General features: G+C 38.9%; 4 protein-coding genes across 4 annotated transcripts; 2 read left to right on the top strand and 2 right to left on the bottom strand.

Annotated features, from left to right (window-relative positions):
- Window positions 1-13,263: 13,263 nt before the first annotated feature.
- LOC139715876 (uncharacterized) lies at window positions 13,264-25,168 on the top strand. Its single transcript, XM_071627425.1, has 2 exons — window positions 13,264-13,374; window positions 22,891-25,168. The coding sequence occupies exon 2, from the start codon at window positions 22,998-23,000 to the stop codon at window positions 24,420-24,422; it is 1,425 nt and encodes a 474-aa protein (XP_071483526.1). The 5' UTR covers window positions 13,264-13,374; window positions 22,891-22,997; the 3' UTR covers window positions 24,423-25,168.
- A 5,053-nt stretch (window positions 25,169-30,221) lies between these two features.
- On the bottom strand, window positions 30,222-50,294 carry LOC139715849 (SPARC-like). The gene is made up of 6 exons (XM_071627384.1): window positions 50,176-50,294; window positions 39,633-39,771; window positions 36,073-36,321; window positions 34,053-34,263; window positions 32,599-32,747; window positions 30,222-31,579 (listed from the first exon to the last, which is right to left on the bottom strand). The coding sequence occupies exons 1-6, from the start codon at window positions 50,224-50,226 to the stop codon at window positions 31,563-31,565; spliced, it is 816 nt and encodes a 271-aa protein (XP_071483485.1). The 5' UTR covers window positions 50,227-50,294; the 3' UTR covers window positions 30,222-31,562.
- Window positions 50,295-58,977: 8,683 nt separating this feature from the next.
- Window positions 58,978-94,364, top strand: LOC139715905 (alpha-mannosidase 2C1-like). The gene is made up of 24 exons (XM_071627458.1): window positions 58,978-59,108; window positions 61,574-61,729; window positions 62,157-62,253; window positions 63,541-63,635; window positions 64,208-64,385; window positions 65,396-65,585; window positions 67,933-68,039; window positions 68,845-69,048; window positions 69,699-69,815; window positions 70,519-70,614; window positions 71,152-71,243; window positions 71,974-72,151; window positions 72,694-72,861; window positions 74,105-74,191; window positions 75,096-75,237; window positions 80,134-80,320; window positions 81,300-81,407; window positions 82,914-83,067; window positions 83,954-84,097; window positions 87,591-87,700; window positions 88,966-89,045; window positions 90,174-90,331; window positions 90,682-90,785; window positions 94,121-94,364. Exons 1-24 carry the CDS (start codon window positions 58,978-58,980, stop codon window positions 94,242-94,244), a joined length of 3,207 nt encoding a protein of 1,068 aa, XP_071483559.1. The 3' UTR covers window positions 94,245-94,364.
- A 10,377-nt stretch (window positions 94,365-104,741) lies between these two features.
- Window positions 104,742-110,221, bottom strand: LOC139715904 (PIH1 domain-containing protein 1-like). The gene is made up of 6 exons (XM_071627457.1): window positions 110,123-110,221; window positions 108,350-108,502; window positions 107,531-107,648; window positions 106,700-106,843; window positions 105,705-105,880; window positions 104,742-104,894 (listed from the first exon to the last, which is right to left on the bottom strand). Exons 1-6 carry the CDS (start codon window positions 110,219-110,221, stop codon window positions 104,742-104,744), a joined length of 843 nt encoding a protein of 280 aa, XP_071483558.1.
- Window positions 110,222-128,494: the final 18,273 nt, after the last annotated feature.

The following is a 128,494-nucleotide window of genomic DNA, read 5'->3' as shown; positions in this document are numbered from 1 at the left end:
CAACCCAATCCAGTATAGCATCCCTCCGGGGATACTGGTAAAGCTTCCTATAAGACAACTTACAGATTGGACAATGTTATCAGAACAAACATTAATACAAACAATCAAACAATATTAGTTCCATTCAGCCAAAAATACAAACACATAACCTGTGAAAACATTATAATCAAACATATCAGGGTACAAAATCCTGTCCGGTCGAAGTCCAAACAAAGGAAATGTTCCCAATATTTGCATATTGAACACGAAAGAGCATTGCAGATATTACTATCCATGAACAGGTTGAAGAAACAGGTGTTTGCTGGTTGTTGATCACACTATTGATTTCTATGTATAATATTATTACAACACCTCTAAGCCACTCCCCTTTCTGCGATGTTTTATAAGTAAAGAGAGAAAGGAAGATGAAGAGAAGGAGAGAAAAAAAAAGAGAGATTACTGTTGTTATACAGAAAGTGAAAGTGATTAGAACAAAAAAAAAAGAAGTAATAGGGCTTGAAAAGTTTCCTTCTGAAATACATGGAGATAGATGAAAATCAGCTTGATAATAATTACATTTTGAAACAATAACTTTCAGTTCTCTCTCTTCACTTTAAGATTCTCTTGTCAGTTCACTTTATACCTGGCTATTCCTCTTCTTTTGTGTGTGTTCCAGACTTGACATTATTCTAAGGAGACATACTATTCAATTGTTGTTTTTTAATCCATTTTTCCTAATTCATAGTTCTTACTTCACCTAGGACTGTTTTTATCTTTTTTTTTTTGGTGTAAAACAAGACTTCATTCATTAGATTATGAGCAAGTCAAAGCAAGTACATGAAACCACACTATACTCAAATGAAAATATACCAAGTAATGACAAATTGCATCAAAAGTTAAATGACTGATAAATTCATATTATAAAGAAAAATCTATATGGAAGCATATATATATATATATATATATATATATATATATATATATATCCTACATTTAAATTAAGAAATACATACTAACCTTCTTGTCATGTTGCTTTCTTAAGCCTTTCACTGAACACTATCCCCACCATCAATCTGCAAAAGTCATTCATTACAGTCCACTTGTAAGGTCATTGACATTAAGAGCTTTACTGTTACCCTAAGATGTATGAATTTATAGCAACAGCAGCAGCAGCATGCAGTTACAATAACAATGACAACAACTTAATGCTAACGTTATACTAGTGTGTATTTCCTCCAATATATTCGGGATCTTTAGCCGTAGCATTCGCATTTCGCTTTGAATAATTTCATAATTTTCAAAGCTCTCCTTTCAGTCTGCTTTAATCATCCATATTTGCTCTTACTTCACAAATCGGTGCTGAGGATTTTCTCCCTTTCCCGATCTCTCGGCTTCTCTCTTTAATTTCTTTGCTTTTGATGTCTTAATTGCTGCCATTCTCCGAATAATATTTGCTGGTAGACAGGAATAATAATAAACCGATGAAGAAAGAGCTTTCGGTTGCCTTGACTGAGACCTTTGTTTAAAAAAAAACCCTTTATAACATTCGTTTGGTAAAGCGGCGCTGGTTCTATATACCCAAGTTCACTGGTGTATCATGAAATGAATTGATATTTATTTTGTGAGTAGAATTATTTATTCTGAACGAAAAAAACAAACAAACATAAGACGAGAGTCGTCCCTAAAGATGACATTTGCAAATAATACTAATTTTTATGTTGACCTTTTGCTGACGCACATTGATATGAAAGAAACAAAGAATGAATATATACGTATATATATTTGTATATGTATACATATATATTTAGAAAAGCATATATATATATATATACATACATTACATAAAGTGTATATATAAATATATGAATATATATATATATATATATATATATCTTTTTTTTGAGAGAGAGAGAGAGAGAGAGAGAGAGAGAGAGAGGGGCATGTTTATGGACACTGTGTGAAGGACCGTGAAGGAACGGGAGTTCTGCATAGTTTTGAATTGCACGATTTCACATGATTTCAGCACTACGTATTGCTTTCCCATTTGAATTCTTCTACTCTATGAAACATGCCGCGTTAATTTGTAGCAAAGAACGCCAAGGACATCTTTTTGTCCTCATAAATCATCACACACAGAAGAAGCCAGATCCCTTATAGAAAAAAGAAACCCATTTAACCGTCTGCGAGCCACGTTTACTACCTGTCATAGTTTTGTGTGAGAAATTTGTACACATTTGACACATTGGCACTGAAGGGGTTAAACAGTAGTTCGGTTTTGGGAAGTTTGAGTTTAAAGTAAAAATGAACGACTCCGTAAACATAAGACCACAAGGCTCTGTATTGGGTGAAATTCTATTTTGAATTATTTCTAGATTATAAATTCTCAAATGCAACCAGACTTCCATTGGTGCGTCACTCGATTGTACGTAAACTTGATTGTGTTCGATTCTATAGTTCTAGAACATTCTAAGATTAGTTAAACGAAAAAAAGATACAAGTTTTAACCTTCTAGTCATATTGCTTTCGTAAACCTTTCACTGAACACTAATACTTATCCCTACATCCAAGCGCAAGCTGCGAAAGTCATTCATCACTGTCTACATGTAACGTCAGTCATGTCAGTGGCATTAGGGGTTTTTGCTGTAACCCTGAAATGTGTGAACTTACAACAAAAACAACAACAACAAAAACAACAACAAAAACAACAACAACAACAACAACAACGACAGCAGCAACAATAATAACAGTACGAAAATAATGCTACACGACCCTAATATTTCCTCCAATATAGTTATGTAGGGGAACTTTATGCATATTACTCCAATTTCACTTTGAATTATGACAAATTTAGCCATATTTCCATTGGTAGATATCACTTGTTTGTCCATAAACGTGATTGTGTTAAGTTTTGAGCGTTCATTTCTTTGTGTAAAGATAGGTTTTGGGCAACCAGAAGACTGATATTGATCCTGCATGAGCTTCATGAACGGTGACACGACATTTTGCTCCTGCGACGATGATTGCTCCGGTCTTAATTTCTTTAAGGACTAAGGGGTAGGGTTGTGATATGGTTTTAGGTTAAGTTTGATGCGAGGATTAGGATTAGGGTTAAGGTTATTGTTTGTGGGTAGAATTTGTGTTATAGGCTTTAGTGTGCAGATATTTCATGGGAGAAATTGTTGCACGAGCAGATTTCATGGAACCTCTTGAAAAACCTATACTGCAGGCCTTATTAGCAGATTGATGAACCAATTTTCCTTATATACACAATTCAGCCATGACAACAGAATTTTTGGAGTTTTTTCTTATTTATCTATTCATTTATCTTTTTCTTGTAGCTTGCTGGCTTGAAAACCAGGAGCCTGGTAGCTGATGATATATAGTCCTAGAAAGAACCGAGATAGAGTTTCAATCTGCAGCATCTCTCCGGAAGTCTGCTTTGAGCTGTGTGTAATGGTTTAACAAAAATAGCTTCTGAGTCCGTTGATATAGAAAAGATACTCCCTTTCATGAAGTTCTCTTCACGAGTCAACAAAATGATATCATTATAAAAGTCAGGCACACATACTATATCAAAATAAGAAAAATAAAGACATTCCATTTAAAGTACATATAGGCATTACGCAAAGGCTATACTGTTAATAAAGAAATATATACAATTTCCTTCCAAAGTACATCAGCATTGTGTGATTGCTATATCACCAAATAAAAACGCTCAGCCATTGGTGGAAGGAACGCTCTGAACTGCGTTACCGACATTAAAAGTGAGAATAATAGCACTTATTAAGCCGTGTATTTAGATAACTATACCGCCTCAGCGTCACATTCAAATGTCCCTGAAGACATTTTCCCAATTAGTCTTGTCTCTTTTTACCTCTGAAGAGAGCAACCATCCAAAGGCTTGTTCCTTCATGGTTTTTTTTTTCTTTCAGTTGAGAGATAATTTTCTTTTTCCGCCCGCGCTCTCTTCTCTTCCTCATCCTTTGTGTAGGATTCTCTCTTCTCAAGAAATTACTCGCATCATTTGTGTAAGGTTCCCTCCTTTGAAGAGATTACTCGCATCACTTATTATGAGTCCGTTTCTCTTTTTAAGACGCCACTAATTCCTCTTGAACAGTTCTAGCTCACTCTCAAGTGTCCATTCTTCTCTCGGATTCTCTTGAATGATTTAATAGCCTGTGCCAATGTTCAATACCGGCATTGAAATTACAACGAAAAGATTTTGCCAATTTTGAGGCTGACCTTTTGTGTGAAATCCGTCGAGAAGCGTTGAAAAAGCGTCGATTCGTAATTTTGTCGATGTTGTTGAAAGCGATATTGTGATTGACAGTGACTGCCACGTCGTCTTCTTTTGACGTGATTCTCTGATAAAGTGCCCCAGAAGAATGGCTGGATGAAGCATGCAGGATTTGAAAAGATACCATAACTTTCTCTTGAAACAAGGGGTTTTCATGGTACTGACACGAACTCGCACTGACGCAAAACACAAAAATACCGATTTTCCATTTTCTTTTTTTTTTTTACTATAGCCAAGTCTCTGACTTCACTTTGCGAGAATGATATGTTTTTTTTTTCAAAAATTTCATACGATCTGCAGGCTTGACTCAAAAGAAATATATGTGCACTTAATTTAAAAGTTTGCTTTTAATTCAAGAAAAGCTTCCCATTACCGTATTCCATAAGCGGCTCCCTTTCAGTTGGCAACAAGTGGTTACTTCCCGCTGTAAAGTCACATTAAATTAGTCGGTCATTCGTTGGTCAGGGAAGTACATGTATGTAATATTCTATGCTCTTTTGTAGTCTTTTTATATGCTCTTTTTTCTGAAGGATAGCGATAGATATCAAATGTCACGTGACAGTACACATTTGGCAAAATGTTGACAAGGAAAATGATAAAGGTTAACCCCACCCATGGTATGCAAATCTTCAATTATTACCAACTTACTCGCAAGGGCGCGAGGTGAAAGAATCTTTCCTGTTTCTCATACTAATTTCCCATGATTGTGTACACGACTTCAGGTAATTTTCAAGTTCATTACAACAATTTAACTGTAGACTCAGCACGTCGGTGTAAACGATGCATCGGTTCGTTCGACTTGTGGTCGGCATTGGTTCCCCCTTGTTGGGTGTTCCGGGAAATGTCCTGATTTTGCTCATTTTCGCCCGTCGTCGTCAGAAAAATTCAGGCGACATCGCCATTATGGCCCTCGCCGTCGACGATCTGATTTCGTCGATGTTCAACGCCCTAAAGGTGGCCGTTTTCTTTTCTGGCGTCAGCGACGTCTACTGCATCATCGAGATGGTTAGCCTTCGCTCTGGCGTGTTGGCCGCGGCTTTCCTCACGGTCACCATAGCCGGTTACCGCTTCAGAGCCGTCGTCACACCGTTTTCCCGTCCGGCTTCGCTCGGGTCAGCAGCATGGGTCTCCCTGGGGTGTCTTGTGTCGGCGTTTGTCTTCAACTCGCCCGCCATCCTGTTGAATCGCGCCGTCGAGAGAGAAGGTAATATCATGTGTGTGGCATTCGGCGACATTGCTTGGGTCGGCATCACCTACTCGTGGTCACAGACAGCCGTTTTCTCTCTCTCATCTCTCATATCGTCCATCCTGTACTTTAAGATCTTCCGGGTCATCCGGGTACAGCAGGAGGTCCGACGGGAACTCACCGGCGGGCATCTTACGAGGAAAGACACACTGCCAGCCGTGTACCAGATCTCTTCAACCGTTGCCGCTGATCATAAACCTGTCATCAAAATAACCGATTCTGTTAACAACACTGGTGCAGGTTCATCGTCAGTGCCTTCAATCTACTCTACAAATGATGGTTGCATTCCAGGCAATCAAACAGGTTGGTATAACTACCAGACTGAAAAAAAAAATAGGGCCAGTAAAATTATTTTAGCAAACCGAAGGTACATTATGTGGTCACTCTTTTCCCCTGTCTGTCTGTCTTTCTATCTTTCTCTCTCTCCATCTCTCTCATTTATTTCTCTTTTGCTTTCTCTACATTGCATACCTAAGGTGGGAGATTTTTTTTTTCTGGAAGATCTGGCTACATAAATGTCCTCTGTCTCAATGTCTATGTATGTCATTAAGTCATTAAAAGTCTTTATGACTTTTCTTTCGAAAACACGAAGAGTCAAAGACAGAATTCGGTTTTAGGATGAAATTGATAAAGAAATAGAAATCTGAACAGAAAGGATGTAAATTGAAACACACAATCAAGAAACTAATTACCAAATTATCAAGCTCCCGCCATTTTTCTTCCGTCTGACAGACAAGATCTGATTTCCACCTGTCTCTAAAAACAAACAAAAATCATGCCTGCTTTACAATCAATAACTGGATATCGTAAGTATTGACTTAGAGCATCCCTCCAAAGTTTAGTAGGCAGACATTAAGATGAGAAATAATGTGAAGGGAAACTGTCATTTGATGCCAATCTGTGACCCAGATATCAATTTCCTGTAACATGTATTTGCTTAACTCGCGAGGGCGACGAACTGTCCGCTAATTTGCGCTTCGTTGTGACAGAAAAACAATAACAATACTCCCTAACATTTTCCTCTTGGAATCACAGAATTAATATTTTCATCTTAAATCAATCCTTTGACACAGACACGCGGTTTGTCACTTCCGCAGTAGATCTTTAAACTCAATTGAGATATTCTGTCATTTACATTCCCGCGTGACCAGAGGGGACAAACCCTGATGACCGAGGTAGTTCCGCATTGCCGGCAGCATTAAATGACGAAGCAGTGGAGGGCGCCACGCGAGAAACCGCGGCAACGACAGCAGAACAACCTACTGCTCGGAAGAAACCGTCGCAGACGACTTCGAGAAAGAAGGACAGAGACGACCACCGTACGACCCTGATGCTGCTCATCGTCTGTATAGTGTTCTTCCTCTCCTGGCTGCCGAGTGTCGTCTTTGATGTCTACTCGGTCCGAGAGGTAACACATCTCCGAACATGATTTGTGTTCAACGTCGGCACGATTGAATTGCCTGGACGCCTAGTCAGTTTCACAGTATAAACATATACCCTGTTTTTCATTGAATCTGTGTGCGAATGACACTACCCTAAATTGTGACATCAAAGCTCAAAGTATCCATGCTTACAGTTCGAATCTTTCATTGCAATGACTGCCAAGAAATGCAATCAAAGTGAAAACAAAAGTAACTACACGCACGCACACACACACACACACACACAAATATTGGAATTTCTTATAAGACAGTTAGTGAATATGTTAAGTCTTATATTCCGTGCAAATATTTTGTCACATGATACAGATGCTTTTCTAATACAACGCTTCTAAAAATTTCACCGTAATACTGATGAAAAAAATATCTTATTGGAATCCGAGAACAAAAAAGAAAAAATCTGTATATGCAAACAATAACGAAATCACGTGTCACTGGCATAAGCAAAAAAAGAAAGAAAAAAGAAATTCCATGATCTATGCAGAACTTAGAAATAAGACATACCCCTCTTGAAAACGGCACGAAAATTGCAAGTTTGAAGAATAATGTCTCCCAAGATCATGTATGAGGGATACGAAATCTTACGGTAATACGCCACAGAATATAAAAAAGTAATAAAAATAGCCCCATGTCACTCGAGAATATAAAGTCCCCTTTTGTCCAGAATATAACGCGTAGATTTATTTCTTTTATTTCTTCTTTTTTTTTTTTGGGGGGGGGGGGTCCGAATAAATTCAGTATAGTACCGTCTCTCCGTCAGTCATAGAAATGTTTCCAGTTTTATCATTCTGAGGAAAGGTCAGAATACTATTTCGATATCTTATGATTATTTTCGTCTAACAGAAAGGTAATGCAAATTCAAAGAATACATCGATAAATCATGTATTGATAAACAATTTGTAGGCAATCTAGATCGCATCTAGATCGTACAGTATAAGAACAACTTAATAGACAAAATTCATATTTTGCAAAGGTAACAAATTAAATATCAATGGAAAAGAGTGACATACTGAAAAACGGTTCTTTTCAAACGTAGATCACTCTAAAAATTGCCAAATCATATAATGAATCCAAATTTATCTATTTACAGTTATAGCATATCACGACAGATACGCTAATTTTACAGACAAATTGTATTGCATCATGTACTTATTTTTAAGTAATTTTCAGTGTTGCAAAAGGGACACACGAACGTTAAGAGCACAACACTGAGCATAAAAAGGTACCAGTGATTGTATATCATCATTATATATTTTTTTGTCGTATACTTCGCGGTTAACATTAATTTCATTCACATGTATCTTGTGAGATGATGTTCTGTGCTTCTTTTTTTGTTGTTTATCCTAGGGTAGTGGATCCGTATCTTTCCACGATCAGCATCCTCTTCTGGCCATGCTAGTGTACGCTGTAACTCAGATCAAGTACATCAACCATGTCATCAACGTATTCATCTACGCCTCCGTCAACCGACGGTTCCGGAAGGAGTGTACACAGCTATTGTCCTGCAAGTAGAAATTCGTCACCTCTCAGATCAAAGCCACGACAAATAGATGCACGCTCAGCTGCCCGACTTTGTTTCCATATCATGTGCCCTGCACCTCTTGACACCACAGTTAGAGGACACCATTCTGATGGGTAATATCCAAGAATGTTCTTTAGATCATGTCGCGAAGCCCTTATATATTGGAGTTCTTTTAAACAACACATTCGGCGCCCAACGTGTATCACAACTTGTAGTGACAAATTTCCGGTTTTCAACCGGTCATACAAAATGCATCAGTAGAGAAATTCAGAAGTTTTCTGGAGGACTTTAGGAGGAAAAAAAAGGTAATAACTTTCAGCTACTAAAAATCACCCCAACAAATGGGAACGAAATATGGTAATAACACAAAATCGTTACTAGCAAAAACTTTGGTTTTGTCTGACATCGGGTAGGAATTGGAAAATAAGACAAATGAAAATAAAAAAGAAGAGCTAATCAGTTTTGACTTGTCTGTTTTGATATGAATCATTATGAAGTTTCTAACAGCCAAAGATGGTCACAGTGTGTCTAGAAACTGTCTGTTGCGCCGCTCAATCTGCTCGAATGAAAAGAAAACTAAAAAAAAAAACATATTTAGAAAATAACGGAGCTGTTATTATCTTTGCACGATAGGCCTATTTCAGAGAAATTAATTTACCTTGAACTCGATATAAAATCCTAAAAAGGTAACGATCATTTGATTTCAATCTGATTATTTCTGGGCATATCTGGTACAAGGATATCACTTTTGACGTGAGCACAACACAAGATATACAGTATCTAAAATCTGTTGGGTTCGTTCATTAACTTTTAGAAATCACACGTGGTTCAATAGGAAATGTTAAAGAAAATGACCGGACGTTTTACAATTTGAAATTTTCAGCGTCTCTTGAATGAAAATGATTACAATGTAACAAAAGTCGAACTCTGTCATTTTTAAAAGACAAAGTTTCATTAAACTACTCAGGGAGAATTCGACTTCATTCATCATGCGTTTGTTCTTACGATCTAAGTGAAATCAATCAGTGAATATTGTGTATGATGTAGATTTTTTTTTGAAAATAATCTTTGTAAAGATACAGTATTTTCTTTTGTGTGTGCGCGTGTGTTTGTGGGTGTATACTTATAGAGACGTGATATGAATTATTATGTGTCACCTTCAGGGGACATAAAATTATATATATCAGACTTCTGGCACTAATTTTTTTTTTCCTTAGCGCGACAGGCACAGGCGAGAAAAACATTTCGTCTTGCCAGATTGATTTATACGTTTGGTTCAGTAACAGAATAATTGCCAAAGCGCTTCGTTTTCAACTGTCTTGGATTGAATGCCGAGTGTCCACGCCACTGTGTTACTACCTGTGACCTGAATATTTATCACATATCGCACATACTGGTCTCGTCTCTGGTCTCCATTCATTCATTGTTTTTAAAAGACACATATTGAATTTGTTACGTGCACTTCCTCGAAAGATAAAGTAAAATATAATCTCATCTGAAAAAAAAAAAATTGATTTGTTCATATCTAGGGGCATTACCTAATAAAGCATACTGTTATCTAGTGGTTGCAAATTACGTAGAAATACTTACCCGTCCTGTTTGGTTATTATCAAATCCCTTCACACATAGGAAACACACATCCAACCTCTAAACTCTCCTGACAGTGTGAGAAAGTGTGACAGGTGGATATGCCCTGTTGCACCCTCTTCTGTTGATTGCTATCATTGAACTTGAACTGTATGGAGCTAATGTGTACAGGCTTATATCTATATCTATAGACCTGCATAATTATAATCTCTCTCTCTCTCTCTCTCTCTCACTCTCACTCTCTCTCTCTCTCTCTCTCTCTCTCTCTCTCTATATATATATATATATATATATATGTATATATATATATATTTATATTATATTTATATATATATATATATATATATATATATATACACTATACATTTATTCATATATATTTAAAAAGTGGCTGTCGACCTCACTAATTAAACCAAATTTCTCTTTCATTCATAATTCCTTTCATTGAAAATACTAATTGCTTATATCAAAATGACTGTTCTCTGCGTTCTCGGGGTATTTTCATGACAATCTTAAGATTATGAAAATTAACACGTCACCGTATTTCAATCAAACCCGCTGCAAAACCGCAAACTTGTTGATATCCAAGACCTCACACGTTGCTTCGCGATTTGAGTGCTGCTTGCGAAGAGTATGTTTCTCCAAAAATAAGTCAAAGATAATCGACCCAAATAATTTGCAGGTAATATACCGACAGCCGCACCAATTCCCGTCGAGGTAGAATGACATATTGCGCGGATGAGTGATTGTCGATCATTTTGGCTCCTCCCCCCGGCACGGCGCGAGTTTGAATTGGATCTATGAAAACAAACATGATGAAGTGCTCCGTGCTCAGATGGCGCGAGAATACGAGTAGAGCTGTGTGGAGAGAGTCAACGCCAGACGACAAGTTCGACATCTGCGGACGACAGCCGAGATTTCCTATCGATATTTGGTATCGGCGCCATTGACTCTCAATTATAGTGTGGTGTTATCTTGGCATTCACCGATGTGACGACAACAAAAGGGTCTTCACCTGTCGCCTCGTTCGGGAATTTGGTGTCCATGGGGTATATAGTGGATGAGCGGTAATAACTGGACTCTTTGTCACGTGATAACGAGTTCGAATCCCGCCCAATGCTATTGTACCACAATCTCCCTCTGGATCAAGGCTTAAAAAATGGTATAGGCCTACCTGGCTATGCCGCGGTAATGCTAGTGAAAAGATCCTCAGGAGGAGGAGGAGGTAATCCTGTGTAAATAATGTCATTAGCATAATTTTCTTTGCAAAAGACATCAACACATGGCATTCGTTAGCTTGGTTTTAAATTAAGGCGGCCAATCGTAACATATAATTAACTTGATCGCTAAGACTATCTTTTATGATGTTGCATATTGCGGAATATCTCCCTATCATTATAGAGATGGTTAATAAAATAAATTTGCAAAATGTTTGCCATTATTTCGTTTCACAAAAACTGCTATACACGATAATGATCAACATGTTTCTATGACATGTTTTCATGTGGCAGTAGTTACGTTCTGGCTTTCACTGTAGGCAAGTTGCTTTAAAATATCTAAATTTACAATGATTCACAATTTTGTTATGAAGTAGATAATAAGTGATCAGATCTGCATTTGAAAGCTATTCAAACTCTGACACAAAATCTGACATTGCACAAGTTTACATTACTTTGAGAAGCGTCAATGTCATGAAGCATGTGGGTTTACTGAAATTCAAGCCTTATTAATAGATAGATTTTATCATCAATAATGTTTCAACAGATATATTGCTAACAATGTGACCGATGATCCGAACTTGATGCCGTCATGATAACCCAATAACGTCAGCAGTCACATCCCATGTCACTCATCTCTTCGAATATTTCGACTTAATCCTTTCTGTACCATGAACCTTGGACAGTGTGCACAACGCTATGGGGTTTTCTGTGCCAATCGGCACTCACAGCATACAAAGGGTTCATGAGCGTGTCCATGACAACGCCATAGCTAGCAGTCTACGATGTCTGCTACACCCATTGACTCTACTGAGGAGGAAATAGAAAATTGGTCTAATAAAATATTGGGTTACTAGGGACCCAGGTAGGGCCGGATGTGTGCCTGTATCTTCAGGTGATTAATTGATGAACTTGAATGTTGTTCTCATGTTATAAGTTGATTTGAGAGGGTAAAGAGTGGAAGGTTTACTTTCGATTTTAAAAAAAGCCCACCATACAATTACATTCAACGGAGATTTCGACTCCATCCCTATTTTGTGGTGTTCATTCCGTAACATAAGTACACTTGAGATATGTTTATTTCCCACTGAAATCATTAATATCATAATATTCTTCAATGAGGTTGGGAAAATAACAAGAGTTTCAAACAGTCAACCGTTGCAAGTGGTAGACTATAGACCTACTTGGTCAGCTCTTTCATCACACCTCTTTCACTGTATACATCAAACTGTGTCTATACAAAGACACTGCATCTATATTCAACTTTCGTTTCCCAAAGAACAACAACGCCATCGCAAATTTTGGGCGTGTAATAAGACCGCCACCTCATTTGTATAGGACCGCCTATTCTTGAATGATTGGCAGTTTTACCCATCATATGTGACAATAATTGACTGGTTACGTTCCCTTTCATATCAACAGGTACGCGATTCAAACCATATAGTCTCGAGACCAATATGACTAGAATTATGATGATAATAATAATGATAATTTTTGGTCATGAACAGTTCATTAGTGTCATTTGTTTGTAAAGAGACTGTTAAGAAGAGATGATTTTGAATCGGTTGTAATCAATACTAGAAAAGACGTGTTACAATAATTAAAGATTTGTTACATTAGTTTTACATCATTGACCTTTGCTGCATCCTATGTGTTCCCTGAGTCTGACAGGTAAGACTACGTCGCTCGTCTACCAGTATACAGTGAGCGGCCCACTCGTGCGATGTCCATATATGACCAGTGGAGTTTGCATACATTAGCCTGTCTCTCTAGCCCCGCCGGGCATGCCTTGCATAACTACCTCTCTGATCGCAGCCTTTCCCGCGCTCGCTCAAAGAACTTTTCTCCCGTGACGTCTGTATGCGAGGGGTGGTCTGAATTCGCTGCTCCCCCCGACGTAACGGCGTGAGGTGACGGGCCTCCGATTACGACCAAATTGGAAACCAGCGGCGTGAAGACGGAATCAGTGAAAATACCAGCGTTTCATTGGTATACAGGAAGTAGATCAAATCGATTTGTTGGGCCCGTATCCCGTTAGGGGGGACAGCCACACTTTTCCGCAGCCTAGACATACCGTCTCACTACTGGTAAGTCGCAATTTTCTTGTTTTATAAAATCACTCTTTTCCCTATTGATCACCTACAATATACGAGCTATTGTTTTAATGGCGTCACGGAAAATGTGCATTTTTACCGTTTTGAAAGAGTGAGCGTTGTGATTTTACTGGTGATCTGACGCTGATGTGAAACTATCGCAATACACGGGGCTCCCTGTGTGTTGGTTAGCTGGGGGTTTGTTTACGGTCAAACACTCAGATTGGAAACTCTTTTCCAGATGATCGGCGAAAGTCTATGACGTCACTCAATTGCGCCGGATGACCAATGGCTAATCTTCTCTTGTCTTCTTGTAAAATTTGCATCAGTGCTATTGTGTGCATTGTTGAAAACAAGAGGTATTTCAGGTAATCTGCATTGATCTAACAAAGTCTATCTTTTATTCTGCGACCAAAATAAGTCTAAAAACAGACAAATTTGTGATGATATGATGAGAGGTTTATCCCTATCTACCCATATAAGCAAGATTCTATGTATTCGATATGATGTTGAGCAAATGTCCATAGTTTCATAGACAACAGATCCACATCAAGTTCACGTGCTGCCAATTAACTGATTAAGTAATACATCACGCAGCTATCACTGTAATGGGTTCACTTGCGTATTCAAACCATTATTGTTTTTGCTAATTCTATGTAATCATACTGTATTAATTAGCATGCCTTACTTCCCTAATTTTCCTCCGCCGAAAATTATCACTAGGGTTTTCGTTAAAAATATATTTACTAGGACAATATTTATTCAACCTTTAAAGGGAAGGTTCGGATGATGAAAATCTGGAGGTAGACACCATGTTCTGACTGCGATATCTTATTTGGGAGAAAGATAATATGATTCATAGTTTGTGAACACCCTATAATTATGGGAGGGATATCATTTGCCGGAGACCTCTAGATATCAATGAGCTACTATAAGAATGGCATCTGCATCTTGTAGTATAAATTCTTTACGGCATCTTCAGCGTATTCCATCACAAACCACATGCGGCCGATTTTCACCGAGGAACAACAACATTGCAAAGTAACCCCGACCCCAACATTGAGGTGTGAGTTTTTTCTGTCTGATTAATCTTCTCTTGCTTTCAATCCCAACATTGCCGTCTTCAGGTTTCTTATAGCAAGAGATTGACCTTTAGAAGTAACGATGTTAATGAAAATATAACCTGGTAACGTACAAATGTTTCATCTTTTCATAGTTTTTGTATAAAGCACCCTTGGTAATTCAACGAGGCCTACCCTCTGACTGTACCCACTTATTCAAAATGTTGTTAGTTGTTTCACTTTTGGTTTATATTGTATACACTCAAACCAACGAATGTGCATGGTAATGTGCCAAATGGTATTCTGCTCTTCTGGAAAATTCCTCTTGTTTTGATGTTTTATTGTATTTCTTTTTTTGTGTGTGTATGTGTACCGGCAACTTTCTGTCAATAACACAATAGCGTATATTTTGTGTGTTTGTTTTTGAGAAGGAGGTGGGGTGGGGTTGAGGGTCAAGTGTTGTTGCCTTGTATTCTGTTAAGGAATTAATCACTCTGATGCTCACATCCTACCAAGTATGTGGTGTGTATATAATTATAGTGACAGCACCTAGTCACGTTACATTGACCGAAGCAGAGACTGTCTGTCCAACATTCGGTGAACAAAGAAACGGCGATCAGCAGACAAATATATCCCTTTGACCTTTCCTTCTCTGATATGGGCGGAGGGTAACAATCGGCAATCCAGATGATGTCACTCGCAAATGTCATCGGATATCCCCGGCTTTCCACTTCCCACATAAGTTGTGCGCTTAACAGCACTTGGCCATTAATCAACGTTTTCAGTCCTAATGTTTCGTTCGCTCACAGATTACTGATGATCTGGCGATAAAATGGATAAGGGGGCTTATGTTGAGGGCTACAACACGTTTTCCAAACCATTCGTATTCAGTGCAATATCGTGTTATAATAAATGTATATATGTAAACACACATGTTTACATTGGAGTACATGTATATTTTTTAAACTTTATTATTACTATCTTTTTTTTTTAGTTTTCAGCGTCCTATATACGCCTTATTCAGGCTATTGCGTCAATAATCAAGAAAAAGGCGTGAACGCCAAAAATATGAGTCAAATGAACGTAATCACTATTTATTGGCCAAAAATGCATTACCAGTTTGTTTTTGTGTTTCTTTGTAGAGCCAAAACGTGAAATCTCAACAAACTCTCACACATTCACACACACACACACACACACACACACACGCACACACACGCACATGCGCTCACACACACACATACATATATATACACATAATATTGTATATCTTATTAGTTATGTACTAGTAATATAGTTATGTATACAGTGTGATATCATATCATATCCTATATAGTTTTTGCTCCCCTGATATAGAGACTGATTCATCGTCCATTGTTAAAGACACTCCATCATTCCCTTCTCTCGGGAATGTGAGTAGAGGATGAAGCACTGCCCACACCACCTCCCACCGCCCACAATAATCCGTTCGCCACCCTCCTTCCTATGCAGTCGAACCGACGGCAAGCAAAATGCAATGTGCTTGCACGTGGGGCGTGTGTTCTTATCCTCATAATATAGTTAGTGAACGGGACGTCGTTACTCAATCAGATCGGTGCATCGATATATGCCTATGTTAGGAGGCTTTTAAGAGGTCTTTTGTAAGGTACCTTCATTTTGATCACAATTTCATGTTTACTAAGCAGGTGATATCTTAATTATAACGCCCTCCATTATTATTAAATCCATTTCTCTTCCACGCATTTTTACAGAAATAGTCTGACTCTGTACTGGAATGGGGGATTATACCTGACGAAAAATCACTGTAATGATGATGAGGAAGCGTGGTTCTTTGGGGTTTGTTTTGTTTTGTTTTTGAACTTTTCAAATTCTCGACGGTTGATGGACATCGAGGTAATAGACACAGCTGTACGAAGTATCACGTATGACGTTGCGTTCTATTCAAGTCTTTTACTGTCTTTTAGACGATGGACGCATAAAGAAAACTCATATATGGCTGACTATTTGTACACAGTAAAGTAACAACATGTAGCAATTTTCTCTCTTTTCGTTGAGTTGACTTGAGTTTATGGAGTACATTCGGAACCAGCCATGCGGGCTTATTAAGGCCCCTTGCTATTCGACAATAAATTAGACTATGACAATAATGGGTCGTACATTTTCTTTGACAATTTGATGGATCTTCAGACGAGTGTCACGTGACAAAAGTTTCTTGACATGAAATAAAATGATGTACTACTTTTATCTTCGACACGCGTGCACCTCACCGTAATGTCAGGTTGGGTGGTTGGCATACTTTGGACTCCGTGACGGATTGGCGTTATACGTATTATGTCGTCACCGATCCGCCAACCAGGTCCCTGGATGTGCTCCCCCCACCTCTCCAAAAGGGCTCAGTTCGAAATATTAAACTGCCATTTCTGTTTGTACTCGAGGGCCAGATGTGTGAGTATTGATTCCACATTGCCAATGGTGCCTGGCAACAAGGAGTCAGCACAGCTGAACTTAGAGCCATATAGTCCAGACGACATTCCCCAACACAAACTGGGTCTATATCGAATCGACTGCACTGTCGGATGCGTGTGCGAGCGTCCGCCCCGAACGTAACGGACAGTCAAGCACCGCCCCGGAATGCGCTAGAGAAACATGTTGGTGGGGCGGCCGGTGCTGAGCTGAGGGAAGGGGGTAGATTAAAGAGCTATCAGTTTTCGTATTTTTAGGATACCCTCGCAAAGTATCGCCTACGTAAAACGTGCATTCAAAGGTTAAACGAACCCAGTCCTTCGGGCCTTCTTCGCACAATGAATCTAATCATACCCTCTGAACGACATTACCAGAAGAAACCGGTTATCACCGAGCATATTATTTCGGATTTTTGTTTACAAATCACCACGCTAATTACATGAACCATCAGTTTTCTTCAAGTTCGCATTCAAGCTCAAGTTAATCACCACTACCAGGTAACCACTTTTTCGATAAAGATGTTGACTATGATTGTCATTGTACAGGTCATTCCCTGTAGACGAAGAGAAACTCGTCACGTCATTATTAATCCTAGCAAAGCATGTAACACAAAACTTAAATTAAAATAATATCATTTTGTCAGTATTACCCTGAGCACTACTTTTCATACCGTAATGTGTTTTTTATGGTTTCCTTTGTGTAAACTGTCTAAATCATTTTTAGTGTATCAAATTAGCATCGGCCAATCGGAATCGAACAAACAAAAGAAAAATCACCATTCTCACTAATTTGTTTATATACTTAATTTAGCTCTTGTTTTAACTCTCGATTTTGATTAAATTTTGAAGTGTTCATTGACGTTTCAGAGGATTGCGTAATAAAACTAAGATTTCATAAGATTCTCTTGTTTATTCAATAATATTTCCTTAATTGAAATATTCAAAATATGTCATGTGTGAAAATACAAAATGTGGCGTGGACATGCGAAACATATAGGCCTGTACTGATTACATTTGTGTCAAGGTCTTTGGTCACGCGCATTTGATATTGTTTGATCTATTACACAGATTATAAATTTGTGTCAATTCGGAAGATATCATCATTATGCAAGAGAAACTTCATAAAAGTGAGCCTAGGCATGCAGTTTTAAAGACGATATTTCTTTCTCTGAGTGCGAAACCAACGGGAAATTTCTGCCCTCAAACATGGCGCATGTTATTCCCTGTCTTGCCAATATCAATCTAAAATGGCGACATGGCGACTAGGGCATACGGACGATGGTTACTATAAGTCCGCCTTTAAAGTGCCCTGGATGCTGCCGGCTGGTAAATACCTCATTGCAGCCACGATCAACCGCAGAGACAATTTGGTATTATTGCTCAGCTTCTTTGAGCAGATTGTCTGCGGAATGTCTTCGTGCCGTTTACCGATAAAGTATTGGTGTGTGTCCTTGTGCCCGAGTGTGTTATGCATTATGTATAACCTGTATTATGTGATTGCGTGTATATGTATTTGAGATAACGTCACAGTAATAAACGGAGGAACCTATAAATGCGATGTGTATATGAGATGTATATGGCGCTGGCTCCTTGGTTTCTTCATTCTTAGAAATCACCATGTTTTCAGGATCCGAATTTATATCCAGTCTAAGCTAGGGGATGTTTTTTATTCTCGAAATGGGTTTGTGCAGTGAAGCTGTCGAATTCTTCACTGTTATTCATCTATTTATCTTACTATCGATCTATTCATGCATCTTTTTATACTTTATAGTTTTCTCTCTCTCTTGGTAATATGGCGATCTATACAATTCATTCATTAATTGTTTACTCATTTATTAAGGCATTTTTCCTTGGGACCTCTACATGAGCTATTCAAATCACCTGTTCCTTAATTCTTTCTACTCTTCCAACACTTAAAACCAAACTGCGTGTATAAAATACCAGTTATGTTGCCACTCCATCGAGCATGCCTGTAGCGAGTTTTCGGTTGAAAGAAAATCTTTGTTGTATAAAAACATAGGTATATAGAGTGTCAATCAAGTTTCTATTTCCACATATATATCATGTATCTATACTCGTGATTTCATCTTCAAACACCATTCTGTGAAACTACGCACCGTAGCAATTTTTATCCTCGTCGTTGATACTAGTAACCTAATTGATTCTTGGGGGGAAAAGTCTGGCTTGATTCTTGAAGGTTTTTGTCTTCATGAAAATGATTTTTTTTCTTTTTTTTTCATTTGTTGTTTTTTTTTACTACTCTCCCCTAATGAATGTTTTGTGTATTGTTATGTTGTTTTTACTTTGGTTGGACCCCTTCGAAAAACAGCAATTTGCTGAAAGGGCTATCTATCCCACAAGTGGTAAATAAATAAACACAAAAAATTATGCTCACGGTTTTCTTCACTCACGTGGTAAAACGTAGATTTGTCAGCACGTGGTGAAGCAGATTTGCACACACACACACACAAAAAAAAAACAACAACAACGCAGAAACGGCACACTCCGCATTTCTCATCGCATTGCATAGTTCTGAAACAAGCTGCTAAATATGAGGAACGTGGGCAAGATGTTTCATCCGTCACGCATTTAAAAAAAAATACTGGAAGGTAAACAGCACGTAATAACACGTGTGCATGCAACCTTGAAATGAAACGGCACTATCAGGAGTGACAGCAACCAAGTGTCTTTAGAAAAAACACACAAAACAAAACAAAACAAACAAACAAACAAATGAAGCAGAAAAAAAAAAAAAAAACAAAAGCAAAGATAGTATCATAACTTTGGCATAAGCGTAAATGCTTATAGATTAGCGTTTTATTATGAGTAAAGCAAAAATTCTTTCCCGTGCGATCATCTTCCGAAGATCTGAACTCCTCGAGAATAGCTGAGAAAGTTTAGAATAAGACCATTCAGTATCAACGAGGATGATGAATACTTTGAGCAAGGTAATGTCATCATGATCATCTTTCTTTTAACATGATGATACAATTCAGAATTGATAATCACGATTAAAATTGGCACTTTTTTATGCTGTCGCCATCGTCGTTATCATTATTTTTATCAACTGAGTTAGTACAATGCATGTTTTAGCACACGGCACTAAATCGTTGCGTTCGTGCACACGTTGAAAGGTCATCTACACGGTAAGAGATACTAAGTGACCGGCTCGGCACGCGAGCTCACCGACACACGCCCTATTTACGCCCTCCATGTATGAGCAAAGTATAGGAGGATGCGAAAACTCAAGCGCGTTAACCTTGCTTGGTAAAATGTGCGATACAGAAATGATAACGGGATACTAACAATTCACCTCCAATGTGTGAGCATGCTTTGTTATACTACTTAGTTATGATCAGGGTAGAACAACTAGCAGATAATATCTTCCTTTTGGCTGCCCTGGAAGAGACTGTCGCTTTCACGAGAAGACAACACGTTTGTTCGCTCAGGTTGCTTAGAGTCTTGTTTATAGCGGCATTGAACTCTGCCCACTGAGTAACAGAGTTTCTTTTGAATCACATTTTTGTGAGTATTCCGTAAAGAAAGAAAGAAAAAACATTTGGCATACACACCGTTGTCCATAATCGTTATTTAATGAATATATTCATAATGGATTATTTTCACCTTTAATAACTTAAAGGAGAAAGTGCATCGTGATATCAATTTGGAGGGAACGACAAGAAAGTCAAGAATGAAGCAACGACAGAGTGTATTGTCATCTGCAAAATTGATAGGACCAATATGGAAATTTAAAGTAGCACACAAAACAGCAATGATACAACTTAGAGGTTACAGTTCGTTACTCCGAAGGTTTGTTATTCCGAAGGACCCTTATTCCAAAAGTAAAAAAAACCCAAAACAAACAAACAAACAAAAGAAATCCGGAGGTGTGTTAGTATGCACCGTCTTTTCATTTTCAGATTAACAAACCGTCGAAATGACGAATCTTATTTCCATTTTGGAATAGCGTGACAAATGTTTGGATAAAACACACACACACACACACACACACACACACACAACAACAATAACAACAACAACCCTATTTCATTTTCGGATTAACGAACATCCTGGTAGAGGGAAATGTGTTTTTCTTAATAACGAACCTTCGGAATAACGAACTTTATTTTTTTTTTCGGATTAACGAACATTCTATAGGCATAGAGAATTTGTGCTTTTCGGAATTACGACTCTTTGAAATAACAAACATTATTTCATTTTCGTATTAACAAAACTTTGGAATAAAGAACATCACATAATTTATTTTGGGCAACCGCATATGGAAATTACATGAGATGACGTTGTCATGGCCTCAGAAGTTTACCATTTACTTAACAGAATCTTCACTTGGTCCTCATTTTCCCCCCACACAATCTAAGGCAAATATATAGTTGTATCACACGTATCTCTTTTGTTGCGTTCAGATATCCTAATGCAACGACGGTCGTAAGGTAGAACGGTTGTGCAAAACATTGACAGAAACTTGATTTTCATCATTTTGACTCCGACCGAAGGGAGAGTTGTGACTTGGTAACACCACAAAAAACACGATGTTCCGTAATCATGAAAAACTCTGAATATCCTTAATCTTTATGTTCGACTTTAATAAAACCTATTATACTTCTTTTTTTATTTAGTCGTTTTGTCAATGTCAACTGTAACATGATTCACGATTACACTTGGGCAATAGACGACGCAAAATCATGATTGTAGCTTAATGTCATGGCATGGAGAAGGGTCAGTAAATCACTTGTTATGAGCGAACAACATTCAATCAAACAAATTTTTTTCCTTTGATACATCATGGTGGATACCATTGTTCAATAGGATTACGCAACAATGATCCAGACCATTAAAAGGTGTTGGAGGAGTGGTCGTATATACATCCCCGTAGTTTGACTATAGTCCAAATGTCAAATACAAAGGGAAACGGACCAGAGACATAAGTAGTGAAAAGTGAGCCAAGAAATTGGGATTCGATATAGGATTCGAATCGGAGACCTCAAGATCTCAGCTTCCTTGCTCATTTTCATCATGTAATCATATGCATTTCTGGTCAGTTTCCCTTTGTTTGCATTTTTATTATATGTTCAAAAAGCTGCATCACTTTGTTAATCTTTCCCATTTATCTCCAAGTTGATTTCTATCCTCCGGATTTATATCGGGTTTACGTAAGCTTCTGACTAGGTTATGATCATTAAGAATTAAGGGGTATCTAGGACGAACACCGTATTGGGGCTTTCCATAGCTAAGTAGGTACGAGCATCGGTCTAGCAATCCGACGGTCTAGGGTTCGAATCCCATTGTATTCAATGAAATCTCATTTTCTTTGCTCTTATTTTTGCATATATGTGTAGTCTAATACTAAAAAGACTAGAGTGATGAAATGTTTGCAATTACCACAATTTTGATAAATCATTGTGCATTGGCCATGTTAAACGAAGGGACTATGCCTTTTGTTTTGATTAACTGAACTCCTGTTTCAATAATGATTCTCGGCGGTATAGAGGTGGTAGTCTTGTTTGTTTGTTTGTTTGTTTGTTTGAAAGCGTATTTCATTGATTAATATCCATTGCAGCCCGCAGGATGAATTGCGGACATTTTACAGAAATTAGCACGATTACTATAGAACATGTACAAGATTGTATAAATACATACATTAAAAAACATATTCATCTAAACATTGCACAATATCAACATTTACAACAAAACAAACACAAATTGTGCATTTAAAATTTCTAACACCACTGTTCGAAGCCATGGTTACACCACGCCCCTAGTCCAACAAGCTGACGGGTTGATGTATAGATCACATCTTCCCGTCAGTCATGATTAAAGTCGAGTCGGAATTACAGTCACGGCAAGGTGTTGGTCAAAGTCATTTGAAATGACTTTTCACCTTGCAGAAACCTGTGCACAGCGCATGATCGATGAATGATGTTGATTTAAAGTTATCATGGTGTCTCTTTCGATTTTCTTGACTCCAGGTTCAACCCGGATTCTCACCGGTATAGAGAGACTCGAGTCATAGACGAACCAGAGGAGGAGGTCCCATGGTTACACCACGCCCCTTATCCAACCAGCTGACAGGTAGATGTATAGATCACACGTAGATGCACACGCTCGTAGCATAGAGGAGCTGACAGGGGAGCATCCGCACAGGGGCAAGTCTATGTACATAGAGAACCAGGTAAACCGCACAGGTATCATAGACGACTACCAGCTGAAAACTCGACGCCAGCGAAACCCGTTCGAACAGCGACCCGTCACCATACACTGGGATAATCTTCCTCAAAATACGATGAGTGGCAATTACGCTTCCTCCTGGCATCAACCTCGCGAACAGCACGCCGTTGGCGCTCACGTCATGTACAGTGCCAATCAGAAGATGCAACATCAGCAGGCATACTCGCAGCAGCGTCCGCAGTCCCAACCATCGGTTAGGAGGCCAATTGGAAGATATGGCAGCCGCCCTGCTTCCGATAGCGTGGAACTGCTCGGTGGTGGACAACAGGCCTACAAACCGGGCGGAAGTAGAGCTGCAAACATGTTCAAGAAGGCGAGGGAACACACCGATAAGTACGCGGTAGATGATGATGCAATCACTCCTCAATCGCTTCAGAAAGCCAGGGCTGGAGCTCCAGATTATGAACCTCCCCTCTCGACAGCAAAAGGACGGCCTCAGGCAAGACCGGCTGCGAGACCAGTTTCAAAGCCCGTAAGTCGACCAGCGCCTGCTTCTCCACAACCACAACAGCCACAACAGTCATACGCCCATGGGTACGGCACGGCGCCACAGGCTACAGCTCAGCGCCAGCAATCGATGAAGAGGCAGCCATCACAACCAAGCCCACAACCACAATCCCCATACGCGAGCGACTACGGCAAACCTGCCCAGACGCGCACCGTCAATCCACCCACTCCCAAGGGACCCCAGTACCAGACACGAGCGGCTCCATCCAAGGGTCAGCAGCCGGCATCTATAGGATGCAACTGGAGCGACTCTCCAACCAAGCGCTTCCACAGTGGTGTGCAACCTTACGAAGTAAACTACAACCGAAGAGCCCAGGGCTGGCAATCTTCCTACAAGGATACACTTGGCGACATGGATGACAACAACTACGATCCATTCGCGCCGAGATCGCCACCTAGATACAGCTCAGCTCCAAAGCTTGACCTGACGAAGAGCCAAGCCGCCAAGCAGAGGACGGCATACACCAACAAGAACCAGCGCGCTAAAGGCTGGAAAACCGTCGGGCTTGAAGAGCAAGACGCAGAAGAGCTGTTCAACCCTCATCGTCCTTCCATGTCCAGCCTGTCTTCGGCATTTGAAGAGCCACGACCAACCTATGGGGGCCAGCAGAGAGCAGCTCAACCAAGAGCCTCGCAGCCACGCCAGGCACAGTATCAGCAGGGGCCTCCTCAGCAACGGCCTCCCCAGCAGAGGATGTCTTCTGCGGCGAATTACGCGGCGGGTACCGGCAGCTGGGGTGGCATGTTGGAGTCCGATGACTTATGACTCGCACCGCGACCAAGCCAATCACTGTCTCTGGTCCCGGTGGGTAACGTATCCAGAGAAAAGGGTGGCGTCGCCAGGCGACAGTCACCCGTAGGGAATAGGGTGGTACGGCATTCACCTTCGGGGAGTTGGGCGGGACATACCTCGCCGTCGGGAAGTGGGGCGGGGCAGCAAGGGCGTGTTCGAGAAACTAGATTAGTTCGACACACAAGTTGGCCGGGTTACACTCCACGCCCACAGAGTAACTTATCTCTTCGTATCTCATTGGGCGTTGCTCCGACAGGTGTAAATAGTATTTCAATCAATTTATAAAAACAACCTCTAGATTCTTAGTGAATCTGAATTAGCGCACGAACATCTTTCTGTTCCAGCTAGAGTACAAAAAAAAATTAGGTTTTGTATTGAAATTTCTGTTGATGTTTTGAAGACTTTCAGTTGCCGAAAAGCGAAGTCGGTTTAAAAACCTAATCAAAATGCATGCATCATTGTTTTATCAGCATGTTTGGTATTCGTTGTGACATACATCTTTGTTAATGTTTTACGCTTCAAATGAAGTCACTTCAAACAGGTGATTCATGGTTAATGCATGCTCGAGACAAAATGTTGATAAAGATACGTGTTGTACATTGGACAGTCGTTGCAAAACGACTGAGTGAATAATTATTGTACAAATTTGTAAGATGTGTGAATGACATATTCTCATAATCATAAATGGTTGTAAAGTGCGGGGTTCTGGTGTCTATGTGTGTGCGTGGAGGGGGGGGGGGGGTGGAGCAACAAGATTTGTATTGTACCAAAGTCTTGAGTATGGATTGTAACACGGACAGTGAACCATATTTGACTGCTTATATAGTTCAAATGAAATATGATGATTGTTCGGCGTCGATACGTGGGCAGGCAGAGTTACCCATCTTCTGAGATCGTGCTAAATGATGCTTGCAAGAATATACTATTCGTCTTACAAGATGTCGTTAAAGAACCATCAGCAATAACAATTCATACCGATCTCATTCACAGAACATCCTGCTCTACGGCTATGAAAACTTACGATATTCATTTCTAGAAGAACAAGCATGTACAGCTGAGCTGCACCATCGACGTATAGGCCTACACAATTAAAACTCGGTCTCTTCCAGTTCGCATAGTTTGAGGAATATTCATTCGCACTGACTCCAAATATTATGATTTGTTATTGTCGATTCAAGTCCTGTTGATATTGTGCAGTTCGCGATATCCTATATATGTGGTAGAGATTTTCCTTAAAATCTTCTACAACAGTTCTTTAAGACTTTAGGAGTATAACGTATTGTTCTGAAGTGTGAGCAAACGTTTTGAAAACAAACAAAAAAAAATACAAAAATGTTTAGTTTCGTTTATTTTTTGTTTCCTATGATTTGAACTTAATGTAAATAGTGTTATCCTCCTTTAGCAGTAATGTGAGTGAAGGCATGAATTTATTCTTTGATCTATTTCGTCTGCGGACTTTTTGAGTTCTGTTTGTTGAGGAAAGATGAATATTCATCTGTACGTGTACGTGTGTGTGAGAGTGAGGGTATTCTGTGTGTGTTATCTTTTATGAGAAGTATGATCAAGAGTTATTTTCGGGGTATTTTTTTTTTTCAATCATTAGTAAAATTAAAGGTAGTTTCTGTACGTTATTAGCGAGCTTCAGATGCGAACGGTGAGTCGACGCAGCCTCCCCGGGTTGGGCAATGGAAACAGCTGTCTGGCGCATGAGCAGAACTCCATTCCCCCTCATTAGCGTCGTCTTGGCGTTTGCGTCGCAGATTTAAAGCTCGCTATAATATTTGAATGTAATGTAGGACGAAAAACATTACTTGTGATGTCAATGTACATGAAATGTATCGACTTCCGTGTCGACAAATGCGTTATTGTATTCACGTTGGAATCTAATAGATGATTGGATGGTTCTTCAATGCGATTACGAAACAGAGTGTACTGTCAGTCTACAAGTGGTACAAAATGAGTGCAGAACCATTATGTTCTAATTCATTATTCACGACTTACGTTGGAGGTTCTATCAGGAAGGCACATATCCTTTAAGATATCATTGGGCAAGACTGTATCTATATAATTGTACCGACTGGCTAACTGTAATTATCAACAAACCTCCTTTTGATTCGAGAAAATTGAGAAATCGAAAGTTGTAAGAAAAATCAGTCTCTGTAATTTCTGTGAAGTGCCCGAGAGCAGCTGCGAATTAGATGGAAGAGACCCTCAAGCTTTAGTGAGTACAGTATTAATTTGAGTACAAAGACGATAATCGAAAAAGAAATGAAGATTCGCCTCACACAGATCTTGGCCCTCACACCCTGTTCGCCTTTTATCAAATTACATAAATGCACGCACACAGCAAAGTAGCTATGTAACTGAAGAGTAGATTTTACGTAGGGGACTCATATAATTGGCCTTCGTTGCTTTCCCAACAGCTGTGTTACTACTTCCAGGGCGCAGAAGGACTTATGAACGATTCACCGGAGGCCTTTCGCTGATCCCTAGCTTGTTAACAAGCTTTCTGTTCGAAGTACTATGCCTTTTCTCTATCTCCCTATCTCTTTCTTTCTCTTTCATTTTCACCCATTTTCTCTTTTTTTTTTCTTTCGCCACGCCTTAACAGCGAGCGGGGTATAGCGGGCGCTCTTTAGCCCGATCACGTATACGATCTCGGTTTGATTTGAGTTGCTGATTAACATCCAAGATCAGTTCAGCTGTGTGCTACACAAGAGCTTTCTCATACCTTAGATGTGCTATGCTTTACAAGCACGGTACTTATAGGTCTTATGCAACAGCTAGAAAAAACGAATAAAGAAAATGAAAAAGTGGACCTTAACATCGCAGTCTAAATGAGTTTATTGTTTGTGAGATGTGTGCAGCAGGGTGAAATGAAGACAAGAAGTGATGACATTGTGATTTGAGTTCACTATGATGTCAGATGTATAATTTGTTGTTGCTATCCACTGTAGTAAGATCTTGTGCTGGAAGTGTATTATACGCACAACAGGAAAAGTCAAAGGGACCAACCTAGGATTGGAACCTTTTACCTACTACTAGTACTTACCTGGCAGCTGCACGACCAGCTGAGCTGAAGCTTGGTCATGGCCGTCAGTATTTTGTTCAACTTTACTTTTTTTTCCCCAGTGTGATTAATAATTAACAAGTCCTCACGAAGACATGTTACATGAATGAAGGAAATTAATCATGCACTCTGTTTAACACTTGGTTCTCTGTAATTCAAGTTAAGCAGGGATTTTACTGACAGCATCAGCAAATACAAATATATACACATGAAATATGTATGTATAGAATTCCAGCTAATTTCAGCTGTGGGGAAAATGCTTAAGAAGTTGCAGTTTGGAGGAATTTTGATTAGAAAAGATCATAATTTCCTATTGATAAATTCATCATGACAGTCCAAGTATATCTCCAAAAGCATGTTTACATATAATTTGTATATACATGTACATTTGTCTTAATCTGTTTTTGAACCAAAACTTAAATTCAAATCCATATGTGCTCACACCTGCATGATTTACCATTAGATTCTAAATTATAGCAAAACATACATACATACATATATATGTATATATATACATATATATATATATATATATATATATATATATATATGTAATGTATATATATATATTACATATATATATATATATATATATATATATATATATATATATATATACAGTCAACCTTTGCCTAAGTCGAATCTATCTGGAGAGAAGAAATAGCTTCGACTTAGAGAAAATTTGACTTGTGAGGGATTAGCAGATATAGAATAAAAAGAGAAGACCACTTGAAAAAAAGCTCAACTTAGGCGATTTTTCGACTTCTGCCTGGTTGACTGCATATATATATATATATATATATATATATATATATATATTAGCTGGAAACTTTCATAGAATTACAGTATACTGAATCAATTTTTAATCATGGCATGTGTGTACCGGAATGTACCAATCATTTAAGTGTGTGCACATGTGTATGTGTCTATGGATATCTGTCTCGTGAAATAAGATGCACCTACGACCTCCTCAGACTTGCTGGACATTGGATTTGTTACCTATAGGGCACAGCTTCCATGATTTCAACACGGAGATTAATACTGGCCATTCCTCATAGCTGTATACCAGAGTACCAGTCAGTAGTTCACAGTCCTAGATCAAACCTTTCCCGAGGAAATAATGTTAATAGTAGCTTTCATGAGGAGATATATTAATGCTAAATGCCACTGTGGCAGTGGCAACCCCATTCTGTTCATAGATCTCTGAAGTGCAAGAGACTTTAGGTCTGGGAAATTAAAAAAGAATGCGTTGTAGGACAATGGGTCAAGTTTGAATAACATTAATTTGGAAAGATTCCATGCAAACACATGAAGTTTCATCTGCACATCTTTGCACACATCTCGCTGGCGTATGGACATAATACCTGGTAATATAACCGAGTCTGGAAGAATTCCATATGGTGATGCACTTTTAGAGCATCATAAAAATCCAGAGAGAGAGAGAGAGATGGCAGCTTTGCAATACAGGCGACTCTCATTGTCAGGAGTCCTCTGGACTGACAGTTTTCTTTCATTATATCAACATTTCTTTGTAATCGAACAGTAAAGTATACATATATAAGTCTATTGATGATTAGTTTGGGACTTTTTCGTTTGGGACTAATTTTTACTTATTTGTAGCGGGAATTTCTTAATAACCCGGTTTGTCATATATCGGTAGCACACCTTGTATACTGTATTTACCTCACTCACCAAAACAATTCATAAATATGGCAACTGGCTGCAAAAATAACTATACTATTGAGGCTCTGCAATGATTTCATTGTGGTGCATTGTGAAAGCCTCTGATCATTAGTCTCTTGTTACAGGGTAAGCCTTGATCCAGCAAAAAAAAAAAGAAAAAGAAAAAATTAGACTCTCTGAAAACAAAAAAGTTAGCCGGTGGCAAACAGCCACTTATTAAAAAAATGCAATAGAATATTCATAAGTAGGATTAATGTATGAAATAGGGAAGAAATTTGGCAGGAGAACAAAAAATTGTTATACCAAATTGCAGACTATCAATTTTGCATCAAATGCATCAGTATTACCATTTCAGATTAGAATGCAGAGATATGTACATGCATCACACAAGAGAAGAAATGACCCTAGTTAACCTTTGGCACTTTTAGCCAATCCCAAAAGAGAAATTATGGATAAGCCATCTTGATGAGAAATCTGCACATTTTTGCACTCCTCTGAGAGACATTACCATTATCAACAATGTCTCCCCCTCTCTCCCTCTCTGTCTGTCTGTTTCCATATGTCTGTCTGTCTTTCCCTCTCTCTTTCTCTCTTCATTCTTACTCTCCTCAGTTGAAGATAGCTGTGAAAACTTGGGCTAAAAAAAAGAAATTAAAGTTGATAAAATACCAAATACTGTAAAACATGATATTTTCAAGGCATGAAATTTTCGCGAATTGGAGCTAACGGCCTTTTTCGCGGCATGAAATGTTCATGAGTCGCCTCTAACATTCAAAGCGTGAAGTGTAGACAAGAACTTTCATGTGCATTTTAATTTCGCGAATCTTGGCTCTCGCGAAAATCGCGAAATCAAAATGCACGCGAACATTCCTCGTTTTACAGTACACTACCGTAACTTCTTTTCTTTGGCCCCTCTGTTTACCTTCTTTTTTTCTGGGGGGGGGGGGGAGGTTCTTAAATATAAGTTTCACTAATAGTCATCAGAAAGACAGTGAACTCTGATATGCAAAATGCTGATTGACAACTGAATTTATTGGTGTAACAAAATCAATTTTACAGGGAAGATATTGTTTCAGTCGCAATGGTGGATTTAAGCAATTTAACATGAGAAAGGGAACCACAAAAACTGCATGTACTAAGTGTCAAAATTCTTAATTTACTATAGGCTACTACTGACAATAATTGATAGAGCTGGGACTGGGGCTGGCACACAACTAGACAATGCGACTCATGGGATAATGAAAGAAGATAAAATCAAAAAGTCAGCTACATATCACAATCTTGAAAGGGTTAAAAACTTACATATCTCACTCATCAAAGTTAGGAAGCTACATTGATGCTAAAATATCAAATACATGTATGTAAAAATGACAACATCCAGTAGTTACCAAAGAAAACATTAAATTTGAATATGTTGCAATGATTCACAACATTATTATAAAATGTATGTTCTTTTCAGCCAAGGTCACATTTTACCAGGGAAAGAATATGGTAATTGATGATCATACTGATAAGTTGTGTTCAATTACAGCAATTATTTCTGGATGATTTTAGGCATGATAACCTTGTTCTGTATTACATGATGTGCCCAAAAATGACTTCACCGCAACACCACAATGCATAAAACTTGTACAAAAATAGCACTATATTTCATTCAAAAACAATACTGCACAGCTTTTAAGTAGCACCAGTTTGAATTGTCCTTGCTAAAAGAGCAAATGCCTAAACACACAGCAGTCCATTGAATAATTAATGTCTTACAGAATTATAGAAATAGGTTGAGTCAGTTAGAAATAAATGGTGTCAGCTCTCCTTATGTTGGTGCAGTTTTTTCTATATACCCCAAATAGGCAAGAAATGACCAGATATTACTAACCACTAACTTGCAGAATGCTTGTAGGGCCTATGTATGTTAGTAACGTATGCTGCTGTGAATCACAAATGCTTCACTTACCACACAACTTGGGTACAGCGCCCTCATTGGGCATTTGTTTTGTTTTTGTTTTTATTTACTTGCCCAGTGACAAACAAGCAAGAGATTCTGCTGATTAAGTCAGAACGGTAGGCTAGCTGAATGTCCATTAAAGTGACTAGTTTGGTTTAAGAAGACTGCCTACATTGACGAGAATAGATTCTATGACTGCCGGCAAACGTCTAAAATCGACAAAGTTCCAAAGTGAAATTTGCATGGAGATTTTAGTCAGTATACTGGCATGCTAATAAGCAGAAGACTTTCCCTCCATGCCACAAGTTTGTGTTATTGTTTCATCTGCATGCCCACATCAAATGAAAAATTTGCATAGCTTTGTTGAAGGTGACTGTTGGCAAGTATGAAGGTGGATACTGATTCCAGCTTTCCTTTAGTACTGGATGTCCTCTGTAGAGAAATAAGAAAAAGGGTCATTTTTTAATGTAGATTGATACAGTGCTCCCCTGCTATAATGAACATGGTTATAGCGAAATTTTGGATACAACGAAATAAAATCCAGGGCCTAAAATTATCACCTAGATATCTTTATACACTTTGTTCTTTCGGATATAAAGAAATTTTGATACATGTATAATGAAAGAAACTTGTCGGCACTAGGGACTTTGTTGTAATGGGAGTCACCTGGTGATAGACAGATAGATAGATAGATAGCTAGATAGATAGATAGACAGATAGATGGTATTTGATTACAATACTCATGTCTTGCAGTCATAAAACTGAATTGTACAAAGAATTATGTTATAAAAAAAGAGAAAATAATAGTTACAAAACAAGTTTGAAATCAAAGTAAGCATGAAACATGCACACATATATAAAGCCAGATCTTATCACAGAGGGGATACTGATTGGGCAAGCCATAAAGTGTTCCCTCACATTACATAGCAAAGGTATGTGCAGTATATATCTGACATCTGTTGATAATCCCTCTTGCTCAACTGTTTGTGCAAAATTGTGCAGAGTCTTGGCATAAAAAAAAATTACTGAGAAGATATTCTTCTGGACACACTTGTAAGCATTCTACACGTAAAATGTCATACTGCATGTGCCAAGACATGATTTTGGTTTGATATTTACACACTTATCAAAACTAAAATCTACTGCACATTATGAAAGGTTAATGACTGACTGTTTGTGAAAGACAATAAGTTGCAAAGAAACAAAAAAGGGTCATGTCAGGTCATGTCACTCATGTCATATCATATCAGATCATGTTATATTATATCATTTCAGGTCATGTTTTGTCAGGTCAGGTCATGTCATGTCAGGTCAGGTTGTACCATGGCAAGTCATGCCATGTCCTGACATGGTGTTATATCCTTCATGTCATGTCATGTCAAGTTATGACAGAACATGCTGTGTTCTGTCATGTTGTGTCATGTCATGTTAAATCAAATCAAGCTGCTTACCCTCTGCCAGATTGAGGCACTTGCCAAACTCAATGGCACTGATGAGCTGGTCCTTGTTGACATCACACTTCTCCAGGAATGGCTTGGTGCAAGGCTCCAGGAGGACAATGGGGGCGCGAAGTGCCTCCAGCTCCATGAAGTCCAGGTACCTGGATTTCGATGTTTCGGGTTAAAGGGATGGTACAGTTTCAGTTGAGATGGGGCTGCAGATTTCAAATGATTTTTCATGATGATTTTTTTTTTTAGATAATGAGAAACCTCTTATGAGATATAAAGGAGCATATAATTCTAAGAGGAATTCAAAGTTTACTTGATGAAAATTGGTTTTGATATGACTGAGATATTCAAACCAAAGCAATCCTAACAAAAGGTGGGACACACATTTTATAGGATTGCTTTGTTTTACTTTGTTTTTGGATATCTCAGCCATTTAAAAAACGATTTTCATCAAATACTTTGAATTCCTTGTGAATTGTATGTTCTTTATTATTTCATAAAATGGTTTAGAAAGTATCATGCAAAAAGTGCAAGGCTAAATTCTCACCTTAGCCAATACGACACCATCCCTTTAATATGTAATATTTAACTGATCTTGAAGTTGCTTGTCTATGATAATGGCATTCAAACACCACTTACAGATTATAGACCTTGTAGTAGCTTAAACAAGCTGTAAATTCCTACCCTTTTTAAAATTACATGCCATTCTGTCGCCAAACATAATACTGGACAAAGTACATTTGTAGAGCTCTCAAAAAATCATGAAACATGGATTGAAACTGGACAGTAATAATATATGAATCTTTCTAACTGCGCTCATGGACAATAACTGATGATCTTCTCATAAACTTTATTACACTTTTTGTTATTACATATCTTTGAATGGCATTATAATATGTACTTCTAAACATATGAAACTGGAGAAACAAGCTCAATACATATATTCTGACAGTTTGCAGGTAATGCAGACCTATTCCTTTATACCCACATGCAATAATTTAAAGTACCAATAAACCTTTCTCTTCAATTACAATAATGACACCTTGGATTGATAGATGGGTGGATGGACAAATGACACAAGAGTGAAATGCTTCTGTAACCCTTCAGGAAGGGGCAGAAATATGAGAGAAAAACAGATCTACAGTGGTATACTCATGCAGTTGAAGCCCCGAGTTTATCTCTTCTTCCTTGGCATTACGCTTCTGACTATACGTGATTTTTTTTTTCAGGGGAGATAGGCCTAGAGATGCATAAGACTGAAAATGTAGAATGTAATGTGTCTGCAAAAGATTTCATACATGTTTACTAATAATGTTTTCATATGAAATGCCATCTCTATTTGCACTGTCATCTTTTGTTTGAGATGCTTTCACATTGAAAGTGAAACGATCAAGTGATTGATGGACAAACAATAAAGGTTTAAGACAGGTGAAGGGTCAAGGGTCAAGTTTACTCACAGGTCAGCTGGATTCTTGTCCAGACGTCTGAACTTCCAGAAGATGGCCTGACCCTCGGGCCTGCGGGGCTCTCGCAAGATCTCCCTCTCCTTCTGACTGAGTCCTCCAAACTCCTCCTCTTGGCCCATCAAGTACTCTAGGGATTCCAGGAACCACTGTGTGATGCGGGTCGGGTACTCCCTCAGATCCTCACGGGTGCACTCCGCCACCACTAACAGTTTGAGGGAAGGGGGGGGGGGGCGTAAATAAAGAGCACATTATCAGTTACAAAGCAGAGCTATGTGTGGATCATATTAATGCTCATGTGTAGAGTGTAATTCTCCCTACATGTATATACAATGCAGCCAATATCAAGCGATATTACTTTGCGATATCGATATCTGATTGATCGCTTTTGAGACATACTCTTCCGGTTCTGCGGTTCTGGAAAGTCGGACTAAAGATCCTACGTAGTGCAAGGTCTTTGATCATTCATTCCTTTCTGAAAACGTCTCGAACAAGTATGTGAGTCAGGTCAAAGTGGTCTTTCCTACAAAGCAGATTTTTCCACTGAACTTTGTGTGGCGGGAACTTCACCCACGTCATGTCTTTCATCTATGGATATTTTCCATAATTTTGTTGTTTGGCATCAACCCAGCATTGGGCCGCTTTGCAGGAGAATCCCATTTTCAAATGTTTTTTCAAAAGTTAAAGATTGGAAAATAACTTTATTATTCGCAAGATTATAAGACAGAAATTATTACAATCTATGAATACTAGCTAGTACTTCGGCATTCAATGTGCATAAAAGCTTTAGGCATCGCATGTTCATAATTGGAAGTTTATATCTCAAGAATTAAAGGCAAAAAATTAGAGTGCCACACATTCAGATTCAAAGAGCTATATGCGATAGGGAGAATTGGGGTATTGCTGTGATTCCTCTCTTCTCCCCCGCCTGCCATTACAGCAATGCTAAATACAGGTAAACCTGTCTGTAGTGGCCACCTAAAGAAGACAAACAGATTGGCCATTATAGACAGGTGCCCGATAATCATAGACAGGTTTCCTGACATTTTGTGTGTATCATAAACATAATATGTATTATCAATGGATATAAGTATGTATATATTTATATATGTGTATATTTATGTATGGATGTGTTTCATGTATTGAACAATGTCACACTTGATCAAGTTAGTCTACATGAGAGTGCATACATCAAGCAAGCTCTTCACTATTTCATTGCTATCCCTGAATGTCTGACCAGCAACGGCTGAAAAGCAGAAAGACACGCTGAATCAATTTACAAGCTATCCTGCAGCTCTGTGTGGGTCTGTAGCCGCCATACTCAGCTTAAAATCTACCATTGGAAAAAAAATTATTGGTCTATGGTGGTGTAGAGACTTATTTTGAACTGAATTTATTTTCCCTGTGCGAAGTGAGCTCATACAGTTTTATTTCTTCCTATGCCATCCACCATGTCACACCTCTTCTACAATATGGTACACTCCACTCTCCTTCTATACCCAAGGCACATCTCCATGTCCTACCAGTACCTGAGCCATTGTTAGAATTTCCCTCTATTTCTTCTGATTGGTTTTCTCTGCAATGAATATTTATCTGTGCAACCATCCTTGTTTGTCATACAAATTTACATACTGGAGTCATGAATAGTAATTCATCCTTTGTTGAGATCCTGTGTTGAGTCTCCTGAATATTCACATCCTTTGTTGACTATTTTGCATACAACGAATATCTATCGAATGGCGAGTGCCTGGATAAGATATATTATAATAAAATTGCTGGGAAGGACAGTTCGCCAGCAGATCTCGTACAAGCAAGACCTGTGTCAGCTACCTCCTAACTTCCACTAAGTTGTACTGCCTCTAAGAATATGAGAGCGAACCCGGAGCCCTACAGCGGTATTAGACAAGTGCCCACTATGCACAGGTCTTTTCTCACAGGGTGAGAAGTATTCGGCAGGTGGCTGCTCCAGAGAGGTGGGCCCTTAAAGCAGGTTTGATTGTAAGAAGTTACCAACCTGCACAAGCTCCATAGTAGTCGACCTGCTCCTCATTCATGTCGGCAGAGAGGCACTTCCGGCGGTGAAAGTCACAGAGGTTGGTGTAGGTGGTGTTGGAGGTGGAGCAGACTCTGGTGCGATGAGTCGTCTCATCCTGCGTCTCCTCGAGGATGGGGCAGCTCCGGGCACAGTCGCAGAAGGGCTCCCTGTTGATGGGATCCACCACGCACTCCCAGCCAATCCGGCAGGCAAAGTCCATGCACGGGTCTGGCAAAAGGAAGCAAAAAGAAACAGATGAAATCAACCTCCATTAGAATAATGCAGCATAAACTGTACAGTTTGTACATCTGGTCGCAGCTTTCAAATTACAGTCCCTTGTTTAATGCTGGGCACTGGAAAACACACATTTGCACCAGGTAGCTCAGGTAAAATTGTACACTGTGTAATACAGCTAACAGAATAATTACAAATTTTCTAAATAGATTCCCTATAAAACAATTAAATTATGTACATACATGTATATTGAAAGATGTGGTGTATATGAATTCTAAAAAAAGCTCATTGCCAGAGATAGTGATATTACAGACAATACCTTCTTATAGGGGCACTAACACAATAAGATTTCATCATTTTCAGAAGATTTTCCTGCAAAAGATTGAAGTATGATGGCAAAACTCACACAAAATGACAAGCTATATCTGGGAGAAACATAATCTGGGCATTTGTCAGTACAGGAGAATTGTACAGTAATGATGAACAATTTTTTCCTTACATCTGTATTTGCTTCCAGGGCTAGGACTCATGCTAGGACTCATGGACAAATCTTTCTTCTTCTTCTTTTTTTTTTTTTTTGGGGGGGGGGGGGAAACAAGGGTGGTAAATTTAGAGTTAGTACTTGTTAAAAACTCTCAATCCACCTCTCAAAATGGATAGGTTCTTTCAAAATTCATGCTTATGACAATTTTGCAGTATGAACTGTACATCAAATAAGCGCTGTCACTGTACTTATGCTTGCTCTTGTGTACTCACTCACTTACCGTTTAGAATATAATTATTAATTTGATCAGCAGTACTTTATGTAAACAGCAGTACTTGTCCTCACCAACACTGTGTGACCTGTTCACAGTAATTGCTTATAATTCATCTTAAAATATTTGTTATGCACCTTTCCAGTTTAATAATTTTACTCAAGTCAGAAACACTTCCATAGGGATTGCCAACTTTGACCAAATGAAAACTGTGTATTAATTGTCTACAAGTGTGCTGTTCTACATGATATTTTCCTTCACAACACTTTGCTGGATGTGACACATTCATGGCAAACTCAATTAATACATTTCCCCCAAAAGGATGGCGAGAATAACATTCGGTCAGCACTTGAAAAAGCAAAATATCACTCCCTTCAATGAGACATCATTTTTGTCTACATTCCAAATCTGCTGCACGTTTTTAAACAGGTGAGGTACAGTAATTCACCCTGAGTCTGCCATGACTGCAGCCTTCCTGGGTATGTTTCTTTCAGGATTCAAAAGACCTTGCTCTCATTGACTACTGTCTGAGTAAGAGGATGCCAATTTGTGATTCAATGAAATAAACAGAGAGAATATCTTTGTGCAGATATCATTCTAACCTATTCAACTTTTTGAAATTTCTTGGACAGATTAGGTGCAGTCATACTGACTGTTCAGTGACCATTACCATTGCACCGCATGCCTGAGTTTGAATTTTAATCAACAAGTCATTTTAAAGACATGATCATCAGTTGATACATACATATTGGCTCTATGAAAAGTGACAGTTACATACAAGTGTACTGGACATTGTAGATGACAACTTCAATATCTCCTTCTTTGAACACATGTATTATATGGTTCAGCAAAGACTACACAGTCAGTCCGCAGCGCGAGCGAAAACGCACGTATTTATTCAAGTCGTATGCACGGCTGAGCGGTGCTTGCATACGTAATGAGCAGATACATGGTCATGAATAAATCCGTGTAGAACGAGTATTTCTCGTCAGTTTTCGACACTTTTAGTATCGACTGAAAGAGAAAACATAAGGAAATATGCTCATGATCAAAATAAACGGAAAAGAAGAATGTAGAATATCAAAATCCCTCTCGAAGTTCGGTATTGTATTCAGAAATATTCCTTCACGTTTGACGCCAAAAAACTAACCTGAAATCTTTCATGCCCCTCTAAAATATGGTGAAGACTATGTCCGCTAAAGTATATAGTATCACAATAAGGGCACGTTTTCCCATCTTCATTTCAATACGGGTCAGGAACTAGCAAAATTCAGAGACATGTCTAGCGTTGAGTTTAAAAAGATTATCCTCGCATTCGCACCGGAATTCCGGGTCTGTGATTGGTCGAAATCTGTCGCAAGACGCGGCGTGTCGCATTGCGTAGTATCCATTGGCTGCTGACTCAATGCGGTGAGTTTTAAATGTTAGGTTCCAGATTGTGATCGAATTTTCACTTTCTATACAAAACTTGAACTTTACACAGGAACCAATGATGTGTATGTGAGTGTGCACTTACAATGACCCTGAACAATGAACCTGGCTGCCACCTGTCCCGAGCTCTGCTGCAAGGCACATGAATGCTTAATCAATTATTCATGTGATTGCCCCGAGCACTGCTAGTCTGAATTCTTGACACAGGGTGAAATGCATGCACATAAAAGAAGTAAGCACATGTTTCCATGTGCTTGCACACACCACATTTCAGAATGAACAAAGACTAGCTGCGATAGTGGAATTCCTCATGAAACATTCCAATCCTGGCCATTGTCCACGACCATTTTCTGGGTATCAACAACACATTCCACGCGTGTTCATTCACTACACCACTTCCAGTAAGAAAACATAATTTGCCTTGTTTTCAACGGGAAAATTCACAACCTTAAATATTGTGCCCCTCTTCGTTTTTTAATTGATTATACTCGCTCAAGTTTCACGATTGTGAAATCGAAGAAATTACGGAGATCTATTTTCAATACCAGTCAGGAACTAGCAAAACATCAAACTATGATCTAAAAGCTTCTTGAACATTGGCAAAATAATCGTTTACTTTGATGCTAAAATGGACTACTATATTGACGTCAAAAATAGGGAAATTAGGTATCAAATTAATGAGCATAATCAGCTCTATAACTTACCTAACCATCCTAGGTCAAACAATGCACTGCGAAAGCTATGAAAGCTGTTGTTGCGACCTCTGCAAAAACTCTCGCAAAGTATCGCGAAATCTCGTCAGTCTCAAGGGCACAAACTGCGTAAACGTGATTCTGAATAAAATTGTCGTTCGTGCCTCATTATCGCACACGCTGCGGACTGACTGTACAGTACATGTATACAACTGTAATATCCACTGCCTTGAAGATGAATGAAGTTCTTGTAGCCATTTTTTGTGACCCCAAAACCCCATCTTTTCGCACACCCACACCTACAACACCCACATCACACATACTCATACACCTGCATACACATGCAACACAGAGGTTGTGTAGACATACAGAGATACATGATTGTTATGCATCCTGCTCACTGTGGGATGATAGATGTAATACCTACCAGTGACCGTATTCTCGTAGCCTCCATTCGCCTCATCCACGTACCCCTTCACATCATAGATGTGCTCCTCCTTGGAGAAGGTCAGCTGATCCAAGGCTTGCTTGGCCTTGGCAATGTCCTTCCCAAGCTGCTTCTCAAGCTGCCATGGCATCAGAGATTAGAGAAGTGAGAGATTAGGAGATTAATCTCACTATGAATTCATTATGATGAATCTATCACGGGAAAAACTGATGATATACAGTCAAACCTGCCTTAAGTAGCAACCACCTGTCTAATAGTGGCCTCCTTTAATATATGGCCACTAAAAAAGAAACTTCCTGTCTAGAGTGGTCACCTGTCCAGAGTAGCCACCTGCCTAAAGTGGCCACCTGTCTAGAGTGGTCATCTGTCTAGAGTGGCCACCTGTCTAGAATGGTCATTTGTCAATAATGGCAACCTCTTTTGTCTCCCTCGGGTGGCTGCTATGTTGTAAAGACAGGTTTGACTGTATCATGACAATGACAGTAATAAAGTCCAAAGTTATTAGCTGGTAATTCATGCAAATGTCATCACAGTGTTAACGTAAATTTGAAACATTATCATTGCTCAGAACAGTTTCATTTCTTATAGTACTGGTCAGTAGTATTACAATTGAAGAGCCATTGTAGTTCAGAGGAGAAGACCATGGAATATCAATCAATAAGGTCCCTGGTTCAAATCCTCTTGCAGCAGCAGCACTGTTCCCTTGGCAAGGCACTTTGAATATCCTAATTGCCTCATTCTCTGGACAGGACTTCAAGGGACATTCCAGATGATTTTTCATAATTTCACATAACGTAATCAGTACATAAATCGACAATTCCATGTACATTGTATTGATTTGTGGAATTTATTGTGGTTCTTGAGCACAGAAACAATACTTTGAAAAACCTTAAACAAATTACACTGAACAAGGATGATGACATAGGAAGTTCATATATTTCAGAAATGTAGCAGCATATACTGTACATTACAATACCGCTTGCTTGCGAGTTCACCTGTGTATAATCTATGCATGCCTTCTTTTGTTCTGCTTCCTTGAGCCCCAACTCATGCATTCTTATGGTGACTCTGCCATGTCATCATCCTTGTTCATTGCAATTTGTTCTAAATCTTGAAATTATTCTCATTTTTCATCCCAATTACCATATATTCTGAAACTCTGTCCTCAGTATAACTAATTCATAGTTGTTAAAATGTAAAAAAATATGAAAATCGTCCAGGGGTCTCCTTTAATTATAAGCCATCAGTCCAATGGCACAGCCTATCACTTGCTCATATGAATTCAAGTGCTCCCTTTTATAATGGCCATGTTGAGTAAATCAAAATCTACAAACATCATCACTCATTCTCACATATTTCATTGTCATCATCAGAATCACCATCATCCTCATTTGAATATCTGGAGGATTTCCTGGAGCCATAGAATATTCGCACTGCATCATTCACTTCAAGGCGGGAAATCACAAACTCGACTCTCCTCATGAGGGATAGGGTACATACATGTACTTCTCATTCAGCTATTGAGGTTCTCAATCACATTGTATGTCACCACTTCAAAAACTGTTCCACAAATCCCAATACAAGAAATACAAACCGTGTATATATGGCATGAACAGAAACATTTCATAATTATACATGTGTACTTACAGAGATTATACGGTTGAAGATGAACTAACGTACTGTAATATTATGTTGTGTTAACTGTATATGACTGGAAATTATAGTAGAAATGCCAGACCAGCATTTCATTCTACGCTTAAATTTTCTTTTTTTTCTGTTTTATTCTTTGTTGTATAACTATAAGAACTCTCTGCTGAGGTCAGAGAAAAGATGACAGCACTTATCTGGTAGACAGGGTAGACAACATTGATATGGCTTTGTTGGCTACTTGTCTGAAACCATTTCCTGTTACAGAGGAAAGTGGTTCGTCTACACCACTGAATAGTGTCCGCTTACACCTCTGAATAGTGTCCGCGTACACCTCAGAGGGCAGCCAAAATGTGTCAAATCCGCAAATTATGTCAACATCCACTCCTGCATCTAACAACCGTGATACATGCGCATGAGCACATCAACATGGGCAATAAATACACTCAGTACAGAAATCGTGATACACCTGATCAAAGTACATTGTACTTCTATGCAACTGCTGCTTCTATGGATAAAAGAAACAAGCAAATGTGGGATTAATACTTCTTTAAAGTATTTTGACCAGAAAAAAAATTGTTCCTCTGCCAGGAAATACTAAAAAAAGCAAAAAATATGTGTAGTATATGGGCTTTTAATTCTGGGATATCCATCCATATGTTTTTTAAGTCTTTTGTGATGCAGTGTCATTAATGGAAAATGTACAGGGCAATTTATGCTACAGATATATAGAGCATATATGCCTATATAGTATAATATTCAATATGCCAGTATAATATATTGTGTATAAAAAAAGAGTTATCCAATTTTGAAGGGCTACTATTTAATAATTGTCTACTACGGAAAGCACAGTGTCAGCTGTGAGGAAAAAAGGACTCTTCCTCTTTCCATCGGTACCTAAGTTGTTGACATGCATGACTGAACACATGAACTTTAAAGAAAACAGACAAATTACATTTTTTCCAAGTTTGAGTGTCATTATGAAGGAACAATGAATATCTCAGTCTCACTGAATGGATGAGATCTGTCTGTGAAAGTGGTCAAATAAGTGTAGGCCAGCCTGTGCAAATGCAGGTTTGTGTTTTGAGTTTCTGCTAACATTTTATGGTCCGTATAACCTTTAACATGACCACCTGTCTGATAACTTGGTCACTCTTATCACAAAGGCCAACCTGACACAGTCCATCTTTTCTCTGTTCATATTCAACACATAGACACTTATACATTGTAGCTCACAGCGAAAAACAATATCTTGAATAAGAGAGAATATGGATTATAATGGGTTAGCCTTTGTGGGAGTGACCAAGTCATTAACAATGTGGCCATGTCCAAAGTAGGGGCCATTGTATAATAAAAAACAATAAGCATGAAAAAGTGTACACAGAAATACATACAAGTTTTACAGTTTTACCCTCACAGCTGGATGGATCATAATCCACCAGTAGAATTAATTTTCTGTTTTGTGCATAGAGAGCTCTGGAATCACACAGTACAAACATACAAGTAGGGACTGTCACTCAGGGAGTAGCAGCTGCTAGAGGGTGCAAAATTTTGCATTTCAAGTACTGGTAGTGAAATTGACCAAGATTGACTGGGTCAGCAACTCGTAACAGAGTACAGGAACTCGCTGGCCCTTTGCTTGTTTGTAACCAAAAGTTCAGTCCTGCTGTCTTTCTGTCACTGGCAATATCAGCATGGCAGCAGGAACACTGAAGGACACCAAGCTTTATAATGGCTACCTGATGTGGACATATCATAGAGGGGACTTGGCATTGTAATACACTGCACACGGTGGGCATGAAGGATTAAAAGTTGGAAGTCATTACCATGACTGCAGTCCATTAAAAAGCAGGCTGCTGGTATATATTTCAGATTTGAAAGGAAATGTAACCCAATATGCAGATATTACTATGGACTGAGTGACCAGGGCAATATCTAGTATGTTATACATCAGTGAAAGTTGAAGAAAAATCAGACAATCTGTTGAAAAGTACTTAGTGAATTCAATGTTGGTGCCAACATTGCTGGATGAAAAGACTTTGTAAAAAGCAACATTTTGTGGTATCAGATATTGGAAACAATATAAAGAAAACATAGAAAAAATATTGAACATATGTATTTCATTTTTTTAGCATACCACTACAGAAGAGCACTTGACTTAGGGTCTACATGTAGGGTTGTACCTGTGTACCTCTTTCAAAAAGCAGGTGGAATTACACCCTTGACATACAATTTTTATGTCAGTAACAAGTCGAGGGAATGTGCACTTTTCATTACAAAAATAAATCTTTGTGGAATTCTCTTTAAGCTTATATTTCCCTTATAACATTTTCTATTTGACCTTTGAGAACAAAATGTTGAAGTTTTCTCATCATCCAGTGATGGCAGCACCATAACTTTAAAATATTCATGACTTGACAACGGAATGCTTGCTTCTTTTCCTCAAACATTCACCGATGTGTTCTACTAATCATTAACAAAGCCTTTACATTTTCAAACCATTAATTGGGTAGAATTTGGTCAATCCCGTGAATGCCTTTTTTCTCTTAGTACAGATTTCTGAGATTGATACAGATTTTGGAGAATTAAAAAAAAATGATGTTGTGGTCTATATTACCCTGTCAATAGAGCTGAGAGAATTTCCTATTTCAATACCTCTGTATGAAGGTATTTCTGTCAATCTTCCTAAGCAAACAATATTTCTAATAGTGCACATGACTCTTCTGGTTTGGTACCATTTCCGCAAGAACACTCTTTGCTGAAATGTGAGCCATGTGGCACAAAAGCAGGCAAGCAGGCAGAAAAGCAAGCAACAGATGCTAGTGTGTTTTCTTCAACATGTCAAGGGGTTGAAGCCATGCAAGGATGATGGGTGTCCAATTCCACCTGTGCTATTAACACACCCCTTTCAGATAACATTTTTAAGTTTTGTTTGAGACTTAATTTCAGGTTTTTAACATTTTTGGTGAGATAATGAGAAACCTCTTATGAAATATAAAAGAGCATGTAAAAATTCTATGAGGAATTCAACGTTTATTTGATGAAAATTGATTTTGAAATGGCTGAGATATCCCAAAACGAGCAATTCTAATAAAGTGTGGGACCCACACTTTATTAAATCACTTTGTTTTACTTTGTTTTTGGATGTTTCAGTCATTCCAAACCTGATTTTCATCAAATAGTATGCTCAGTACTACCGGTATATCATAAATGTTTTCTTGGTATCTCGCAAAAAGTTAAAAGCCCAATTCTCATCTCCACCAATTACTGTACCATCCCTTTAATCCTGCAATATACACATGTGTATCACCATTAACACGTTTTAGTCTGAAATCCCTCTTTAATAGATGAAATAGTGAAAACACACACACACACACACACACACACACACACACACACACACACACACACACAAATGAGTTACCCTCTTCCTCTCCACTCATTTTGTTTGGAGTGTAATCACAGTTAATCTGAAGACAGCATGTCTGAAATGGTCTTTAAACAACATTGATGAATTTGAATACTGCATCCAGTTGATACAGCATATCCTGTCTCCTTGCTCTTCCTGTTATAAATGGAGCTTTCACAAAGCTACTGTACTTCCAATTTTAATTATCATAGTTTCATATTTTGTACAATACTTACAAAATTATTGTCATCAGAAATTTTGCCCCTCAATCCAATTAGAGATGCACTTACTAAGGCTAGTTTTATCGGGGACAATTTGTGGAAATTTTCCTGCTGAATCACAACCAGGAAACCAGCAGGTACTGTTAGTGTGAAAGGGGAGCAAATACCATTGAGATGATGCATGCATCTCGGCTGTGAGGGTCATGTAGGGCATTCTGTTGACAGCAGACAGCTAGTACACCCTTTTTTCAGGCTACTGGAGGTGGGACTGGTATGCTACAGAAGGGATACTTGATGTTTTTTAGTATGTTGATCCTTTGCAGTGTGTGCCTTGTAGTTGTCATTTCCAGCATTGTTTCCAAATGGTTCCACAATGCCCCATAGGACAACAATTATGTTATCTTACAACGAGAAATAAATGGCACAGTAGCAGTATCATTATAGCAGTCATTCCTGGTACCAAAGCATGTTCTCCTTTGCATTAACAGCAGTATTAAGTCTGCTGCAGCCCTAAGATGCATATACAGGTATATCTACAAGTACATTGTAACCATCATCAAAAAAAAAAAAAAAATGGTATCTTCCTCTGATCATATGACTGTACAACTTTAACAAAACTTACATTGCAGTCTTGTAAAGGTACAGCTCTACAATGTGTGTACATTGTATTGTGGAAAACCTAAGAATGCCATGGCTTCTCCACTTTCATCATTTTATTTCAATTCACTCTATGATTACCTCTGCTCCACAATTTGATGGAATTATTTCCGAAATTTCAAACTGGTGACACTTTTAGTGTCAACTTGAACTAAGGGGATTTTCACTTTCAATAAAAACTAGATTGGCAATGTGACCATCATTAAACATACATATAAATTGTGGAGTCTAAAACTTTGTCAAATGGTAGATTAGGTCTACTTTTGTATATGCATAACCATTGTACATATACATTTGTATAGGGTCTACATATATACAGTATATGAAGAGTTTGTTTGCAAAAACCGATAAGTCCATATTTGCCAAATGGAGATATTTGCGATTAAATGTCAAGAAAAATAAAGAGAATAATAAGAAAATTTTTGCTTCTTTTGACCATAACTTCAAAAATGTACCTTTATATGTAGTGACCAATATATCATTTAAAAGGTATTATTTTGTACTTTATGACAGAGACCGTAACTCAAAACCTTCAAAAATGGACTTATCGGTTTTTGCGAACAAACTCTTCATATGTAGGGCCTACAGGTGCACAACTACTAGTATATTTATTTTTCTTTACTAGAGTTTATGAGTTAAAACATTAAGCAATCAACTCCCTCAATAACCCCAAATTATACAACATTGTATCATGTATAGTCCTGACGTTACCCACAGTGTACATCAGGGGCCTCTGACCACTGCAAATGTGATATCTTATTTTTCTTCTTTCATGAAAAGTGCAGTTTACTAAAATCAACTGGGAACTTTATTGTCAATACCGTACTCAGGACTGTAAACATAAATTTAATCAAATGGTGAAATAAAAAATCATAGACTAGAAGCCCATGTACACATACAGCAGCCACCTTTATTGCAGAAACTGTATTATGCGATGCAATTTCACGACAAATACAGATTTGCACAGGTGAAAATTAAAGTGAAAAATACTCTTTGTGATTTGTATCATTTTAAGAAATACACCTGTAGTTGTACATACACATTGTACATACAGTATTACAGTTTGTCAGATAACACTCACTGTATTTTTTTTTTCTCTATCCCTAAAATGTCTATCTTTCTTTTTAGCTGAGTGAGTGTCACAAAGTTTGAGGCCAAAATATATATTTTGTCAAAGTAGCAGAAATTCACAGCACATACTGTAGCTTGAATTGTGGGAATGAAATAAATAACAGCATGTATATCACCACCTTTGGCTGCCTGTCTGCGACGACAATACCCCCTCCTGCCCCGCACTCTATTAGCAATAGATTCTATTAGAAGAAATGATGGTAAACACATTACGATTGCATCTCCAGCTGGTTATACCTTTCCAATCTCTGTCTCTGTAATGTATTTCTGCATAACATCAGAGTAAACATGCCAACAAAAAAGTCAATACACTAAATTGGTGAACGATTCTACACATTTACGGCAATTTTCACATTTTGTAGATTGATACTTGAATGGATTACCATAGCATAGCAGCCAATTACCAGGAAGGCAAATTAGTAAAAAGGAGAAGAATATAAAGTGAAGCTAATTCTGAAGGAAACCCCAAGATAAAATCAGTCAAAAGGTAGACATGGTGAAATAAATTTAGAACTAAAAAGTGTGACTATAGTATGATCTTTCACAAAATACCTGCATTTTGTTCCCTGAACATTTACAGATAAAAAAGGCAATCTTAAGTCAGCTTCAACAAATCATATCTTTTGGAGGTATTTTACCCACTAGGGCCACAATTCAGATCCAAATGCACTAAACAATTCTGCATTTTCGTGTGCAATTACTAAACCATGTATTCAAGGTGGCTTTAATGAATGAAAATTAGATAGAAGAGGTTACAGTTTTATCAACATTGGACCTAATAAAATAAAATCAGAAAGTTATGGAAATTAAAAGTTTCCCATGTTTTCGCAAACCATTGACAGTACTGACAACCACATCCTACAACTGGCAGAGTCGATGCTGCCATCACTGCACAAATCTTTACTAATTTTCCTCTTTTTTTTGGCATGAAATCAGGAAGAATCATTTTTATCAAATCGTATTCTTGAGCACAGTCGGAGAACCTCAGGGTACAAAAAAAGAAAGAAATATATACAATGAGTTAATGGGACATACAAAATCATCTCGTTGCAAGAGGGTTTTGTGATAAACTGCATCTGATCTCTCTCTAACAAGGTTCAACTGTAGCAATCTTGCACCGATCATTCATAGTGGAGTGCAGTTACACAGCAATGACTAAAATCATGACCTCCTTTAAAGCGCAAGGATATAATGGTATGGTTTTGGTTGAGTTGGGGATTTCTACAGCTTTTAACCTTTTGCAAGATTATTAGAAACCACTCACAGTGTATGAAATTTTAAAGCGCATACAATTTGAAGAGGAATTCATTATTTTGATAAAAATTGATTTTGGAATGACTGAGATATCCAAAAACAATGTAAAGCAAAGCAATCCTGGTGGGTCTATGCTTTTGTTGTTAATATTGTTTTGATTTACTTTGTTGTGGATATCGCAGTCATTTCAAAATCAATTTTCATCGAATAACTTTGAATTCCTCTTAGAATTGTATGTTTTTCCATATTTCATGAGAGGTTCATTTAATCTCACAAAAAGTTGGGAACCTGAAGCCCCATCTCAACCTAAACTTGGTAACATCCCTTTAATTATATTGGGGGGGGGGAATAGTTGGAAAGTTGTGAGGCAAACATATCATCACAACTACATTTCTCTTGTTTTCTGTCTGTAGAAGAATCATGCAACTTTAATATTCCAAAATTTTATTGTCAAGTCCAATCTTGATCAAATATGTAATTTCTCTTTGTCTGATTTTACTGGTGAGGAATACAGTAAGTATTAGCATGATTAACACAGAATGGAGCCTTTATCAACACACAGAGGCTTCTACCAAATCGTTGATAATGCCTTTGTATTGCACAATGTTGATTATCATAACAATGGCTGTAATCACATTAAATATTTAACCACTCGGAGATATTGACCTTATAAAATGGTAAGGTATACTCCCTAATCAGACAAAATCTTTTCTCTTTGCCATAATTTGGAAAATTACATCTTGAAATTACGTTTAAAGTTATATTTCAAATTCTTTACCTGCACTGTATTTGAATGTAAATAGAGTGTGGGCCTATCTTTTCTTATATCAAAATGTCACTAGCAGTTATCTGAAGAGGATATATTCATATTGCAGACATGGTCTGTCACTATGAGCTACAGCCATACCTATATATGTGTTGAATATGAACATAGAAAAACAGATTGTGTGGGTTGGCTTTTGTGGGAGTGACCAGGTTATCCGACAGGTGGCTATAGCTATGGACACAAACCTGTATTCGTGCAGGCTGGTCTATTTGACCACTTTCATTGACAGCTGATCTCATTCATTTCAGTGAGACATCCATTGTTCCTACATGATTAAACTCAAATTGCTCAAACTCGGAAAAAAGTGCAACTTGTCATTGTTGTCTTTAGAGTGAATGTGCTCAGTCATGCATGACATTTTGTCAAGACAATTAAGTACAAATGGAAGGAAAAAGAATTTTCTTTTCCTAACCTGTAAACCAACATTGTGCTCTCCATTGTCGACAATAAAATTTATGAAATACAAGACCTCTAAATTGGATTACTTTTTTTTTTCATATGCAGTGTGCATTTACCCTCCACTCAAACTATCTAAATTGTATCATGTATCTATTTTGAGATGTCTTGGCTTCCACTTGGCTTTGTCTGAATCACAATAAAAGTGAAAGTCCCAAGTGTACAACATTTTTCCCTATCACCACATAGAATCCAGAGACCTGTTGCATAAAAAGTTGATATCAAACATTATTAGTCAGAAAAATCAAACATATCAACAGTTTCTAGATACTCGATCAATTCTGATGGGCTGATACTTGTCATGAGATATGTTTGATTTTGAGACTTACAGAAAATTGTTTGTATCTAAGATTCTTTTTCTTTGCAACAGTCCCCTGTGGTGTGTGTTTGCATGTGTATTCTAATTCAACTCAGCATCCTAACTGTGCTAACTAGTATAGTACATGTACATTGTATATCACTGATACAACAACATAAACAAATATCCATCTTATGTACATCAGCTATACCACAGCTGTATATTTCCCCATACCTTGCAAGATGCTTGGAATATCTTCAACATGGAATAGCTTAATACACCTGTATATGCTCAATCAGCAAATAGCAACACATGTTGGTAATCTACACTTTTTTGTCAAGTCAAATTCAAAAGGCTCGTCTTTTACCCAGAAAAACTGATTGCCACTAACAGTACAGAATGCTCCCTCACAGTACAATGCTTAGAAAAACGTCGAAGGCATACAATCTATATACAAGTTTATGAAAAGTTTGTCGACAGTGTGAGTGAACCTCCTGAAGCACGAAACGCTTTTTTACTCACAAGATGGACAACAAATTGTGTGCAAACATGACGAGGGAGAGCCGATAACCGGCCTCACAACACTGGAAACCACAGACTGATGAGCACTTCATCCTCCTTACCTTATTGGCGAAGACCGCCGAAGCAAGACAGAGAATCACGAAGAGCTTCATCGTCGCTATAAGTAGTTGAGGTAGAGTGAAGATGAGCAGGTAAAAGACAGTGAGTTACACGAGTTCACTGTTGTCCAGACTCTCGGAATCGCAGACAGGGGCTGGCTGGTACTTCGTCCTCCTCCTCCTCCGCTACCAAGAGAAGACTACACACAACTATCTGTCGTGGCGTGCAGGGCTGGTTTCCAACTGGTGCCTGTGTGACGTGGCACCACTGAGCTCAAATTGTTTTTTTTTCTTCCGTCCTCGCTCACCGCCCAGACGATTTGGATGTCTGACCTCTAATTCCACCTTCGTCTACGATTACGTGTACCAAGTGTTGCCAGTGTCAGCTCGCTACTCGATTGGTTGCTGTGAAAATGCGACTGTGTCCACCAGTAATGGGAAGCTTGCGCTGCTGTTTCAGAGCAGGGAACCTTGCTACAGCGCTACCAAGCACACTCTTTCAGAGGAAACAATCAAGGGATTAACCTATTAAGAGTTGGGAACTCCTGGCCCTCTTTAGTCCTAATTTGTATGGCAAACTTGGCTGAAACTATTCATAAGGAGGATTACTTAGTACTGACTGGAGAAACGCGAAAGAGGGCTTCTACCGCTTTTGTGTCGAATTCCAAGACATGATAATTACCTGCTTTTCGACGTCCGGTCCGGATCTTGTTTACTATTACTCATTTGAAACAACGAAGAAGATTCGGCTTCATATCCATTATACCTTCAACTATAAAGAAACGCAAAGGGAAGGGGGAGGGGGTTAATGTCTGCAAGTCATTTGTGGCATATCTTATAGTAGCACATCCACTATCCTACAGAAAGAGAGTGCATTTATTGCCTCAAGGAGGTTCACTGAAGCTCCTTGATTGCCTGCGGCCCTGTATGACATGCCATGTGAGATGCCTGATTCTATTTCATGCTTCATATTGAACATCAGTATATAGCTTCTATCAATTAAGTAAAATCAACGCTCTCATCGAGATAAAAATAATGACTAAAGTTATTGGTCATTAAAAGTATGTAACTCATCGTTTTGGGGCCCCAAAAGAGATCAAATCGATGAAATAAATGCAGATCTATTAAACTGAGGCAGGTGAGTGGCAGCAGATGTTGGAGCGATGCTCAGCCGAGGATATAAAATGTTTTAAGATTAGGGTAAGAGTTTATTCAGTTCATTACCCTAAGACACCGAGATCAACGTTACCCTATAGGACTCTACCCTAATCCTAAACTGAGTAAACTCTAGAACCCTAATCCCATTTAAAACATATTAATATCCTCGGCTGAGCATAGCTCCAACACTCAGTGTGGTAGGGGAGAGCGGGGAGAAGTGGGACATTATTTCAAGTTCGCCAATTTTCTTCTTATATCTTTTTATAGAAGAGATGATTACATTTCCTTTTGGGCTTGCATGAAGGTTCATATGGTAGGTTACATAAAGAGCTATAAACTGGGGGTGGCACTGTTCTCAATTTTCTGCAGTTAATGAAAAGAAAAAACCTTATTTTGGGGGAGAAGTTGACCCACCCGTGGGTAAAGTGGGACAACGGCAAGGGAGAAATGGGACGGTGTTGGTAAAGTGTGACATCCTATAGAAATGTCGGAAATGTCAAAGTTGGAAGGCGTAATGAAACATTGGTAATGAAAACAGTCAAACATGCTTTCAAATTATCTCTGTTTTAACAAAACAAGTTTGAACGACATGTTTGAAAATCTCAACTTTTTTTTTACATGTAATGCTATTATGAGGGACAAATGGGACACGTTGTCCCAATTGTCCCTCACGTGGCATATACATAAATATGTACGACTGCTCAGTAACCATGCAGGCATTTGTCAAAAACAAGTTATATTAGTTGCATATCAATAAGGCTCACCACCAGCTTCAATTGTGCCCTTGAAATCATGAATACAAAGACAACAGGTTAATTAACCTGATTTCAAAAAAATATCATATTTTGGGGAAAATTTTCAATAGCATTTTATACATACTTAGAATTTGCCGAACTGCATGGCTTTCTTAGTGTGATGTATGGTTGTTGGGGGCTTATTGTAGATATAAGCCAATCGCTGATTGGTTGAATAGTTTTTAATTCAGAGAACGTGTCCCACTTGACCCGCGTCCCAACTCACCCCGCTCTCCCCTACCCAGGTGAATTGGCTTTGTCGTTGACCCATATCTTGTGTGATGAAGGGGAGGAACAAGCCCAGCTGTTTTCTTCGGTCATTTCGTGTCCCACGCGGGTATCTCTCTCCCCCACCCCCTCTCCCTGCCTACGTGCGTTCCTATCCCTATGACTAGGCCTTAAGTATATATATATATATATATATATATATATATATATATATATATATATATATATATATATATATATACATACGTGTATATACACTATTATACATATATGTATAACATAATATATGTATAATGTATATGTTTAATATATATACTATTCATATGTGTATAATATATTTATATTATACATAATGATTATAATTATACGTGCATGAGTGATACACCTTCATTTTTTTTTCTTCTCTCTATAGTTACAGATATGAAAAGTTACAACGAATTATATAGGGATATTGTGGAAAATTATGTGTTATCATAAAATGTTTTAGAGATTTAGATAAGATTCTTGTGAATTTTGCTGTATGGTAGGCCTATACCATGCATAACTTTCGTGTTTTTTGTTAACAAGTATTTTGATGATGGCCTATACTACTACTAGCTACTTCCAGTGTTCCACACAATGCAATTTTTACGTTCCCAATTAAAAGGTATTGAAAAGAGGGTCGCCGACATTGAAATGATACATAAAATCACAAATGGTGTGCATACACTTTATATATCTAGACGAGCGCTCAAATAGTCACAGCTTTCCCATGATATTATCAGTGGATTTCGTTATCATAAAATCCCATTGTCACTATGTTGTTGTCCGAACAGAAGCAGTTGCCAAATTGTCCAAAAGACGGGAAGTTCCGCTGATCTTTAAAACGATAACCGTGAGTTACATTCATCTAAATGAATATCACTACTGTCAAGCCTGTGGTGTTAGGCAAGGACCTATCCCCAGACCCCAGCCACCCCCCCCCACAAAAAAAAAGAAAATTAAGAAGAAGAAGAAGAAGAAGAAGAAGAAAAGATATCGCCATAGTATCAGCCTCATCATTTCAAATCAGACTCCGCCCAAATTAAAACAATACTCAGTAATTATTTCTCTTCTCCAGTAACAGTTCGTATATGCGTCGCAACAAAAGTCTGGACAGTCTTTTTTAACAAATGAGATATATGTGAGAGGAAATCCCGATAAGGTATTGATACACTGTACTGAAGTCAAAAGAAAAGACCCCTTAAAACATGCAGAATGACGAACAGTGCTAAGTGACGCTCGCAATGAAGACGCAGTATCTATCTATATTTTCATCATTTATTAACAGATATGCCCTTGTATATTCACAGGTATTAATTTGATGAAACACAAGTCACAACTGAGTCTCTATACTCACATTGTTGATAGGTGAATTGACTGCGAAATAAATAAACACAACGCACACGCACACACACATACATACAGACACATACTAATTAACTCAAACAAGTGCTTCTTAGTCGCTGTTGCTGCATTATGTTATAATTATAGGAAGTTCGTCCCATTTACATGCACGCCTTTGCGTGGTTTTGGTATTTTGTCCGAATTTATAACTCAACCTGTCATTCATTTAATCATTCAAATGAAAAGAAATACAATTTCAGGAAGTTATGTAAACAAGTAATTAAAACCTGTTCCCAGTTGCCTCGATCGTGCTGTATAGATTACGTAACAGCGGAAATCGCTGCAAGGATGCTATCCCTGGTCAGATCGGTCATTAATCGAAGTGACCCCTTGCTATCAATTTGGGATGATTCTTTTATACTTTCAATTTATTTCATGAAAAAAAAAACTATTGAAACTGCGCAGTCGTAAGAATTTGAGTGATAAAGTAGCACAAGTTCGACACGATCATACTAAGAACGATCCCATGCAGCACGGGCTGCGAGAATAACACACTGAAAAATAACTCATGCTAAACAAAATCGGAACTTCGCCAAGACCTACAACATGACTAACTGACGTTTATATTCAATTTTATTTTCAATTTCAATTTCAATTGATATTGGGATTAACGTCTAAGTGCCTAATAAAGAAAGAGTGGAGCAAATCAATAATAAGCTAAGTTATGGTCAATAGGAGAAGGGGACGAAAATAAAACATCCATTGGGGATGGACGTTTTTACGTGCGTATCGTGTGTGTGAGTGTGTGTGTGTGTGTGTAGGGGGGGGGGGGGGTACGGGTATACCAGAAAGTTGATGTGTAGACTGTCATTCTTGTCTAAACATGCAGTTATGCTCTGAATACCTTTAACACTTGTACGTTCAATATAAGATCATTGAGTGGCCCACATTCCTAGAAGCTTGTCTTTTTACGTGGGTCCCTCTTTTCCATTAACGCGATTATTTTTGAGCTATCTATTCCATGATACATAACTATGCATTATTTTTGTTGTAATATATTGTAGGTTTTTGTTTTCATTGAATTTGTACGACAACAAACATGATAAGTTAGAAATAAAATTTCACTTGAATTGAATTGAATTGAATAAATGCGATTATATTTTGCGTCAGAGTCTATATAACATGGCCGGCGGAAACCGGGGGGGGGGGGGGGGGGGGCAGGGGGCTCCCCCACTTTTTTGTGCGCCCTATAAAGGAATGCATAAGGTGTCATCATTTTGCCCCCCCTACCTTTTTTTAACCCGGAAGTACTTAAATGCACTAAAAGAAGAAACCCGGAAGTGGAGGAGAAATATAAGTTGAAGGCCTTTTTTTATGCTTGTAAGCTGAGGAAGTTGAAGGGGAGAGATGAGCTGAGAACCTCTTTTTTTTTTCGCTTGTTAGCTCATGAAACCCGGAAGTGGGAACCCCCTCTATCCCCCCACCCCCACCCCCCCCCCCCCCCCCCCCCACACACACACACTTTTGAAAAACGCTCCGCCGGCCCTGTATAGGCCCTAAGTCTGCCTTATTCTCGTAGGAACCATTGGTGCAGTGAATAAACTAGCAGGTCATTGTTGCTACACTGCAACGATTTATAAAACAATGTATCATAGGCCTATGTAATGCTGAAGTGTGTATCATGTATAGGCCTATTAATGTCACTTTCATCAGCGATTTACATTAATCATAATTTCTGATAACATACTCTCATTTTCCGAATAACTCAGATCTGATGATGTATGAGAAAAACTGGAAATAAAAGACCTGGCTTTCGGCAAAAATATCATTATAAAAAATGATAAGAAAAACATATTTCCATCTTGTATGTCCACTTGATATGCCTACAGGCCTATCTTCCAATGTCATATTGACAACTTATGCGCAGTCCAAGTCTAATTCTTTCGGAAGGTTGTTTTGTGTATGATGTTCATAAGAAAACTCTGGGTGAACATGTCTTATTTTTGTATGTTTATATTGGCTGTATACATATAGCATATGGTTTTCTGTTGTTTCTCCTCTTGGCCAGGCAACGTGTGTGTATCCTGTTTTACTAAAGTAATAAGTACTATATACGTATAACGAAGCGAAATGTGTCATTGAGATTTGATGTGTCTTTTGGTTTGTTTGTTTATTTGTTTGTTTGCTTGCTTATTTGTTTTTCTTTCTGGAAGTTCAATTTAAATTCACAGCAATTAAATTTCAAATGGCACTTTTTTCCAACACAATTACAAAAACAAACGAACAATGTAATGCAAAATGTTCTAAAAATACATCAAATCTCTTTGGTATTACTGTACAAACATAAGAGAATAATTCTTTTAAAGATAACTGAAATGATTATATATTTTCATGTTTCAATATAACAAATATAATGCTGGTAATAGTATACACAGCAATGACCGAAGAAAAATATGGAAGTACAGGCCCCTATATCATATCTAAATAAAGCATGCGAAGCTGTTTTCTCTTCATGGTCGGCGGAACCGAGGGGGGGGGGGGGGGGGGGGGCTCAGGCCCCCCTCCCTCCACTTTTTTTTCTTGCACCATACAAAGGAATACATAAGGTGTCACCACTTCCCACCTCCCTGCTATGCTTCATCTGATTGACTAGGGCTCAGAGGGGAGACACTCAGTTACTGGTACGCGGCGGTGGTTTTGGTATCCTCTCGGATCACTTTCTGTATCTGTACGAATTCTTTATTTATTCATTTATTCATTTTTGCTTGTCAGCTGAAGAAACCCGGTAGTGGAATGAGAAAGATGAGCTGAAGACTTTTTTTTTTTTTTTTTTTTTTTTGCTTGTCAGCTGATATAGCTGAAGAAACCCGAAAACGTGGCACCGGCGATGCTCTTTGTTGTTGTTGTCCAATGCTGCCAGCTGTCTAGACCCATATAATCAGTGCCATTTTTTTTTTTTTTGATTGTCTAGAAGTTGAATATACAATGTATTTGCTCTTTTTCTTTTGTTTTGAAAATAATTGTTTGTGTGTGAATCTTTGCTATACAAGATAAAGGCGTGAATATTCAGTACTCACACTCAGTCATCACAGGGGCGGATCCAGGAATTCTGTAAAGGGGGGGGGGCGTGACTAATATTTCTGATGCCACTTCTGGGTTTCATTTCATTTTTCTCTTTTTATTACTTTTGTTTTTAACGAAAAATAATAGGGGGGGGGGTGCGGTTGCGCCCCCCTCTGGATCCGCCACTGCGTCATCATCAAGGGCACCGGAACCACTGCGCCGCCGCGTACCAGTCTGTCTCCCTCTATCCTCTAGGCCCTATCCATCTATGCTCTCGATCGGCGGGGCCCGCGCGAAGCGACAGCACAGCAACACCAGCACGAAGCGCACCGGGGTAGTAGGCCCCGGCGATCCACTAGCCGCCGTGTCTTGGTTGCCGGTGTCCCGCGGTGACGAAGAGCATAATCCCATTAGATCCATGGCACGGGCCTCGGGTTTGGAGCTATAATTAAAGGCAAATACACTCCATAAACTGTACAACGAATGAGGCGAATAGTTGAAGAACTATCAAGGTAGAGCTGATCGCTGGCACAGCATCTCCAGAAAAAAAAAAAGTATTCCCGGCTTGCGAACTGGTGAAACAAGACTGAACTCATGATGAACTATCCTTGTGGTGAGTAGTGTGTAGTCCCGCGTATTAAGATATTAGTTTGGTCTTGGTAGGGTAGTAGGTATCCTGTGCATAATCTGGTACCTATATTCACATAATTATAGAAATTGAGTCGCAGGTTGGAAATAGAGTGAAGCACATGATGAAGTATAAGTTTGCTGTAAAGTCTCACTGCACTGACAATGAAATGACAAAGAACATGAACAGTCGATATTAAAGGTGTAGAAATTCTGTACCTTACACCCACCCAGCTCCTTACGGGACCTTAGCTTGTTGAGCTTAGTTCTGTACATATTAGGCTTAAAACCTTGTTTAATGTTATTATTGATAACACTAATATTTTATGGAAATGCTGGCCATTGGACCAAGGAGGTTTGTCCTTGATTGGACTGAGTATCTTACGTCTGCAGTCTAGTGAATGTGTCATCGTATGAAATTACTGAAGTGGTGAAACAATACCCTAGAGTAATCAACCCTACCCTGTTTGCGGAAGGGTGCCTATTTCTGGCAGGGGCACTGTCATTCATCATTAAAACAGCTAACAAACATCACGTGTGCTTAGTCCCACTTTCGTACTCAGTCGCCACGTCTGCACTCAAGCATTGCCGCGCCGCCGCGCCTGGCGACACTCACGCCAGTAATCGCTCGCATTTCAGCTTTCGCATGGGTCGTTTGACATCGCATTTAAATCCATGATTTTAGATATGATGCCTCGAACCGATTTTGCTCAAATTTCGTGAGTAACTAGGAAACTTGTGAAGCTTTATGGACATAATCAAGCGAATTGCCGCAGTCCTTTCATTTTCGCGTTGCATTGCAAAAAAGCGTGGAGACTCCTTATAAGGGGTGCCCCGGGGGTTACTTATAAGGGGGACGGGGTTACTTATAAGGGGGACAGGTTACTTATAAGGAGGGGCCCCCCTTGTGAGTGGGTTTCCCGAACTGCTATAGAACACAAGCAGGAGTTACTTGCACATGTTAAATGTCATGGGAAGTGACGCCTGATTCGGCCTTTCATCAATGAATGAAGTGGCCCCTGCCGCAAGTAGGCACCCTGTACAAAGCCTGCCGCAAACAGGGTTGTTTACTCTAGTTAATGTGAGAAAATACTGGCAGTTTTGCACTTTAACACTATGAATTTGAAGTTGGGTGTGTAGATGACAGTTGAAAAGAGACAAACCCACAAATGGTTGATCACCAATGGACAAACTCTATATTGTAAACTGCCTCATGAAGTAGAAATATAGTACTGATATACTACTTTATCATGAAGTAACAAGTTAGTAGTGAAAATTTGATTTTGGGTCATCAGAACTGCAGTCTTAACTTCCTACATAATGTTGTTTAACAAAATAATAAATGCAAACAACATAACAGCACATTGACATTGCTGTTGTGATGCCTTGAATTATATCCTCTTGAAATTGTTCTTGTATTTCAGGTGTAACACAGTGGTCATTCTCAAATCCCCAATTCCCTTTGGAACTCTTGTATGTATTCACCGTGCTTTTCTATTCAGTCTGAGAGTATAAGATTTAGACTACTGTAGAAATAAGTCTATTGTGTACATGTTTTTAATTTCTTTGAATGGTTCGCCAAGTGATAAATGTTGGGCCATCTGTGGCACCTGTGGTCTTCAAGGACAAACGTTGTACACTAGAGAGGGCAGAAAAATTTATATCCAGCCACTATTTTACAGACTGTAACTTGTATGGCAAGTGAGTATATTAACAAGTTGTGTTTTCCTCTTCTTACATTGTCATATTTTGCATTTGTTGCAAATGAATAAACTGTGCAATATGAAACTTACTTGATCAAAATGTGTTCCTCATCATTGCAGTTTTTGTCGAGCCCACTGTAGGTGTGGGGAGACTAAGGGATCGCCTGCGGCGTCTGTCCGCCCGTCCGTCCGTCGTCCGGCCGTCCATCGTCTGTCCGTAATGCTACAAAAACTTTAATAACTCTCTACTGAGGATTTCGATTTCAATCAAACTTGGAGGGAAGAGTGGTTATGCAAAGTTACACATTTTACTAAACATGAAGGACACCTCAAGGTCAAAGGTCACAGGCAGAGGTCAACAAACTTGTAGGGCCCAATGTTAGGTTTTTATGGCGCGTTTTGATTATGGCTCATAACTTTTGATCCCTTTGTCCGTTTGTGACCAAACTTGGATGGTAGATGTCCCTTGGGAAGTTGAAGGTTACCACAAGGTCAAAGGTCACAGACAGGGGTCAACAAACTTTTAGGGCCCAATGTTAAGTTTTTAGGGCGCGTTTCGATCGTGGCTCATAACTTTTGATCCCTATGTCCTTTTGTGACCAAACTTGGACGGTAGATTCCCTTGGGGAATTAAAGGTCATCACAAGGTCAAAGGTCACAGACAGGGGTTAACAAGTTTTAAGGGCCCATTAAGTTTTTATGGCGCGTTTCGATTATGGCTCATAACTTTTGATCCCTTTGTCCGTTTGTGACCAAACTTGGATGGTAGATGTCCCTTGGGGAGGTGAAGGTCATCACAAGGTCAAAGGTCACAGACAGGGGTCAACAAATTTTTAGGGCCCAATGTTGAATTGTTATGGCGCGTTTTGATTATGGCTCATAACTTTTGATCCCTTTGTCTGTTTGTGACCAAAATTGGATGGTAGATGTCCCTTGGGGAGTTGAAGGTCATCACAAGGTCAAAGGTCACAGACAGGGGTCAACAAACTTTTAGGGCCCAATGTTAAGTTTTTAGGGCGCATTTCGATCGTGGCTCATAACTTTTGATCCCTATGTCCTTTTGTGACCAAACTTGGATGGTAGATTCCCTTGGGGAATTAAAGGTCATCACAAGGTCAAAGGTCACAGACAGGGGTTAACAAGTTTTAAGGGCCCATTAAGTTTTTATGGCGCGTTTCGATTATGGCTCATAACTTTTGATCCCTTTGTCCGTTTGTGACCAAACTTGGATGGTAGATGTCCCTTGGGGAGGTGAAGGTCATCACAAGGTCAAAGGTCACAGGCAGGGGTCAACAAACTTGTAGGGCCCAATGTTAAGTTTTTATGGCACGTTTTGATTATGGCTCATAACTTTTGATCCCTTTGTCCGTTTGTGACCAAACTTGGATGGTAGATGTCCCTTGGGAATTTGAAGGTTACCACAAGGTCAAAGGTCACAGACAGGGGTCAACAAATTTTTAGGGCCCAATGTTGAATTGTTATGGCACGTTTTGATTATGGCTCATAACTTTTGATCCCTTTGTCTGTTTGTGACCAAACTTGGATGGTAGATGTCCCTTGGGGAGTTGAAGGTCATCACAAGGTCAAAGGTCACAGACAGGGGTCAACAAACTTTTAGGGCCCAATGTTAAGTTTTTAGGGCGCGTTTCGATCGTGGCTCATAACTTTTGATCCCTATGTCCTTTTGTGACCAAACTTGGACGGTAGATTCCCTTGGGGAATTAAAGGTCATCACAAGGTCAAAGGTCACAGACAGGGGTTAACAAGTTTTAAGGGCCCATTAAGTTTTTATGGCGCGTTTCGATTATGGCTCATAACTTTTGATCCCTTTGTCCGTTTGTGACCAAACTTGGATGGTAGATGTCCCTTGGGGAGGTGAAGGTCATCACAAGGTCAAAAGTCACAGACAGGGGTCAACAAACTTTTAGGGCCCATGTTAAGTTTTGAGGGCGCATTTCGATTGTGGCTCATAACTTTTGATCCCTTTGTCCGTTTGCGACCAAAATTGGATGGTAGATGTCCCTTGGGGAGTTGAAGGTCACCACAAGGTCAAAGGTCGTGGTTGGGTCAACGAACTTCTGGGAGTTAGAAAAATATTAATTTCTTGTACGCGAATGGGCGAGACACAATTTGGCACTTGCCTTGTTGTATCATTTTGTGTCCCATATTGCTCAAAACAAGCAATATTTGCATTTCGTACAAGAGTCACTCATCAAAAGTTATCCGCTAGTTTGATTGTGTGGTTTTTGAATCACACTGTTTTTTTTAATACTTTGAATATATTTAGAATATTTCAATTTGTGTTTATTTTTCACTGTCAGATGAATGATACCATCCACTGCAGATTTCAATGGTAATGAAATCAAAGGTGGTTAACCATGAGCCACTAATTGAAGGTTTTCAAAGTCTGATATTTGCTGTGACTGAATCCATTAAGAACCTTGTCATATATGTGAATTTCAGGCTGTACCCGGCGAAGCATCCGATTCACATCACGCACAGGAAAGTCAACAATCGAGTGACCTACCAAGAAGCAACGGGAGAGTGGAGCTCTGCACCAACCAATTCCCAGAATTCCCCGGTGGATGTAGTTTCAGTAGGCTCTTCCTATGGCCCCACGTAAGTACAGGAAGGTGAAGATTTCAGTTAAAGGTCTTAAGTGCATGTTGCGAATGCTGTAATGAGAGAAATGACATAAATATTGTCCATTACTACTGAAATTTTGATGGGCCTTGCATGTGCTTCTGATCTTTACAGCTGTCATTGAAACAATATTTTTTTTTTCTTTCTTTGGCTTCACAGGTAATCAAAAGGAAAGCTATCAAAATTTTCAGTGAGTAATGGGCATAGGCAGAGATAGGACAGTGCTTACACGATCCAGTGAGTTTACCGACAGGGTAGTTGACACCATTTCATGCAGTCATTTCACTGATTTTATCACCTCTATCAACACTATGCCATAACTTCATAATCACAGCCTTCTGCATTTGGTACCTCCCATTGTGTGAACTGCATAAGAAGTTAATCATTGGTCTCTATCAAACAGGTGGGCGACACACTGGTTCAGACTCCAGATTGAGATCCCTGATGACTGGAGAGACAAAGAAGTGCATCTTCTGTGGAACTCCAGCTCAGAGGCAATGGTGAGCTGTTACAATGTTATATATAACAAATAGCACACACGTTCTGATGAGACCTGGGGGGCATTTCATGAAGCATTTTGGTCGGATATTTTTCTGACAAACTGTTACAAGCTACGGAAATCCTTGCGTCTGATTGGCTGAGAGCAAATTTGTCGGACAATTTTGTCCGACAAATTGCTTCATGAAATGCCCCCCAGCACAATGATATAGCAGATATGTCGGGGATATAACTGGGGGAATGTGTGAATTTAATACATTTGTCAATGTAAAGAACACTTACATATTGTAAGGCCATGTGGACGAGGTGGGTATTACCGGTAAAAGGGTAAAGGGATAAAAAAGGTAAAAGGGTAAAATGGGGGTTTGATGGTGGGATTGTAGCCATTGTGTATGAGGTCCATAGTTGTCAATCTATGGACACTGGACTGACCCCTGATTGGCGTATGTATGAACGTGTGCTCACTTGCCTTTCATCGTTCATTGTCCCCATGTAAAAACAGCAAAATTGAATGATGCCTCACCCTATGTCAAACTCTTTTCTTGAAGAAAATAAATAGTATGTGCCTGTGCCAGAAAAATCCCATACAAACTTTGATACAAGATGGCACTGTGGAAAAAGATTAGAGCATGCTTTTGCTCAAAAAATCGGTAACAAAGATTTTGATACTGGACATCTTAGTGGAAAAAAGGGTAAAGCCTTTACCTCACAAGGTGTAGTCAAGTGTTGTATCTGGCTGAGCTTGTGGACATTGAGGCTGAAAATATATGTGTGATCACCGCTTTTGTCGCAATTTTATAAATGAGAATATGGTTAATCCTTTACCCCAGACCATTAGCAATTCTCTACTACTGTAAAAGTAGAAATTGTTACAGTGTGGAAATTTTCGCACATTTTGCGCAACCAGAAAGTAGCGCGAAAACAAAAGCACACAAACATTTTTGCTTGCCATATGTTCCAGTAGTTGATGTCTTTATTCGCAGAATTAAAAACATGCGAAAATCTTCTTACCCGGCTGAGCGTGAAAAATTAAAGGCGCAAAAATATCTACTTTTACAGTATTGAGGGCCAAGTTTTCTCAACCCGAAGATCTTTACTGAAGCTGAATTCCTGTACACACAACAGGCTTCCCGGAAGGACTGATAAAAGTGCAGCTACAAACATTCTGTTGTGCATGATGCTGCATATATTTTTGCTCGTACTGTGTGTGTACACAATAAACAAGCTTAAAGCAAGCATGCTTAAAGCAAGCATTTGCAAGGAAAGCTGATGTTTTCTGTCCATGGTAGGTGTGGAGCGAGTCTGGCGAACCACTGCAAGGGCTGAACAAGGATGACCGAACCAGCTTCATACTGACCAGAAAACACACACCTGACTCCCCAGGGTGAGTGCTTAAGAGGTCCCCTGTGTATTTCTGGTTTCTGAATGATACAGTATTCAATTAATGGTTCCAATTAAATCTCGCAGTTTCCCTGCATTTGATTGCACAGAGCGGTTAATTCCCACTTATTTGTAATTTCTCATATCTAAAGCAGTACCTATCCTATCAATATGAATCTACAGGCAAAGAGCTTTAGACTAGCTGCAGTTTGATGACTCAAAGAAGCAAGAAACCTCTAACTGCTTTCAAGAGACACTGTAATGTACATCAAACATCAGCAGTTGGATTTTCATCATTTGCAATGAGTCACAATTATCTATTTACACAAATTACTGTGCAAGTCTGCTCAAGGGATTTCAAAACATACTAGCTGTTTTTTTGCTACTTTCATTTTGCATAGTCTTTCTGTCAGTGCTTTTGAACACTTACCAACAAAGTACACTCCCACCACTTCTCTGGATGCCTCAAATGAATTTAATCCTGATACATCTGTTCCATATTGTGGTATGTAGATGTTAGAAGACTCTCTACACATAGGCATTACTTGTCTCCTTGTATGACTCTCTGTGTCACAGATTTGGGACTCTCTATATCGAAATGGCATGCAACTCCATGTTTGGAGCCGGAAATGGTCTGATTGGACCACCAGCACTGGATAGGACCTTCACCCTCAGCCAGGCGGAGATTGCTGTCTTTAATCGAGAAGCCTACGAGTTGATGATGGACGTTGAGACACTGATCGATATTGTCAAGGTAAGAGGAGTTGTGAAAATTTTATGAATGCTGTAGGATAGTTTCACAGCCTTCATGTTTAATAAGAGAAGAATAGGAGGCTTTTAAAAAGTGGGCGTACAATGTGATTGCTTTTAGTCTTTAAACTTTGTTGATTGCACATTGGCATGATTTTGTGTAGGATTAGGACTTGATATGTCTTGGTAATTGTGTGAAGTCAAATGCCCATGCGGTGCTCTGCACCATGCTTTCTTGATTTGTATAAGTGCTCAATTTTCACCTGGTCCAGTACTGACACCGATCTGCTCTTTCATAGCCATATTATGTGATTTGGATGATAATGATGATCTGTTTGTTAGCTTTTAATCAGCCAATGATCATGATGTTTAAAAATCTCTATTTCCCCAGCTAATCGTGTCATTCACAAATGGTATGATTACATATTGTTTTAATATTAACTCTCTATGTGTCTTGGTGTAAACTCCCTGTGTGCCACATTATTGTGAAATAGCAATATATGTTGAAGTCATGCCTTGGGAAAATGTTGTGTTTTTTAAATCCTTGAAACTTTTGTAGATTTCTGTTATCTGGACCTATCATGAGCAAAGTAGTTGAGAATATGTCAAGATTTGCTCTGATGTAAATTGTACGACAAATCTATGATTGGTTTTCTTTGTAATGAGCAGTAACTACGTTATTGTATAAGAGGCATGACTTCTGCTCACAAAATAGCGACAGAGACTTAAAATGTACTGGCAATTCCATTAAGGAACACCCCTTGATAGTCAATCACCACCTAAAATGCAAACTACATGTAACAGGAATGGAATCGCAAGAAATGCTTTCATTGTACTGCAGCAATTGGCGTTTTATTGATCGTTTTAAACAGGTTTGTGTGATTGAGCAGAATATGTGAAGTTGGCACGTCGTCGACTGAGTCAGGCGTGCAAACGTTGCACATAAAGAGTTAAAGCTGTATTCTTTCCATTCTAGTCACCGTTTCTTCTTGTCATTACCTGAAATTATGGCAGAACATTCCCGAAGATGACCAACGAAGCTTCCAGGCTCTCTACACAGTGAACAAAATGGTCAATGCTTGTGACACGGACAAGCTGGAGACTTACGTCGCTGCCAGGGAAATATGCCAGAAGTTCCTCGCCCAGAGGAATGGGGATGGAGTTCACAACATCCACGCCTGCGGCAACGCGCACATTGATTCCGGTATTATTCCGATTATCACTCAACTCTTTGATTTTCACTGATAAACTGTACTGTGTGCAATGCCAGTGGTATTTTAGAGGAATTTTCTCACATGGCTATTATATATCAAAACTAGCAGCACCCGTGGAAATCCACGGGTCTGAGGGGTTTTATTTTTTTTTTCTCATAATACGATTTTGCACATTCTTATTGAAGAAATAAAAAGAAAAGTCTTCTCATTCTTTCGTTAATTGTGCTGTCTTCTAAATGACCACCCTTCCCAGAAATTTTATAATACATTTTTTGTAGTATATGCCAGGCGATCCGGTCCATTGGTAGGGATCATTCCCGCCACTACTTGCTTTTATTATAGAACTTGAGTTTCGAGGGGTTATTTGCACCCGTTGAAGTCCAACAGTTGTCTTGTTGCCCCTCACCCCTCCCCCCCCTCACGCACACACACATTTCCACCTCCGCAGGGCAAAAAACAAAAACATTCAGGGAAAAATTACCAAAAACGCAAATGAGATTCCCCGAAAGTTCTGCCCACAGGTTGTTCCCGTTGAAACGGGAAGATATTAACACTATGACTTTGATTACCCCCTGCTCTTGCATCCACGCGGGCACCCGCGGGAATCCACGGCTGGTCTCAAGGCCTCGGTTTGTTTTGTGTTTTTTTTTTCATGTTTCTTTTCCCCACGTTATGAGAGAAAAATAAGATATTTTCGTCTTCATAATTTTGCTCCCTCCTTGTTGTTTTTAATCACCAAAACTTGGCTTGATATATCATATCAATATAGAACTACATCTGCTTCAGATTGTACATTATCATAATTAATATTAGGCCTACAATTATTGCTCCTATTATTGTTATTATTATATCATTATTATCATTATCCTTATCATTATTATTATTATTATTATTATTATTATTATCATCATTGTTATTATTTGGGGAGGGGGAGATCATAGTCATCAGGTTTAATAGGCACCCGTGGGAGTAGGTTCTCACGACCTCGTATTTTTTTTCTTTAATATTTTTCCCATGTTATGGAAGAAAGAAGAATATACATCACTGCATTCGTCTTCATTTGCTCCCTCTTTTTTTGTCACCAAAACTTGGTTTGATAGACCATAGAACCACACATTCTATTTCCACTTGCAATTTTAAAAATAGGCGGTCGGCAAAGCGAGGTTTTCCTCTACGTCCGCTCATCTTATGAAGATGTATGATTACAGCAGCTCTGCAGTAAACGAATGGACACAGCTGCGCGTGTAATCTGATATGTAAGGGTACGATCGGCAAATATATTTAGCCGCGTCCTAAACAGTCTGCGTACAATGACACCGGACTTGAGAGCAAACGGCGAGCAAACTAAATGACGTACCTGAGCTGCATATAGTATTCTGCAGTTGTGCAAAATACAATTACATAACCAACGTTCGTTGTTTTCATTTGGGGACGCCAATAATGGCGAACTGTACGTAAATGCCCTTGTAGTCCATGTCACGCACACACAGATTCGTGAAACCATCGTCAATACATTCAGTACACGTAACAGGCGGAGGCAAAGGTACATCACAGAACTATATACACACAGTGTAGAGTGTGTATAGAGTTCTGCGAGGTACATTGTGTGTGTGCGTGCGCGTCCGCCGGAAGATGTCAGAGATTTCGCTGCACCATCATCTGTAGTATCCCCCAGTGTCTCTGCAAGCTAAAAGATGGAAGATCGAGAAAGCAGGAGGCCAGCGCAGGTTCCGTGAATATTGAAACGCTCGGCTCTTTCGTCACGCACAAAAATGCATTATGCATGTAGCTAATTAATTTTTCTTTTTCGTCCTCGACGTCGACACGGAGGTGGAGAGGGGACAAAACCCACACCATTCGATGTAGGATACTCTCCTGCGGCCGACGGCACCGGTCGCAACTGCCCGGAGCCGACGGCTCGGGAGGAGATAGAGAAACCAGCAACGCCGAAATAAAACAGGAAATACATAAGGCCGCGACAACAACAACAACTTCGAGTATTATAGTATAGGATTGCTGTACAAGGAGCACAGATAGCTGTGTTGCTGCCATCCAGAAATGACCATGCATATTTAAATTATTGATATGTCCACGTGCTAACCATACGCTTACAATGTATCGAGCAGACATTCCCATGATATGGAATGCATCAAGAAATAATCCACAATGAGAATGTTCCAGAGTGCTTATTCATCAAGGATACGAGTGTCTGGCATGAAATATTCAATGTGTTGTGAAATATGAAAGGTTTACTTGAATATCAAGTAAGACAGCTTTTTTTTTTCTTAAATGAGGATGTAGGTGCCTCAATACTTTCTCTTCCTCACCATTGTTTAGCCTGGTTGTGGCCATATGCTGAGACAAAGAGGAAAGTAGCGAGAACTTGGGCCAATGTGCTGCGCTTGATGGAGGACTATGAGGACTTCACATTTATATTTTCACAGGTAATCTGATCTGCAAAAATGTGTGTTTTCTTGTAAAGTTAAGTGAGAATATTCAATCAGGATAAAGAGCATGGTAGCTAGTGGGCAAGCATTGCTATAATGTGAACTCAATATTTGTGTACCCTGACTCTATGACAAAGAGAAATTGCTAGCATGAAGACTGTATGCTTTGAAATAGACCAAAATGTATGTATTGTATAAAACGAAACTGAAAAATCAAGATTTTTAAAAGGACAATTACAGAAACATGATATGCTAGAAGGGTGGTAAGATGTGAAGTGTAATAGCTGTTCTTGGATTAGACGAATGTAGAGTTTCTGAAATCATTCCTCCCCCCCCCCAAAAAAAAGAAGTAAATAAATAAATAAATAAATAAATAAATAAATAAATAAATAAATAAATAAAAAAAAAAATAAAAAGAATAAATAAAAATGTATATGTTGAAATTTTTTTCAGTTTCTTTTAGAAAAGCAGTATGTTCAATTTCTATCATCAGAGCATGTATGTTTGAGACAGGAAATCATTATGAAGGAAAAATGTCATAAACAGTAATGACATGATAAAGCTCAAAAAGTGATAGTACTCATTTTACTGGCTCCAGATATCTGTATAGGTGTTTGTGCTTGTTCGAGGTACTCTGCATTCTCATACAAGTTTATGACACATTGATTTCTGTTAAGTTAATCCACAAAGTTGACGTGATAAGCAGAGATCAAAATGTAACCCGTGTCTTTCAGAACAGATATCTGTGACATGAACAGCACTAAGGCTCCAATATTGCATTATCTGTTGAACAACCTCCCAGGCTCAGCAGTTTGAATGGGTGAAAACCAACTACCCATCACTGTACTCGAGGGTCAAGGACATGGTGAAGCGAGGGCGCTTCATTCCTGTTGGCGGATGCTGGGTGGAGATGGACGGAAATCTGCCCAGTGGGGAATCCTTTGTGCGACAGCTTCTCTATGGACAGAGGTTCTACAAAGAAGAATTTGGCAGCTATTGCAAAGAGGTGTGAGAAACAAACAGCAGCACATTTCATCAAATATGGATTTTCTAAAAAGATGTTTCACAATAGAGGTTTATCTATTCAAATCAATTTGTTAGACTCAGAAAAGTTTCAGTGGTATCTCTTCAGTGTTGTTCATTTGTTGACAACACACAAAATGACTGTGATTACAGTGATTACCTTGAATTTGACAAGCAGGTTGTATGATCAGTGGACAGACACTGAGATTTGTACAATCTTTTTTTTTTTTTTTTTTTTTTAGTAAAGATTTCACTCTGAATTGTCAAATTATATAAAGTGGCTACATTAGAGTGGATATTTTGTTGTTGTTGCACAAAAATATCACTGGCCTGGCACATCTCATAATCAGTGAGTGCTCCCAAGTGGTCACTCCATTTGTGGAGAGTGGTACTTTCTTTTCACCAACAAAATTCTGCTTTCCTTCCTCTTTTCTCTGTGGTTCTCCTTGTTTTGATTTTTTGTCTCATATTTAATTTTTGTTCTTCTCATGTTCAGTCTTTTTCTTATTTTCTCTCCACTTTTGATCCGTTTTCTCTTCTTGTCTGTTTCTCTCCATCCTCTTGTGTATCGCTCTCCGTAATTCTTATGTTACTGCCACTACAAAGATTCTGCTGTTCATTACGTTCCTGTAGTTCTGGCTGCCAGACACATTCGGCTACTCGGCCCAGCTCCCACAGATCATGGCGTGTGCAGGAATCAAACGTTTTGTGACCCAGAAGCTCAGCTGGAGCCTCGTCAACAAATTTCCTGTAAGTTTGGGGGAAAAAAAGAAGATGAAGAAGAAGACACAAGAAAGTGAGAGAGAATGAACATTTGTGATCCATGGATATTTTTATCTTCACATTCTGAAGAATAATTTTCCAGGTAATAACAGTTATTGGGGGAAAATGGAAAATGCATAAAAGATATAGAGAAATAATGTTGCAATACATTGTAGATTTGTTTGAAATATATCAAACTAAGGAAAAAAAGCTAGCTAGTACAGGGATGAAATAATTAGCACGAGTAATGCAATATTTGTATGACATACATACGAGAATGAATTTTGTATTTTACAAAATCAACTGAATTACTCCTCGTTGAGGGATACTTTGTGTTGAATTAATGATACAACCATCAGTCTGCTGGAGTGAATCAGTCTTTTCTACAACTTACTGTGAGGCACACTGCTGCTGCGATGAATCAAATCTGTGAGCTTGCAATACCAATATGTGGCCCTGTTAAATTCTCGGCTGTACCTACACATTTCACAATGTATGTTACAGTGAGAGAAAGAATTGTAGTTCATCGATATCACATGATGAAAATACAATGTTTAACAAAATGGTCCCATATTTCATGAATATTCCTGTATGCGAGCCATTTCATATTTTTGGTGTGCATGTTTAGACTGCATCTATGTGTTGAAAATAAGGTCCGATGTAAGACCTTCTGTTTCCTCTTCATGTACAGCACCATACCTTTTGGTGGCAAGGCATAGATGGTACCAAGTGCCTGGCACACTTCCCACCCACAGACACCTATGGGGCAAATGTCAAAGTTGAAGAGGTGAGATACTTTCCAGCTGATCATATAATTAAGTAAAAATGCCCTAACATGCTTTGATCTTCCCTTTGTGCTGAATTTGCGAGTCTTCCTGTTTAAAGAAAGTCATTGCTAAACTTGTATGTTTGGACTATAACATAGCAACTTAAAACCCTATACCCCCTAGAAATCATTACTATAAAGGCTTTTACAAAACTGCAATGATTTGATTTTATTGACTCAAGTTCTTCTCTTCTATTTGTTCTCAAAAAGAAGACATTTTGAAAAGAATTGTATGCATGTTGATCAAAGACTTGTGCGGCCATGCCATCATCTTTGCATCTTATCCCGTTGCAACTAACATCACTGTTTGGGGAAAAAAAGTGAACCTACAAATCCAGTTCAATGAAACTTTTGCCATTTCTTTCATTTAATTTGATTCCATTACTCAAAGTTGATATATAGACGGAGTGGAATTACAGACATGCCTGCCTTCTGGGATTCTTGCTTGGAAGGGTGCTAACCATAACAGTCTCTTTAAAATTTGGTAACTTTGACTAGGTGCTGAAGAATTCAAGGAACAACAAGGACAAGGGGAGAGTGAACCACAGCCTGATGCTTTATGGACACGGAGATGGTGGAGGAGGTCCCACGTGAGTAAAATCACGTTTCCTAAAAGCACCAGTGGAATTTGTACTTTCTTAATGCCTAACATCCACTATAGGCAATTTGATGTTTCATTTTTTTTCTTTTTTCTTTTATCGCCAAACAATTTTATGTTGTTTGATTTTGCAGCTAGGCTCGTAAAGGATTTAACTGTGATAGCAACTTTCTCTGTGGCACTTTAAGCAGTCTGATCTTTTGTTTTGATGATATACTTGAGTACCGGTACTTAACAGTTCTCGGGAGGGGCAAAGTAGCAAAGTATTCCATTGATGTACAAAGTCGTAAGCCCCAGTCAAATAGTCGCTTACATTGAGCTATATTTGTCACGGATAGATACAGATGAGTGGACTTTAGCATGGACACAGGCATCCGCAGGGTCGTAAGTAGATTTAACTATCTGTGATTTATCCACAGTAACATGCAAAATTTTGGCACCAAGCCTGCAAAATTTTGAATTTTTAAAAGTCTCACAGGGAGTCACAATAGATGCAGACTTACACAAGTAACTGTAACTAAACCTAACTATCCGTAATTTGGACACAAACCATCCAGGAAAATTGTTACCTCCTGTTCATTTTTTTGATGCATCACTTGATGCAGAGCATTAAAATGACTGATGCGTTACTCGTGCTGTATTCTTTCAGCATCGATGCAAAGCATGAAACTATTATCGTTGACAAGCATAAGAAGAAAGAAAGAATTGTGTGTTTGTCACAGAAAGGACATGCTTGAGAGAATGAAGAGACTGAGAGACACAAACGGCATCCCCAGGATTAAGCCCTCCACCCCTGACAGCTTCTTTGAAGCCATCGAGGCAGAGTCAGACCAGCTGTGTATGTGGCAGGGGGAGCTGTACCTGGAACTCCATCAAGGAACGTTCACCACACAGGCAGAGGTAGAGTGGTTTTGTTTCGCTGTTATTGTTTTGTTTTTTGTGGGGGTGAGGTTTCTAAAAGTAAAGATAACTTAAGGACTTTTTTCTACATTTAAATCTAGTCTGTTCTGTCTCTAATACTGTAAAGCAAGAAATGTTTGCGGCTTGAAATTTTCGTGAATTCAAGCCAAGTGCCTTTTCTTGCGGCATGAAATTTTTGCGAATTGCCACTGGCATTCGATGCATATTGTGTAGGTGAGAACTTTCACTTGCATTTTGATTTCACAAATCTTTACTTGTGAAATTCACGAAATTAAAATGCATGCGAACATTTCTGGTTTTACACTGGCCTTCTAGACCTGATTGAATCTTTCTAGTGCATAGCAAAAACCTGTATCCTTCAAACACCTAGGTAACGTTTGCTCAGAATGGAATGTATGGCTTGATGTGTATGTAAGAGCGTATGGTTTTTGCTTGAATCATTTTTGTTGGATAAATCCACCAGCAATTGACATCCTCCTCCATATTGATAGTATGTATGTCTGTTCCCTACCTTTCCCCAGATCAAAAAACTGAATCGTCAGCTAGAGAACAAATTTCGTCTGGTGGAGTTCCTCTTAACGCTCTTCCAGGGAAGTGAGGTTCCACGTCAGAGCCACATCTCGGCCAAATGGCGCCGTCTGCTCCTACATCAGTTTCATGACGTCCTCCCTGGGAGCTGCATCAGAGAGGTGAAATATCACCGTTTGTGTGACTCTGATTGGCTTTCACATTTAGAAGAACTTGAATTATTAACCCGTTGAGGACGAGTCCCGAGTATACTCGGGCAGGTGTCTATGGGAAATGCATGTTGTAGCAAAATCAGTCCGTCCTCAACGGGTTAACATATTTCTGAACACCTTTCATGGTAATTTAGAGTTGTTGTTTTTTCAAAGTCTGAATGAAAAAGTTTAGTCATATTTCTCCTAAACACATTCCTGAAATCATGTTTGGTCAGTTGTTGTCAGGAGGTACTTTCCAATCCAGTGTGGTCAGCTTTGGGTTGCTGCATATAGCCATTTGCGCTTGCATACTCAGTTGTAGCTGTTATGAGAGTGTGTTTTTCAATGACAAGCCGTTGACTTTGTGACACAGCTGCTGTATGGAATGTCCGTTGCAGTTACCAGTCATCAGGGGATTCATTCATCTGTCTGAATGGTTGGATGCTTGCAGTGCATTATGCCAGCTTAGAGAATATATTGAACTGTTCACTAAGTAAAAAGCATATAAAATTTGTAATGCTGCATTTGGAGCATTGGTATAAGCTTAGACTATTGTGTCTACTATTATCCTATGAAGGTCGGATCATGATATGAGATAAATTAAAGGACAAGTCCACCTTCATATATTTGTGGATCGAATGAATGCAGCAATATGAGTAGAACGCATCAGTGAAAGTTTGTGGAAAATCGGACAAGGCGTTCAAAAGTTATGAATTTTTAAAGTATTTGCGCCGTCACTACTGGATGAGAAGACTACTACAGTGTTTGATGTCTCATGCGTAAAGGAAAATGTAAAGAGAATTTCACAAAATTTTATTATTTTTTTTTAAAGTGCAAATGTTCTCAACTTGTCATTGACATATGTTAAGGGTAATATTATTTCCCCTGCCTTCTATCTGAAAGAGGCAAGTTGCGTGTTCTTTTATTATGCGAGAAAAGTGAAAATATGTTGAATTTTCTCTATATCATTCTACACATGACATCACAAACTGTAGTAGTCTTCTCATCCAGCAGTGACTGAGCAGCAACTCAAAAATTCAAAACTTTTAAACGGATTGTCCGATTTACCTCAAACTCTCACTGATGTGTTCTGCTGATACTGCTGCATTCACTTAATCCACATGTCTATAAAGATGGACTTGTCCTTTAACTTACCGATTCTCATCTGTCATCTGCGGGTTCACCCTGTGATTGTTTTTTTCTGTGTAACAAGGTGGTGGAGGATGCTACGACAGACATGAAAGCTCTCATGGCGGAACTTGAATCTGACACCAAGACTATCTTGACAGCCATGGCCAAGGTGAGACTTTGGGCATCTTGTCACTATAAGTGACGAGACCACAAGAGACATATCAAGATATCCTATAAAACATAAAGGGGCTGGTAAAATTATTTGCACGAATTTTCTGTAGGTTGCAATTGTATGATTTGAATGCATCGATGTTACCAGAGTCAGAACTAAGTAAGAATTCATGTACCAAAAGGCTAGATATTGGCAGTTGCCACCTGATACGTTTTTTTATGATATTAAGCAGATTTTTTTTTTTTTTTTTAACACAAATGTTTTTTTGTCTTGCATTTGATTTCGTATAGCATACTAAGTGTGTGCAATTTTTCTCATTTTTAACCGAAATATGATTTTTGTCTTCAAGATGTGTTTTTGAATGGCATAATGGAAGCAGGAACGTTTTCACTGTGCATGAGTGTATTTTCTAATCTGCATAGGGTGGTGGTCCTATTTTAGTCAATTTTTGTGTATCCAGTATCAAAATGACAAAACTTTGATGGTAAAAACATCTCCCTGTTCTTTGATCAGAGGCAGGAGTTGAGTGTTCCAGGCTGAGAATTGACAGTACCAAGATCTATGAAGAAACAGGCTTACCATTCATATTCTACTTTTGTACAAACCCTTGTAACAAAGGTTGATCCTAACAACAGGAAAGCTTCCTCAGGCTTCATAACACAACACCAATCAATGAATACAAATTGGTTTCTAAGCGTGGGAAATATTTAATCAGAGACAGAAAAGTGAATGTCTTATTGCTAGATCGTCTGTGAAACTATCTCTGGATTTATGTACACTTGTCAACTGGCATTTTCCCATGCATATTTCATCTTATTCAAATAAAAAAAGATGATGACAACACATACATATGCACATGCAATTTAAAACATATTGCTTCATTACTCTGTTTTCACCTTAGGCCTTTTCACTGACCGGTCATGTATCTGGAAGTTCAAAGGTCATCTGCAATACATGTAGCTGGGACCGCCTTGAGGTCATCTCGCTCTCCTGTGATTTGCAGGAATATGGCTCAAGTCCTGGCCAAGACTGCAAAAATCTTGGTGAGACAATCATTGATTTGAGTGGTATTTGTGAAGACAGCATATGAATGATAGCAGACCTCCCAACATTTGAATTTCAAAATTCCTAATGATTTGCGCGGCTCATCAAACTTTGTGTCACGTCGCGAAATGCCTGGCTTCTTGAGATACAATAAGATGCATCATGCAGCTACCCAACACATATCTTGATGTTGGGTACATTGACATGCAATTAAGGGATTGTTTCAAGAAGTTTCAAACTGGATTTTTAAAAATCCAGGAGAACCTAAAGAGAGGGGGAAAAACCATGAAAAGGGTTAGAAATGCAACAAAAAAACACAACAGCATTTAGTGGTTTCCATGTAGTCTAAGGTAAAACAGAACCTGAAAAGATAAATTGTTATCTGAACGAAAGGATACACTATTTTGAAATCCATACCAATCTTATCTTGAACCAGAGGTACCAGCAACCTCCTCCTCTGATTTTTTTTGTTCCTGAAGATCTCTGTAGGTTGCCTTCTTACACTGCTGGAGCAATGCAGTAGGATGTGTCTGCTCATAGCACACTGTACCTCTGGAGAGCATGTAGTACTTCTGTATAAGAATGTCTCCTAGTGTTTCAGTGGTCATACTGGCTCTGAATTTTGTCTTTGCCTTGGTCACAAAGCTAAACACTCTCTCACAATCAGCATTGCTGTGGAAAAGTACTAAGACTGCTTTCACAAGTTTTGAGAGAGAAGGGTACTTAATCTTCATGTTCAGATCTTTGAGCTGTCCAATCAAATGCCACTGTTGATCAGCATGTGGGCAGTCAACCACTTCTTTGGGCAAATCATCCACTTGATAAGCTAAGAACTCTTCCTCCAGCTGGTCCATCTGCTGACTGGAGTTCACACCAAGGCAACTGAATCTCTCAGCAAAGTATCTGACACTCCCAAAGTTTACATCCTCTCTTTTCCTCACATCTGCAACCTCTGCATGGCAGATGACAGGGTCCTTATATGGGAACTTCTTCACCATATATTGTGCAGCTGAAGTGTAGTAACTTCGCACAGACTTGAAGAAGGCTGATGTGTCAATCATCTCACTTGCTTGCAAATACTCTCTTGCTGCTGCCCCAACAAACAAGTCTTCATCATCTTTCTGATGCACTCTCTCATCAAATGGAAGCTCATACAAGTTGTCTTTGTATGCATTCATTGCAGCAGGTGTGATAAACCGAAGGAACAGAGCTTTCAGTTGATCTAGAAGCACACTCCTCATCACATGTATGCATGGAGCATCTTTTTGTAATGTTACATTTGCCTTCTCAAAAACTGGTGTGGATGCAGATAAAAACAGACAGTAAAGCTTTGTACTCTCTGCACTGAGTACTCTCACAACTCGTTGAGGTCTTGTCAATGGCTTAGAGTCAATTGTTTTCCCTTCAGTTTCTCTAGCCTCCTCTTTTCCTCTTGCATCTGTCTGCTTCCTCTTTGCACCTTGCACAGATTTAGTTGAAGATGCTACCTTGCTGGAATCAACTCTGAATGTCTTTCTCTGTGATTCCACTTTAGATTTATTTGTGGATGCAGCAGTTGAAGCTACTACCAATGGATTCTTTGCAAAAAATGATATGGGAGGTTGAGCTGGTTTGCTTTTCACAACAGCAGTTCCCTTGGTAACACCAGTGCTAACCTGCTTAGAAGTAGCAGTTCCCTTGGCAACACCAGTGCTAACCTGCTTAGAAGTAGCAGTTCCCTTGGTAACACCAGTGCTAACCTGCTTAGAAGTAGCAGTTCCCTTGGTAACACCAGTGCTAACCTGCTTAGAAGTAGCAGTTCCCTTGGTAACACCAGTGCTAACCTGCTTAGAAGTAGCAGTTCCCTTGGTAACACCAGTGCTAACCTGCTTAGAAGTAGCAGTTCCCTTGGTAACACCAGTGCTAACCTGCTTAGAAGTAGCAGCTCCTTTCCTTAGGTCTTCCTGGTTGGATGTGCTAGAGGATGCGACTGTGGTTGATGTACTAGTCGATGCATATGACACAACTCCTGCATTGGTCTTTTTTCTCCATGTGATAGGTTGAGTTGATTTAGGTTTTTTGGCAGGTGCTGATGATGAAGAACATGGACCAGCACTTCTCTTCCTTGTGCTTCCTGTCTGTGCAGCTCCAGACACTTCCTTCTTGAAGAAAGCTAACAATGCAGGCCACTGCTGAAGAAGTCGATTGATGCACACACCTAAGGAAAGCCATCGTGTGCTCACATGCTTTATGATTTTCCGTACCTCTACATTGTGAAGACATTGAAATTCTTTCAATGTTGACTTCCTCTTACTGCTTTTCTCAAGGTAGAAGTAAACATCCACGAGCAGGTCCTCAATGTTCACTGGCAGAGATTTAGCCGCCTTTTCAGCTGCAATGTGCATCAAATGGCATGCACAACCAACCATGTAGATGTCTTCATGTGCTTGTTTCAGATGATATGCTAATCCAGACTTTGTACCTTGCATGACATTCGCATTGTCAGCACCAAATGACAAACAGTTGTTCCAGCTGACACCTCTTTTGGATAGTTCCTGATCCAGTCCTTCAAAAATCTTGGCTGCAGTAGACTCTTTAATCTCAACCATAGACATCAATGTGGTACAGAAACGTCCAAGGGATTCATCAAAATACTTCACGACCAGAGGGTACAGTTTGAAGTCTTCAATGTCAGTGCTGCCATCTGTAGCAAGGCTGTATGGATTACTCTTTATCACATCTATGATCCCACTCTCTGCATTTCTCGCTAAAGTCCGAACAAGCGATCGTGTCTTAGTTTGACCGCAGCGATACTGCTTGGCCACATTGTTGCTTGGAAACATCTTTCTCAAGAGTGGCCCCACATGATCGGAGACAGCTAGAGGCAAGTTATGCTCAATTAAAAATTCTGTCATGTATACCTCTGCATTTGTCACATCAACTTTCTCATTGAGGGCGCTGAATGTTGTCAGTTTAGGAGTGGAACGAGCAGCGTTGACCAACCTCACATGCTTCTGTGACAATACATGCTTAGCACAATCTCCACGTCCTCCATGGCTGATCAAAAAATCTGATCCACATGAACTACAATGAGCATAGCTCTCACCAACTGTAGATGGGCCAAGGCATGGCCATTCTTCGTGATATTTTGATATATAGCGTTGGCGCTGATATTGCTTCTTTTCCTTGGATGGTGGTTTTGATTTTGGCATGATGTCCAACAGTTATCTTCTCTTCAAGAACTGCATGTGGAAAAAGAAAATTAAATGAAATGAGAAAGAAATGAGGTCCTGCAAATAGGCCAGGCTGGGCTAACTAAACAAATTAAAATGTTATTTTTCTTTTAAATTAGCATTAATATGATTTAGTTAATATCCTTTTATTGCTACTTGCATTAAAAGGTATAATCGTGACATAGTCCCAACCATAGGCCCCACCGCAGTGTGCGCGCACCCGTGGACTAGGGTTAGGGTATAGGGTTAGGTAGGGTTGTATTTAGTATGATGGACACGCAGCGGTGGGGAGTATATCACGATTATGCCGCATTAAAAAAAAAAACCAAGCAAACAAACATGAAAAACGCTTTGTTTTTAATAACATAGTTGGATTAATCAATTCATGATCAGTGTTAAAATATCCATTATATCAAAGAGCAGTATCAACATTTTGTGGTGGTATACCCGTGGCCGTACAAAACACCATAACGCTGCGCGACGGGCCCGCTGGGTGAGCGGGGTTTCACTCCAGCCGCCGCTGGAAGGAAGGTAGCTGCAACTGCACTCGCTCGATAATATCAGTTATGGCGTAATCACATCGCTCAAATCACAACGAACAAACATCAGTATCGAAAATACACATCATAAAATTACTTACAAGTGATGATTTTGTCCTTTTTAGAGCATCGTCGGGATCAATGACGGCCTTCTGTTAGGAAAATGATGTCGGATATCGAGGCATCTCCGTGCGATCAACGTACACAAGCTATGCACATGTGCACACAAGCTATGCACATGTGCACACACGTCGTATGTGTATGCAGTGCATGCAGCGTGTGTACGTACTAGTACTGTATATCGCAATCTCACTTCCGCATTCAATATATGAATGCTGCCAGCTATCGTCAAAGACTTGTAATTCTTCACTAATTTATTTATTACTATTTTTTTTTTTTTCGGAAAATAATAGAAAAAAGCGGAAAAGCGGAAAAAGAAAAATAAAGCGGAAATTTTCCGCCAAAAGCGGAAAGGTTGGGAGGTCTGTGATAGTAACTTGTCCCATGCTGAATTCTGAAATGCCCATAGACTTAATACGCAGGCCACCAGGGTCCCGTATAGAATGGCTTACAGGAGACCTCCGGATGATTTTCAGACTTTTACATTTGAACAACTATAAATCAGTTATACTGAGTACAGAGTTTGAGAATTTATAGTGATTGGGGTAAGGAATAAGAGTGTTTTCAAAATTTATAACAAATTGCAATAAACAAGGATGATGACATGGCAGCCTCACCACAAGAATGCATGACTTGGGGCTGAAGGAAGCAGAACAAAAGAAGAAGGCATGCATAGATTCTACACAGGTGAACTTATAAGTAAGCGGTATTGTAATGGAATTACACTGCTACATTTCTGAAATATGTGAGGCTCCTATGTCATCAACACTATTCAGTGTAATTTGTTTAAGATTTTTCAGAGTAGTGGTTTCTCTGCTCAAGGACCAAAATATATTCCAGAACTCTATACTATATCAGAACATGCAGGAATTTGGTGGAGGAAATAGAAATCCATTTTTTCCCCCCTTACCATCAAAAGTGCGTGTAGCTCCTTTTGGAAAGGAACTCTTCATTCAAGTATCTCCCTGATTTTGATGTATGAATGTTGGCAGCCTCAAACTTTTGTCTCTCTTATCTGTTGCAGCAATGGTGACCATCCCGGCCATGTCGATGAAGAGTGTTCAAAGTTGTCAGGTAGAGGAACAACCCTGTGCCGGAGCCAAAGTCGAGAGCACTGCAGATGGGTACAGACTGTCCAATGAGCACATGGTGGCCTCCATAGATCACTTTGGAAGGATTATTCAAATCCGCCTCACCAAGGAGGACACACCGTGAGTATGGTGTAGAATGCATGAGTGATCAGAGTGAAACCCTAACACTAAGGATTAAAAAAAAGAAGAAGAAAAAAGAATGAGCCCTCTTCTGCCGTGTAGTGAACAATCTATGTAGCTGTCATTTACAAGTCTTGCCTATTAGCTTGCCTCAATATTAAGATAATTCCAAGAGCTGAAAGTGGAATTCATTACAGTGAAGCTCAGAGCAGACAGACTCAGATCACAAAGATCCTCACCTAATTACACTGAGTCCTGGGGGAACTCAGGGACTCCAACTCTCCTGCTTTTGGCAAGAGATATCCCCCTTTGATGCCGTTTTCACAAAATCTCCCACTCTCCCGCTCTAGCTATGTGTGTCCCATGCAAGACATATTTTCTCCTGCTTGAAATCTATCTTTCTCCCAGCAAACTTTAGTTTTGTCATGTATGGTATGTTGAAATTACGGAGAGCTTCCAGGACCCATGAGGATGGACCCCGAGTATACTCGGGCAGAGGTCAATGGGAAATGCGTGTTACAGCAAAATCAGCCCATCCTCAACGGGTTAAGCAGGCCCCTGACCCTGGCCGCTATTGATGTTGTTCTTTGTGATCGTATTGTGCGCTGGATCAGAGTTTCCAGTTTGCTAGCGGGTCCAGGCGAGATAATCTCCAGTTCAAGAGATGTTTGGGGTTTGAGTCTCTGGGAACTTTGCAGACATTAACACTTTTCCCCCCGATAAATGGCAGCTCTGAAGCAAACTGTGTAACATTGGTTATTTTAGGTTAGTTCATATTGAGAATAAATCTTAAGATGTTGCCAAATGTCAGTGAAATAGGTGTCTCTCTAAATTTACTCTGTGTGTTATCAGTGATGCATCACCAAACTCAGGTCCAGTGTGTTTTTGCCGCTACACAAATCACCATTATCTATTGAAGACCTAGTCGTCCATTGTGATTTATTTGTGATTCACCTGTTTCTACCAATCACCTCACTAGGGATGTCATCCTACCAGGTGGTCACCTGGGCAACCAGTTTGTGGTCTATGATGACATTCCTCTCTTCTGGGATGCGTGGGATGTTATGGACTACCATCTCGAGACAAGGTACAGTACAATCAAAGCTGTGAAAGAGTCTTGAAGAGGTCATTAACCCTTTGTGTGCAATCTCTCCAAACTTAAAGGCATAATTTACCATTTGCAGATGAAACAAAAACCCAGCATTAGTGCTTCAAAATAGTTCTAAAATGTGAGTTAGGGCTAGAAACAACCAATAAAAAAAATTGAATCAGTATGATCGATATTAGGTATTGTTAAATATACAAAATGTGAACAATAGTTATAATAAGAATGCTTCCAGACTAAACCATCTACAGTTCTGGTTTATTAAGAAAAATAGTGATATCTCCTTATATTTTAGGCATTATTGCAAAATTTTTATATGGTAGGATGTTTTGTGATACAACTGACCAATACATGTGCATCAAATGTGATATCTTGAACATTTTAAAAAACACTGCTCCCAAAGGTAAACAGGACCTTTAACCTATGGTTGTGAAGTCATCGTGTCCACTCAGGTGTAGCAATAGGTCTCAGTCCAACAAGAAAGCCAAAGTGACACAATGTGGATTAGGGGGATTAGGTAATCTCCATTCATTGACAATGAGGTTGCAGACATCTTGTGCCCACTGCTGAACAGTGTACTCCAACATGTGAGCTCAAGGTGCAAATGTTCATATAGAGTTGTAATTTTCTGTTGTGTGTGTGTGCCTGCGTGTGTGTGTGTGTTATATTAAAACGTTTGCAAATACGTTGAAATACTATCCACAATTTCAGTTGGCATCTCCCCTCAAAATATGAGAAGTTAGATAAACTGAAGTGACAGTAAATAAGAAATCATATACTGGAAATGAAAAGAAAAGGTACAAGAGTATTCTATAATGTAATTCCACATCACTTGTAAATAGAATGCCTGCCAATGGTTGATGTTTCACCCAAAAATATAAAAATAGTGGTATGGTTTAATTCTTTAAACAATCCCTCTTGCAGCAAAGCATTGTAGCAAGTCAGCTTCCACAAATATCATAGCCCTATCAATGATTATAGTCAAGATGGCATGGGAAGGGGAGGGAGAGAAGGCCGAAGATTGAGATTTTTGGTGAGCTTGAATAAGGCAGTTACTGTTGTGTATTCAAATTTAAGGATATTTCTCTTCAAAGGCCGTAGTCACAAGCTATTCCATTTACCTGTTTTATGTCCAATTCATTTCAATAGTTGGAATACACTGTAGTATTGTTTTAATTGTTATGTCAGGCCAGCCTCTTGGAAACTCTCTGATCATCAGAAAAAGCCCTTTAAAAGGTAGGCAAGCAATGTGAATATCTAGAGAGTGCCATGACAATGAGGTTGCCTTGACTACCGATTTTTCCTCATGACAGGATTCTCGTAAACATACTAAAAGGAGACCACCTAAATACAACTTGTGACTGGCGGCATATCCTTGTATTACCAAAGAGAAACGGGATTTCCCTGTATGTATATCAGTAAACCTGTCTGTAGGTAGTGCTTGTGATATGTGACATGTGTGGGTATCTTCTTTATCCCCCGTTGTAGGAAGCCCATCACACACTGCATAGCATCAGATCTTGAGTCCAACAACCCTCTCCAGGTGTCCCTCAGGGTCTGGCTGAAGATCAGTGGATACAGCTGTATAGAGCAGCAAATTGTGCTCAGAGCAGCTTCAAAGTACCTGGAGTTCCACACTAAGGTATGTCCATTGTATTGGTCAAAAGCATACACCAGTGCTGTTTGTAAAGAGAGTCTGGCCAACTCGATTTTTGGCTTATGAGTTGTGAAGCCTTTGCTATTGGTCAAAAACTGGTCCAGTGATCTTCATGGAGCCATGTCGTTACCAAAGTGCGCTCACATGCAGTCCCTTTATTTGGCTTGCTTTCATTGTGACTTCTTAGCGTTGTAATACGTAAAGTAATGACATGGCGTCTAATTTAGCAGTTGTCCAGACTCTCTTTATGTATGGCACTGGCACACACTATTTGAATGTGATGGGGAGAGGTGGGGGCACGAGAACTAGAGAGGGGCTTTTCAATACAATGGGGGGGGGGGGGGGGGTATGGATGTGGGAAGGATATAGCAGGGTACCAGGTATTTACCTTCAAAAAAGCATTTTGATCAAAGGTGGTGATATTTCAAGCAACATTTGTACTTTGTGCAGTAGCATTGCCATTAGTTACCGCCATAGCATTTTTGTTCTGGTTCAATTCTTCTTTTTTTTTAACATTTATTTTTGCTTAGCTGTTACCTCTGACAAGGGTACTATGCATTTGTAGTTATGTGTTTCCTCTAAAAGACCATTGCATGTATGTGAGCATGTGTGCTTGTCTATTTTCACTTCTTTGAAGTGCCTTGGACACTCAAGTGGATAGAGCGCAATATACATAACCATTATTATTATCAGATTTAATGCTTCCTGTGTGCTATCTTGCCCTTTTTTTTTTAGCCCTCCTTATCCATTTGTGCAACTGAAAAAAGAAAATGAACATTTGATCAAAGATGATGGGAATGGTGTGCACTTAAGTGCAACAACATCTTGGCAATTCCACCAATTCTTACAACTTACATCTCGCCAAACCCAGGTACACTGGAAGGAGTCTCACAAGTTCTTGAAGGTCGAGTTCCCGGTCAATGTCCGCTCCCCTGTGGCCACCTATGAAATCCAGTACGGGCACCTGCAGCGGCCCACTCACCAGAACACATCTTGGGACTGGGCCAGGTACGAGGTGGGTAACTTACACCTCCTGTCTCTGCCATGCCAGTGTTTAGTACTGACAGGTTGTCAATGTGCCAATGACCTCACCAGAGGATATTGCCAGTTGAGAAGCAGAAGGACGCTGTTGCATTCTAAGTTTTGAGCATAAATAGAAACGAACAATCTATTCCCATGAATTAAAAGTTTACTTAATTGAAAGTGGATAGTTTTATAACATTGTTCCAAATACTGGGTTTAAAAAGAAATTGCCCTTGTGGTTATGATTTTTAGCATTTTACTGAAAATGAAAATAATTTCAAATTGACACCATAATGTAGAGGAAATCAAGCTCTACAACATGATACCAATAACTCAATAACCCCCCAAAATTGCGATAATGCCTTTCTTGTTCTCAGCCAACGACATATGTCATTGTGTACACATCTGTATAAACTTATAATCATTTGATGGGTCCATTCTACATTGCCATGTAGTTCCTTTTGGTTCATTGTGAAAGGCTCTTCTCTCATCAGAGTGGGGCCAAGGAAGGGTAATCTTTGACTCCCTCCAACCCTCAAAACATGCTTTGTTGGCCAACTGGCACACTGGTTGGAGTGCTTTCTTTGCTGATTGGCACAGATGTCTGGAAACTGATTGTCAGTGAAAGGAGATTACCTGATCCCCTTAATCCCTATTGTGTCACCATGGCCTCCCTTGTTGGATTGAGGCACATTGCTACACCTGAGTCAGCTTGCTACCTTTACATCTAGATCAAGTATGGAGCTGAATGGAGATGAAAAAGCTTGGTAAATTAACCAGTTTCTCCCCCAATATTCTCCAAGCGCATTCAATGCCCCAAAACGAGATTGTTTTTGTGGGGTGACAGAGAACAGACAGGTTGGTAATCCACCTGTGCGAAAGCAGTCAAGCGGTACGTGCATCCCCTTTCCATGGTCAACTACATGTGCCATCGAACAATGAAAATATCTATCAGGGGCGAGGTATGAATAGAGCGTGCTCTGATGGGCTCACAAAACTCTTTTGTTCTACACAAAACCAGGCACCTGAATGGGATGACTGGGGTCAGCGAACACAGAAATCTACTGAGCTCTGTACATGTTCATACAAGTTTTATAGCAGAACAAGCGCAAACTAAATCAGAAAAAAAAGGTAAATGATACTGTGATATATGCATTTTTCAGACAGAAAGAGAATATATGTGACCCGCGACAACGGTTTCAGGCAAAAGTCGCAAGAGCAAATTCCCTCCTAGGCAGGGTACAAAGATTTTGACCATTATTTTTGTCGATTTAGTTTTTTTGCAGAAATCGAATCCTTGATATGTTTTCTACATCTACACTAAATTTCATTGCATAAGACTAAGTTTTTCCTATCGAAAATTGAATTTTAAGCACCCTATGTTGGATCGCACTCGTCAGTTTCGAGCTTCTTTCAAACGCCGCGCCAATATCCCCAGCGTTGCTACGGCGCAGGGTCTCGCTCGCGATTGGCTGGTGCGTCGCACCGGTGTGTCGCACACATTTACATAATCTGGCTTTCGGAGACACCAGTTGCAACGTTTGGGGAATGCTTTGTCCACGCGTGCACGATTACATGCTCCATTGTTCTTGGTGGTTTATATACGCTCGCTCTGTAGTGCGTGCTCTTCGTTTGACTTTCTATCCAAACTATTCTACCGCAATGTTCGACAACGGAAGTGAAACAAAAATCATGTAGCATAACATAATCGTGTGAAAAGAAAACTAAATATTCTCAAAATTTGTCTACTTTTACAGGTAGTAAAAATTATGACAGCAGACTGACTCAATGGAAGGTAGATGAGAGGAAAGGAGCGGTCACATGTGACCAATTATATTCAAGTACTACACGTCAAGTTCGCACCAAACTAACGAGTCGTGTTTGTTTGTTTGTTTGATTGTTTTAAGTTAATTAGCACCACCGAACAAAGCAACATATGCATGTCTTGTAAAAGCAAAACAAACAGTTAGCGTGACCTTTGCCAGCACTAGCAATTTTCTGCCTTCAAAAGGGTCGCAAATGATAAAGACAAATCAACTACTGTACAATGAAAATGCGATTTGTAAATGTGTGGATTCGCCACCGCTCCTGTTACATGCACACGGTCATGGCGTGTGGATGCCATTGAGCAATGCGTTCACCATACACATGTACATGTACACCATACGTGTAATTATCGTATTCGCCATCTTGAAAGACGTACTGGTAAACAAACCCGAGCGAAACGCATTGTTTTTCGGCTCCATATGCTGAGCTCCGAGGAAGGTGCCCGGGAAATTTGACTCTCTAACATCAATTGGCACCATCGTACGGATGGGTGATTCTCCCCTCGCATCGCCGCTCAGACAATGTCTTTGAGAAAGAGGTGAATCTTCAAAGCCTGTTTTCTCACAATTTTGTCAGGCTAACAACTTAAAAAGTGTATCTTATTTCTCTTTCTATGCCCACTTATGGTGCCGAAGAATACAAGTGTTTTATATCAATGCAAAGCTTAGGAAATGGGCAATGTGATTCAGTGAAAAAATGAATTGTCAATATTCCCGACTTTTGCCTGAAACCGTTGTCGCCGGTCACATATGGTGATAAAATAAAATCTTATCTTTTAATATCATACCCATTTTTCTGGATGTTATAACAGAAAGAAACAAGAATGTAGGTCAGGAAAGCAGGCACTCTTGTCTTCATAGGTTCCCGTATATCGGTTGCTCCCACGGGAACCCGGTATACCAGGTTCCCATAAGGAACGGGTTAAGTATGTAGGGATTAATTGAATGGAGATGGAAAAGCTTGGCAAGTTAAGTGCCCGGCTACATGAAGGGTTAATGCACAGTCATCCATATATTTTTCATGACTCAGTGCCATGCAAGACATGACAAGCTGTGATGTAGTCCTCATCCCACCAAATTTGTATTAAAACAAATCATGCAGATCATTACTCTTCTAGCAAGCTTTTCAATGCCAAGAGGTTGATAGGTGAGGGTGAGCTACAAAGTTCTTTGAGAAAGTGATACAGGATGCTCATTCTGTCAAGAGGTTTCCACTTCCTGCAAGTGAAGACTAAACTGATCACAGCTGGTTGGTTGTTGCCTAGCAACTGCCATGGCAACTGTGGTTATGCAGTAGGTCCCCAATACTTTATGCAGCTGTGGATGTTCTATTAACTGTAGCATGGAGACTGTAGATGGCCACTATCAGAGAGTTAAATTTTTCTGTTTGCGGTGAACTAAGGAGTTTTGACCCATTGTCAAAACTAGTATTAGTGTCAAAACTAGTGTCAAAACTAGTATTGGTGTCTATTTTAGTAGCATTTATGTAGGATATTATTTATGTTTATCATGTACAATTGCAGTAGGGTGCACCTTACCTGACAAGCGTTTGCTTCTTATAGGTGTTACCCAAAAGAAATCTTGTAGTATTTTCCCTCATTTTTTATCCGAAATAAATGTGAATTGAATTGAATTGAATTGAATTGTCCACTGCTACAGGTGGTTGGACACAAGTGGATGGACCTCTCACAGCACAACTGGGGAGTGGCCATACTGAACAACTGCAAGTACGGACACTCAGTCCATGGGAGCACCATGCGACTTTCACTGTGAGTATGAAACTCTGACGGGTTTGCATAACTATTCCTTGCCAGGGAAATCTCAATTCATCACCAAGATGAAAGACAGTGTATGAGACAAAGTATATGTGTACAGGGAAACCCCTTTGACCCGTTGAGGACAGGCTGATTTTGCTACAACATGCATTTCCCATAGGCACTTGCCCGAGTATACTTGGGACTCATCTTCAACGGGTTGAAATGAGCTTGCTCACATCGAGGTTCTGCTTTTAAAGGACAAGTTCACCTTCATAGACATGTGGGTTGAGTGAATGCAGCAATATTAGTAGAACACAACATTGAGAGTTTGAGGAAAATCGGACAATCCGTTAAAAAGTTATGAATTTTTGAAGTTTCTGCTAAGTCACGGCTGGATGAGAAGACTAATATAGCTTGTGCTGTCATATGAGTACAACCATATAAAGAAAGTATAAAGAAAATTCAAGATATTCTCACTTTTCTCACATAATAAAAGAACACTTGACTTCTGTCTTTCAGAAGTCAGGGGGAATAATATTACCCCTAACATAAGTCAGTAACAAGTCGAAAAAATGTGCACTTTATTCAAAAAGTCGAGTTTTGTGAAATTCTCTTTTTATTTTCCTTATATTGTTGTACGCATGTGACATCATACACTGTAGTAGTCTTCTCCTCCAGCAGTGATTGCACTGATACTTTAAAAATTCATAACTTTTGAACGGATTGTCAGATTTTCCCCAAACTTTCACTAATGTGTTCTACTAATATTGTTGCCCTCACTCAATCCACATGTATATGAAGGTGAACTTGTCCTTTAATGTAGTGAATTTGACAGTTCCGATTTTCCATTAGAGTGTTTACCAGGTAGCTGGTCTTTATTTTAGTACTCTGCAAGATAATTGGTTCTTACTTAAGTTGCAAATTCTTTTGGTGTAGAGGCATTGCAAATATCTCTTACATTCCATGTCATTGAATTGATTCATTCATTAGATAAAACATAATATGCAAGATGACTAGTTACCTAGTTGGAATTATTTGTGTTTGTTTTTGTGTTTCTGTTTGTTTGTGTGTGTGTGTGTGTGTGTTGGGGGGGGGGGATTTAACATTTATAGGTTGTTAAAGAAAAGTTCCTGTTTACTGCAGGCAGATAGACTCCCAGGATGCTGGAAATATCCATATAAAGTATGTTATGAATGAGCTAATAGTCCCCTTTGTGCATTTTTTAGGAATGAGCTGATAAACCACCTTGTGCATTTAATCCCCTTCTGAAATCCCAGTCTTCGCTCACCGAAGAGCCCAGACGATCAGGCCGATATGGGAGACCACAGTTTCTCCTATGCCATCATGCCACACACAGGTGAGAGGAGGGCAGTTCGAGGAACTGCCAATACGCAAATGCCTCCTGGCCTGCCCTGTTTCAGGTGCATTGTGGGATAGCTCGGTAGCAAAGTTGGATCTGGTCTGGACTGTATCTCGCTGGCCAGACCAGCACTTGTATTATGTGACCAGGATGAGTGGAGGGAATAAGCATGGTTTGCGGTAAAGGTTGCCAACCAGCCAATCAACTGAAGTTGTGTCTTTCATCTGAGGCATTTTTGAAGAGTTCTTTGCCTATTATCACATGACCAGCACATTGCAGCATGGCAGTGATGACCCATGACTTTAATGGTAGCAAATAAGTCAAATTGAAAATCTGCAAACTCTTTACACGCTAAATTCAAACTGAAGAAAAGAGAAGCAAGAACAAAATGCATGCATTGATTGCTTTGCATTGTATGTGGACAAAGATGCGAGCTAGACAACTGAAAATGACAATGCTACCGAGCTATCCCAAAATGTATTTATGACAGGGCTCTGCAATGGTGCTTTGCGTATTATGTTATCCCGCTTTTTTACTTGGTAGTTAGGATATGGATAAGGCTGGGCTCCACACTAACTTTTATTTTTGGTGGCCCAAAGGCAGATATCTGATCTTTTTTGGTGGCCCGATCAGGCCACCAAATTCTTCATTTCTGACATTTTGGTGGCCCGACGTGCGTTTTTGGTGGCCCCTGGCCACCGGACCACCGTTACTGTAGAGCCCTGGATAAGGGCAGTATTAACAGCTAGAATTGTGGCAGATCACAAAATGTGACATTGAATAAGGTGTGCACTTGTTACACAGACATGTTCTTCCTTTCATTACGCTGTTTAATCTATTGAGACACGGAAGTTTTTTGGAGCGGGGCTATCTATACTTATTTCGTACTTGTTCTAATGAATGAGTCAAAATACAATACGAAGTTGAATAATTTCATGGCTGCAATAAGAAGGATCTCAAAAACCTTGAGATATAATTGAAATATATTTGCCTCTGAGAGGTTCTAATTATTGTGACTATTTTAAACAGTGATTTTTATAACATGAATTCATCCTTCTCTCCGGTGATTACCCTTTCCATCCCCTCCCCTCTTTGTTTCGTGATACATTGATGGTGAATGTATAGGAACCTTTCAGGAAGCTGGTGTGATTCAAGCTGCCTATGAATTCAACAATCCCCTGACTCCAGTGGAAGTACCCACTCCTCTTGACAGAGGTCACCCAAAGTACACAAGAGCCTTCAGTATTCATCCATCGTCGGTCATCATTGAAGCTGTGAAAAAGGTACAGAGAATGTCCAGTGAATAAAGAATTGCACAACAACAGCTCTGTAACATACATGACCTCAATAACTTATGTAACGTTACTATGGCAATGTAAATTCCGCTTCTCTTGAAATTATGGATAGTGTCTTGCACAACTCTATGTCACAATCACCACATGTAGCCAAATTTCTTCTGAATCGCTCTCAAACTGGAGCAGAATTTCAGTCAGCAAGGCTATTGCTGGTTTGGGACCTATAATACACTGTTACCATGACAACGGAAGGCAATGGAGGAGGAGGAGGAGGAGGAGGAAGAGAAGAAGGAGATGAAGATGATAATGAAGTTTTTCTCTGCTTTCCGTACTTTCAGGCAGAGGATGGGAGTGGGGCTGTGATTGTGCGGTGCTACGAGGCCTACGGTGGCGAGGCGACAGCACAGCTTTCAGTGGCCAGGCCTGTGTCGAGTTTCAGGAGGTGAGATGGGGCATTCATGTCATCAAGGGGTTTGGAATTTAGTGCAGTGATTGCAGTTTACAGTCGCTGTCACTGGATGGGTATCTCTCATCAATATTCCACTGGGTCTGTATTGAAAGAAAGTTTATTGAGTCATATGGCATTCATCTTATAATGCTACAAACATTTGGTCTTGTTACCTCACAAAAACCCCTCCCTTTGAAGGAAAACAAACATATGAGTACAAAGTGAGTTTGCAGACAACTGGATGGATGAATTTATTGAGATCAGAACAGATGTGTTGATAAATAATGGGAATCAGTATAAACAAAATAAACAAGGAAACATAATGGAGTAAATATTTCATGAGATAAATCCTGTGTGTTTCAACAAGGTATAACATTGTACAGTCAACTTCGGATTCCTCGAATTCGTCAGAACTGGAGAAAATGGTTCGACGTACGCGAAATTCGAGGTACGCGTACGTCGAATTTTCTTCGACTTATCCAACGTTTATCGATGTTCAACATGGTGTCTGTTATAGTGCCTACTGATTGTTTGCATGCTTGTCAATTGGAATTGAATCAACTTTTATATGAATGAATTGAATGAAAATTGGAATTGAAATAAAAATGTCAGAAATAAAGATTTTGGTGGCCCGATCGCGCCACCAAAAAAGTCAGATGTTTGCCTTTACTTTTGAAAATGAATAGCGGTAACAATCGGCTCTGTAAGATGCTAAAATAAATGTCAGATGTTTGCTCATACTTTTGGAAATGCAAAACGATAAGACTCAGCTCCGTATGGTGCTAAAACTAATGTCAGATATTTGATTTTGCATTCGGAAATGAATAAGGATAACATTCAGCTGCGGAAGACGCTGAAATGAATGTCGAATATTTGCTTTGACATTCGGAAATGAAAAACAATATTCAACTCCATACGATGGTTAAATAAGTGTCAGATGTTTCCTTATACTTTCGAAATGAAATAGCAATAACATTCAGCACCGGAAGATGCTGAAATAAATGTCCGATGATGGCTTTTATGTTCGGAAGTGAATAGCAGTAATATTCTGCTCCATACGATGCTAAAATAACTGTCTGATGTTTGCTTCTGAATTTCGAAATGAATAACAGAAACATTCAGCAGCGTTCAATGGTAAAATTAATGTTTGATGTTTGCTTTGACGTTCGGAAATGAGCAACAATATTGTCAATAATATTCAACTCCTTACAATGATAAGATAAATGCTGGATGTTTGCTTTTACGTTCGAAAGTAGATTGCAATTACATTTAGTTCCGGAAGATGCTAAAGTAAATGTTGAATGTTGCTTTGATGTTCTGAAATGAATAACAATAATATTCAACTCCGTACGATGATAAAATAAATGCCGGATGTTTGCTTTTACGTTCGAAAGTAAATGGCAATAACATTCAGCTCCGGAAGATGCTAAAATATATGTCGAATGATTGCTTTTACGTTTGGCATGTTTGGAAGTGAATAGCAGTAACATTCTGCCCCATACGATGCTAAAAAAATATTGGATATTTGCTATTACATTTCGAAATGAATAACAGTAACATTCAGCTACGTTTGATGGTAAAATAAATGTCTGATGTCTGCCTTGACGTCCAAAAATGAAAAACAGTAACATTCGGCTCCGTACAATGATAAAATAATTGTCAGATGATTCATTTTACTGTTGGAAGTGGACAGCAGTAACATTCGGCTCCGTACGATGATAAAATAAATGTCGGATGTTTGAAATGAATAACGGTAATATTCTGCTTCGTATGATGCAAAAATAAATAACAGATTGTTGCTTTTACATTCGGAAATGATTAACGGTATTAATCCGCTCAGTTAGATGCTGAAACAAATGGCGGATGTTTGCTTTCACGTTTGGAAATGGATAAGGATAGCATGCAGCTCCGTAAGATGCTAAAATGAATGTCAGTTGTTTGCTTTTACATTTAAAAATGATTGACGGTAATATTTGGCTCCGTAAGGTGCTAACCGACTAATAAATGTTGGATGATTGCTTTTACAATAAGAAATGAATAACGGTAACTTTTGGATCTTTACAATGCTAAAACAAATGTTGGATGCTAACAAATGTCAGCAAATGCTCCCACTTTCTCATTTCAAACATAATTTTTGACCTCCTAAATATATAGGCATCAACTTTTATAATAATCTATATGCCTATTTGCTAAATCTTAAAACATAGAATAAGATGATTGAATTTTCTATTCATTTGTTTTAGACATGGGCATCTGTATCACTTCAATAATGCTTAATATTAATTTGTCTATGTTAAGTAGGACCGATTTAGTTTTTCTAATGTTTTTCTTGATTTTTTTTTGGTGTCACCAGATTTTACTTTCCACCACCAAAAAATAAAAATCAATGATATTCATGGCCCGATAAAAGTTAGCGTGGAGCCCTGTCTATTCTATTCTTTATTACGCTTGGCCTACACTTCCAGATCATATACCACACTATTTTCATAATCGCATTGCTGAAAAAAAATCAGTGCTTGCGTTCTCGGGGAAGAATAAATGAAACAAACTTCGTGTAAGGCAAAAAAAAAAATTTTTAAAGGCACTACGCAGGAGATTAATGTTTGGACAATGGACCGTGATTAATGCCAAAGATATAACTGTCAAAACCTAAGCAGGTGCGCCACGACGGTTAAGAAATCTACGCGCACGGTATGACTATCACGATCAAGAATTAGATCACAGTGGTTAAAGAAAAGAAGATGATCGGGCAGAGCGTAGTACTATCGTAAGCACTCCATTGGCACGGGTACTATGTGCATACCGTGTACGTATGTAGGTAGGTGTTGGGGATTTTTCTTGTCAGCTAATGTACCGGGTATTTCTTTGGGCGCGCGATTGTTCTGGTCTCAGATAGTCGAGTGTGAAAAGATTTGTGACATGTCTTCGCTGTCCACGCGCGCTTAATCTGAGATGCTGAGTGATGTTTGCAATTTCGATTCGAGCTACATGCTGGGAAAAACAATCAGTTAATTAAGATCGGGACAGTAGATTTCCCTTCGAGGTAACCGAACTTCGAGTTATTTTTTTTGAGCTACGCGAATTTTAATGCACGGAAACTCCATAGGAACAATCGGGACTTTCATTTTGCCCCCGAGGTAAGTGATATTCGGCTTATCCGACGTCGAGGTATCCGAAGTTGACTGTATGTTATGTTTCCAGACATTTTGTGCTAATTGCGTAAGGAAGTAAACAAAAGGGTGTTATCAGTTGGCAAAACAAGGCAAAACGTTCTTTGAATATATTTTTCCTTGTTCTACACTTCCTCCTTTCTTCTTCTTCCGTACCAGATGTGACATCCTTGAGGAAGAATGTGAACCCCAGGATCTCGTCACGATCAACGATTCCACCGTTCAGTTCAGACTCTGTCCATTCCAGATTGTGAGCATTCGCATTACACCACAGGCCAACTGAACTGTTTCCAGGTTTTAAATCCTGTAATATCATGAACCGCTCATTCTGCCTGTTGCTTAATTTTCCTCTATATATATGAAGAGTGTAACTCGAGGACAGTGGTCCCTTTTAGCTACTTACCGGTGCTGTTAATCTGTACTTTCCTAAATGAGATGACTAAAAATAAGTGCTTTAGTGTGCAATTTATTGGTCAGAATCAAGCCACTGAGTACAGAACATGATGTGGTAGGAGAATGAGATACGGTTGGTAGGCTTCACTTTGACTATCAAGGTAATACATTCCCCCAGTGGCATAGCAGTTTATTGGTAATATACTGCAGTCAATCTTGCCAACCTCAAATCTATTTGGAATTAAGAATGTAGCTTCAACTTAGAGAAAATCTGACTTATGAGGGATTAAAACCAATAGAATAATGTATAGAGAGAAGAGGACTTGAAATGACCTTCGACATAGGTGATTATTTGACTTCTGCGAGGTTGACTTCAGCAAGGTTGACTGTAGTATAGAGAGAAAACATGTTTTAACAACTGGGTCTTTGCTGTTGATGAAGTAACTCAGGCAGTTGTGCATTTGCTTGGGTGTAATTGTGCAGCAGAAAGACCCACCTAGCAGCTAACAAGGTCATGGTTAACAGCAAAGACATTTTTGTTTTTGTTTGTATGAATTGGATACACAAGCTGCAAGTTCTAAAACAAGTTATATACATATATATTTTTGACATTGGCAATAAACATTTTCAGAGCACATGTATTGGTCTTTGTGGAGACATTCATAGCCATATGCGTATGTGTGTAATATATTTAGACATCTCTGCTTCACTATGTGTGTAGCCCTGCAAACTTGAAATATTCTTCTGTTTCTTCCGTGGGTTGATGTGTCCAGTGTAGCTTATGTTCATTAATAATTACCAGAAAATTTGAATGAGAACATATCTCTTTGAAATTTAAATTGTATTTTATTTCCGAAGTCTCGAAAGAGACTTTGACGCGTAAATGAGTACCAAAAGGAGACTTTGAAGCCTGTAGTCACATGTTTTGGCTGTACCTAATGAAAAAAAAAAAAAAAAAAAAAAAAAAAACCTTTCCACAGTGGGATGTGACTTTTAACTCTCAAGATAACACTGCTTTGCTGAATCCCCTTTTCTCCTCATTCTTAAGGGGTTTCGCTTAATACGTTTGAAAAGTCTTCTCGTTACTTCAGCCTGCCCGTGCCAAAATCTTGCGTACAGGCAGATATTTCCTCTTGGCAGCCACAGTAGAGGCTACCCTTGTGGAGTGTGTGGAGAACACGCTCATGTCTATCCCAGCACCTGTCATCACTGTCTTTATCCAACATGACAAACTCTGGGTAGAAACTCTGTGGTACGGTTTACAGAAACTGATTAGAAGATACTTTTGGTCCTTTCGAATGACTTGAGTCCTTCTCAAGTACTCACGAAGGTACAATGTATCGTACGATACAAACACTTCTGTCTGGAGGATATGCTCTTAAATTAACAACTTGACCTGTATTACCAGGTCTGTGATGCTTTAACAGATCATCAATGAAGAAAATAATGAAGTTGCCTTTGAATGTCATCTTGTCTATTCTCATAGCATTGAGAATGTTGAGTTGAGAATAGCTTGTGGGAATGAAGCTTACTCTTCCAGTGGTTTTAGGTAAAAGTTTTGAAAATGTCCTTCCCCTTGCCATCCAGCTTGATGAAGGATGGTAGCGAGAGGAATATCGTGTCTCCTAGCAGCAGATGTAGTTGCTGCTCTTGTGGAATGGGCAAAAAACAGCTGGTCTCTTGTAGGGGTGATAGAGCGACCGGGTGTGTTTGGATCTCATCATCACAAAGAAATGCCAGTGCATCCTGGTGGACTTCTGACATGTCTGTGTCTGAGCAAGGCACTAATTCCCTTTACAAGGGATTTCTGAACGGACTGCAGTCTCAAATCGCGGGAGCGTACTGACGTAGAGATGTCTTCCCAAATCGTGGAGTTCACTTTGGGTACTTCCAGACTCGTACCACAATTTTGGGGGCATGGATATTTGTCTGCTGTGTCACTCATGGCTTTCTTATCTAGTTTCTGTCCCATCATGAAATTATAGTTCCTGCGATTTCATCATCTACAATGTACTGGATTCCCCCACCCCTGCAATTTCATTATCTACAATGTACTGGATTCCCCCCCCCCCCCCCCCCCCCCCCCCCGAAGGAGCAGATTGAGAGTCGAGCTCTGACTCCTGTTCTTGTGTGGTAACCTCCCCACTATAGGCACTATTGTAATGACCAAAGTCTAATGTCACTCACAAAGAGTTCTGCAAGCCAGTGGAAAGGTGTCCGCTGTGTCCCGGTCGCTGTATACTGGTAGAAGATATGGTCGTGTATATAGAAGGTATGTGGTCGCTTCCGGGTCCTGGTTTCTCTCTGTCTTCTCCCGCTCTGTCTCCGGGCCATGACACCTTGGGCCTGCTGGTCTGTGTCATTAAGACAATGAATGTACGGGCACGTACGTGTGCCATGTATATATCTTAATTCACTACAGCACTGTAGTTTGCTCTCCCGGGGACAGCTGAGACTCCATCCATTTGGTGAACATTTGCTCCAGCTTGTCAAGGCGAGACATGACTTCACCAGATGGTCTAGACGCTCCTGATTTAAAAAAAAAATCATATCAGAAATCGGTTTTGCGCCAACGTCGAGCTTGTCTTAGACTCACCCAACAATGCGATTTTGGGTCTTGGGTTGTTAGGTCATCATAATCCTGGCTGAGGCCGTATGTTCTTTGAGATTTTTCATTTGTTTAGTGAGATCGTCATCAAACAATAGTTGCGTTACAGGTGTAGACAGCTTACAGAGATGCACGTATTCAGAGTTGATGTCCGGTTTAATCAGCTCCTTCCACAGGCAATTCAGTTCGAAGTGTGTATTACTCAGGAGGACAACTGTGTCTTGTTGATACTCAAGAGATATCTTGTGCATCGAGAGAGGGAAGGAGAGCCCCAATTCGAGTCCGACATTTCTTCACTCTCTGTAATTTGAGATCTCGATTACGCCCGATGAACTGCAGGTGTTCCCAAATGGAAGTATTCACTTTTGGTGTGTTGAGGGTGGGGCCAATTGCTCAGCAGAGGGTACTTGCCAACCGTTTCTTTGATGGCTTTGTCTTCAAGTTTACTGCCAATAAAGTAGTTGACCAATTTTGCAATTTCATCGCCTATTGCCTCACCATTCCCAAGGGGGGTACATGGCTGCTAACGGCTCCTCAGCTGCAGATGTAGATGCGACTGTATGCACCACTGCTGCACAGCTAGTGGTCTGATTGTACCAATGGGGAAGATGTTTAACCACTTCGGCTAGGTTTTTAAGCTTGTCTAAGCACCAATTAATGTTCTCGGAACTTGAAGCACAATCATCAGAAGGGGCTTTGGAGACCATACGGGGTATTTTCTTCAGAATTTTCTGCATCTTCTTCCCCGAATTTGGAAACGCAATAGAGCCGCGTGGGTCAGGCTGCTCCTTACCCATAATGGTGCAAACAACTGTACTATTCTGTTTTGTTGCCAAACTATATCGCCAGACGGAAGTGACCCTAATTTTGTAGCACAGTCCTCTGACCCAAGTGTTGCACGTATAGACTGGTTGTGCTGGTCTTTCAAGTGTATTTTATCAAAGTATAGCTTGAAGCTTGATAAAATGCATCAAAACAGTCCCCAGAGTTCCAGTTGACCAAAGAAAGCAAAAAATTTGCAAGGAAAGTACATATCCGCCAAATGAGAACAATCCAGAAAAGGGAAACTGTGGAGCTCACAGGAGTTAACCTGTTGGCTGGAAAGAATGTGAGTGTATTGCTGGATCACGCGTGTGTAGTTTATTAAAATTAAATGGTCGTGGTAGTTTGTGTCATTGCTCTCACCAAAGATCCAGTGGACAGTGTGCTGGTTTCAATATTGTAGTTACCTTAGAAGAAACACAATGGCAGCTGTTGCATGAATGTAGATTGAAAACTGAACCAAACAAGTATATATTGGATATATTGTGTGCAAATTATATGTGAAGTCAACAATTCAAGCCCTGTTCTTGAGTGTAGATGGTGAGAAGATATTCTTAGGTATGATTATGATCCTACAACCATTGATGTACCTTATGCCTTCTGGATTTTCATCAAATAGTGGTGATGCAGCTGTATGTGTATTTGCCATATAAGTAGTGACTCTGTTGGTCAAGAATGACCACAAGTGATATCTTTCGTTTACCTGATCAGCTGCAGTATCTCTTGTGGCTAAACAGACCGATGCATTGAGTGACCAACACTTTTATATAGGTCACATGCCATAGATACATCCAATATTAACATTATACAGTAGCTGGTGGCATTTGATGGAAAACAAAGTACCTGGTATTCCACTAGTCATAGACAAATGAAATAGGTATACCCGTATTTAGTGCCAATAAGAGCAGTATTTTGTGATACCCTAAATACAAGGCCATCAATATAGAATGCAGAGAAGCCAAGGTCATGGGTGGCAAAATGTTTGTGTGTATTGTAAAGCAAACTTGCTTGATATTCATATTGGGTCTTTCATATGTCCATGCATTGTGCCTTAGACATACAATGAAGTAAACAATACAGTGTATGCATATTATTTCTCTGAAAGACTCAATTTAAAGACAAGATGAAGGTGTGATACTTGTACAGTGTACAGTGTATAAATAATCTACTCTTCGTGGATTGGGCGGTTATGTCCTGCGAAATTTATAAAATGATCAAACATTGCATCTCAACTGAAAAATAAGACAATACACTTTAACAATTGCAATTCTCCAGAGTCTCATTTAATCACAATTAAATGAAGAAAAATACAAGGTACCCTGAGAGCCATCTTTGTGCTTTAAACCTTTGTGACAATAGTTAAGAAAATGTAAGTGTAGATGACATAAAGGACTGCCTGGGGTAACAATGAAATGTGCCTCATAAAGCAGTGATTAGAGGAAATGCACCATATCATATTTATTTTTCCCTCATTAATTTAACAGGCTGCTCTCATTGCAATGATTACAGATACAGGCGACTCCTCTTACAACAAGGTCCTCCGGACAAGCAAATTTCTTTCGTTATGTTGAAATTCATGATAGCAAAACAAAGTAGTATGTAGTGACTATTTTGGAACCTAAATTTTTACTTTGTTGAAATGAAATTTTGTTATACAGTACATTCCCATTATAATGAACATACTTGTAACAAAATTTTGTTACAATTAAAGTAAAGTAAAAACTTGCATCCCAGAATGATGATCATTCCCATTTACAGTGCAGAATTCCCTTCGCTTTAATATAACAAAATTCCAATATAATAAAAGTAAACTGCCAGACCCAAGGACATTGCTGTAATGGGAGTTGCCTGTCCATGTATACCCATAATGGTTTAAATGCCTTGCAGGACATCGCTCTTCGAAATGCTATGTTATGGGTCCAAATTGCATCCCCCCCCCCCATTTCTCCAATCACCTTGGACTTGGAGGAGCTTTGATTACAAAAACCATTTAAAGGTCTATCATTGGAGTCCTGCCAACATGAAACCACAGAAATATTCAGTTTTCCTTTATTGAGGTTTTTGTACAGTACATACTTCCTCTTCATTATTTAGATTCTTATACTCCCATCTGTTATTTTTCTCTCATGGGATTGCAATGGGGGCATTGTTTGAATCATGGTCTACACAGTCTGAATAGGGGTAGAATGCCTGCCAATTGAGGCATGGACCATGTTTGAACTATCACCTGATACAGTCTTAACTATGGAAAGTGCAGATCCCAGTGAATCTACGAGTGTGAGCAAATCCTGTTAAACCCTTTTGGGTTTGTGAGCACGGTGGGCAAGTCACATTCAATAACCATACTGATTGCTCATGTGTGAAATAATCTAAGAGATCTATGAGCGAGAGAGAGTGTGTGTGTGTGTGTGTGTGTGCGTGTGTGTGTGTGTGTAAACAGGTTTTTTTTTCTGCATTATTTTGATAATCTAATTTTGTGACTGATTATAACAAAACAAGATTATGTTATAATTTTGTGTATTAATCAAATGGCAAACTAATAAAATATAAAAAAAAAGAACTTAAAAAAAGTGTCTGTGGTTGTGTGTGTGTGCATCTGTGCATCTGTGTGTGAACAAATCTAGAATATACATTCAACGTCACTCAAGTCAGATCTACAGGGACTGAAGAAAATCCTTTGACTTGCGTGGATTTCGACTTTCACAATAGAATTAACATATGATTATTTCCATCAAAGGGTAGAGTTTCTCTTCCACTTGGTCAATATTTGGACTTCTGCAAGGTTGATTTAGGCAAGGCTGATTGTATTTTGGTCTATGGGACAGAGTGCATATCCTCAGGGGTCCATGGTCTTAATCCTCCCATTCATCATAGTCAATGCCTATTTAATACGAATGAATGTCATATATCTTAAAGGAAATCCCATGGACACAATCAGACAGCCATGAAACTGCAACAGAAAAAAATCCATAAATCTTCTTTCCTCTTGTGGGTAGACACATTTTTATAACCCGAGTCATTGGTGCATAATGCACCACAATCTCCTTGGCTCATCTTCACTTTTCACAAGTGTTGCAACTTCTACAGGTCATGTCTCCACATGGCAGTCTGCGATAGACGTCCTTCTCGGCGGCATTCAGGTCGATGAGATTTTGCATTCAAGCAGGCTTCACCGGGAGGGTCAAAGTGAGAGTCTGCAGATTGTGCGAAGAAAATTTAACGCAAAGATGGTAGTGTGTGCAAGTTAAAGGCATGATTTACCATTTGCAGATGAAACAGATACTCAGCATTACTGCTTCAAAATAGTTCTAAAATGTGAGTTAGGGATAGAAACAACCAATGTAAAAACTTGAATCAGTGTAATCGATGTCAAGTACTGTTAGATATACAAAATGCCAACAAAAGTTATGATAAAAATGTTTCCAGACTAAACCATGTACAGTTACGATTTAATTAGAAAAATAGTGATATCTCCTTATATTTAAGGCTTTATTGCAAAAATTTCATATGGTAGGATGTTTTGTGATACAACTGATTTATACATATGCATCAAATGTGATACAACTGATTTACACATATGCATCAAAGGTGATATCTTTATCATTTTTTAAATTACTGCTCCAAAGGTAAACAGGACCTTTAACTTGTACTTGTACTTGTAGCAAGGAATCAAGGTTGTGCGACTTTTCATTTTCATCGGTACTTATGTGTTCAAGGGGATGATTGTTCCAATCCTTGTGGGATTCATTTAAGAGTACATAACATTGTTGTGTGAAACTTATTTGCTTTAGAATGGTCCCATATTCAAGTAATGTGCAGTTTAATATTTCCACGTTAGCATGCCTGTACAGTGACAGGGCGATTAAACTGTACATTACTTGAATATGAGACCATTCTGAAGCAAATAATTTTCACACAATAGAAGATACATGTATATAATGTACTCTTAAATGAATCCTACAAGGATTGGAACAATGATCCCCCAGCATTCCCACTGATTCCCACTGATCAGTTACTAGCCATCCCCTTTAAGCATAATGTGATTCACCAGTAGAGAGGACTTCAATGCCATGTGAAGTGCACAGAAACCATTTTATGTGCAAGCATAGTCATATCAAGGTCACTGACCCCATCATCACATTGAGTGTTGATAATCTGCTATTTCTTTAATCACAAGGTCATGGAGGTACTTTTGAGGCAATTTGAGGGCCTACAAAAGTGAAGAAATACAAAGGAGGATTGGTTTTGAAAGATAAAGTAGGGTAAGTTTGCTAATCAAGTGAAAGTCCTGAAGAAAATCATAAACCAAACAATACAATCTATCATGAAAATTTGTTTCTTTATAAAATAAAATTACAATTTCTTTCTCCAAGAAATGTATTCCTGTGACTACAGATCCATCTGTTCTTCAGTTCGAGTTTTAAAATAGCACTGCTCACTTGTGGTCTTTGTGGAGAAATTAAATCCTAGATAAGAGAACTTGCTTTCATAGCACAACTCTGTGTTAGCACAGTTTTATGAGAATGCTCTATCATCCCTACTCCTAGATCACAATCTTGAAAAAGAAATCCACTTTTGCTTTCTAAATGATGCTCACAACAAATCTGCCATCATTATACTCTGAGCAAAAAACAAAACAAAACAACAACAAAACTAGATTTATCGCTACGGCTACTGATATGCCTCCGCCATAATGCATGGTTCTCCTAATAGGTCTATAGTACAATGTCTTGACAATGTGTGATGACAGTTTCACACAATTGGCAAAATATTAAAATGACAGGTTTGACACAAATGTGCTGAAAGTTCACTTTCCTAGAACTAGGTTCAATTGGATGAATGATTAAAATGTCAGAGTGCAGGTATTTGGGGAACTGATGATTTTTACTTGACTTCTGACCCTTTTATAAGTTTATGCATTGAGTAATTTTCAAGGTATTGAGAAAAAGTATAATTTCAGTATCAAATGGGAAAATAGCATTATCTAAACCTGGCCTTTGACCTTTGACCTCACAGTTCCAAAGAGAATCACTGTTAGGTTGAACATGCATAAATATGTAAGTTTCATGCTGATACCTTGAGTTACTTTCGAGATATGGAGGAAAAAGTGCAATTTAGCACTTTCACTTGACCTTTTACCTTTTGACCTTTGACCTTTTGGCAAGAAACTTCCCCAAAAATATATATTGGGTAATACATGCCATACATCAAGTTTAAAAAAAAAAACCTTCAGGCATATTGCATTTTAAGGAAAGTAGTGATATTTTGAGGAGTTGACCTTGACCTTTGACCCCCTGACCTTTGACCCATGACCCCCAACTTCCCTAGATAATCACTGCCCATCGGTACAAGCATATATACTAAGTTCCATGAAGATACCTTGAACCATTTGCGAGATATGGAGAAAAACATGAAATTTCAATTTTTTTTTCTTCACAAAATAACCTATGACCTTTGACCTTTGACCCTGTGACCCTAAAATCCACACAAAGTATTATCCCCCAAGGATATACCCTCATACCAAGTTTGATGTAAAACCACCACACGGTTCTTGAGATATCGACAAAAACAAAACGGGACGGACGGTCGTACGGACGGACGTACGGACGGACGTACGGACGTACGGACGGATGGACGGACGGACGGACGACCCGAAAACATAATGCCTCCGGCCACTTCGTTGCGGAGGCATAAAAAGAAACAAAAATCAACATAACCCCCCATAATGAACAAACAAATAAATGACTGAAGTGGTTCATACAAACCTGAGTGTCCCTATTAAACTGGGAGCCACTGGTATCTTGGTCTACATCAAAGGGAAGGAAGATGTCTAGGTAATAGGCACGAGGGTGAGCATGAAGCAGGATGCGATCTTCTCCCAGGTCAAGGGTCAATGTCTTGGCCGTTTTCTGTAAAGCAATATTTAAATCAACCCTGTCAAACCTTGTGTTCCTCAAACACAAAACCCACTTGCTGCAGTAACTAACATTATTTGTGCATGAATGTGGTAGTGTCACTAATAAAGCTATGAGCTTATCCCTATGCCCCTGCACATCCTATGGTACACTTGTTTTCTTGAATTCGTAACTGATTTTCTAGTTTTTGTGATTTCGCTGGTGTTTACAAGATAATCTCAAAATTGTTATCCAGTGCAACCAGGGAAATATTTTAGGCAATCACAGAGAGTTGATGGGAATTGAGAGGAACTTTTCATGAGCTTGCTTCAGCTTTTCATGTTTGTTGCTTCAATATTGAAGTATTGCATTAATGAGCCCCCCCCCCCAACAAAACCTAACACTCCCCCCCCCACACACACACACACATACAAACAAAAGGATACCAACAACCTACAAAAGAATCCTCACTATCAAAGAAAATGGTGACCTATGCATAATATGACATAATGCATTTACAATAAATAGTTGCACTCTCAATAAAACTTTGCCAGTTTAATAACTTAAAGATGAAAGCAAAAGGCAACAAGCATTCAGAGAAAATGGCAGGAATTGAATCAGAATATGTTCTTTCTTCAATGCAAATGCCAAAAACCATCTGTCAAAAATGCAAATGGAAGCTTCAAGTCACTCACACACACAAACACATATGAATGCAAATATACACAAATGTACAAACAAATAGGTGAAAATTGGTTTGAGGAAGTCTTACTATAACCCTATTGAAGACAAGTCTCGAGTATACTTGGGCAGGTGTCTATGGGAAATGCGTGTTATAGCAAAATCAGCCCATCCTCAGCAAAGGCTAAAGAAAACAGAATGTCTAAATCTATACATTTTTCCTCTAATCATTCTACTGATATCATATCTAACATCACTGCAAAAAAGAATGAACCTTTTACACAATCAACATGTCTACCCTCTACACATCAGAGGTTTTTTTTTCTCAGCCATGTATGCCCTCCCCCCCCCCCCCCCCATATTCTCCTGTTTCCACAAAGCATCAACTTACCACCCCAGGAAGTTCAATGTCTACCACGAGAAATTCAGGATGACCATCAATAGGCTCCCTCATCATGGTGTACTTGGGTTCAGGGGCTTTCACACCTTCAGCATCACTCTCTGTTCCTGGTGAACTCTGAACTTCTGATGACAGCTTTGGAGAGAAATTTTCACAGTAAATATTGTCAACTGAGAGCCAGAAGGGTGCTTTCGTGTTCTACGGTTGAGCATAAATAAAAACGAACCAATCAATTTTTTTATGAATATAAAGTCTAGAATAATCAAAATGGGTAGATTTATAAGTATTGTTCCAAATACCGGGTAAAATAATGCCTTTGCGGTTTTTACTGAAAATCACAATGATTTAAAATTGACACCATAATGTAGAAGAAATCAAGCTCTACAATGTGATATCAATAACTCAACACCCCCCCCCCCCCCCCAAAGAAAAAGGAAAGGAAAAAAGCGTGATTACGCCCTTATGGTTGGTTCTCAGGCGACAATATGTAACCACAGATAAATCACCAAAGAATTAGCTTTTAGCAACAGCAATATAAACTTTGGAAGAAAGAATACCTGAATATTCAGAAGGAGTGATGACACAGAGTCAAATGCATTTCTGGTGGTGAGGACAAACAAAATGAAAAGTACTATCTTGTATTGCTCTACACGAATATTTGTCACTATATTCCTATATCACATATATATGCTTGTTCATAACAAATGTCACAGGTTCTCACCAACCAGCTATAAAAACTTAACATTTAAAAAAAACAACAGGGAAGTCATCATCTATATGGCACAGGATTTGATTTTTCCTGGCTACCCTCTCCCCCATCCTCCTTCCTAAAGATTTTGTCCAAACCACCACATATTATTCAAGTTTTCTTTGAGATCTCATAATCTCTAAATATAGTAATACACTCTAAGATCTTCCAAGATGATAAAACAGCATGGAACTTACCTCTGTGATGAGTGGCTTCTTGGCAGCCACTTGCTGCCCTCTTGAATCTGCTGGCGGTGTCGAGTCTTCGCTCTCCTCCGGATGCTCCATCTCCAGAATACGAGGCTTGGACTTTGCCCGCAGGTTGTGCTGGTGTAGGGTGCCAAGGCATTTCCTTTTCTTCAGTTGGGACCAGTCTGGGGGAAAAAGAAAATTCATCAATAAATATCAATATATAAGGGATATAAGATCATATTAAGGGCATACTTTACATTTTTGAAAAACTTCAACTGCAATGTGATTCCTGTGGATAGTTATCACGCAGATTTACTAGTACTGTTCCTCATCTTGTTTATGTGGAATTATCAATGTCTTTGTTGCTTATACCTCGCCCCCTCCATGCATGTAATGTGTGCAAGTAGTGCACTGGGTTGGAATCCCCAAACTGTGTTCTGTTCTTAATCTCATTGCAAAACCAAAGCAAATATGCAAAATAAAGACATATTTACCAGTTAAGTCTTTGTGTGCTAACAAAATATTGTTGAAGTATGTGTTTCTGAAATTAGTCCACTTTGTAAATACTAAAAAAGGTGTGCCATAGATAATGTGTAAAACTGTATCAACAGGAACATTTCTCAATAATGACATCTTGTTGCAACAGTGTTTGTACATATTTGTATTATTAATATTTTCCGCCATCAGAGTCAGTAAAAGAAGAAAGCTCGCAAAGCTTAGAGGCTAACTATTTAGAGATGGGGAAATGACGTCAAAGATGCAATTACTGAGTTTGAACCTGACCAAAAAACAAGTAATTTTATTGTAGATTACATTGCTTTAAACAGCTGCATTCACATAGAATTCAAAAGAGTTGAGAGTATTGCAAATGTCTGGGTCAAGAAATCAAACTCTTGTTCATACTATGACAACTTGGACAAACTCTGATGATTCAGAAGGTGTGGAATATAGTTACATTAACCATTCATGCATAAAGACTAGGTGTGTCCCTTCGTACTCACTTCTGCTGAGGAGAATGTTGTACTTCTGCTCCAGTGCTTCGAATGCCACAGACATCAGGAACCCCTTGAACAGATTGTTCTTTTCCACCTTGTCGAAAAACTCCTTATTGATCATGATGTCATATGCTGTACAGCCATTACCAGCTGAAAAGAGAAAACACAGTGGTTTACTGAATGTGGAAGTTCCTGGACCACCACCACACAACTCCACTAGTAGTTGTGTCAATAACGTTTCTAGACAATTCACAACATTATCATCAAACAGCTATAGCAGACAATCTACTTTCCTGATGCCCACATTTCACGTCTTTTTATCTTTCACACATTAATAACAGTTGTTCCATGCTACATTGGGTTAGATTTTACATCTATTAGGTGTATTAAATTGAATATCCATCATTTCCCTTCTGTTTGAAATGAAATCAGTGTGTACTCATTTCACCCTTTCTACAACATAATGTGGAAGGAAAATATGCATCCACATTTGATGACATACTTGTTTCTGTGTGTGTGTGTGTGTGTGTATGTGTGTGTGTTTGAGAGCAAATTGACTCAACAGTAATCTGTAATGATATACACATGTACTTATACTAGATGACACTAATTTCCCCATGTTTTCATATTTTTATTTTTATGAGGGCAAATCAATTCAACATGATTCTGCACAATAATAACCATATTACTGATTGCAGTCTGTGGATGAGTCAGTAGATATGATATTTATATATTCCTTGCAATTGTTTGTACAAAGCAGTGTTTTTCGTAGCTAAGCATCAATTTGCGACATCCTAACAATACAGCCTGTCTTTCATATTCAGCTGATTGACTCACAGTTATCAATTTCAGCATGAGCTTCCCCAATGCTCATTGGAACCCTGTAGTCAGTTATTTCCGGCGATTCAAGGAGCTCCAACAACTCTGCATCATTGATGTCCTTTGGTGCTGGCATCTGATATCAATCCAGTGACAAATAGGTAAAAACTGATGTTAAAAAGTTTGACAAGTCTATTATGGAGAAAAACATGATGGCATGCGGACTGACAAAAACAAAACAATTACATAGTATTACAAGATATGGGTGAAAGCAAGAGATTATTAAGCAAAGGGGTGAGGTTGAGGTGTGAGTTTTCTTCAATTTGTCCACCTCTACAAAGATATGGGAGCCTGCAAATCAAAAGCCGACACTTTTTTTAAAGGATAAAAGAACAAAATGTTATCCAGGATTATCCTGGACGGGTAGTTTACAGTCTTCAAAGGAAAACTACATAGCTTCAAAACCACTGGTGATACTCACAGGCCTGACTTATCATGAATAATCCCAATTGAATCGACATGAGAAATGGGCTCAGCTTGAATGTCACTAGTAGCCTTACAGTAGTCCTACAAAACATGTCAAAAGACTTATCTTTTCCCTGCTAGAAACAAACAGGCTATATTATGAGACACAAAGATATATTACCCAACACTGAAACAGAGCAGGACTACCAAAAGCCCAGCTAAAGGCCAAGCTGTTGAGGGATACATGTATGTGCCCTTCTTCCAGGCACTGAGTACACCCTTGCTGATTTAGCATGAATGCACATACAGGCCTGCACACACAAATAACACACAGATGCACACACAGACACACACACAAGAAAAAATACCAACCTCTGATGTGTGGCAAAGGTTTATGAAGATTTTGCCTCCTGTGTTGTCCTTAGTCTTGATACACACACCAGGTTCTGGGGTCACCACATTGCTGGCCAATGGGTTGGGCTCAGGCTGACCATCTCCAAATAACCCACCGGCATTCTCTGTAGCCTGGAACAGAAAAATAACAAATAAAAAAAAATAAAAACATGAACACACAAACACAAACATAAAATTATACCACAAAGGTATGCCCCCAAATGAGACTGGAATGTAAGGCCAAGGGCAAACAAATGCACACATCTGATCTGTATACTTAGCTGGGGGGAAAAAAAATGTCAAGAGATACCATACCATTTTATACTGGTATATGATTTTGAAAACATAAGATTTGAACATGTTGTAGTTTGCACTCTTGACAGTTGTACCTACATTGTAGGTCAGTGTTGTTACTTTTTGGGCCAGTTTTTTCTTCAAGTTCAAGATTTTGAAGACCTGATGTGATAAACATCTACACACTTAAAATTTTGCACTGTACTCTACTGGTTTGGTATGCTTTCACATGGCATACTCCAACTCTATTCCAGGCCTTCATAAGGTAAATTTAAAGAAGTCAGAAGAAGAAGAAGAAGAAGAAGAAGGGGAAAAAAAAAACGTATGCAATTAATACTGAATAATAGTAAATGAAACAAGCCTAGTAGATTCTATCACTTTTATTCCTGTCTTTAAAAAGTGTTGCTACATGTAAAGTTAGATGTAGGGTTTTAAGGACATTTGTTCAGATAAACTGTGTTGGAGGGCTGGAGCTGTTGGATTGATGATTTACATTACATTCATCTTGTAATAGAAACACAGCTGGTTGTCCATTATTGATGCAGTTTGAGAACAACAGCATGGCACTAGTGGCTGTGCACTTTCATGTCCAAGCAGATATCACACATTCAACGAGGCTAGAAAATTAAACAGTAAACTGCATCAAACTTGCACAAAATATTTTGCAACATGTAGACCCTATTAAATCATTCATATAATCATTGAATAACAGGAGGTATTTCACTGGGTTTTATTAACTGGTAAATAAGTCAGTGCACATTTATTTACCCATTCTTGCAACTGACCTCTGCTATTGTGTGTCACTGTAAAGCAAGATATCATATATTCGCGGCATGAAATCTGACTTCGGGAACTGGAGCCAAAAGCCTTTTTTGTGAATTAAATTTTCGCGAATTACCACTAACAACATTCAATGCATGCTTTAATGTTTATAGTGTAGACAAGATATAACTTTTGCATACATTTCAATTTTACAAATCTTGGCTCTCGCAACATTAAATTGCACGTGAACATTCAAATCGTATTCATCATCATCACACATCATCTCTAACGTTTATACAGGAGTGAGTGTATTATAACTTATATAAGCAATGATGCCACATCCCGTCATCACAGCTATCCACAGATTCACATGAAGTTTGGTTTGATTTTTACTAGACTCTAGAGCAAGTTAGAAAGAAATTGTCTAGATTAGGCCAGCTCAGAGGGAGGGTTGTGTCATGATCTGAAATGCAGCAGCTGTGCACTGAAGACACCCGAGTATTAAACCCCAGCCGGGCGGCGCCGGGCCCGGGCAGCCGCGCCCGGGCACTGCCTGCAGCCACGAGCTTCACCCGAGTTTAGTTCTGGCCAGTGCGGCACGGCATGCGGTTACCGAGTAGATCTAGTAGAAGTTCTAAATTCCGAATTCCCAAACTACACTACCTATTACCACCGCGGGACGCTTGGCAAATTTACCTGAAGCAATAGATGTTTGTAAAGACTTTCCTCGTCCAGTTCAAGGAGAGATTTGTCAAGCGCGTCCTTCGATACGCTGCCATCAGTGTGAGCTGCCATCTTGACCACTATCTAACTCTCAGCAACAGATGGCGCCGTTTCAAACAGTGTTGGTCCACGTATCACCAGCTTTGTGCCGTACCATAATATGCAGTGGTCCATGAAGTGCTAGGCATCGATGAAGCGAAAATGCTCAAATCCCTGATTGCCCGCTTTAATATCCATCTATCCATCCAATCTAAACTTAGTTCAAGGAAAGAAACACAAACACAACACATTATTTTGTGATTAACAAGTTTTATTTTTATTTTTTTTTGCCAATTATGTGACACTGCAACAGTTGTCTCACATTGTCAAGACGTATACTGTAGTTTCTATAGACCTGTTAGGAGAAATGTGTCACCCAGTCCCCATATAGGGACATCATTTTTTAGCATTTTTAAAGTCTTGTGATAGAATATTATCTTCAGCCTGAAACATAATCATTTCACTTTTCTCGCACAATAAAAGAAAGTTTGACTTGTCTCTCTCAGAAGGCAAATTGTTTCACGATATAAGAATTGACAAACATAATTTATGCCCGTTTTATGTATTTTGTTTGTTTGATGGAAATAAAGTATTGGATTGAACCGAATTAAAAAAAAATATTGAACAGTAACCTGCAGCTATCGGTTGTTCAACAATAAAATCCTTTGATGCAAGATGCACAATGGTCTCATGAGTATCCCCAAATGTAAAGGCTAAAAAAGAAAACGTGTCAGTTGTGTCGACGTATATGCTCACATGTAACTTATTATAATATGAGCATTAAAGAGCAAGTCCATCTTCATCTTACATGTGGATTGAGTGAAGGCAGCGGTATTAATAGAACACATCAGTGAAAGCTGGGGGTTAATCGGATAGGAGAATAATCTGTTGAAAAAAATCATGCATTTTTAAAGTATCAGTACGGAGTCACTGCTGGATGAGAAGACTACTATATGTGACGCACGATATGAGGAAAACATCATCATGAGAATTCACTTTTTGTGTACAGTAGTGAACATTTCCTCGACTTGTCACTGACCTATGTTAAGGGTAATATTATTCCCCCTACCTTCTGAAAGAGGAAAGTCAAGTGCATGCTCTTATATGTCTGATGCATGACAAGAAAAATGAAAATATGTTGAATTTTCTTTGTATTTTATTTTTATCGTTCGACACATGTGACATCACGAGTTGTACTATTAACCAGCACTAGCAGTGATTGAGCAGAAACTTCGAAAAATTCATAACTTTTGAAGGGATTGTCCGATTTTCCTCCTGGTAGTGATGTGCTCTTCTAATATTGCTGCATAAAAATCTATCCACATGTCTATGAATGTGAACTTGCCCTTTTAAAGTGCAAAGACAATCACTCCAAAGGCCTATTTAAGACGATGTTGATTCCTGTATAGATTAAGTCAAATAACCATGTAAGAATTACAGGACGGAAGTTTCACATTATAAGATATAGAATTTTTAGATACACAGAAATAATTATAGGAAGGTTAACCTCTCACATTTTCCCGAATTTTATGATAATTGAATTAACCGAGGATGCAATATCGTCAGCTCAAACCTCTCTCTTTGGTTTGTGGACATATCATAATCAAATGTTTGGGCATGATTGAGCAACTTGACACAACCTTTTTTACTAGGGCCTGTTTCCCCTGAAAGTCCAAATATTAGAATTCGACCAAAAAAAAAAACAACAACAACAACAACAAAAGACAAACTTCCGACGGCTATACCGGGCTTAAAAAAAAAAAAAAGTGGGGGGGGGGGGGGGGAGCACTGTCGATGGGTAGTGCAATTAGCCAGGTGTGTTACTATATCAATGATATCATCCAGTTTTCTTAGGCATACGTTTGAATCACCCCCCCCCCAGTTAGACTATTGTAGGAACCCTAGCTACCATTAAAAAAAACAAAAAACAAAAAACTGTACACAACCCGAATTGGTCTCCATTCTTGCAGTTACGGTTCTGTTCCGTATGGTCAAAAGGCCACCAGTCGTCACAAAAGGGCGGTGCCCCCTTCCTGAGTGGATAGCAGAAACTCTAACTCTTCCGTATTCGACGGGAGATCTCCCGCCGAAAACCCATTTTTAATTTTGCAAAATCTCCCGTTCTCCCGCTAATGATTTAATTTCTCCCGCCCTGGCTCTGTGTCTCCTGTTGGAAAGGATTTCTTACTTCTTGCTATCGTATATGTTGAAAAAATAGGCCTTAGATAGCATCAGAGAGCATCTAGAACCCTGGGAATATCGTGCTTCGCACATATCAACTTGGAATCTCCCGTTTGCTATAGTTTCAGGCGGGAGAATCTCCAGATCAGAAGGTGCTTTGGGTTGGAGTCTCTGGGATAGTACATTGTTTTTATTACTTTCTCTTTTAGAAATAGAAAGAACGATTAAGTAGAACAGACTCTAATGATGGTTATCCATCCGTTCTTCAGAAGTGGCCTCACCCATCATATCGATCAAATAAACCAAAACCCAAAGAGAAATGTGGATTGAGTGAAAGCAGCAACATTACTAGGACACATCAGTGACAGTTTGAGGAAAGTCGGGCAATCGATGTGAACTACATGAAAGATATGAATTTTTAAAGTTGTGGTGTTACAGCCGCTGGATAAGGAGACTACTAGAGATTATGATGTATGTGTGGACAACAATGTAAAGAAAATATAAAGGGAATTCCACAAAAAGTCATTTTTCCATGAAAATTACACATTCCATCAATTTGATACTGACATTATGTTAAGGCTAGCAATTATTTCCCCTGCTTTCTGAAAGTAGTAAGTCAAGTCCTCTTTCATTATGCTAGAAAAGTGAATTTTTGTGGAATTCCTTTTATACAAATTTTCTTTATATTGTTGTCCACACATACATCATAATCTCCAGTAGTCTCCTCATCCAGCGGTTCCAATACCAAAACTTTAAAAATTAATATTTTTCACATCGATTGTCCGATTTTCCTCAAACTGTCACTGTTGTGTTCTACTAATGTTGCTGCTTTCACTCAATCCACATTTCTCTTTGGGTTTTGGTTTCCTTTAACTAGACGCACACGGACGTTGGGATAAGTACTAGTACATACGTTAATATTTCATCCAAAGAGATTTCATCTAAACAAATAATAACAAAGAAAGAATACAAGCAGCCGACGGACTCTGCCCAGCCAGTTCGTCTCATAACAGCTGAGTGAGTGCAGTCGATGAGTCTAGTCCGCTCTGTGGATTTCAAGCGGGCTAGCTCTACATGTACACACTTGCATGTAACGTTAGTGTGTGTCTCCCTGCCCAGTCATTTAAAGCGTCTCGGCACCACGGTAATAGGGACGATATCCCGGATGTGCGAATATGGCCGAAAATTTTTAGCCAATCAGACAAATAGCGAGAAGTCATGTGATACGTTTTGTCCAATGAATGTCGTTGTTATGTACACAATCATGACATGGGCTGGGGAATGAATTAACGTTTCTTACGTGCTACATGTACTGTTATCGCGATTGCGAATATTTGAGAACGACTTGAGAGGCGTTTTCGGCGATTCTCAGCTATCAGTCGCAACTCATTGCTTGACAAGAATCGGAAGCAGTCAGAATAATAGTTGGATAAGCGATGTATGGGCACAAAGAGTAAGTATCATGCCATTTAGTGTTACGAATTATATTACTGATAATCACATTCGTCTATTGTCGCAGCGACTCAGTTTTCCCATTCATCGCGAAATCCTACCGGCCACAGCGGTTGTGTGGCACCCTACGCCAGGCGCGGCACCTTGCCTGAGAAAGGGCCATGCCCATGGCCATGGACCTCGACCACGTCTTCTTCACGAGTGCGAGTTCTATTAGACATGTATAAACTATAACTAACGTTAGTGTTTTTTTATGTAATGCAACAAGAAGCTTTGAGTTGTTGTTAAATGTGCGTACATGCAGATATCGCCGCCATGATAGTTCTAACAAAAAACACCACCCGCATAAACAAGGCTCGTGTTTATTGAATTCTGTGTCTGATCATGCACATCTTCTCTCACAACATTTGCTCCATTTCACTGATACTGTCACAGTTTCATGTTGAATCATAAAACTTAGACATCTAACGTTAGGCCTAACAACAGCATGTATTAAAGTGTTGTCCGTTTAAAAGTGTTAGACGTTGCCTAAATAACCCAAGCTATACAATAAAGGTAGAACTCCTGTCCCACTAACCAGTTAGATTTACTACGACTTTATGAGTTAGTGTCTAGATATCTATAGCCTGCCGCACACATCACTAGACGTCGTGTCTATACTGTAGATACGACTCACAAGTTACAACCTAATATGACTGACACTAATGACAGTGACAGACTTTGAATCCAAAATAAATCACAATAGCCTGAGAATAAGCAAGCTTGTGTATTTCACTGCTTCAGATCCAAAATCTGTCAGTCGTATAGTCGTATAGTCCTGAGTCGTATTGTGCGGCGGGCTAACTGTTAGGCTTATGGCGCTCAAACAAACAGTTATGTCTGCTTATAATACTATGTAGATCTAAGTATGGACGGTTGGTAACTGCGACAGCCGCCACACGAAGTGTGACGGCATTGCCGTTTTTGCATCAAGATCGAGGAGTTGTAGAAAACGCAGAGACTCCAACTCTCCCGTTTTCGACGGGAGATCTCCCGCCGAAAGCCCATTTTGGCAAAATCTCCCATTCTCCCGCTTATGATTTAATTTCTCCCGCCCTGGCTCTGTGTCTCCCATTAGAAAGGATTTCTTACAATATTGCTATCGTATGTTGAAAAAAATAAGCCTAAGATAGCACCAGAGAGCATGTAGAACCCTGGGAATTTCACGCTTCGCACACATCAACTTGGAATCTCCCCTTTGCTAGGGGTTTCAGGCGGGAGAATCTAAAGATCAGAAGGTGGTTTGGGTTGGAGTCTCTGAAACGGTGCTGTTTCGGCGCTATATTTCTTAATTTTTCAACAAAAACTACTAGGAATACTTACATGGGTCGATTAAACCTAAATGATTCATTTCGGTGACTGATGCATTTCATTGCTTATGATGCAGAAAATACTGTCTTAAGTTATAAGGCAAATATCTTCAGTAGGCTCACCGATGCTCACTAAAACTCACAATCACTTGCACATGTATGCGCACAGCATGCATGCAGTGCAATGCATTGACAGCTGTATTGCTCGCTACATGAAGCATATTCATTTCACCTTATATGCACCGTGCGATGGTGCATGAGGCTGCGTTCACGTAGAAGTATTCGGTGTTCGCTATTTGCTATTCGCTATTTGGGCACCGAGTACACCATCACCCGCACCATCAACTCACCATCCCACTCTCTCTCCACTACTGACTAGGGCAGGCGGCTTATTACTCCTAAAAAATGTGGAAAATTTTGCAGTTTCTAGATAAATGAGTGAGAAGAACCAAGTCGAAAAGATAATGTATATTGCATTTTTTATTGTCACTGTGTTTATGATAGAAATTTAGCCGTGCTTTATTTGTGAAGTCGCCGTGAATGTGGCAATGGAGTTATTTGTGATTTTTGCTCCCGCTCAGCAGCGAGGTAGCCGCCAGGACCGCGCCACAAGGCGCGGTCTCCGGGGCTAGGACGGTTGGTAACAAGACCCCAAAAAGGCAGCACATCATAACATAGTGTAAATTTAATAGACCCTGATAGAAATTAGATAGGCCCTACATCAGTGCATTAGATTATGTAATGCAGTTAGAGTCTACTTACCTAACGTTAGACCTCTAGATCTGTACAGAAAAATCTGTGTCTGGAGGAGTTTCATAACATTGTTTTAATTTTTACTTTTTACGGTCCTCCTCCAGATAAGAGGGGATTCAGTGAAGCCCGACGTAGTCCCCGCAGAGCATATCTCTGACGATAAAAATACAGACTCGTCTTTTGGTCAACTATAGCCATTGATCAACTCTGCCATTGATCTAATTTTATGGTTTCCTTGGTCTAGTTCGCAACTATGTGGCCCCATGTGGGCAAATTTAATAGAATGCTTACCTAATGATTCCGATGCATATAAGTTGCATCTTGATTGAAATGTGATTAATGGATTAGTTTGTGTTACCGGTACCACAAGCATCAGATTCAGACATTGTCTCTGTTGTATTCATATGCTCAGAGCTCATTTTAAGTTATTTTCAACTGTGACTGAGCTGTGGCTCATTAGTACATTATACTGTTTATCTTCATTATACAGTGAAGTTTGGATCATACTCCATCCAGTCTTTACAAACACATCACATTCAAGATACTAAACTATGAACACTAGTGTTCATAGGCATCAAAATAGTAGTATGGTATCATAAAGACTGCTTCTTATTCAGCAAACGCTGTACCCATCGTCCATTCAACTCAGATCCATTTTAATTTGATAATGTCAGCTGCAGGGCTAATCAGCTCTGCAATATTAGCTAATATTTCTTTTTCCAGAAATTTCAAAAAAAAATATTATTCCAGGGAATTTCCACAGAAAAGAACACTGTACCCTTCTCACATCTTGTCATTTGGTCATTGTCCCAAGTGTAATAGGGATTCAAATCAGCGAGTGATTCTGATAAGTTTCATGAAAAGTAAAAAGTAAAAAATAAAAATAAACAAAAAATGCCATGTGATGTTCAGTTGACAAGATTGTGAATCTTTGTCCCTGTAGCTGTAGTGGCATAGTCAAACTCACCATTGTTACTCAATTGATGCACTTTATAGTGAAAAGTATACAAATATATTTAAAAAGTGTCCACATTAGGAAACAGATGAGTTGAGTTCGATCTTTATTAAGTTTATAGGTGCACGAGTAGAATAAGTCACACATGCAAAAGGTGCTATCGATGATACAAAGAACAAACAAAGTAATGAACAGTAACATGTACGAATGTGTAATTTAAGTGTGTTTCTGAAATCTTGACTTTGCTCCTTAGACACTACTTGCCGTATCATGCGAGAACTGTTGGGTGTGTATTGGAGTGATAATCTAACTTTAAGAAACAATATGAAAAGACCTGAAAAGCAGAAACAGATCACAACCTCGTGTATCCCATGTAGTTACTGTTTCAAGTATAAAATCAATCAATTCATTTGTTTGGAATTTACAGACACTGGTATGTGTGCATTCATGCATCATTTCACTGTACACACACATTCAGTCTTTTATTTTTATTTTTTTTATGTAGGGTGTAATAAAACAAGCCGTCATGTGGTTTCAATACAGACGTTCATACAGCAGTGCTGACCACTTGACCAATGTTCAAGTGCCTTGCTGCTTGTATGATAATTGATGACCCTAATGATAGTGTGTGAATGCAAACTAGTACACTCCATGCTACAATGTATGTTAAAAAAAATGGTCGCCAGTGAAGCATGGCATCTAATATAAATTATGCTAATATCATTACCAGGGGCAGATACAAATTGTACATTGATGTACACACATGTCCTTTCTTTAGTATACACAATCACACACACACACACACACACACACACACACACATACATACATACCTGTATACACAAACACATGCACACTATACAAACAAGCACACACACTATACACATCACCTACAAGTCTCCAGATATGTTGGCCTTGCTGTGACATATTCCACAAAGTCATACAGTCATTGAGCACGTTGACTGAGACTACAATATCAATTTGCTCAGAGATATTGTATGATCATGCTTGGTTGCCCGCTTCTTGTTGCTAGGCAACGCAAAGCCTGTGCTAGTGATTGGGAATCAGAAAAGAGGAAGTATGCCATCTGTATTATCAAGGACCTGCCTATACCTGCTATGATGGCAGATCTTCTGTCCAGTAAACAAAAAGAGACAGGGGGAGAGACCCAAAACGACAGTATTTATATATCTCTTTTATTTTGTTTGATCTCCGGATCCAATTGTTCAGCAATAGATATTCTGTGGGGAGTCAGTGCTATAATTTATGTGATTACAGCTTTTCAGATTGACGTCCAAAGGTCATGTCAGTGACTGATTTAAATCAGAAGCAGTGGAGCAGTAACCATGTCAAAGAACTTTGTGTATCTAATGCACAAACCGTGTTCAATGCTTTGTAACTATAAAACGCACATTACATAGATAACTAATTAGACTTTAGTAAGCTCTTATTGGGCTTTGATTGAGTAATATGTCTACATGTACATTGTACATTCTTTGGATAAGAATGGTTCCAATTGTGCCAAAAAAAAAAAAAAAATGTGTAGGCAAGTATCTTTAATAATGTAAATATGATGAGGAGATACACGTACCAGACATTCATTCCGTCAGTGTAATAGTAGAGTATTGATATCTAGAAGAGCTTTAGAATCATAAGATGGTGAAGAAGATAAGGTTACATGTATTCAAATGAAAACCAGGATGTTTTACAAAGTTCTATTTACTCATTGAGTTGCTGATTATGTTTTTTTTCTTTATGTATGTGCTATTTTGTGGACCAGGATAAAGAAATCTGTTTTGCTCCTTAGTACAGGGTGTCTCGAAAAAACTATACACTTTTGAAATGGCTGCCAAATAAGAAATATATGATTCTGGGGGAAAATGTTTATATGTATGGATAGCTTATGGACTCCACTTTCATATGACACCAAAAGGTCTAAAAATATTTCATGCTTGAATGATCACTGCTCACTTTTGTAAAGGGTATGAAAATTAGGCTGTGCAGGAATTAACCTTTTAAATTTGCGATATGTGAGTCCATTGGAGCTTACGGAACTGAAGTTGATGTGATAGATTTATGATTAATTGCGATCAGATTGGGTTTGCTGAGTGAATTTTTGTAGTTTAAACCAAACTTTTATGCATGAGTAAACCCCAGTTGCATTTATTTTATGTAGCATTGCAAATTTCCCTGGTAGACTCAGTGGTGTGTTCATATGAGTCAGGATGAGGTGATGATACATGTTGCAATTGCCATGTTACAAGTGTACACACTCTTATTTTTTTTACATCTGTGACTTGAATGAAAACCTCCACCCCACATTGCAGTTATTTTCAGCTACACATGTACTGGCTACTTATCATTCAGGTTACCCATTGACCTGAAGAGTAAATAGCTGACATCTTTGACATTCTTTTTTTTTTTTTTTTTTTACAAATGATGATTGAATATTCAATGTTACTACATACCGTAATCCCTACCTGGGTATTAAGTAAATCAATGAGATGTTCAATGTGGGGTGGAGGTTTTTTCTTTTTCAAATTCATTGATGTTAAAATACTAACAGTGTGTAACAGTGTGTCACTTGATCATGATACATTAAGAATGAATTTGCTGTAAGTTGTTACTCAGTCCTCATTCATCTTGGAGTCTTGGACTGACAACCAAAGATGGAGAGGCCTCAGTTCACACCGCAGCAGCGTTCTTTTATGGTAACAGAATACCACTTTGGTGTCATATGAAAGATGAAACCATATTGTAACTATCCTTACAAATAAATCTTTTCCCACAGATTGCAATTGAACATGAATTTATCACATCACCTTCAGTTTTGTATTTTGTAAGCTCCAACAGACTCACTTTTCGCAAAATTGGAAAGCTAATTCCTGCGCAGCCTAATTTTCATACCCTTTACAAAAGTGAGCAGTGCTCATCTAAGCATGAAATATTTACAGACTTTATGGTGTCATATGAAAGTTGAGTCCATAAGCTACATCCATACATATAAACCTTTCCATCAGAATTGTATGTTTTTATTTGGCGGGCATTTCAAAAGTGTATAGTTTTTTTTAGACACACGGTATTTCTTTGGAAAAGACAAGATATAAAGCAAAGCAAAGATTATGATTGTGCTTTCTAAAGCAGTAATGACAAAAAAAAAAAAAAATGATTTCAAGAGCAATTCAAGCTCCTAAAACACTCACACAGTTTACCCATGGATATATCCTGCAGAAACTTGTTATGAATTTTACAGTAAAATGTTTCAAAATCATGACCATGATTTTAAGGAGGCTTGAATGAATTATACCAGAAGTTGCTGTGGCAGTATACACTACTTACATTGCTATCACTGGGATGGCAGCCTGCTTGTACTAATACAACGTTTCTGCCATATCCGGCCAACTTGATATCTGGACGAATGCTGTTCCCCATATAACAGATGTCAAACTGAATATTGGATCTTAATTATTTTTTTTTTGCAGCATTTCTTTTTTTATATTTAGTTGTCTAGCGACTAAAGCTACTGAATGTGCTACACCAAGTGCAGTGTTGAAGTGACTGCAATCTGAACATGGATGGATGGCATGCATGGCTACAGCTCTAGATGTCAGGAGAACAAAGTCAAATAGAATATAACATGCAATTGCATTTCGGCATAGTGAACCACAGATATTGGCCCTGACCCTGCATTGCCGCATGCATGGTGCATGCCGCGTCCAATTTGCATGATTTGTCAAAGCTTCAGACCAGATAGAATACTGCACACATGACTGACTGCATCATCAGGCTAAAACATAATGATTAGTGCCGGTTCAATCAATCCAAATGGATGGTGGTAAGAGGAAGGAATGAAAAGAGTGTCGGCGAGAGTGAAAGAGAATAGAAAAAGGGGGTGGTGAGGGAAACTGAGACTTTTGCATACAATTTAAAGCTTGAAGCAAATCTAATACATACATGTGAGATGAGCACTGCTTTTGGCACCCCCATCCCCCCCCCCCAAAAAAAAAAAACATTGTACATCAGTATACATGTATTTCTCTGAGGTTACATCGTGACAAAGTCTGACCTTGAAAGATGATACGGCATACAGACTTTCACAGCATGAGGCTAGGCAGAGCATATTTCACTAGATTATTAAATTGGTATGCACTGTTCTCGAGCATGCGAAGCAGTGACCCCAATTGTCTACAAAAATGATCCCCATCAGATGGTCAAAAGAACTTGTTTTTTAATGTGCCACGAAGCACATTTTATGCTAAATAAGCATTTGTGTGTATGACTATGTGTGTGTGCATCTGGAAACAATCTCCAATTTCAAATTACATAAGGTTGTTCATGGTCAGGAACTGTTTTGTTTTCTTTTGTTTGTTTGTTTGTTTTTAGTCCAGTCTTTACATTGGGTGAGAGCAGCTTATTAACAGGCTTTACAACCAAGTGTGCGTGTACTAGTTCTCTACACGTAATTAGAATGACTGCAAAATTATAATTTGTGCCATAAATCTGAAAACAGCCCATGTGACAAAGGATGAGTGATGCAGCTCCAACATACACAGATTAAAAAAACAAACCCAAAAAACAACAACAACAAACAAACAGATGCAAGTTGTCAATTGTCATCAACTGAAAATGAAAACTTAACAATGGAAGAGTTGTATAAGAATACTGCCACATACAACGTATGTGTTTGGCCAATTCAGTGTGATAATTCATGAAATTTCAAAACAAACACCTGTTCTATTTGAATGTATTTTTATATATTTTTGCTTTTATACTATGCCAGAGGGGAAGAGTAGGGTTTGCTTACTTCCCAGTGCTAAAATACCATTAGCACAAGCTGCATGTTTGCCACATACAAGAGAGCTATACTGTATGTACTGAAGTGGCACAGTGGGATTAACCTCAACTCGCATCAATGCCTTTTGCTATTAATTACCCCACTACTATGCAATTTCATTTTGTTTTTACCTGATTTATATTGTGTTCCAGTGAATGTGCAAATCATGTTGCCACTACCCACTGGCCACCCACACAAGTGCTGATCTACTCTATCACAATCGTGACAAATGATAACAGCTCAATCAGTGCTGCCATAATAGAGCAATACGCAATTAACACCCTCTTTGCAATAAGAGGTTTTGGTGTGCAAATGATAATTCATCCTGAGCATATTCATCCCCTGAATAAACACACTGTATGCTGCTTTGTCTATAGTACAATTGTATCTATCATTTCCCCCTTTCGTAAAGGGATCACAAACCCTAAGAGCAATGTGGATTGAGTGAAAGCAGCAACATTAGTAGAACACATGATCAGTGAAAGTTTGAAGAAAATCAGACAATCGATGCAAAAGTTATGAAATTTTAAAGTTTTGATGTTAGAACCGCCGGATGAGGAGACTACTAGAGGTTATGACGTACATTGTATGAGTGGACAACAATACAAAGAAAATATGAAGGAAATTAAACAAAAATTCACTTTTCTAACATTATGAAAGAGCACTTGACTTTGAACCGCTTTCTGAAAGCAGGGGGAATAATTGCTACCCTTAACATATGTCAGTGTCAAGTTGATGGAATTTGTAATTTTCTTTATATTTTCTTTATATTGTTGTCCACGTAAACGTCATAACCTCTAGTAGTCTCCTCATCCAGCGGTTCCAGCTCCAAAACTTTAAAAATTCATAACTTTTGCATCGATTGTCCGATTTTCTTCAAACTTTCACTGATGTGTTCTACTAATGTTGCTGCTTTCACTCAATCCACATTGCTCTTTGGGTTTGTGTTCCCTTTAAAAGGAGGTAGATTGTGATTGAACTGTAACCACGTTGTGTGCAGTGTGCTCTAAGATTTCCTAGAAGGATTTTTCACTACCTTGGCTAAATCATTGTACCAAGTACAATAGTTTCCTTTGTTTCACATGATCAATAAGCTCTACGCTGAAGATTGTAAAGTGTGTTTTGTCCATTTTCATTTGTCTTTGAGAACCACTGTATATGAAACATTCACTCAGTTGATTATCCTGTACACAACTGCCTCATCTATGCATGCGTGAGAGAAAATGAAAAAAGAAAAAGATGTGGCAGAGCAGCTCAGCGCTCCATTTGCATTTAGTGATTACCATCGCATGAGTGAGTTCTTTCTGACAAATTCGATAATCTTGTCTGTTTCATTGGTGTGTGTGTGTGCTTAAAATTGTGTACATCCAAATGCTTTGTACGAGTGTGTATGTTGAGGAGTATACTCATGTGCACCTACTTATCTGAATTAGATAGTAATTGTATTCCCTGTATCATTATGGTTCAACTCTTTTTTTTTTCATTGTCATTTGATGAACAAGATTGATGGCATTTTCTTCTTGTGGAGAGGAATACATTTTCGGTCTTGAAAATTTTCTGGATACGTCAACTGTCATAAGTGTATGATGCGGAATGCACATTTAGAGAAGGGAAACTACACAGTGTTGATACATTGCTTTTTTTGTTTTGTTTTTGTTTTGTTTTTTTTTTTATTTATTCATTTATTATTTTTTTTTTGGGTGGGGGGGGGGGGGAAGATATTTCAAAAATGGAAAATGTGTTTGGATTAAAATTTGATGGAAACACACACATGTATATAGCCAATGCCATTTCCTTGCTCCTGAAACAAGTAGAAAATAGGCATGTTGGGTTATGATATCCACACCAATCCATCATCATAATTGTTGTCAGTGTTTGTGAAGTACATATTATACACATAATTAATTTACATTATTATACTTTACCTGCATGTTACAAACAACTAACATTGAAAAGAAAGACAGAAAAAAAAAAAAGATGACACTTAGGGGGTATTAAAGGATTCCAAGTTTGCCTTGGCTTAAAAATCCTCAAGAGGAGTATATATTTTTTTTTGGTGAAAAACATATTTGTTTCTATGGGATGATTACCTGCATCTGGAGCTAACATGAAAAACATTGAGAGTATGAGTGAACATGTGACCTGCAGGTCAGACACTCACAGAGTGCTGCTGGGAATACGTACACATGACCACCTGCTGCATCTCCTGTGACTATTGTCTTTTTAAATGGATTTCTTTTGTGACAATCCATGTGATGAAATAAAAATACAAGCACACAGTAGGCCATTTTTGTCTGTTATGTTGCCAAGAAGGGAGATGTACACCCTTGTACAAAATATCACTTCTTTAAGGTATTCATCTAGATTGTTTCTTTTCCAAAAAGAAGTTGTGTTGTATGTAGGAAAAGTCTGGATTACCTAAAATGGATGTCGATAAATTAATGTAATTTGACACAAATCATGTCAAAGCTCTCCAGAAAAGGACTCTTTCTTGTGTGTGTGCTAACTGTCAAGATTTTGTAATAGAAAGTGACAGTATTGTTGATATTTACAACAGTTATTGATTGTGCACTAGATTTGGGTTACCGTTAGACCTAGATGATGTGTTTTGTTTGTTTGCTGGCTTTCTACTTTCTTTCTCTTTTTGCATGCATACATTTTTGCTCTGTTGTATGAATCTTTTCTCTCTTTATGAATAATATCCTATTTTCCAAGCAACAATTATGATTACCTCCTTCAGAATATTGGAAGTGAAGGTTACTGCTCTGCTCATGTTACCTCAAGTGGGCGGGCTTTTATTCATGCAGATATTGCCTTTCTTCTTCACGTGCACTGAAGGCAATTTGATCCACTGTCTTCGTGACTCAAATGCTGATTCAGTGGAGATGACAATGTGCTGGAAATTCCCCATTAAAATCATCTGCAGTAGTCACACTGATGACATGCACATCTAGACATTGGTGTGAAAGCTTCATCTCTCATCTATTTCTTTTTATCTTTGTGTTTAGGTCTTGTGCAGTTTGTTCATTGTACATCTGTCTGTCTGTTGGTCTGTCTGTCCCTCTCTATCTCTTTTGTTTGATGTCCTCTTTTTGCAAAGCGTGGTCTCCTCCTCTTCCCTCTCTCTCTTCCTTCTTCATCTTTCAGGAGAACTTCTGTCCTCCGTCTCCTGTATTTCTGTCTCCTGCTGTCATAATCTCTCTTGCTCCTTACATTTCCCCCCTCTTAGTATGTGTTTGTGTATCTTTCCTGAAATGTATCCCGCAATCTGCTAGATGTAGTGCCCGCCTGCTGCTGTATCCAGGCGTATATATCACTGTCGTCATCAGAGAAATTGGTCTACGAGGGCTCCCCCCTTAGTAGCTGGAGCTTTATCACTGCTCGTAAAGTTCACGATATGCAAGCATTTTCACGGAACATGTTAAAGGTCAATAAGGACTTGATACCATTAACAAGATGCAGAAGTGATAAGAGTGAGGTTCCGGTTCTGTCTAAAAACCGTGATACATGCAGATAAGCATTTAAAGAGGTAGGAGGGTACTTGGGGTATGAATTTTCTGAATGTAACATTGTTTGTCTCAATGCAACAAGAAAACACCTTGGGCAATAGAATTGCTGATAGGAAATCACTGAACACTAGTTGATATCTTTTTTATGGCTCCTCTGGAAGCTGTGAAACTAAACCACTCATGAAATGCAAAATTTGACATACTTTTATCCCATATTAAAAACCACTCAGCAGGAAAATATGAGGAAAATTTTAGGGCTCCTTGAAAAGGTGTTGAAGATGAACAAATTTTGACAACTTTTTGTAGATGGCAGTCCGAGATAATATGTATAGGTCTATAATCTAAAACATAGTATTAAAAAGTGTCAATAGTGAATGGCGAATTATCACAGAACTCATCATGTTCTAGTCATGGTCATTGAATTTAAGTTTAGGCTGCTGGTAGATGCTGTGAGAATTATTAAATGAAAAAAAAAAAAAAAAAGAATATCTCTCCAGCAGCTTGGTAACATCACTTTTCAATTCCAATCTAAATTTGTCATAACCATGTTTATTTATAAATGCAGTACATTTATGGTACCAAATGAGGTCAGAACTACATTGTGCTTTTCTACATGAAACAATTTTGTACAATGTATCCAGCAAAGCACATATACTTTTACATTCATGATTGTAAGGTGTGCATTGTGTATTTAGTTGACAACTATCTGAAAATTTAATATCTGTCGATGCTTTAAAATGATTTATGTCTCTGTTACCATCTTTTGTGTGAGTGTGTGTGTGTGTGTGTGTGTATTAATGTGTGTGTATAATTTGCCATTGTTTGAATGAATTGTATTTCATATCAACAATTTTTTTTGGGAAGAACTAAACAGAGCTCAATTAATCCTGAATGCCACGTCTTGCCCCAGTCATAGCTACCTTGTAGATGTTTTTAACTGCATCAATGCTCAGTGTGCCACAGTTGTACAAGATAGATTTAATAGTAGAAACTTTTGGATCTTGTAGATAAGGAAGCCTGTTTTACAGCAAAACTGGGGCTCTGACAGACCTTCCCACAAGGCAATCTACATTTGTACTTATTGAACACACCCATTTATGTTGGTCGGTACTTTTCCCTCGAGTAACATATTGTAAAATATGGGCGAAATAATAATCGCTGATATCAAACAGAGATATGATGTGCATGCATGTGTGCACCAACGTGCCGCTTTGCTGCCTCTTGAGAATCGTACACAATTCACTATACATCTTTCCATGACCCACCATGCCCATATTAATGAGCTGATTTATGGACAATATTCCAAGTTTGTAGCGGAACTGTTTTTCCTCTGAGGCATGTTTTCAGCGACTACACACTTTTAGCTTTGCATTGTTCATTTTCTCCCCGAAGAATTAGCAGAGGTAGTGAAACCAGCCATGACACTTAGCTTGCTCAGCCTGTGAATGCTTTAAAGTAGGTTGTTGCATGGAGGAAAAGGTCTGCTGTTTTCTTCTTCTTTGCCAAGCATAGATGTTGTTCAAAGAAAAAAATCTGGGTCAGAAAAAAAGAAGAAGAAGATAGCAGACATGCAAGAAGTTCACTCCATCTATGCAAAGGGAGGATGCTGCTGTTACAGCATGATGGTTCAACAAGTGTGGAAGAGAGCCTTTTCTAGATTCCAGTAACTCCTGCATGCTGCTGTCACTGAAACATATGGCTTTTATTCTCCTCCCTTTTTTTTAAATATCATCTGATGGACAAGGACTTTAGCGGTGTAATGCATACAGTGGTAATCTGAGGTGTGTATTTACAGCAGAAGCCAATCGCAGAAAGTGCCCTGCACAAACTGTATGAGAGATCTGTGGCCTAAAAGGCCTTGCTCCAAAAATTGTGTGCTCTCGATGCCCACTGGAACGGATGGGTGTTAAAAGGTCTCGCTAGAAGTTTTGTGCCATATGTTAAAAGGTCTCAGAGAAGTTCTGTGCCATTAATGTAACAAACCCCCATAAAGGCAACAGTTACCATTGAACATTTAATACACCCTTTGTGTGCCACCTTTATTGAAACTTTGTATTTAAGTTTATCTCTGAAAATTTATTTTAGAAGTTACTACCAATTACATTTAAATGCATTTGAAATACATTTTACACTAAGGCACAAATGATGTACATTATATGGTTTAGTTTTTATGGAAACAGATTATGACTTTTTCATGGCAACTTTTGACTTTGAGGATATCTCTTCTCTTTATAATGCCTTAGCACAAAGACTGCCAGAGACATGGTGTACAGTTGAACCTCTCGTATCCGGACAAGGTGGGACCGGGGCTCATCCGGATAAGGGATTTGGCCGGATACGGGTGACTCAATGCTTTATACATGTACATATACATACACATGTACTGATGTAGCCCATTGTAGTACCACGTGTATACTGCAACCTTTTCATTGTTACAATTTGGGGATGTTTGGGGATGTTAGAATGTCTGAAGGTAAGCAATTTGGAAGGAAATTTGATGTAATGTATGTTAATCATGTTGGAAGTAATATGTAATTCATGTGTGTTTGTGTAGGAGTTCTCAAGGAGTTGGGAATCCCCCTTTCCTCCCGTAATTATTAAAAAAAAAAAATCACCGCGAGATTGCGTCCGTATAATAGAGAGATCCGGATAAAGGGAGGCCGGATAAGAGAGGTTCAACTGTATTTACGTTTCATATCTATACATATAAGTTGAATTTTGAAAACATTTCCATACCCCCCCCCCCCAATTTCTATACTGTGATAACATTTTCAGGCATGTCACTCCGTCTATGCTGATAGTAAGGTATGGCTTTACGATATCAGAGATGTTAATGAAATGTCAGGCAGCTACATCGTATACCTGTAATCCCAAAGCAAAAATTCATATGAGTGATACACATATTTTTTTGAAATGTAATTTCATTTGTGAATCATAGATGGTATGTGGCAAGGAATTTTATTGATGAGATTGAGGAGAAGTGTATGATCATCATCAGAGTAAAAAATCACCATAAAAGTTTGAAGTATTATAATCATTGCTCATACATAGGCCTACAGTAATTAATTAATATTTGCAATATCCAGTAATCATCATAGCAATAAATAGCGGTAAGTTGAAACTATAAGCTCTCAATATCTATGAATAAATTCAGTGATTGTGCAGTAATTCATAATCTGTTCTACAGTGAATCTCAGTGTGATGGTGGAATTGTGAAATTATGGAACTGTTGTTTATATGCGTCATTCGAGATAGAATAAGAAAATCCCCAGT

This window comes from Diadema antillarum, unplaced genomic scaffold (genome assembly GCF_040938485.1).
Source record: "Diadema antillarum isolate AM-2024a unplaced genomic scaffold, OU_Dant_1.0 scf00000057, whole genome shotgun sequence".
Taxonomy (NCBI): domain Eukaryota; kingdom Metazoa; phylum Echinodermata; class Echinoidea; order Diadematoida; family Diadematidae; genus Diadema; species Diadema antillarum.
This window is presented reverse-complemented; position numbering and strand designations above follow the sequence as displayed.

Excerpts from the sequence above, each read along its gene's own strand:
- LOC139715876 (XM_071627425.1), top strand. The coding sequence starts at position 22,998 with ATGTATAGATCACACGTAGATGCACACGCTCGTAGCATAGAGGAGCTG.
- LOC139715849 (XM_071627384.1), bottom strand. The coding sequence starts at position 50,226 with ATGAAGCTCTTCGTGATTCTCTGTCTTGCTTCGGCGGTCTTCGCCAAT. Across the intron at positions 39,772-50,175 it reads CGGCGGTCTTCGCCAATAAG|CTTGAGAAGCAGCTTGGGAA; the intron begins GTAAGGAGGATG and ends ATGCCATGGCAG. Across the intron at positions 36,322-39,632 it reads CTACGAGAATACGGTCACTG|ACCCGTGCATGGACTTTGCC; the intron begins GTAGGTATTACA and ends TCCTTTTGCCAG.
- LOC139715905 (XM_071627458.1), top strand. The coding sequence starts at position 58,978 with ATGGTTCGCCAAGTGATAAATGTTGGGCCATCTGTGGCACCTGTGGTC. Across the intron at positions 70,615-71,151 it reads CAAATGTCAAAGTTGAAGAG|GTGCTGAAGAATTCAAGGAA; the intron begins GTGAGATACTTT and ends AACTTTGACTAG. Across the intron at positions 75,238-80,133 it reads CCAAGACTGCAAAAATCTTG|CAATGGTGACCATCCCGGCC; the intron begins GTGAGACAATCA and ends TATCTGTTGCAG.
- LOC139715904 (XM_071627457.1), bottom strand. The coding sequence starts at position 110,221 with ATGGCAGCTCACACTGATGGCAGCGTATCGAAGGACGCGCTTGACAAA. Across the intron at positions 108,503-110,122 it reads ACAAACATCTATTGCTTCAG|GCTACAGAGAATGCCGGTGG; the intron begins GTAAATTTGCCA and ends TTTCTGTTCCAG. Across the intron at positions 107,649-108,349 it reads ACCTTTGCCACACATCAGAG|ATGCCAGCACCAAAGGACAT; the intron begins GTTGGTATTTTT and ends GATTGATATCAG.